Source organism: Zalophus californianus, chromosome 8 (genome assembly GCF_009762305.2).
Source record: "Zalophus californianus isolate mZalCal1 chromosome 8, mZalCal1.pri.v2, whole genome shotgun sequence".
Classification (NCBI taxonomy): Eukaryota; Metazoa; Chordata; class Mammalia; order Carnivora; family Otariidae; genus Zalophus; species Zalophus californianus.
The window spans coordinates 23,720,453-23,863,178 of record NC_045602.1 but is presented as its reverse complement, the minus strand read 5'-3'; the positions used below and the strand labels follow the sequence as shown (position 1 = coordinate 23,863,178).

Below are 142,726 nucleotides of genomic sequence, written 5' to 3'. Positions count from 1 at the left end.
GGGCAAGGATGCCGTTGGCAATGAACCCCTGGCTTTGCTGCAGGGGCCTGTGAGCCCAATTCTGGTTCAGCTCTCCAGCTGTTTCTAGACGCAGAGGGGCAGGGAGTGTGAGCACCCAGGCCTTGGCACTAGGCAGAGCTGGCTTTGAATACTGATCCAGCTTCTTCCTGCTGTGACCTCTGGCCAGTCCTTAACCTTTCCCGGCTTCTGTTTCGTCATCTATAAAATAGGGATAACAACACTGACTTGATAGGGTAGCTGTAAGGATTACATAGGGCAGGTAACGAGCTTGTGATAACATCAGCCTGTCATTAGGCCCCGCATCTCTGGTAGCGCCCATCCCCAGCAGAAACACACGCATAGCGAGAAGCCTGGGGCCTCCTCACCAGCCCGATTTCACTATCCCAGCTTTTGGAAAATGTGAACACTAATAGCCCATATGTGCTTCCTCGCCGAGCCCAGGCCCTTGGCAGAAACACCAGGCTGACATTGTGATAATTGCTCCCAATCCTCACGCCACCTCCTTCTAACCCTCGCCGTCCAAGGGGCACAGGGTGGGGGCAGTGGGAGCCAGGGGTCTTGCTGATTTTACACAGCCTTGCAAAGAGCCACTCACCCAAAGACACTACGAAGTTTTCTAGGCAGATGCCCCAAGCTGGTTACAGGGGAACAGGCAGGCATGCATAATACAGAGCAGGGAAAGCCGGTGGGAGGCTGGCCACACATCCAGGAGACCTGGCCGGCTGAATCACACGTGCCCAGGGCTTACTGACTGAACCCTCTCCAGGCCTTTCTAGCACCTTCCTGGGTTCTCTCCTCTTCTCTGAGACACCACTGAGAGCAGGCCCGTGGAGCCTCTCCTGTGGAAGAAGCAGCAACCACGTTCCACGAGGGGACCAGGAGGGCCAGCCCATAAGCACTGAGAAGATCCCCCCAGTGGCAGGCACCAGCCCCGGGGCCAGAACCCCACAGGCCCACTGGGCTCCACAGGAAGGCTGCCGCCCTCCATCGCTCCTCAGGGCGCAAGCCGGCAAGGGGAACTGAGCTCCTGAGCTCCCTCTACCAGAGGCTCCAGGAAGGAGGCCCTTCCTCCAAACCAGGACCAGTGGCAGCTAGGAGCAGGAAGAGGCTTCCATGTGTTTTGCCCTGGCCTCCCCCTGCGAGGTCGGCGCAAAAAAACCTGAGGTTACAAATGGGGAAACTGAGGCCCAGCAAGGTGAGCCCTTGCCCAAGTCTCATAGCTCATCAGTGAGAGTGAATCATCAGTGGCAACGCCAGACAGCGCGGGCACAGGATGAGGCCAGCCTTCATGTCCCTGAGCTCTGTTGGGAGAGGGCATGTATGCACCGCCCACCGACCCCGTCCTTACATCACAGCCCGAGTCAGAGCTTCGAAAACACAGATCCGATGATCACTCCCCAGCCAGACACCCCTCGTGGCTCCCAGTGTCCTCTGGTAAAGGCCACACTTGGCACCACATCTGACAAGTCCCTCCAGCCCGGCCCCCCGCCTGTCCTCCGTCAGCCCCGTCTCTCCCTGTGCCTCCCTGCTCACGCCCTGACCCTGCGGGACAGTGGAGCATAATGCATCTCCCGAGGACCTCCTGCGCCACAGTCTCTGCCAGATGCTGGAAACACAGGAAAGATGACAGTTTGCCCTTAGGAGCCGAGTAATGGAGAGAGACACCCCCCCACCCCCCCACCCCCCCACCCCCCGCCAAACTCCCTGTGCATTCCTGCATTACCTACAATAAGGCCGGGACATTTCGTGCAGCCCTTGAGAGGCAGGGCTCTGGGGGCAGACTAGACCTGATTCCAGACACTGCACGACCTCAGGCAAGACACAAGCTATTGGAGGCCTGTTTCCCCCAAGTGCCAAGCGGGGAGGGGCTTGGCTCTCCCACCTTCACGGGTGTTTGACCCTCGGAAGCACTCGGATCTCTGCTGGGCAGGGTAGAGCAGGCACTCGGTGAGTCACATGCTCCCCGCTCCGGGACCACATGACCAGAGTGAGCCTGGGGCCATGAGGTGTGGTATCAGCCTGAAGCCTGAAGGCTAAGGAGCTGGCCAGGTGCCAGCAGGGGCGGAACTCCAGCCGGGAGAGTTGCCCGGATAGGAGAGTGGGGAGCCTAGGGGCAGGCTGCCATCTGGAAGCTTTCTGGTCACTCATTTGAAGAGATCGCAGAAGGAAGGGGCTTGAATCTCCTGCCTCACCAATTTGTTGTGATTTCTTTTGTCATCCTAAATATTTTCGGATCAAATTTTGTCTTCTTTCTTAAAGAAGCCCCCACGTTGTTTAAGCCTGGATCAGCCCCTGACAGAAGGGTGCCGGGGGCACAGGCAGAGGAATTCCTGGGTGTGGGGAGCCTGCGGGGCACAGGCAAAGGCAGTGAGGGAGAAGAGACCAGATTCAATGTCATCCAAGCCACCTGAAAGACCCCAAACATGTGGCTCTCAGGCCCCTGGGTGTCTGCCTAATAGCTCCCCCTGCATAGCACCACACACATGCATGAGCCCACATGCCCACACATGCATGCACCCCCACACATACACACTTGCATATACACACATGCACTCATACACATGTGCATATACACATGCATGGACCCACACATGTGTACACACGTGCATATACCCATGTGCACGCACACGCCCCCCCACACGTACATGTACACACACGTGCATATACACACTCATACACACGTACACATGCACATATACACACGTGCACATGCACACACGCACACACATTCACACACCCATGCTTGTGTGCCTGGTGAATCCCTACACATCTTTCAAGACAGTTTGTTAGGGGATGAATTGTGTTTCCTAAAAATTCATATATTGACATTTCAGGTCCTGACAACCCAGAATGGGACCTTATCTGGAAATAAGGTCTTCCAGATGTAACTGGTTCCGTTAAGAGGAGGTGCTGCTGGAGTTGGGTGGGCCCCTAATCCAATATGACTGGTGCCCTTATCAAAAGGGGAAATTTTTTTTATTTAAATTCAATTAATTAACATAAAGTGTATTATTAGTTTCAGAGGTAGGCTTCAGTGATTCATCAGTCTTATATAATACCCAGTGCTCATTACGTCACATACCCTCCTCAATGCCCAACATCCAGTTACCCCATCCCCCCACCCCTCTCCCCTCCAGCAACCCTTAGTTTGTTTCCTATGATTAAGAGTCTCTTATGGTTTGTCTCCCTCTCTGGTTTCATCTAAAAAGGGAAAATTTGAACACGTGAGCGCGCACACACACACACGGAGAATGCTGTGGAAAGATTGGAGTTAGGCTGCCACAGTCAAGCTACCAAAGCTGGGAGCAAGGCCTGGATCATCCTTCCTAACACCTTCAGAGGGAGGGTGGTCCTGCCAACAGGGTTGACTTTGGACTTGTGGGCTTCAGCACTATAAGCCAATAAATTTCTGTGGTCCTAAGCCACCCAGTGTGTGGTACATTTTACAGCAGGCCCAGGAAACTGATACAGAACTCAAGCATCCTCTCCTGGAGAAGCTCCCTGCCCCTTCCGGTAAGAGTCTGAGTGCAGGCTATTTTCCACTCCCCCCACAACCCAGCCTCTTTCCCTCCCCTTCACTCTTCTCTGTGCCCACCTCTCCGGCTACATTAAGGCAGTGGCCACTGCCTTCTGGCTCCCTTGGGTTTGGCCAGTGGAAGACAGAGGAGAGAGGCCAGGATTCTATTCCCCTGTTCAGTCCTGCAGGGCTGGCTGCACCCCTCACCTGAAGGTCACAGCTTGTCACACAAAGGTCAAGGTCATGGCTCCTGACAGGCAGCCCTCTGTGTTTCTGAGGTCCTATAACTACTCCCCTTCAAGCCTAGGAGGGATGGTGGGGGTGCCCAGCATGACCAGCCGGCCTCAGCGCTTCCCCCATGATTTCTCCACATCCTGCCCACACCTGGATAAACCCCTCCCATGAAACTTGCCTCCAATCACCCAATTTGAGTATGAGGCTATCTCCGCCAGTCCCTAAGTTACCTGTCATCTCACTAATTCTCAGGTGAGCTTGATGACTCCGTGTCTGTGTCCCCCACCATTCTGTGAACTCCCTGAACACAAGGACCATGAGTGATTTCTATACACCTGACACAGGGCACGAGGCTCAGCCTGCCCCAGAAGGCACTGAGTAAATACTTGAAATGATGAATTAAATGGACTGACTGTGCAGAATCACAAGCTGGGAGAGAAGGACTCTTGTACACACCAGGTAAGTAGTCCCTATCACATCCACAGAGGACAGCCCTTGAGCATGCAGCTCAAGATCTCAAAAACTGATATCCTGAAACTTGAAACACATGATTCAGTGAATGGATGATGATTACATTTTGACCCTATTCCCTCAATGAAAATGTCCCTGAGGGTCCTCTTGGCCCTTACTGATTTGTAAAATGAATTAAACTGCTCTATTTCTAGCAATGGAAAAGACTGGATATCCTGAACACACTTCCCATTGCAAAATATCCAGATGTCTAGTTGAAATATGCAAATAAACCTCTAAATACATAACTAGAAAAAGCCTTTCTCGAACCTCTTCCTCCCCCTATACATATACATATTGCCCCTGGCCAAGTCCCGCTCTCCTCTGGGGAGTCCTCCTTGACTCCACAGGATCTCCTCTGCTTCCCTAGCCTCACATGTCCCCGTCATAACTCCATTCAGCACACTGAGCTGTGATGGCCCACCTGGCCCACCCCTGCCCCAACCAGCTGCATACACACACTAGGCCATGAGCTCCCTAGATCCTAGCACCAGCCAGAGTGCACAGTAGACACTCAGTTCATGTGATGGGAGTACCACAAACCCTGATGACATAGAGGCCAGGGGACTGTTAGTGGTGAAGAGCTCCCTTTCCCTGCAACATTCACTGCTTTTCCCAGGAGCAGACATTGGAAATGTTATCTCCAGGCCACAGACCAGAGTCTGAGCACCACACATTGTATGGAAGATGGGAAGGGGGTCTGGGGTGACCTCTTGGCCGGCATTGCCCCATTAAAAACCAGCACTGTCGGGGCGCCTGGGTGGCTCAGTCGTTAAGCATCTGCCTTCAGCTCAGGTCATGATCCCAGGGTCCTGGGATTGAGCCCCGCATCGGGCTCCCTGCTTGGCAGGAAGCCTGCTTCTCCCTCTCCCACTCCCCCTGCTTATGTTCCCTCCCTTGCTGTCTCTCTGTCAAATAAATAAATAAAATCTTTAAAAAAAATAAAAAATAAAAATAAATAAATAAAAATAAAAACCAGCACTGTCTTAGCCACAAAGAGAGGTTAGCTCACATGTAGCAGGTGTGGCAAGGCCCTCCTGGGGGAGACCCCAGGGAGGTGAATGCCCAGGCTGGGCCTTGGGTTCCCCCCTCTCAGGATAAAGCAAGTCCAGTCTATTGATGATTAGCATATGACCAGACCAAGGGTTTAAGACAAGGAGATGGGGGGGGGGGAGGGTTGGTCCCAGACCTGACCCTGTCATCAACTTTACTGTGTGGCTTCTGGCAAGTCCCCATCCTCCCTGGGCTTCCAAACTGTCATTTGTGAAACAAGGGGATCAGGCACTGGATGACCTCCAGGTCCCTTTACACTGGATTCCGTGTATCCTGGGTCCTCCCCCAGGTGGAGGAGAAGAGTTGGAAGTCTCCCCACCTTGCACACGACACACACACCCACACAAGGAAGTAGAAAAATGGAGGCAAGCTGGTACTTTCTAGACTGACACTTGGACTGACTCATCCTCCCAAAATATCACTTATGTTCCTTCTTACCCCAGCCCACCCCTCAGAGCCCAGATCGTGAGAGCCTGGGAGAGGCTGACTGCAGTGCAGGCTGGGCGCAGGTGCTCAGACACTGCCAAGGGCACAGAATGGGCCCCACTCAATCCGTATCTCCCTGTGGGCTGGCTCATCCCCTGGGAAGTTCCAGGGAAACTCCAAAATCATATAGGCAACCTGAGTCACAGGGTCAAAGAGTGGACCAAGCCAAACCCTTCATATTACAGATGAGGGAAACTGAGGCCCAGAGGGTCTCAAAGGAAATCAGTGGTAGTGACAGGGCATGGACTGAAGCTTTCTGATTATGCTGCTTCTGGCCCAGCTGCCCTGAGGGGACTTCTCCAAGAAAAGCCAGTCCCTTACCCCACATGGGGTGTGCCTCTCCTTCCTTACCCCCACAGAAGAGTGTTAGAGTAGAGAAGTTCGCTGCCCCACAGCCATGGAAGGAACATGAAGGAGGATACATGTTCCTTCAATAATGGATGAATGGATGGGTGGATGGATGGATGGATGGATGGGAAGGAGGAGGGAAGGGAGGGAGAAAAACTAGTATGTGAATAAATAAACGAAATGACAGAATGAATTAAAGAAAGAGAGATGAGGGGTAGAAGGAAAGAAGGAATCAGTAAGTGAATGAATAATTCTGGAGCTAATAGAGAAAATGATTTGATACATTTTTATAAGAACATACAAAAAAATCAGAAAAATTTTTAAATGCCCCCATGTTTCCAGTTTGTGAAAATTCATCACATGATATGTGTACATTTCTGTATGTTTGTCTTTCTTTTTAAGGCTCCACCCAGCAGGGTCCAGTGGGGGATGGAACTTCTATACCCACCCCCCGCCCATTGCCAATGAGGCAAGGCATGGCAGTATGAGGCAGGGCCCTGCTTTTCCTAGGATGGTGCCAGTGGGGCTCAGTGGGAAAAATTCATCCCTACCTAGATCAGTGCGCTACACGTAGACAGCCAAAAAGGAGACTAAGTAGGATCTAGAGTCTCACCACCTAACACCCAAATGTCCAAGATACAACTGAAAATTACTCATCATACCAAGAACAAGGAAAATATCAACTTAAATGAGAAAAGCCAATCAGGGATGCAACACCAAAATGATACAGATGTTAGGATTATCTAACAAGGATTTGAGAGCAGCCATCATAAAATGCTTTGATGAACATGCTTGAAACACATAAAAAAGTAGAAGGTCTCAGCAAGGAAATAGAAGATATAAAGAAGAACCAACTGGAAATTTTAGAACTGAAAAATACAACTGAAATAAACAACTCAATGTGAATATGACTATGACAGAGGACAGAATCAGTAAACTTGAAGAGAGAACAATAGAAACTACCCAATACATATAGCAGAGAGAAAACAGACTGAAAAGAAAGGAACAGGGACTTCAGGGACTTGTGGGAGAGGAGAAAGAGTGTGGGGCTAAAAAAGTATTCAAAGAAATAATGCCTGAAAGCTTTCCAAATATAGTGAAAGACTTTAATCTACAGATTCAAGAATTGAGCCAATTCCAAATGGAATAAACCTAAAGAAATCCACTCCGGGACATATCACTATCAGAGTTCAAAAAACTAAAGACAAAGAAAAAAAAAAATCTTGAAAGAAAAAAGCTGTCAGCCCAAAATTCTATACCCAGCAAACGTATCCTTCAGGAATGACACTGAAATCAAGACATCCTCAGACAAAAGAAACTAAGAGAATTTGTCACCATCAAGCCTACCCTAAAAGAATGGCTAAGGGAAGTTCTTCAAAAAGAATGGAAATAACAAAAGAAGGAAACTGGAGACCTCAGGAATTAGGAAAGAACAAGGAAAAATATGGGTAAATGGCTATTCTCCCTGGGGCAGGGCAAACATGTAGGGTTCAACAGAGTGTCCCAAAGCCTTGAAAATCCTCACACACAGCTCACACAATTGGACGCCATCAAGGGACAAAGTGAAAGGGTATGTTTGAGGCACCTGAAGCCACTGGTTCAAGCAAACCACAAGCCTTACTACCAAATGCCAACTAATGTGTGTGTAAAGTTCTTTCGTTAAGACATTTTGGGGAGGGTTTTCTATTACTTGAAGCTGACAGATTCCTAAATAACAAGGCAACTTGCTTGCTGAGAGTTTATATCCAAAGACTCTTGTGCTGAGAACAGAATGACTAAAATGGAAAGTCTTGACAAATCCTCCTCACCTAGGGGTGACACCTAATTCAACCCATGTGAATACAAATCACATCTCTGGTGTGGACCTGTGTGGCATGGACAGTCTAATCAAAGAACCTACACCTAAAAGTTGCTGCCCTAGGAGAAAGGCAAGCAGGTGAGAGCTTGACCCCTTCTAGGGGCAGGCACTGCTTCAGACTCTGAAGGGAAATGTTCAGTCTGCTTTTAGATCTGCTTCTCCTTACACACTGTGGGAAGGATATCAGCAAAACACACTCCATCCGCAGGAACGAGAACATGACAGTGAGTCCATGACATCATATAAGGAACTATGAAGACATAGAAAAAATGAACTCAGAGAGGAATGTGAGGACTCCATTGAGCCACTGAGGGAATAACAAGCCACAATAAACTGGGCTTGGCTGCACAGCTCCAGAGGTCAGGGTGCTACTTACCGGATGTGCAGGAGGTTGCTCTTCCTGATACTCTAACAAATTGCTTCCCAGGAAGCAATTAACTCTCTATCCTTAGGTATGTGTGAGAAGTGAGACAGCATCCTTCTAGGATGCTTGATAGGGATCCAGCTTCCCCCTATCCGGCCTCCCATTCCCCAACCCCACTAAGAACATTTATAGCTCCGTGACTCTGGAATGCAGGGGAAATGGGAGATGCAGCCCCCTGGATCTTGGATGAATTCTGTGTTTCATTCCAGCTACATTCTGGAATGTAGAATGAATCTGAAATATATATGGAATTCCAGCCCAGCCATCCCCCAGTTGTGTTTTGTGGAACAAAGGTGAATACAAAAAAAAAGAAGAAAAAATTCCAGTAAAGGAAGTTTGGGAAACACGAACTCAAATAATGTTGAACTAGTTTCTTAACTAGACCATGTCTCAGGACCTTTCATGTGTTCTATGTATTATAATGCTCCAATAAGGGTTAGAGTATGAAGTGATTTCCAAATATATATGACCATAGACCCGTATGAAGCAATTTCTATATCTATGTGAACTTATACCTATTTGTTCATGAAATATTTCTTAGGACCAGAGTTTTGAAGAACACATGTCACAAAACAATGTTCTGATCTGTCTCAAAGTTTCCAGGGCAACTAGCCCAGAACTTGAGCCCAGCTGAATAACAAATTTATAATTCAATACAAATCATATTTTACCTCTTGGGACCATCAAGACAAGTAAGAGCTCAAGAAAGTTGTTCACATCAGTCAAGGTGTGTATCTCCCTTGCCAGCTGGTACCAGAACACCAGTACCTGTCTCCAGAAAACTCATCAGAAGCAGAAGAGGAGGAAAAACCCTTCGGAGAAAAAAATACCTCAGAGCAGATATAAAAGAGAGACAGGACGTGTCTTCCTACCATCATAAAGTCGATCGAGGACCTCCCCCACAAACATCACCACCAATCTTCTCCCTAAAAACTCTAAACTACCACAAATTCAAGCTTTTTTGAGTAATCTGGGCCCCCTCCAGACCACGAATGACAAACACTTCCCCAAGCCTCCCACCCATTACCTGAGGTGCCAGGCTTCGGGGGCGTTTTCAAAGGCAAGAAGTCCCAGGCCCCGTTCTGTAGTGTCCAGGCCTGCTGGTCGCCGGTAGCCTTGAGCAGTCAGCCAGGGTGCCCTGGGAGGGACAGAGGAGGAGGAGATACCCACATCCTCTCCGAAGAGACCCGCTCAGCGCCGGCCGGAGGGAGAGCCAGGCCTGCTGGTCTCTGGGCACCAGCTCTGTTTGATGAGGATGGAGAGAAAAGACTCTTGTTTCTCACTGTTCCCCTGGGTGACAGTTACCATGGATATGAATCAAGTTAGGGTGCCCGTCAGTTGCCAGTTGAATATAAAGAGCAAGCTCGCCCTGAAACACAGTCACACAGGGACATATCCGGTGGACAGCCTGACGCAAGCTCAGGTCCGCTGATGGAGTGGACGTCAGCGGGCAACTGCTCGGGGACAGCACCCCAGGTCCTGACACGGCACCCACACGTGCACACGGGCCCTCGCGGAGAAGCCCTATGACACAGATGGGTACTGACTCCTTTTACCCCTCCTTAATAGGCAGGACACCCAGAATTCTAAAGGACACCCTCCCAGAATGCCGAAAGAAAATATCTAAAAACAAGCCCCTGGGAGTAGGCCCTATAATGAGGCATTTAATAATCAGAGCCACCCTTTAGTTGCCAGTCCAAGCACTTTATAGACACTAGCTCATTTATCCCCACAATAATCCTTGGGGGTAAATACTCTAACCACCTCCACTTTACAGACAAGGAAACTGAGGCACAGAGGCATCACCCAGTGAGCAGCAGCAGGGCCAGGATCAAAAACCAGCTTACCCAGTTCCCTCCCAGTTCTCCTGTACTGTCCAGCACTTCAGGGACCCAGACCCAGCTTGTCCCTGTGGCCTCGTGCAGATCAGTACATCAGTCTCTGTATCCCATTCTCTAATCTGTAAAATGGGAATAAAGATGTTTTCCCTTCTTATGTCAAAGCAAATCCAAATTTAGGGAAGAGAAAAAGAAGGAAATTAGCATTCTCTAATCACCTACTATGTGTCAGAGCAGTTACATTGGTTCTCACGTAATGGCTTCTCTCTAACTCTGCAAGAAAGATAAGGAACCTAAGCAGAAAGCCATGTGTCAAAGACCTGGTTGCGAGGAAGCCCAAGAGTCTGGATTCAAAAGAGATCTATCTGGTTCCAAAACTTTTGGTTTTTATGTTTTCTGTTCATTTGTTTTTGTATACCAAAATGTTATGGGTACAGAAAGAACCCACTAGCATTAATAATCCAAGTCCCCTTGGGACTCTAGTCTTCTAGAATCCTCATCTGCCCCACCAGTGTGGGTATGTGCTGCCTCACTGGCCACAGAAAGGCTGCAGCTTCTAAATTCTGCAGTTGGGAAAGCTGCCCACACTTGCCCAAGACCCTCCGCCTCTGAGTCATCTGTAGCACCCACTGCTCTGTCCCACATCCTGCCAGGCAATCAGACTCAATCTACTCACCTTTCAATGGGGCTAAGACCAGAATTGAAGGGTGCATGGCAAATCTCAACCCCCGGAGGCAGCATGCCGTGCATTGCAAACCTTGCAAACCTCCTCCAGCCTGGCTAGAATCCTCCTGAGGCCTCTCTGCGCACAGAGTATCCCGATGTTTCATAAAACCCAGATGGACACTTGTCATTCTTGCTGCATACAGAAATGGCACATTCCTCTGCTGAGATCAAAGAGCAAGGAGCCTGCGTTTCTCATGCTGGTCTTCTCGGAGCTCACACGACCACCAGGAGTTGGCCCCATCCACCCCAGAGGCAGGGTGAACCTCTGAAACGCTGCCTATGACCACTGCTGAAGCAATAACTCTCCAAGGACCCTGCGTGTCACAGAGCTGGGGGGGTTTCCCGGAAATACATCCAGCGTGCACGCTTTCCTTGGGATGTGTGCCGGTTAGAGAGGGGGCAAAGGTATAAAGGACAAAAGTGGCCTTGTCTTCACCAAATAGACACACTGAGAAAAAGGGAAGACGCCCAGAGGGTGGGAGTGGGGGACACAGAGCCAGAGAGTGACGGAGAGAGCCAGAGAGAACGTCTATGGCAGCACAGTGCACCTCGGAGTTTAGATGCCAAGGTGACCGCATAGAGCATTTGCAGTGTTATGGGCAACAATAACAATCGAACTATTTAAAAAGAGAGGCCCTAACTGGAAAATAGATGAAGGTGGGGGAACGAATGTAGTCTGGGTCGGAAGAAGGAATTTGGTATTTGACGCTCTGCCAGCTCTACGGTCTGAAGCTGGTTTTTTCAGCTCTCTGAGGGTTTTTACTGAACACATGGCCACGGGACACATTAGAAACTTTATTTTACTGCATCTTCACTGCCACCTTCAGAGCTACACTCACCTTCCCTTTGTGGATGAGGACACATACTCGGGGAAGGTAAGGGTTTGCCAGAGGCCTGGGTCCTCCACACTACTCCAAAGCTTTTGCCGTACTCGATTTCTTTATAGGAAAAGGCACGTCAGGCCAGCCAATGGCCACCTCGGAGAGGGCCAACGTTGGCCGTGTCACGAGAAGAGCTGCAGAGGTTTAATGCATACAGTTCTTAAGCAGCGTGGCCTTTTTGCTTTTTTCTTTTTAACTTTAAAAGATCCACATTGAGAAAGGAGTGGAGATGCCCCTCAACTGGCGAATGGATAAAGAAGATGTGGTCCATATATACAGTGGAACATTAGCCATCAGAAAGGATGAATATCCACCATTTGCATCGACATGGATGGAACTGGAGGGGATTATGCTAAGTGAAATAAGTCAAGCAGAGGAAGACAATTATCATATGGTTTCACTCACATGTGAAACATAAGGAATAGCGTGGAGGCCCACAGGGGAAGGGAGGGAAAACCAAATGGGAAGAAATCAGAGAGGGAGACAAACCATGAGAGACTCTAGACTCTGGGAAACAAACTGAGGGTTACAGAAGGGAGGGGCGTGGGGGGATGGGGTAACCGGGTGATGGGTATTAAGAAGGGCACGTGTGGTAATGAGCACACTGTGGGTATTATACACAACTAATGAATCGTTGAACACTACATCAAAAACTAATGATGTAGTATAATAAATAAATAAATAAAATAATAGATCCACATTGATAAACAGTCCAGACTTGGACAAATTTCTTGAAATCTGACAATCCCTAAAAAAAGTTCTCTGTCTCTGCCCACTCAAATAATACATTTGAGGACAAGCCCCTTGGGGGCCTAACAATGTAACATCAAACCTGCTGCTTCTCTCCCCCCACCCATTAAATAAAATCTTCCTCTTGTAAAATTTTACATTTGCAAACTTGCAGACTTTAAAAAACAAAAAACAAAGATGATTTTCTTTTACACATGAAATTTCTCAAGTCCAGAGTCTTGCAAATGCCTCTGAAATGCATTAGGGCTCTCCTGTGAAACTCATGAGCTGACATAACATGGATGAAAAATGGATGCCATTTCTCCCACATTCTTGGGGAGTAGGCAGCTGTTATAAACCATCATTGTGGTGGGAATAGTATGGTCTTATTTTTATATTTATAAATACATGTGCACATAGAAAAGTCTGGAAGGATATATGCTAAAACCTAATTTCTGCTTACTCCATGATGGAGGGGATTATGGATGATTTTTACTTCAATTGGTATTTCAAGGTTTTCTACTATGAACATAGATTATTTATATGCATTTTTAAATTACTATAATAAAGACTATGTAGCCACATAAAAAAGATCAATAATCAAAAGTTAAATGAGACTTCTCCTTCTCGCATGAATAACATAGACCAGATTTACCCTTCCACAATAAACAATTAGAAAAACAGACAAGCATATGAAACAATTATTTTCAGACACTGGACAACAGGCAGCACTGTGATTCCTTAGGGAAAGGAAACGGAAGTAGTGAGGTCTGAAGGAATCCTAGCTTTCTGCTTAGAGGCGCCTTCCAGACCACAGAGCAGGAAGGGGAACCCCAATCCGGCTATGTCGCAGTTATGGAGATGGGGGTTCAGAGAAGCTGAGGCAGCTGGAAGTTGCAAGACAGAGTTCTGGTGGAGAGAGACGTAGGTAGAAAAGCAGCTCCAAAACTCTGTGCCCAGGCATGCCCTTGAATCTTCCCTGAATGCCAAGAGGCTCATGTGTAGAGTGCAATCCCAGGAGGTCAGACAAAGAGCTACCAACAAACAGTGAGCAGAGCTGGTCCCAGAAGTTACACAGCATTTAAGCTCCACCTCGCCAGAAAGGAGAGTCCTTGCTGATAACTCGGGGCATTTACTTATAAGGTCATGTATATTGTGATGCATAAGGAAACCTAGAGCCATCAGTAAAGAAAACAAAGAAGTAGAGCAGAGAAAGTGGAATTTTTAAAACTATTCAACCAAAAGTCACAAGAAGGGGGGGGAAAGAGGGAACAAAGAGCAAAGGAAACAAACAGAAAACTAATAGCAAAATGGTACACTTAATCCCAGTCATACTGATTACTATAGTAAATGGGCATAGTCTAAACTATTCAAATCAAAAGGAAGAGAGAGACTGGGCAAAAACAAGACCCAACCACATGCTACTTACAAGACGTACACTTTCAAATTTAAAACACAGAGAGGTGTGGGGCACCTGGGTGACTCAGTCAGTTAAGTGGCTAGCTCTCGGTTTCAGCTCAGGTCATGATCTCAGGGTCCTGAGATGGAGCACCGCTCTGGGCTCCGCACTCAGCAGGGAGTCTGCTTCAGGTGTCTCTCCCTCTCCCTTTGCCTCTCCCCCTCCTTGCTCTGTCTAAAATAAATAAATAAATCTTTTAGAAAAATACTTTAAAACACAGATAGGTGAAAAGTAAAAGGATGAAAATAGGTTTATATCATGCAAATAATAAGCATAAGGAAACTAGAGTGGCTATGTTAATATCAGACAAAGTAGACATTAGGACAAGAAATGTCACCAGGTGTAAAGAGAGACATGTCACAATGACAAAGTGGCCCATTCATCCAGAAGATACAGCAATCTTAAATGTGTATGTACCCAATAACAAAGCTTAATATACATGAAGCAAAAACTGGGAGAACAAACTCACATTTATAGTTAAATACTTAGTTGAATAGACTTCTTTCAATAATTGATAGGATAAGTAGACGCAAAAAGTAGAAAACCTGAATACCATCAAACAACTTGACCTAATTGATATATTTTTTAAAGATTTATTTATTTATTTGAGAGAGAGAGAGCACAAGTGGGAGGGGCAGAGGGAGAGGGAGAGAGAGAATCTCAAGCAGACTCTGTGCTGACTGGGGAGCTTGATGCAGGGTTCAGTCTCACGACCTTGACATCATGACCTTGAGATCACAACCTGAGCTGAAACCAAGAGTGGGGCGCTTAACCAACTGCACCACCGAGGTGACCCAGCCTAATTGATAGTTATAGAACACTCTACCCAACAACAGCAAACACCCATTCTTTTCGAATGCGTAAGAAACATTCACTGAGATAGATAGATTATGTACTGGGCCATAAAACAAGCCTTAATAAGTGTTCTCTTACCACAACAAGTTAGAAAGTAAGAGTAGAAAGATCCTCAGGAAATCCCCATATGTATGGAAATTAAAAATCACACTTCTAAATAATTCATGAGTCAAAGGAGAACTTACAAGAGAAAAGAAAAATTAGAGAATGTTTTGTGCTGAATAAAAATGAAAACACAGCCTGTCAAAATTTGTGGGTTTCAGCAAAGGGAAAGTTTGGCTTTTAATGCTAAACTGGAAACAACGCAAATCTCTATTAACAGAAGGGATAAACAAATTATGGCATATCCATGCAATGGAACACCACTCAGCAATAAAGGAAACAAACTATAGATTCATGCAACATCAATGAATCTCAAAAACACTATGTTGAGTATCCTTCATTGGAATCTCAGAACCAAAAGAGTACATTTATATGATTTTATTTACATGAAGCTCTTGGAAAGGTATCTATTCCATAGTGACAGAGAGCCTATCAGTGGTGGCCTCAGACTTATGGGGAGGGAGACATTTGGGATTAACTAGGAAGATGCACCAGGGAAACTTTTGGGTTGATGGAAATTTCCTGTATCTGGATCATGCCACGGTACACAGTTGTAAACATTTGTTGAAACCCATTGACCTACACACTTAAAATGTATGCTTTAACTGATTGTAAATTATACCTCAAAAAAGTTTGGCTTTTCTTTTTTTTAGCTAGCATAACTACTAGTGAGACAATGTGTCATTCATTCTCTCACCTCTTGATGTGTTATATACAGTGTCATCTTTGATGTCTTATCAAAACTATTAATCCCAAATCTGATTAAGTCTTAAAATCTGTGCTATTCCGTACCATAGCCACTAGCCACATGTGGCTATTTTAATGTAAATTAATGAATGAAAATCAAATAAAATTTAAAATTCAGTTACTTCAGCCATGCTGGCTACATTCTAAGTGTTTGATGACCACATCTGCCTAGTGACTACCATACTGGACATCGCAGAGAACATTTCCATCATCACAGAAAATTCTATTGGATAGTACTGAGATGTAACGTCCAGATTATAGAAAACACCGGGGTTAGAAGAATGAGTTATACCCACAACAGAGAAACAATCAAATCCAGCATGTGGCTCATTCTACAAGACAACTGGCCTGGTCTCTCCAATGTGTTGACGTCATAGAAAAAACTAAATAGGGAAAGGGGAAGAGACTGAGCAAGAGTAACCAAAGAAGACTTAACCAGATCCAATGAGCTAAACTTGACTAGATCCTGGCTTGAGAAAAGACAGCTATAAAAAAAAAAAAGAAGAAGAAGAAGAAAAATAAATAAATAAAGGACACTGGTGGGAGAGCTGGAAGAAACTAAGATGAACCAGATATCAGACAACATTAGGGAATTACTGTTTGATTTTTGGGGTGTAATATTGGTATTGTGATTATGTTTGAGGTCACAATTTTTAGGAACTTCACAATGAAGTATTTAGAAGTGTCGTGACATCTCCAATTTACTTTCTAAAAGATCAGCAAAAATAACATGCCCACAAATATAGATGATGCAAAATATAATAAAATATTAACAATGGTTTAACATAACCAGTATGCATATAGATAATTACACTATCCTTTTAGCTTTTCTGTATATTTGAAATTTTTATAAGTTGGGAGAAGAAGTGGAAAAAAATTCTACCCCCCTCCCATTACTGCCACAGTGTAAAATCATGGCTTCCTTGGACAAGGTTCTACAGGGGAGACTAATACAGTTGGTGTGCGGTATGTGTGATTTTTCTGATTGTGGCTTTATCATTATTACTTCACTTTTGAGGGAAATGCAGAAAGGGAAACATCCGTTCAAACTTCCTATGCTGAGCAACTCCTACAGACTGCTCCTTCTCCTGTCAGCTGGGCATTTTGTCAGGCAGGTGCTTGTGGTCCAGTGGGGGACCGGGGCAGGGGGTGGGGCCAGGCAGGTCTGAGAAGAGTGGACAGACCAGCAGACCAGCTGCCTACTCCATGGCCACTGTCCGAAGGGACCAACCACCTGGAGACTCAACCTCCTCTAAATAGGGGTTCACTTCTGGGTCCCTCTCGCAATGCGTGTTGCTGGGCTTGAGACACCTAGGCTCTGTTTCAGGACATGGACCCCAGAAAAGAGAGTTGGGAAATTTGCACAAAGCAAGGATGGCACCTAGTGGTTGTTTTTATATTGATGTTGTCCTTCTAAGCTGAGAAAGTAACCAGGGCAACCGGACTAGGCCTGGTGAGAAAACGCAATGCCCTGGTTCCAAGACGCACCCACTAGATTCAGCAAACTCGAGCAAGGGCAATAAACAACACACATGTGCACTCTAAACTGGACCCTGAATGTTGGATGAGGGAGAAAGGACCATGTGGGACTACCTGAGAAAATTTTGCCATAGGCTCTCTGTTCATCAAAACTCATTTTGGTTTCTTAAAAGTAGACAGTCTACCACACTTCACTGATTAAGAATCTCAGTTCTAAGGTGTTCATGTTGGAAGTTTCTAGAATGCACCTATTAAGCATCTATTTGCTGCTCACTTTCGTTGTTGTTGCTTCCTAAAAGATGCTCCCTCAGGCTTGGGTCAGTGTAGTAAAGTCATTCTGATCCCTGGTTGGGAGAGGTTTGTCTCCCCTTTCTCATGACTTCCATGGTACCTCTCTTGTAAAAGTAAATGACATTTACTTCATTCCACTTGTTTTCTAATTAGTTGTTCCACTGTATCTCCCCACTCATCCCCACCCCGAAATTATAAGTGCGGGAAGTAGCAATCCCAGGGGCCTTCAATGCTGCGTGTCAAATGTAATTAACTGTGTGCGAAGCACTAAGCACCCAGCTGTGGAAGAAGAAAGGCAAAAAAAAAAAAAAAAGAACCCTTCCTGTTGAAGATTCTCACCCATGCAGAACCCTAGTCCTCCCCTAGCCTACTGGAGTCCTAAACAAACACACAAAGTCATTCAATCCTGAGGGAACGGCCTGGTAAATATTTTGTGCAAGAATCTTACTGACTTTGCCCAAATTGGGATGTCCAGCCACACATACTCCTTAAGGAGCAATTAGATCATTTCTTCCAATGCAATGACCCCAGCCTGAGGACGGAGAAACAAGAGTGACCACTTCCCAATTTTTAAAAAATAGCAATCATCATATGATATTCCTATCAAATGGGAAAAAGAAATGTTGTTAGAATATTTTATGATGAAATCAATTCTCTTAACCTATTGGTCCATCCCAAGCCCCACCAGCTGGTCCTGAGGCAGTTTGAAGGAATGAGGTAGTCCTGTCTTACTAACTTGGGAAGTCCTCCAAGATACGCTGGGTAATAAAAGTGACTTCAAGTTGCAGAATACAGTATGATACCATTTATGTGAGAAAAGAAGAAACTACTTATTTTCTAAGAGCACATCTGTATGTACCCAAACGCATAGGAAAAGACTTGCCGGGGGGAGGGGGGGGCACCTGGGTGGCTCACTGGGTGAAACGACGGACTCTTGGTTTCGGCTTAGGTCATGATCACAGGGTCATGTGATCAAACCCCGTGTGGGGCTCTGTGCTCATTGGGGAGCCTGTTTGAGATTCTCTCCCTCTGCCCCTCTCCCCGCTTGTGTGCCCCTCCCCGCACTTGTGTGAACTCAGGCTCTCTCTCACTCTCTCACTCTAAAATTAATTGTTAAAAAGAAAAAAAAGACTTGGAGGAACCCAGACTCTAAAATAACCATACTCACCTCTGCATGTAACCATTGCAAGTGGCAAGAAGGGGGATTCAAGGAGGTGGGCAAATTTAGTTTAGGCTTAAACATAATGTTTTCATCCTTTCTTACAAGAATGTATTTGTGTTACTTGTCTAATTAAGATTTCTTTTTTAATGAGGTACCTAGAGTAATCAAATTCAAAGGCAGAAGGGAGAACAGTGGTTGTCAGGGGCTATGGGGAAGGGGAGATGAGGAGTTCGTGTTTAATGAGTAAAGAGTGTCAATCCGAGAAGATGAAAAAGTTCTGGAGGCGGATGGTGGTGATGGTTGCACAGTGTGAATGTACTTAATGCCACTGTACTGTGTACTTAAATGGTTAAAGGGGTAAATTTTATACTATGTATATTTTACCACAACTTTTTAAAAACTTGTTAAATGTATTTTTTAAGTGTTTAAACTCTCATGAGCTAGCCAACAGTTCAGTTCACAATGAACCTGGCTTTGGGCAGAAGACTGCCCCCTTGACCAAGGTGGGCTCCTGGGAGTCACCACTGCGGTGCTGGGTGGTTGGACGTGGTGGACACCTGAACAAAACGAAGCCAGTCTCTCCCAGGAACTGGCAGTCTGGACTGGCTCAGGCGCCCAGCGGAAAACAGGGGACACACTCTGAGGGTGTCAGACGAGTTTCATCAAGGGGCTACTTACAAAGGTGTGGCCCGAGTTAGGGGAAACTGGCCGTGGAGGGTGAGGCATTCTAAGACAAAGGCCAAGAAGGCAAAGCCAACACTGCAGCCACCGGTGAAGCAAAGAGAGGACTGTCACCAGCTCCAGCTAGAGCTAAGCCCCTGCCTCCGCAGCCCCAGGCGAATCATCACCACACACCCCCACCTCCCAGCCTCCAGGCCCCGCCAGGGCTGCCCACTGGCTGATTCCAGCCAGCGGCCAGCCCAGGAGCCGGGCTGAGGCAGTAACAGAAAACTCAGCCTCCTAGCACACAGAGCAGATGCAGAAAGCCCGGAGAGTGGATGTGGGGAGGCAGAGAACATCCAGCTCTCCCGAGAGGCAGCACTGGCTGGATTATAACCTCATAAACGTGGGCACTGCGGGGCAGCCAAGTGAAGGGGAGACTTTGAGGCAGCAGAGAGCAGCAGATAAGGGACCTCTTCCTCCTGCCGCCTGCAATCCCTTCCCGAGGCCCAGCTGGCCTGTGTGCGGAGATGCTTGGGAATTAAAATACGTCTGTTTTGCTTAAGCTGCCTCCGGTTAAGTTTTTGTTTCTTACAACCAAAGAATCTTTCCTTAATAATATGGAAGAATGAAAAGGCAAACAGAGATTTAGGAAACTATAGGTATAAAGATACCAAGAAATAAAATGCAATTAATTACAAAGCTACAACAGTTCAAACTAATGTAGTACAGGCCCAAGAGAGAGGAGTGGGACAGAATGGACCACACTGAGACAGACGGACCATGGGAGCACGGGTCTACAGGAGAGAGAGAGTGTTAGTGCGTTCGGGCTGCTGCAGCAAACTACCAGACAAACAGTACTCACAGTTGTTGTTTTTTTTTGGGTTTTTTTGCCCTCTTTAATACCCATCACCAGGCTAACCCATCCCCCCACCCCCCTCCCCTCTAGAAACCTCAGTTTGTTTCTCAGAGTCCATCGTCTCTCATGGTTCGTCTCCCCCTCCGATTTCCCCCCCTTCATTCTTCCCCTCCTGCTATCTTCTTTTTTTTTTCTTAACATATATTGCATTATTTGTTTCAGAAGTACCGATCTATGATTCAACAGTCTTGCACAATTCACAGCGCTCACCATAGCACATACCCTCCCCAATGTCTATCCCCCAGCCACCCCGTCCCTCCCACCCCCCACCACTCCAGCAACCCTCAGTTTGTTTCCTGAGATTAAGAATTCCTCATATCAGTGAGTACTCACAGCTCTGAAGGCTGAGAAGTCCATGATGAAGGTGCTGGCAGATCTGGTGCCTGCCAAGGACCTGGTTCCTGGCCTGCAGATGGCCGTCCTCAGTGTACCCTCATATGGCAAGAGCAGAGAAAGGAAGCAAGCTCTCTTGGGTCTTCTCTATAAAGGCACTAATCCCACCATGAAGGCTCCACTCTCCTGACTTGATTACCTCCCAAAAGCCCCATCTCCAAATACCATCACATCGGGATTAGGGTTTCGACATAGGAATTTCAGGAGGACACAAATTTGGTCCATAGGCGACAGTATTCAACAGTGTAGAGAAAACTGATGTGTTTAGGGGGAAAACTAAGAGTCTCATCTCACAGATACCCAGCAAAGAACTCCAAATGGATTACCCACAGAAACACATTTTACATTGCAACCTAACATATATATGTCCCTCAACAATTACTCTCAACTACATGCAACATACTGATAGGTTTTACAGTAATTATTTTTTCTACTTTGAAAAATGATGGTTGCAACCAACTTTATTTCCACATGCACTGATAAATCACAACCAGTGACTAGAGAGGTAAATGTAAAAAAAAAAGATAAAGATATAAAAGGACGAAAATAAGATACAAGGAATATCTTCCTAGGGGAAAGGTTTTTTTAAACTTAAAAATAAGAAAACTATAAAGGAAAATTGTATTGCACAAAAAACGAAAAAGCAATCTAGGGAAAATATTTGTGGCATATGTTTGGCAAGGGTTGAGTATCTTTAATATATAAAAAGGCATTACGGCTAAATAAGACAAATCTTTTGAGGCAAAGACAAGGACCTGAACTCACAATACTCTATGGAAATACAAGCAGCAATGAACAAAGCAAGTGAACGTAGGTTCATAATGAAACAAAAACATGAGCATTGCGTGTGGGGCTAAAAAAAAAAATCAATACAACCTTTCTGGAAAATGATTTAGCAAATTTCTTAAGTCTGAAGAGAATATTCATGTAGTAACACTGCTCCTAAGAATCTCATAAGGATATGTTTAAAAAGAAATATAAAATGTGAATAAAAATGTTCACTATAGCATTACTTATAACAGATTTAGTTCAAGTATAACAGTGGAATATGAAGAACCATAGACAGCATTATTTCAAAGGGTAAGTAATGCTATTATGTAACAAAGGGTAAAATGAACAGATATTAGGATTCCAATTTCATAAGAAAACTGTGTGTGCACTCAGGCAAAGAGAAAAAGATTAAAAGGACATAACCAAAACAGTATAAAATGGTTATCTGTTAATATAACTTTATTTTCCTTCTTCATGCTTTTTGGTATTTTCCAAATCTTACTGAATGGATGTCATTAGTTTTAAAATAATAGATTTTAAAAATATATTAAAGAAAAGGGAAACGATTTGACTCATTTCACTTTTCACCTGTGGAAGTGGGGGAGGAGTGTCTGTGCTTACTGGTAAGGCTGTGTGGATTTCTTAAAAATGCCAGAGACGAAAAGGAGTTTGCCTGATAACTTGCACCCCATCCTCCCTTCTCATGTTGGAAAAATGTCTGACAATTGTTCTGAAAACAAGCTCCTCACCAAGTACTGTGCCTTGGTGTTTGGTGTTCAGTGTCCCAGACACTGTTCCATTTGGTTCTCACGGCATTCTTGTAACAGCACTGCTGTTACTCTCCTGCACAGACCAAAAAAAGAAGAAATTAAGTAGATTTATCATTGCCATGCTGCAGCATGGGCCCAGAACTGAAGCTTCTGGCCCTAAATTGGGTCCCTCCACAGCACACCGACTGTATTCGTGTTTGCCCTCTTTCATTTCCTAGACCTGATCCTATGATGAATTTCACCAATGGACTTTGCCAGTTGCACAACAATGTAAATGTAATGAATGCCACAGAACCATACGCTTAAAACTCGGTTAAAATGGTGCATTTTAGGTATATTTTACCACAATCAAAGAAAAGGGGAGAAGCCAGATTTTGCTAGCTTAACTATAATAAACAAGGTCAAAGTTGGGCTGAAAATAGCAAGTTTATTTTTTAGGTGTAACCATATGGTGACAGTATCCGTGGTCAGGAGAAAGCTGTCCCCTCAAATGATTAGAATACCCTAACCAGCTGCCCTAAGTGGGTGTCTGAGGAGACCCCAAACACCAGCATTCCAACCACAGCGACTGTCCTGTTAAAAGGAGAAGGATCAGTCTGAAGCGAGAGGACCCAGAGCAACATACAGGGAAGCCAAGATCCCAACCCCTTCGATACAGACTCTTCACGGCCCGTAACACCAGCTAATAAGACCATCCAATTCATCTCTCTTATTCCAATTCCACACTCTGGTTCAAAGACAGTCTTCCAGCTATAAAGCCAGTTTACTCTGTGGCTTCCCTGTGCAGAAAGAAGACATGTCACCACCCAACATCAACACTCTGCTCCACTTGAGAAGTAGACTTCCTCACTGTAAATACCACCCAAATACCAATTTTTCTTAGAAGCCTGGTTAATGATTTCACTCTGTGAAAATGCAGCGACTCTAAGGACAAAGATAGAACTAGGTTTCTGAACCTGCGAAGCTTTGGCCCAGTTTCAGAGCATCGTGACCACACCAAGCCAGCTAGGGTAGTAGCCAAATGGCCTCAGACTTCAGGGATTGCACTGCCAGGCCATCATGCCCCTTCCCCTCTTTCTAACTAGAAAACACACTGTGGTGGGGCTGAGAGTAGAACCGAAAGCTTTCATACCTACTTACTTCTTCAGGAAATCCTTTATTTAACTTCAGCAGCCAGTAAGTAGAGTTCTTTCCTCCCCCTTTGAGCCATTATTACCTGCAAACAATATGCCAGGCAATTTTTAAAGTGGTGATTTTCAACTTTTGGGTTTCTTTTGTTTTTTTAAGATTTTGTGAGACAATATCCAAACTGTGGAAAGAGCCAAGATGTCCATCGACAGATGAACGGATAAAGATGTGGTATATATACACAATGGAGTATTATGCAGCCATCAAAGGGAATGAGATCTTGCCATTTGCAATGACGTGGATGGAACTGGAGGGTGTTATGCTGAGTGAAATAAGTCAGTCAGGAAAGACATGTATCATATGACCTCACTGATATGAGGAATTCTTAATCTCAGGAAACAAACTGAGGGTTGCTGGAGTGGTGGGGGGTGGGAGGGATGGGGTGGCTGGGTGATAGACATTGGGGAGGGTATGTGCTATGGCGAGCGCTGTGAATTGTGCAAGACTGTTGAATCACAGATCTGTACTTCTGAAACAAATAATGCAATATATATTAAGGAAAAAAAAGAAGAAGATAGCAGGAGGGGAAGAATGAAGGGGGGGAAATCGGAGGGGGAGACGAACCATGAGAGACGATGGACTCTGAAAAACAAACTGAGGGTTCTAGAGGGGAGGGGGTGGGAGGATGGGTTAGCCTGGTGATGGGTATTAAAGGGGGTACGTTCTGCGTGGAGCACTGGGTGTTATGCACAACGAATCATGGAACACTATATCCAAAATTAATGATGTAATGTATGGTGATTAACATAATAAAAAATTTTTAAAAAAAGATTTTGTGAGAGAGAGAGCACAAGCAGGGAGAGGTGCGGGCAGAGGGAGGGGCAGGCTCCCCACTGAGCAAGGAACCCGATGTAGGACTCCATCCCAGGACCCTGGGATCATGACCTGAGCCAAAGGCAGACGCTTAACCGACTGAGCCACCCAGGTACCTCAACTTTTGGGTTTTTCATTTGACGTTCCTCACCTCCTCAAGTGCATTTATAATTGCTCTGTTCCTCTCAGAACAACCTTCCTTTTAAAAATCATCCACATATTTATGACAATCCATCAGGGTACTGCCAAGTACAACCCATTTGCTTTTCTCACGGCAAGTCAGCCAGCACTGTGCAGAAGAGTGAACCCTACCTATCCGGTGCCTCTGCCAGACTGTGTTTCCTGTCTGAATGATGCTTGCTCACCTGTCCACACTCCTGTGACCTCTCGTTCTGCACCTTCCGATCCAGTATACAATTTGGACACATAATGGGTCAGCACAAGGGACAGTGCTAAGCGGCCATAAAGGTGAAGACAACATTGGGTTAAAGAAACAAATTGTATGCCTGAGTTGCCTTCAAAGAAGGGATCAACAAACGGTCATACAAAGGGCAGACATCATAACCTCACTGCGGCCTGGGAGGACTCACCAGGAACATCACTTAAGAGTTGAAAGAAATCAGGGCTAAAAGTTGTCATGAATTCAGATTTGAAGACAATGAAGAGTTACACATTAATCCTTCCTACGTTACGGACACTCTCTTGGATGGGTCCCTTGGGGTTTCTCTTCTCTTACTCCGATGCTGGAGCACCAGGCCTGGGTGCTCTTCCTATGTGCATTCACTCCATGGGAAGCTCATCCAGTCTTGTGGCTTTACTGTCACATACATGTCAATACCAAATCTCTGCCTCCCTTTCGACCTTTCCCCAAGTCAGCTGGGTATGTATTCACATTCCTAATTAGGTATCTGTAATTCAACATGTCTGAAACCCAATTCCTGATCTACTTTTCTAAAACCTGCTCCACCCACAGCATCATCCAGGTGCTCTAGGGAAAAAACACCTGGGAGTCTTCCCTGACTTCTCTGTCTCCCTCATAAGAAATCCATTAGCTCTAACTTTAAAACAACCCAGAAACCAACCAAACTCCATGACGACCACCCTGGCCTAAATCACCGTCATCTCTCATTTGGATTACTGCAAAAGCATCCTACTGGCTTCTGCCTGTTAGGATGCAGTCCTTCAATTTCTCAACATAGCACCAGGGTGATACAAAATTCTCAACACAGAAGTCAAGAGCACAGAGCACACCTCTGCTCAAACACTGCAACAGTGTTTCACTGAGAGCATGACCAGTCTCTACAGTGGCCTGAAAGGCCTTATGCAACCTGACTGTTCATTATCTCTCCGCTAACCTCTTGATGCACTCTCCCTTTCTCCCTCCTTTCCAGTCTCACTGACATCTCTCTATAACACAATCACAGGCATGTGCTAACCACAGGGCCTTTGCTCAGTTTCCTCGCTCAGAACACTTTTCCCCAGATACCCACTTGCTAACTCCCCCACCCCTCCTAGTTTATGGTAAGTCTCGCCTTCTCAATAAACCCTAACCTGATCGTGTATTTAATTCTGCAACCTACACCCCCCCACCCAGACTCCCCATTTCCTTACACCACTTTTTCTCCCCAGAAGTTACCACCCTCTAACATACTACATAGAATTTACTTACTCTTGATACAGTGTTTTTTGCCTAGATCGCTCTGGTAGAACGTCAGCTCCTCAGGACAGAATTCAGTGATGTATACCAACCACCCACACAATCCCTGGCACAGAGTTGGCAATCAATAAATATTTGTTAGATGAACGTACGTACAATGCTGAGTTAACTTCCACAGGAAAGAGCCTTATATAGCATCGATATACCCAGTGTTCTCACTACCAAGATCCTGTTTCTGACCCTCAAACACCCCTCTGTACTAAAACTTCAAAAGTCCCAAACCTAAAAGCTGGACATCTACTTATGTCAAAACATACTTATACTCTACATTCATCTATACCCAAAGAACTACTTTTACAAATTAATCTCAAATATCAGTACCTATTTAGTATTCTTGCCAAAAAACATTTAAGCCAGAATCTAACCATAAGGAAACAGACAAATCCAGATTATAAAACATTCTCTAACACAGCTTATGTGGAATCATTCAAACATCAAAATCATGAAACACACACACACAAGGGAGAATTCTGGATTAATAGAGCAATCATACACACACACACAAATATAGAGCAACAACAACCACATAGAATGTGTAATCCTTGATGATGATGGAAGGTTAACTTTCCAAAATCAAAGGTTGGGAAGAAAATTATCTCAGAAAAGATGACCTTACCCACAGAAAATGTTGTTGCCTGGATTAGGAACGGAACAACATAGTGAAAAATACCCTGAAACCAGAAATGTCTTTGGGACAAGCCTAATTAAGCCCTGGATTTGTCTAACCCCCAAAATAATGAGTAAGCAATCGCTACACACCATAGGCCTCGACTCCTTCAGGGAGAGTCACGTGCAGGGAAAGAAGACTCAAAGACCACAAAGCAGGACCCAGTGGATGAGCACCTCCATCCTGGCGATGCTGCTGCAGCCTCCGGCTGTGGAAGCATCACCCAGCCAAGCGGGGCTGCATCTAAATTCAAAGTTCGTGGTTCTTTCACTTCATTACAAATTCTAGGTTTTCCAACGAACCCAGAGAGCGTGCTTACCTTTTAATGCTAGTGGAGTTAAGATCACTTTCTTGAAACGTGCACACAAGCCCAAACGTGGCTGTGTTCCTCTACATATACCACAAGACAAGCACCGGGTAAAGATGAATATTTATTCACTTTACAAAGAGAATGGTATTAAATTGCCATAAACAGTTCCATTTATAGACAAATATAACTGTACATTACACCAGTAGCGGCTCAAACTTGTTTTCCCAAGATGCTTGTGTGGCTCCAGCTCTATGAGTTGAGCACAGAAATCTGTTCTGCCATTAAAGTTAAAAAGTCCCTCAGAGATAATGGTTTTGTGTTTTACATATTCACAGGTGGTAAAAATAAACCCATCTCCCCAGCCCTCCCTTAGAGTTGAGCTTCCATCTGCATTGTTCCCTAGAGAGCACTACACAAATACTGGCTCATTCTTTTAATTTAAAAAAAAAAAAAAAATTACTGATAATTTGAAAAGGCTTTTGTAGCACACCAAAATACTTATTTATACATACATAAAAAATCTTGAGTCAGATTTATTATTTTAAAGGTAAACAGATACCCTAACACTGCCAAGAGTGGGTAATGAAAAGGAAGGAAAACATTAAATTACTGAATTATAAAAATATTTTCTTTGGAAAAAAATTCCAACAAGGTTATCATTAATATCTAAAACCAAAGAGAAAAAATAAACAGTTGTTCTTTGATCCATTAGTAATTTAAATAAAAATGAAAACCTCTTCAAAAGCAGCTATAACTGAATTTTTTAAAAAGTTGCAGATAATGAGTACTTCTAAATCTATACACTGATGATTCTTTACAGGCAACTTGCAGTCGAGAAAAATCCTATTTAATATGGCTAATTCTTTAGTTTTTTTAATTACCATAATTTTTTGTTTTAAAAAAATATTCCACATGACAGCTTAAAAAATAAGTGGCTGTTTGGGGGAAGCACTCCAAATACTCAACCTGACTCAAATCAGACCACCACCATTAATAGACAAGCTAGGGATACTGATACTTAAAAGTTTTTAAATCCCAACTGTTTTCACTCCGAATCTTTAGTTATCCCTTCATATTTTATGAAAATGTACCAAATTAAAAATTGTTTTCACTAGTGCCGCTTTGTATCTGGATCTGATGAAAGATACCAACCTGAGATAAGAGCTGACTCCTTCACAAAAGTCCAGTTTTTGAAACCCTACATGGGAAATGTCTGTGTCCTCACTTATGTCAATTCTTGCTATAACCAACCATACTGGGATATTATATTATAAAAATATACCATATATTGGACACTCATGTCAGTACATTGCAGAAAAGGTGTCTATTTGCTGTGTAAAGTTTATTAACATTTGAAGGAAACACTCTTATATACACAGTGAAGTCTGGGGTGCTCAGGACAGCGAGACGGCATGGGAACCACCACGAGGAATCTGGAAATGTGCAACGGTCCTTGGCGCCTGTCCCAGAGACAACCCTTCCCAGGAGAACTCGGCAGCACTGGGGAAGGCGCACCGGAGGTGACAGCTCCATCAGTTTGTTCTCCGTCCTCATTCTTCTTCACTTTCATTTTCGGGATCTAAGTCGGAATCTCCATTTAATTCTTTCTCACTGGCGACATCCCTGTCCTCCTCCCCATTCTCTTCATCCTTTTCTTCAGCATCTTCCTCCTCCTCTTCGTTCTCTTCATCAACATCCTCGTCTTTTTCACTTTCTTTCTCTTCCTCATCTTCATCCCAGTTATCCTGGTGGAAAGAGATGCAGCACAGAAAGCCTTCATGAAGGCCTTGTTCACACAGAGCGCAAGGGTGTAAAGGCAGATTTAGGCACCAGGAAACAAGGTACTCACATCAGAGTCCTTCTCTGCAATTTCGTCATCTGACTCCTCTTCAGAAGATTCTACGAGGGGAAAAACGCAGGCCTTAAGTTGGTGATCAACAAGCAGAGGGTAGAGCCCTAACAAGAGTCAGATTCCTGAATTTACTTTTAGAAATACTGCATTCAGCTACCATCCATCTAAGCAGTAACATTAATCTTCCTATCTGCATAAAAGTCCATCTATCAAGATCTCACTGAGTAGGACAAAGTACCAAAACCCTAACACAATCCATCTTAAAAAACTAAGCCATGGATGCGGAGAAAAGGAAACCCTCATGGTACTGTTGGTAGAAACGTAAATTGGTGCAGTCATTATCGAAAACAGTATGGAGGCTCCCTAAGAAATTAAAAACTAAAAATAAAGCTACCAGATGATCCACCAATTCCACTGCTGGGTATATGTCAAAGGAAACGAAATCAGGATCTAAGAGATTCCTGCACCCCCATGTTCACTGCAGCATTATTTACAACAACCAAGATATGGGAACGACCTAAGAGTCCATCGATGGCCTGGATGGATGGTTAAAGAAAATGTGATATACATTCAGCCACTGAATTCCATTTAGCTATTAAAAAAAAGGAAACCCTCCCATTTGTGACAACATGGATGGGCCAGGAGGGCACTGTACCAGGTGCAGTAAGTCTGACAGAGAACGGTAAATACTGTATGATCTTACTTAGATGTGCAATCTAAAACACCAAACCAATAGACACAGAGAAAGACTGGTGGTTGCCAGAGGTGTGGAGGGTGGGGGAAATGAGTGAAAATCAAAAGGTACAAACTTCCAATTATAAGAGAAGTCAGTCCTGGGAATATAACGTACAGCATGGTGTCCACACTTAACAATATCGTACTGTATATCTGAAAGCTGTTAGGAGAGTAAAAAGTTCTCAGCATAAGAAAATAACTGCAACTATGTGTGGTGATAGATGTTAATTAAACATATAATGGTGATCATTTCACAACATATACATAGATCATCAGATCATTATGTTGTACACCTAAAAAAAATATGTTATATGTAATTATATCTCAGTAAAACTGGAAAAGAATAAAGTCTAAGTAATTAATTCAGGTATGCTTTTATGTCCTTCAGCTATGTTTTATTATTTTCTCTATAAAGGTTTTATTTCATTTTTTAGATACATATCTAGGTACTTCCTAATTTTGACTGCTGCGGTGAATGAAATCTTTTTTCCTAATACATTTTCTGACTGGGAAATACATTAGTAGACATACAATACATTGCTGAGACAACCATGCAATTGATTCCTTTCTGCTCATCTGGGTAAACTTGCTTACCTCCCTATCTCATTAATGATGGTATAAACTGTAGATTCTGCTGCATTTTCTAAGTTGAGAAGGGTAACAACTGCCAGCCAAGTCCAATGTTCTAGAATTCACTTCTTTCATACAATACTAGGCAAGATATCCAGAAGCAATAAAAGGTACATTATTGTCTAGTTCCTGACTTTATGGGAATGCTTCTCAACTTTGTCTGATAGAGATTAGGGAAATTCCTTTAAATTCGTAGGTTGCTCAGATTATCAATAATGAGATGGAAGACTGAATTTTACTCAATTCTTTTTCTCCATCTATTAATATATATTGTTCCCTATTAATCTGTTAATGTAACTATATTAAATAGATTTCTTGATGCTAAATCGCCTTACAATCTTTAAATAAATTCTACTTGGTAATGACATATTATCTTAAGTACTTCTGTAATCAATTTGCTACTCAAGATATTTAAAGACATTCTAAAATGTTTTAACTCTCCTTACCTGGTTTTGACTCACAAAATGCCTGAATTGTTATATATGACAAAAATGACTTGTTCCTTGAAAGACTGATAAAATTCACCTATAAAAACAATGTGCCTGGCATCCTTGAGCAAAGGTTTTGATTAAATCAATTCAAGGCCACTGGCTTAGTCAAGGTTTCTATTTCTATTTCTAAGTCACTTTTGTCATTCATGTTTCCTAGGAAATCACCTCTTCTCATCTAGGGTTTTAATGGCCAGCATGGAAGCTTGTTCACGTGCTCTCCTACACCTAACTTTATCTTCCATGCCTAGTGCCCTCTCTCGTTTTACCATACAGTATTTGCACCTTTTCTTTTCTATCGGATGTTTTTGCCACAGGCTTGCCCATTTTATTAGAAAATATGGTGTGCCATAGTATGACCTTACTCACAGTCATGTTCTACAAAATAAGGTGACAGAACTCAATGTTAAAAAATGAATGTTCCAATTCTAGATGTACAGGACCCTCAAGCCTTACCTTCCTCATACACCAATTTTGCCTTTTGTGCAGGACAAGTCATTGCCTTTGTTTTTTCTGACGCTGTAACCTGAAAGATAATCAAGTATTATTCTGAAGTAGAGTAAAGGTTATCTCAAGTACAGCAGCCACCACCACACTCCACCTTCCCCAACGGTAAACTTGCCCTCAACCAGTATGATGGATGACCTCAATACAATGCAGATCAATACAGGGCAAAAAACAAACTTGTTAAATACAAGAATAAAGAATTACTCTGTAAAAGTTGAAAACCTTTTTAGGTGATCAGAACTTGCTTCTGTGCCAAAACTGTAACTGTATAAATACCCTGTAACTTGCTGTTCCTAGTAGCACAACCATCCTAACTATATTAACAACTGACATAGGACAGTGAGAACCTTTGAGGAAAAGCAGAATCCGGCACAAGTAAGTTTACCTACTGTCAAATACATAACATTTCCAAAGTTAAAGACTGGATCCTGATTTATCAATTTCTTGCTGAAACATGGGGCTTTCAATGTTCAGGTAAATGATCCTTTTCCTCTCTACTCCTATCACATCTAAAGTTTAGCACAAAACAATCTGATTTACTCACTTGAGTGATTAGAAGAATAAGCTTTCCATGAAGGTGGGACAGTTTCTGAAAAGTTTTTACTCTGCTTTCCATTAACTGGTATAGTGTTCCCAGCTGGGGTACCAGATCAGGCAACTAGGGGGGAAAAAAGATTATCGTATTCATACTGTCATGACAAAGTATAGATAACAAACAGACAAATCACGCTCAGAAACACCCAAGTTTCTGCACCATAAGCATCTGCTTACACCTCCCGTGGCGGTGGCTGCTTGGGACATAGCCTAGCAACATCGCAAATTTTCACAGGCTGGCCTTTCATGTCCTAATGGCAAAAAATAGCGCGTTTTTTAAAATAATGATACAGGGGGATGCCTGGGTGGCTCAGTCGGTTAAGTGTCTGACTCTTGATCTCAGGTCAGGTCTTTGATCTCGGGTGGTAAGTTCAAGCCCCGAGATGGGCTCCACGCTGAGTGTGGAGCCTACTAAAAAAAATAAATTAAAAAATAATTTAAAAATAAAAATATTGAGAGGTCAATATAACTGAAACATTAAATAAAAAATACCCCCACCACGTATCTCCAGGCTAAAGAGGGCTTTCCTCTGAAACTTACTCTTTGATGATACCACATTATCTATACCATAAGCAAGCTAAAGGAAGCTTTTCATAGCTTCCAGAGACAACACAACAGAGCGATAGAGTACAAAGCTGACCTTACGGTATTTCAAACATACTCCCCGTTAAAGAATCCTCTGAACCGTGCTTAAGGAATTAAAGCATGAAATTTGTCCCTCCAGGGGAACAAAAAAAAAGAACCCCACTCTTTGCCCTTTAATTAGCCTTTACTTGCCCTCCTCTCACTGACAATTTAGCCTAAGAGTTTCATTCAAATGTTAAACTTTAAACAGCAGACACAAAAATGAGTAAAACAAAGTTGAACATGATCACATTCCAGTGGCCACGATCTCTTTTTTCATCTGTCCCTATTCCCACAATAAGCTCCAGAACAGGGAGATCAGGGTATCTTGTCCATTCCTTAAGCCTCATGCCTAGCACAGTCCCTCAGCTCAGAGAAGGTAAGGACACCTGATGAGGAGGAGGAAGCAAAGGAACGGTGGAAGGAAAAGCACTGTTTTGTGAGGACAGAATTCCCGTAGGCAGGGGAGCCCTCACCACACCGTGCTTCTCTGGTCTGTTTTGCCATGACTGTGACCGTCACACAACTACTACTCCAGCAGCTCACCCTTGGCTCCAGAAGGGATTTCTCTACAAGGCCTCCTAGGGCTCTTTTCACTTCTAAGCAAATGAACGAGGTTCTCAAATAAGTGCTGTCCTGTTCACCCCAAGTCCAGATGCTCGTGGGACTCTTCCCGTGCCCACCACCCACCACTCCACCGCTCCACTCACCACTGCCTCAACTGATTCCAAGATTCCGCAAGCGGGGAAACCCCACAGCCATTCTTACTGTTTCTTAACCTCCCCCCATTCTAACATCCTGGCAGAATTCTCCCCAGACACATAAAGAACAAACTCCTGGCTTCAAAGCAAGTTATCCACTTGTTTTCCCTATTTCAAACTACTGAGAGCAAAAGGAGCCTGAGACAGAACAAGGGACAGTGACCAGGCGGAGTTGGGTGAAACTGTGTTAAGAAAGAAGAGCAATTAAGAACTTTCTTCAACTATCCACTATAACCTATTAAGAAAATCTATTATAAGGTGCTAGGTATTAAAATTAAAGAAAAAGAAAAAAGTGAATTGTATAATTTTATTTCCAGAAACTTAAAATATAACTGATTTGGGGCGCCTAGATGGCTCAGTCGGTTAAGCAGCTGCCTTCAGCTCAGGCCATGATCCCAGGGTCCTGGGATCTAGCCCCACGTCGGGCTCCCTCCTCAGCGGAGAGCCTGCTTCTCCCTCTCCCTCTGCCTGCCACTCTGCCTACTTGCGCTAGCGATCTGTCAAATAAATAAATAAAATCTTGAAAAATATATATACACACACATACATATAACTGACTTAATAAGCAAAGAACCCAATTCATATTATGAAATGTATATAAATATGTGTATTATAAAACTGTGTTTTCTGGTAATGATTAAAACTTGTTGTTTCCTCCCTTCCATTTGTAACAGATAACCAAGACCTGACAGCAGTCCCACAAAATGACAGCTATTAAATATTTAACTTCATTTTTACCACAAACTATCTTCTATTGTCCTGGGACAAGGTAGAACAATGGAGAGATACATACATTGTAAAAATAATTTTGCTAAACAGGTTATATATATACAAAAAAAAAATCTAAAGGCTAATTTATCAGTATGTTACTTTTCTCCTTTCTGTATTTCTCAAAGTTCTCTATAGAACATATATTACTTTTAAAAATCCAGGGCAAAGAAAAGGCCAATTTACAAAAGGCAACAACGATGACATTATTACAATGCACCTGGGGTAAAATAAAATCTTTAAAAGCAGGTTGAAGGGCAGGTGGAGGGATGACGGTTTCATTAACGTATCAGTTTATAATCCTCATCAAAGCCAAACTATTCAGCAACTACAATAGCTGAAGACTTACTGTGGATAGGTAGGATGCATGGACCGTTAACACACATTTTAGCCACTGAACCATTAAAACAGCACTGAAAAAAAGAAAAATCCAAGTAAACGAATATTCACGAATTCAAAATTAAATACAATGGAGTTATAAAAAACTCAGGCCAAGTAAAGATCTATAAATTGTGCCCTGTGAAAAACAACACTACTAAATAAACCACTGACTTTGATGATCTTCTCATCCCTTCATGAGTCTGAGATCTGTGAAACAGACTTATCTCTTGGGAAGGAGAGGAGAATAACATGGACTGAACAGGACAAAACTCTCTTCCTCTAAAACAATTCAAGAATAAAACCCATGCTTTACTTCGTAATTAACTGATACCAAGGCAGTAAACTGGGCTTAACTGACTTCGCATTTTTACGCCCACCATCTACTCACCATCAGGTACAAACAGCGTAAGATTTCTATGCCACATTAAAAGGCAAATATAGACCAAAAATGTGTAAAAGCTGGGCCTAATCAATGAATTCTTTGACCTTTCTTTGTGAGCTCCAAACACAAATGAAGTCTATCAGGGGAAAAAACTTAAAAAGAAAAGGGGTGCCTGGGTGGCTCACAGTTGGTTAAGCGGCTGCCTTTGGCTCAGGTCATGATCTCAGGGTCCTGGGTTCAAGTCCCACATCGGGCTCCTTGATCAACAGGGAACCTGCTTCTCCCTCTTCCCCTCCCTGCCACTCGTGCTCTCTCTCTCAAATGCATAAATAAAATCTTTTATTTTTATTTATTTTTTTCTTTAAGAAAAGACAAATTACAGGGGCACCTGGGTGGCTCAGTTGGTTAAGCATCTGCCTTTGGCTCAGGTCATAATCCCAGGGTCCTGGGATCGCCCCCACACTGGGCTCCCTGCCCAGCAGGGGGTCTGCTTCTCCCTCTCCCTGACACCACCCTGCCCTGCTCATGCTCTCTCGCTATCCTCTCAAATAATTAACATCTTAAAAAAGAAAAAAACTATATACTGTAGCACTGATAATATTAAACTGTCAGCTTAGGATCTTCGAGATACCAACTCCCTATTTGAATACTTAATCATCAAATTATTAACAAAAAAGACCCACAAAATTCAGTCCTATAAAATACTTCCTTACAGTGTCTTAGCAACCAGAGGTTGGGGCAGTTCTACAAAAGGCAATTTTACATCTGATTAGAGGACGAAAATGTTACTAAGACTAATTCATTACATGACCTGATAATGAGGCTGGAAAAACTACACAGGAGTTTCCTAAAAGAAAGGAAAAAAACTGTACTAAAATCTTAGGAATAAGAGTCACTCAACTTACAGTAAGTGGGAAGAGCAGTATCTGACCCTTACAGACACAGTCTTACCACTTAAAGAGTGTGGAGCTGCTGACTATGTAATTTCATGCTGTCAGAAACTGCTGTTTTTAAGAATCACTTCTAAAATATTGATAAAATCAAAGCAATTTAAGTTGCCTAAATATCTTACCTATTAGGATGTCCCTGCAATCTCTTTGTAAGCTGAGGGAGAGAAAGAGTATTAGCAACCGCTCTTCAGAGGCAGCTCATGTGCACCAATTCCCACGATATAAAGAAAATACAGAAAAGACTATTAAGGGGGCACCTGGGGGGCTCAGTTGCTTAAGCACCCGATTCTTGATTTCAGCATAGGTCATTATCTCAGGGTCCTCAGGGTCATCAAATCAAGCCCCAAATTGGGGCTCTGCGCTGGGTGGGGAACCCCGCTTAAGATTCTCTCTCTCCCTCTCCCTCTGCCCCTCCCACCAAAAAAGACTTAGGAAATCACTACTCCTAAAGGATTCCTAAATTTCCTAATTCCTAAATGTTCAACCAGTATGACATAATCTAGGAACACATTCCCACAGTAAAAGTAATTACCTGACAAAAATCTGGCCACAATTTATATGAATGAAAATTCAGAAGAGACAAACCCAGGGACAGAAAATAATCTGTGGTTGCCAGAAACTGGGGGTAAGGGAGAATGGGGAATGGCTAACTGGTATATGATTTTTTTTTTTTTTTGGCATGACAACTGCACAACCTGTGAATATACAAAAAAATACTGAATTATACGTACTAAATAAGAATGTATTTTATGGTACGTGAATTATATCTCAATAAAAAAATACATTAAAAAATGTGGACTAGGTAAATTTTGTTTGAGTAGATCTATTATCTACTCTAAATACCCTGCTTGCTTACATACTGTAGTTCCATTTCTCTAAACACTAGATTTTCTCTTTAACTCATAGTGTTAGGACCTTAAAACGAAAAAAGTACTCAGTTACCTCTTGTAACAATGGAATAACAGCATGCAGGGGCATCCTTAATACAGTCCTCTTAATTAGGTTTAAATTCCTAGTTTGAAGTACTTTCTGTGAGAAAATAAAAGAAACATGAAGATAAGCATATGCAGAAGCTAAGGACACTACAGGAAAAACAGTAAAAATGATTTTTAAATTTAAAATCAATTTAGTCAACATGAAACTGTATTAGTTTCAGGGGGAGAATTCAGCGATTCAGCAGTTGCATATAACACCCGGTGCTCATTCCATCAAGTGCCCTCCTTAATGCCCATCACCCAATTACCTCATCCCCCTTCCGACCTCCCCTCCAGAAACCCCAATTTGTTTCCCATAGTTAAGCGTCTCTTATGGTTTGCCTCCCTGTTTTTATCTTATTTTATTATCCTTCCCTCCCCCTTAAGTTTTGTTTCTTAAATTCCATATAGGAGTGAAATCATACGGTATTTGTCTTTCTCTGATCTATTTCACTTAGCATAATACCCTCTAGCTCCATCCACATCACTGCAAATGGCAAGATTTCATTCTTTTTAACAGTTGAGTAATATTACCACATGTGTGTGTGCACGTGTGTGCGTGTGCATCTCACAACTTTATCCATTCAATCAATGGACATTTGGACTCTTATATTTTGGCTATTGTGGATATTCCTGCTAAAAACATTGGGGTGCCCCTTCAAATCACTATGTTTGTATACTCTGGACAAATACCTAGTAGTGCAATTGCTGGGTCATAGGATGGTTCTATTTTTAACTGAGGAACCTCCATACTGTTCTCCAGAGTGGCTGTACCAGCTTGCATTCCCACCAACAGTGCAAGAGGGTTCCCCTTTCTCCGCATCCTCACCAACATCTGTTGTCTCCTGACTTAATTTTAGCCATTCTGACAGGTGTGAGATGGTATCTCATTGTGGTTTTGATTTGTATTTCCCTGATGCTGAGTGATGGTGAGCATTTTTTCAAGTGTCTGTTTTAAAAACAAAACAATAAACTACCAACAATTTTAGTGAATGAAGGTTGGAGGAACTGACTGGAGAATGTTAATGTCTTTGGCTATCAGGGAAGTATAATCTTCAGGAATCAGGACATTTACTTTGATAAATGGGTTTCTTACCTACAGATTCTAAAATTTATGAACAAATTTTTATATAAAGCAGAACACCTCTACTCACTTAAATAGACATATGCCACTTTAGAGAAGCTGTCAAACCATCATTTTATGAAATCAGAGATATATCCACATAAGGAGCAATACAAACTAAAACCACACTAAGCAACAAACCTTTTAAAACTGTCAACTTTTTGGGGTGCCTGGGTGGCTCAGTTGGTTAAGCGACTGCCTTCACCTCAGGTCATGATCCCAGGGTCCTGGGATCGAGCCCGGCATCGGGCTCCCTGCTCGGCAGGGAGTCTGCTTCTCCCTCTGACCCTCACCCTGCTTGTGTTCCCTCTCTCGCTGTCTCTTTCTCTATCAATTAAATAAATAAATAAAATCTTTAAAAAAAATAAAAAAATAAAATTGTCAACTTTTTGATAAAATTTTAAACCAATCAAAAGATCATATCTAATGAGTGCCTGAGTCAAAATCCTGGGAGGGTCCATCAACTGGAGAAACCCAGTCTCCACAGCAGGGTACAGAAAAGGAGAGAGCGATTAGTCCTCATCCTGGCAGGCCTTTCAATGTCTCCAAATCTCAGAGGCTTCTTCCATAGGAAAGGATGGGAACTACAAGGCTTTTCAGGTCTCAAAATCTTGATTCCCCCTTTCCTCTTGAATACTTCTATGTATTTATTCTTTCCAAAGGGCTTAACTCCCAGAGGAACTTCCCTGATGATGGGTGCATGCTGTTTTGGTGGTGGTTGGTACTATAAAGATATAAAGAGCAGAAGTACCAAAGGGGAAAATATAAAAAATCGGTTTACAGTTTATTTTAACAGTATCCTTTCAGAATGCCCTATGAATTTTATTTGCTTATAAAAGTATCTTTACACCAAGCCCTTCTAAAAAAAATCCATCAAGAACTATATAAAAACTACCACAGGCATAATGGCATAGTTTCTCATGCAAAAGAAAACTCTTTATACACAATCACTGAAGAAGTGAGGGGTGGACTGTCCTTATTCAATAGTCCAAATTAACCTAAATTTATATTTTCAAATACAAGATTCAAAGCAAAACATGTTGATTAGAACTTCCACAATAATTCAGAAGGTGTGTGATGATACTAAACATTCCTCAAATCACATTTATTATAACTATCAGTTACCCCAAAGTTCCAACAATGCACAGGTTAGAGGAAATAATCTGTCTGAACTAGTCTACAAATTACTGTTTGAGAGAAGACATGCTCTTGTTGAGGTCCTCCATTTTCACAGCATGTCCACCAAACCGTCAGGTTTCACTGTCCTAACTGGCCAAGTACGGTAGTAGCCCTTCAGGTCAAGGAATACTAACTTGAACCTGCTGTTGCACATTATTTATACAAAGCTTAGTTAAAAAAACAATGTAGGAATGAGGGTTTGAAATTCCCCGGTGCTCTAAATGTAAAGTGATCATATAACTTGTCTAAACTGGGACACTTGTAACAACGAAAGAAGTCACTTAATTATTATACGGAGGTAAGAGGTATAAACCAGAACTGTCAAAGGCAAACAAGAGTATCTGCGGCCTAGGGCACTTGAGTGGAGTTGGTTAAGGGTCCAACTCTGGATTTTGGCTCAGGTCATGGTCTCACAGGGTTGTGAGATCGAGCCCCGCGAGCATTGGCTCTGCACTGGATGGGAAGCCTCCTTAAGATTCTCTCTCCCTTCCCTCTGCCCCTCCCCATCTTCCCTCCCTCTCTCTTAAAAAAAAAAAAAAAAAAAAAAGAGAGAGACAGAGAGAACCTATGGCCTAGCTATTTAGAAGTTAAATCAAACTGTAGGGCAGAAGAGTTTTTTAACAAGCTCTCAAGTAATTCTTATGCCAACTAACAACAGGCTCTATGGTAATTTTCAAATTTAAAATAAGCAAGTAAAAGTTAAGTTATCCCAAAACAAAGTGAAGTGTTAAATGGATACAGAAGTTAGCATTAACTTCCACTGAAAATATATTTAAAGAAACAACCCTATAAACCACAGTTGTAATTAGCAAGAAGATATTGAAGGTTTTTCTTTTGCAAGTCTACTACACTATAAATGAAGAATTAACAGTGCACACTTAATACACTATTTAATCAGGTTGACATAAACATTTACCCATGAAACAAACACTGTGATAAACACTCCATCACCCTCAAGTCTCCCTGGGTCCCTTAACTCTATCCCTCCACCCCCATTCTCAGACAACCATTGAACTCTATTATTGGTCTGCATTTCCTAGAATGTTTATGCAAACAGAATCATACAGAGCATGTACTCTTTCTGGCTTCTTTCTCACAGCGTAAGTTTTAGATTCATCCATGTTGTTGATGTATCAATAATACATTCCTTCCACTGCTAGATAAAGAATTTGTTTATCCATTCATATGATGAGGGACATATTGGTTCTCTCCAGGGTCCGGCTATTAAAAAAATAAAGTTGCTATGACCATTCATGTACCAGTCTTTTTATGAACATGTTTTTGACTCTCCAGGTAAATACCTAGCAGTAGAATGGCTGGGTCTTCAAGTAGATGAACCCTTAACTTTTAAGAAATTGCCAAGTTGTTTTCCGTTGTACCATTTTATATTCCCACCAGCAAGATATGAGATTCCAACTGCACCACATTCTCACCAACAGATGGAACTGTCTTTTAAATTTTAATCAATCCATAATGGGTATGTAGTGTTAGCTCATTGCCATTTTAATTTGCATTTGTGATGATCAATGATGTATAATACCCTTACATGCACTTATTGGCCGTTTGAATTCTTTTGGAAGTATCTATTCCCACCTTTACCAATTGCTTTTTGAATTTCATTCTTAAGAGTTTTTTCTATTTTCTGGACACGAATCCTTTGTCTGATGTAGGAATTGCCAATATTCTCCCCCCTGCAGCTTGCCTTTCCACTCTCTTAACAGTATCATTTCTTTTTCTTTTTTTTTAAGTAATAAGAATGTATTGAGAATTCCTGGGATGGTGCTTATCACCTCCCAACCTGGAAGGAGGAACCAACACTGTAATAATCACTTAGAAGTCACAAACCCTGCCATTTCAGAAAGAACAAAAGATTTCAACTTTCATTAAGTCCAAATGACCACTTTTTTCCTGTGGTGTGTAATGCTTTTTGTGATGCCAAGATTTCATCCGCTAACGTTTGCATAGACTTTATCCTGTTTTCTTCTAGAAGTCTGTAGGTTTGGGTTTTACATATCTATTTTGGGTCAACTTTTGTGAAGTAAGAGCTGAGATGCATTTTTTTCCATATGGATATGTCATTGGTTCACGACCAACTGCTGGAAAGATTTTACTGTCTCCATTAACTCAACTAAGTACCTTTACTAAAAAACAACTGTGTGTGATCTATTACTGGACTATTTTGATTCCTTAATCTATATTTATTTTTCACTAATATCAAACTACTTTGATTACTGTAACTTTACCTTGAAATTGAGTACGCTAAGTCCTCCAATTTTACCTGGAGATGCTACTGAAATTTAATTGGGAATGCGCTGAATACACAGATAAATAAGGGGGGAATTCCTCATTTTAGCAGTATTGAATCTTTCAACCCATAAAGGTCGTTTACATCACTTTATACTCAGATCTTGGTTAATTTCTCTCGATTTTTGTGATTTTTGATATAGAGGGAGAGGCATCTTTTATAAATTTATCCTAACTTTTAGGTACTACTGTAAATGGCACATACAAAAATTATTTAAATAAATTTTTAAAAATCTTAAAAATATCCGTCTTCTGTGGGTGCCATGAATTACATAAATGACTAGGCTTCTCTTCTCTTCTCTCGTAAGCTGTTTTCTCTAGAGTCAAATCTCCACCTTCCTAAAGCCACAAATTTAATGTTAAGTTTTCTATGGTAGGGATTCTTATCCTCACTTCTAGTTGTATGATGTATCTCTGCCAATGCTTGCTTACTTCTTTCTTTCTTACTGTCCTCCTACTATATTTCATGTATCCTCATAAGGTAATTTTTGGGAATGGGGAAGACTATTTTTAGGAGAAAAAAAATTTTTTTTTTTACTTGTCTCTTTTTTTTTTGTAAGAGAGTACAGAATGTGAGTGCATCATCTCCCAGGTAATATACTATGGGGAAACCTCCATACTTTTTTTCTTTTTTAGGTTATTTTAAGCCCTTCACTATAACTTTTACAGGTCTTTTCCAGCACACAATTTTCCAGGATTCTAGTTTCCAATTACTTCTAGTGAAATACAATGTATCACCTAAAGAGCCGTAATAACAAAAAAGTCTTATGTGTACAATCCTTTACAATTTAAGAAGTGCTTCCATAAAGATCATTTCATTTGTTCTTCCAACAACTCTGTGACACCTGATAAAAGGACACACTGTCACCTTTGAAGTGCCATAAGATTTTAACCTGAATCTCTACAAGCTTCTAGATCCAACTACCAGTGTACAGGATATATGCTAAAGGAACATGTTAAATGATACCATTTTTAGATTAAATGACCCAACAAAATGGGAGTTTTGCGGGAGGCAAAATCCAGAATGTGAGAATCTCTATAGGGCAAATAACTTAGCTTCTCCAAAACATTAACTGCAAGAGACAGAAGACAGATCTCTCCCCAGTACTATGTGGACTTTATGAGGATTCTGTTTTAAAGAAAGCAAACATAAAAAAACTTAAGTTTATGAAACAATCAGGGAAATGTAAACATGCTAGCAGGTATTTGACGATATTGAGGAATTAGTTTACTTTTTTAGGTGTGATAATGGATTGTGGTTGTTTTCAAAAAGGAGTTGTTATTGTCAGGGTTGAAGAGGGATGTATTTATGAATAAAATGATGTCTCTATGCTTCACTATAACCTGGGGAGGCATGTGGGCAGACAGATGACACAAGCACAGATAGATCTGGCTAGTGTAGGTAATTTCTGAAACTGAGTGATGAGTTCATGGGGGGCCACTGTAATAATTTTAAATGTTCTGAAATGTTTCTTAAAAAAAAATGGTAGCTGATTTAGTTGTACTGAGAAAGGTTAAAAGGGACAGCTAAGGAGCTAATAATGGCAGATTAAGTTATATTACATTTTAAAAACACTGTCCATTGTTTTCTACAGCTTATTTTTCACCTAGGTTTCTATGCCATGTTAACTAAAAACCACCTCCCAAATTACATACATTCACAAACTATTTTACAACTAATGTTAAAAGTAATTTTAGGATGTGCTGGTTTCTCCTCTCATTTTGCAAAATCACCTTAAGACAAAAATGATATCTCCATTTAGATCAAAATATAAATCAGAAAGACACTATTCATAGGTTACCCGAATAAAGTTAACGTATGAATAAAGTCAAATCAATACTAAGTGGCACCATAACATCATTGAATCACTAAGAATAAAGGCACTTAAGAAAATGTAAACTGCTTTAATCTAATCAGACAGTACTTAAATCCAATTTTTACACTTAAGTTTTTTCTACAGACCAATATTAAATTCTGAAATCTAAGAAGACCTAATTAAGTAACTTCATACAAGCAGTCACCAACTTACAAACACAGAAATAATAAATGCCTCCCTTATACAAATTTCTAGTATTTTTACCTCTAAATACTTCACAACATAACCCCCAACCCTCCTGAATTTTTCCCCCAAACCTCCTACCCATTGCCAAGGTTCCACCTCACCGCCCCCTCTCACGGCCAGGGGGACATAAGTTTCTGGAATCCAGAGTAAAAACTCAGGAACGCATTTTCCTACAGAAAAAAATATAAATTGTGATCTAGAATGCTGAGTATTATAGTTCAGCTACACTATGTTTATAAAGGCTTTTGTGAACTAAAGCCTAAGACCTAATAACAATTCAAAACAATATTTCTATGAGAAAATGCATTCCAGGTTCAAAATAATTTAATACAATGCCTTTGTAGGTTGGTGACTGTCTGTATAGTGCCACCAAGTGATAAATGTTTTGACTGGACTCACAAAATATTAAATTCAAAACAGCTACATCATATGACTATCACGGAATGTGCTAGGTCAATCACTTTCTAAGAAAAATTAACTGTGTTAATTCATTTTAAAAACTGCCAGAATACTTACATTTAGCATTTCAAAATCATTACTTTCTAAACCCTGTGTGAGAAGAACTGGAAAGCTATTTGTCTGTGGAAGGTCATCCTTTTCTTTCTTTGTATCTATATCCAGTGCTCCCAGGCGCTCTTCAATGCTAATCTGCAGGACAGAAATGATCTTAATGTTAAACCAGACAAGGCTTAAAGTAGTTCGGTCAAGGGATGACCGGGTGGCTCCCAGATTGATGATTCCCAATCCAAGTTACCAGATCCCAGTGAAAAAAAAACAACTGCCTAACAAATCATGATTTAAAAATGTAATTCATAAACACATCTATGTAAGATTCAAAAAAAGGCCAAGCACCTGGCATCTTTTACTAAAACAGAAGAAAAGACCTATTATGGAAAAAGCTTTGTCATCAGCCTCAGATCTCAAAAAGGAAACAAGTATTATCAAAAGAAAATTAAAAATAAAGACAGCTAGGGGCGCCTGGGTGGCTCAGTCGTTGAGCGTCTGCCTTCGGCTCGGGTCATGGTCCCGGGGTTCTGGGATCAAGCCTCGCATCAGGCTCCCTGCTCGGCGGGGAGCCTGCTTCTCCCTCTCCCATTCCCCCTGCTTGTGTTCCCTCTCTTGCTGTGTCTCTCTGTCAAATAAATAAATAAAATCTTAAAAAATAAATAAATAAATATAAATAAATATATTTTTATATATAATAATTATATTATAAATATATTTATATTTTATATTTTATACATTATATAATAAATATATATAATAAATATATATTATATATATAATAAATATAAATATAAAATATTATTTTATTTTTTATTTATTTTAATTATAAAATAAATATAAATATAAAATAAATAAAGACAGTTATTTTGTCAAAACAATTTATAAAATGCCTTCCTATTTTTGTCTTTATTAGTCAGTTCCAAATGGTGATTTATTTTCTAGAAGATGCTCTACTACAACTAAGTTTCCTTCACAAAGACCTAAAATTTAAGTGTAAATAAACATGATTCAATTTACTACACAAAAACTCAATTCTAGGGGCGCCAGGGTGGTGCAGTCCATTAAGCATCTGATGTTTGGTTTCAGCTCAGGTTGTGATCTCAGGGTCAGGAGACTGAGCCCAGCATCAGACTCTGCACTCAGCACAGTCTGCTTAAGACTCTCCCTCTCTCTCTGCACCGCCCCCTCCCGCCTCCCCATGCGCTCGTGCAAGGGCGCACTCTCTAATAAATATTAAAAAAAAAACAAAATCTCAATTGTAGAAAACTGATCTCTTATTAAAACAAGACAACCATGTTCTGCCAGCCTCTTAGTAACTAAATCAAAATACAAATGTTCTACAACTACCAAAGCAGATAGGCTTTGGCAAAGCCTCCTATTTGGGTTATCTTATTAAAAACAAAAAAGGCAGGAGGAAATTAAAGAAGTAGATCTAGGCCAAGATAAAGAAAGTTGGCACATTATTTTTAAATACAGATACCATGTTATTGAGAAATAATTTTTATGAAGAGCTTTTTAGCCCCAACCCCCCCACCCAATAAAGACATTTAAAATCAGATAAAGAAACATGACATCTTTTCTCTAAAAATAAAAGTTAAAGCTCTAGATCATTTAGGGTGACACACATGAAGAAGGGCTGCAGAGACTAGTACAGTAACCACAGGAAGGAAGTCTACGGAGTTGAGAAAAAAAATCAAATTTCTAAGTACTTTAAGACGTTATAATGACCACTTCTAAAAACCAACTATCACTAAACTAGCCAGGATTGCTCAGACAGCCAAGAGAAGAGGCATCACTGATAGTCAGCAACAAGCGAAACCCAATGGAAATCATCACAGCAAGTCCTGGCTTAATGTATTCAATTACGTGATCCAGTTGACCGCTAACAATGGCCAAAACAGCACCCTCTATGGTTAGTGCAAGTCTGTCTTCTCCATTAACAGTGGCCAAGTAAATGTCTCACAGACTACAGTCTGGAATTTCGGATCCTATGCTGCTGGGGATTAGGGAGAGGGTAACAGCAGCAATCTCAGTAAGTTCCTGAAGTTCCAAGTTTGGCTCTATCCCAATTTATTTGTTAAAAGAGTCTCACAAGTAATCTTAAATTTCAAACTCAAAAATTGTCAGAGTGAGTGTACTACCTCATTTTCCCCCAATCTCCTCTTGCTCTCTACTTCCTCAGTTTGTGGAGGAGCAGGCTTGATAGCTGCATGATGACCAGGTAGCCCTGGCACCAGAACTTTTGCTTCAGAATTCATCACCGGTGTTCTCACCTGTTGAACAGGAACAGCGGGAACGTGACAAAGGAAATGATGCCTTAGTCCTGGCAAAACTGAGCCCCAGTGAGAAAACTAACAGCATCTAAAAGCTTTTTCTACTAGAAAATCTAATATAACTAACTTAATATGACATGAATTAAAGATAAATTTTAAGTGAATGTTGGCAAGCAATTTTTAAATTATAATCTGAAAGTTCATCGTTTTAAAGCTTTCAATACCACATTAAGAGTAAAAACCAGGAACATTTACAGATTATCGATTACTTAGAAATGTTAGAGTGAAGTTGTAGGCTTTATGAGCACCTCCAGGAATCCAGCTTTGCCAGAAACGCTCAGACAGCCAAGAGAAAGGTGTCATCTCTGGAACTCAGCCAGAAGCGAAACCATATATGGATGTCATCATAGCATGTCTTGGCTTTCCTTTACTCATTAAACTGCCAAACATATGATATCTACATGTAGATGCCATGTTATATTCAAAATAAAGCATCAAGATGATCATCTTATACAATGTTCAATTCCAGACCCATAATTTTAAGCTTTATTCCACCCTTAAATATAGGATTCCTCAAAGTTACGCTTTTAAATACTGACATCAGTAAAATAATTTATTGATAAATGTGATATTTAATGATCATACATGGGGGGAGGGGCTAACTCCCAAGTCTTCAACTTGTAGTTGTCTATTCACTCATGCATTCAACAAATGAAGAGCACAGAAACAAAGTGGTTTTATAATCTCGTTACCTGAAACCTAATCCCACAAATTTGTTAGACAAGATCATAAAGAGGATATTAAAGAGTCTAAACATAATAATATATTACAATTAGATTTACGCAAATCTCTTTTTTCTCAACTTCTAATATGAAATGCACTCACCTTTGTTATAGCCGTTTCTACTTTGGGGGCCCAGCAGTTTGAAATATCTCTTACTAAACACACATGAGGTTCTTTGGAATTTAAAGCCTGGGAATACAATTTTAAAGGGGAGGGAGTATGACGGGGGGGGGGGGGGGGAAAGAGTGTCAAACAAAGCATTTGGGAATAATATGAAAAGCAAATTCCTACTTGTGCATTTTTATAAAAATACAAAAAAGTACAGAAAGTTTCCCCACAAAACTGAACCACTCAGACTGATCACCATTCAGACCAATGGCAGCAGAGAAAAGTGGGTCAACTCTGAAGATATTAAGCATAATGTGTACTTTCTTCAGTTATGAAAAATTCTTCAAATTTTTCACACGTATAGCTTTAAGAGATCAACAGGCTTTTTAAATGTAACACATTTTAAAGAAAACATTCCAGTTTGTCACCCTTGTAAACAGAATAGTCTAGGCTAAAAAAGAATGGTCCTACGCTAAAACTTTCTACTGCTCTACTTTCCACAAGCAAGTCAAAGACAGCACTGCTGATGAATAATGCTCTTGGGTGGACCTCTACACCGTGATGTGGTACTAAATAGGGAGGACAACCAAATGCAGCAAAGTACATGTTACCCATACCCATAAGGCTTTAAGGTTATATGTAATTCTCTATAACCATATAATAATGAATCAGTATCCGGAAGGACATAAAACAAGCAGGAAACAATGGCTTTATGGGCAGAGGAGGGTTTAGGGGGGGGCCACATATGGCAAGAAGACTTAGGTTTACAGCTTAACGTCTTTCTCCTTTTTTTATTAAACCATATCCATGTGTTAAATTTTTAAAAAGCAAAGAGTTTAAAAAAAAAAAGCGAAGAGTTTAATAAACTCAACAAGAGCTTAAACTTAAGTTTTAATTAAATGTGAGTTTAAATTAAAATAAACTCAACAGGAGCTTGCTTGGGCATGTAATATTCCATTCATCATCTCCCAGAGGGCCTTACTGAATAAAAGCAGTATAAATGCAAGCTGAAGAAATCACCTACTAGACATGCTTATAACTCTCCAAAAGTCTCCAAAGAAACTTTGGCCATCAAAAAAGTTAAGTGACTGAACCACCCATTACATTTCCACTGAGAAAATTCAATGGGTAATGTTACTAAGGGCTCTTTTATTAAGATTTAGCTTTTGAGTAAGTGGGTAAAATTCACTCATACATTTGCTGACCAGAACATTAGCCACTAGGGATGTGGGGCTACTGAGCACTTGAAATGTGGCTACTCCAAACTGAGATGTGCTTGTAAGTGAAAATATAATCAAACATCAAAGACATAATACCAAATAAAGGAGGGGAATAAAATATCTCAAATAATTTTTCACAGTAAGGATTAAAGTATTTTGGATATGCTGGGTTAAGTAATATTAAATACATAGCTCTCACAAACTAAAATAAACCACTGAGTGAAAGGTCCTTCAGTTAAGGGAAAATACATGACTTCTTTTTAAGTATTCCAATAAGCAGACCAATGAGTCATTTCAAAATCATTTTTTTCCATGGCCTTGCTGATGCTGTATTGTTCTACTCCAGAGTAGCATCTACGTACCACTCGCTCAATGATGGGCTGAAACCAATTGCCATATACAAGCAACAATGACATTTTGTCTGAGCAAAAACCAGCTGCTAGAATAGGGATGGGTTTTGGTGTTGATTTCTTGCCTTTCCCAGGTGTCGCTATCTGAATTGTGCAGTTTGAAGTCAAAGGCTTTTTGCAGTATCTAGAAGTGAAAAAAAATTAATTAGAAAATTCGAAGTAACATCTCATAGGAATGCTTGAAAGTTGGCATCGAGTCAGGAAATATAACCCTCCTATGGCCTCCACACTACGACCACAGTGCCCAGGGTCCCCACAGCACCAGTGCTGCTGTTAAGACCTCATCTAGCAAGACCTCACCATCAAAATCTGCCTGGAGACCATGTGCCCTTCTATCCCACTGTCAAGCCCCACAAGGTGCCCAAGCTCCAAGTGCTCTCTTGCTGCCTTGAGCTTCAACCCCACATGACTCTCTACATCTGTTCCAATCAGCGCTATCCCCAATTGTTTCCAACCCCCAAAAGCCTCACTATGATCTCTGCAACACAGTTCCAGGAGCAAAATTATCAGCAAAATGTAATCAACAGAATCCCATCTTCAATTTCTCCTCTAAGGGTTTTCTTCACCTTCTTGCTCTACGCTGGCTCATGAGGGCAGATCTCCCAAGTTGTAGCTGTTTTCTCTCCATACTCTGTGACAGAAGCCTTGGACATCATTTAAGTGTGCTCTTTGTTCTTCACGAACATCTCAAGACAAGTGTCTCTCCCTCTGTCATCTCTGTAACCTTGGGAAATGTTGTCACCCAATACCAGCTACCTCCCTCTCCTGCTGCCAACCAATGATTTCTGGGTCATTCCCCCTTACTTCTTCAAGATTCTAGTGGCTCCACTGTCATTCTGGCCAACACTGTCTCAAGTGGTCTCCATATCCACCACACAGGCTGATGATCTTTCTGACACACTGTCCTTCCAGGTCTGAACCCTTCCCACCTCCAACAATCCCGGCCTTTACCGTGTCTCAGCCACTCACACCAGACATCTTATCACCAAAAAGTGCACCCCACTATCCCTATCTTTCCAACTTACTTCCCTTAGTTATATGGACTCCACAACCATCTCTATCCAGGACTTCTGGCCTCTGCTTTAGCCTCTGACCCCTCTGTAATCTATTGTCAACACATCAGACAGAACGACTTAAAGCTTAATGCCTTAACACTTAGGTCAAACCTCATCAGTCTTCTGCATAAAAGCAAGGCTTACTATTGACCAAGGAGAGGGGACCAAGTCCTCACTCCAGCCCACTACTTCTGGGCCCTCAAGTTATATATTCCATGTACACATATGACTATGTAAATAAAAGCCTCAAGTGTTACACACAAAATGTTAACAGTACCCTCTAGGGAGTAGAACTCAATGGAGGGAGAATTAGGCTTTATAATCAACTGTCTATGCATCCTAAATGTTTTAAAATAATATTTTATGCTTTCATAACTATTTATATTTAAATTAAGTTGCTACCCTACGATTGTAAAAGGAAGGATACCAACTGACAAAAAGTTGAAACCATTTTAAAGTTTACATGACTGAGTCTTAGACCATGTTTATAGAATATGGCAGAGATCGGCAAACTTTCTATAAAGAGCAGACAGTATTTTAGTTTTGGGGGGCCACATATTGATTTGACCCACAGATCATAATTTACTGACCCCTGGTCTAGGACTACTACACAACAGCAATACTCCCCTCTATTCACCAAAACACTAGCATTGCCATGCTGCACTGATCCACATATGTATTATCAAAGTCAGAAATTAAGGTTTTACCGAGCTCACAAGCAGTTTTCCAACTGAACCACTTTCTTTTAAAATGTGTTATTAGAACTGCCAACATTTACTAAGCATATATTGTAAAACTACTTTACTAACCACAAATATGAAAAAATGGTCCATGACTCCAAAACTTGAGTTCTTACTGGGAATGTATGTAGTCATGTGGATAAATAATCTAACTGAAAAGGAATATAAGGCAAAGAATATTGAGGTGGGAATAAAAAATAAGAAATCAGGGAAAGAAAATAAACGAGAAATTTCTTACCCATTTAATATGTGTTCAAAAAGATGAACTTGACCATCTCTGCAAACAACAGCTAACTTGACAGGCTAAGAGAAAAATTTAACTGATTACTCTAATGAGTTAATACACTTCAGTCTACTCTAATGGATAACTGCTTTAATACACTTACCAAACCAACTATTCTCCCCCCTCCCGCCCTTGAAATAATCAGAGAAAAAGTTAGAACACCAAGGTTGCAAAACTCCTGCATTTAAAAATCCTTACAGTCATCAAAATGACAACCAGAGTGGTTGTTGTAAAGCTTAGAAATGAAAGTGTAGGGGAAGAGAACAGTAAGGAAAATGCAGCCTGCAAGTTAGAGGAGCAAAGTCACTACTACCAACTGCAGAGACTGACAAAGGGACCTGGCAGGCCCCGCACAGCAGAGCAGTTGGCTGGGATCGCTGCAAATGCCTCTGCATGCTGACCCCTCCCCTTGAAAGCGCATCACAGTGACTGAACGCTCATCCCGGAGAGCCTAAGATTTTTGTTATATTTTGTTCTCCCTCCCTCATGTCCCCTTCTTTCCCAAATCATAAAATCATCAAAACACTAATTTTAAAAATACAATTTGTGAAATCCAAAAACAAATTCTCAAAAATCAAGCCATTTACCTCTTCCTTATTTTCTGACAAAGTCAAATCAATATAGACAGGTTCATCTGTGACTGTAAAAGACATCACTGCATTCTTTTCTTTGTTTTCTGACCGGACCTGCCTAGATAACAAAACCAATGATTAGATAAAAAGAAATTAAAAAAAAAAAAGATGAGCACCTATGGGGAATCACAGCATTAGATTCCCCATAGCTCTTGCATCCTGAAAGCTAAATAAGGGGACTACAGATCAATTTCAGTATTTGTGGAACTTCCATGGTCTTTAACAGCTATGCTCAGAGCAGTGAAATATAAGAGTTGCCAACAATGTTAAACAAGGCTATATGCTATGACTTATTTCAGCTCTCATACTATATTCTAATAAGTATTATTAGTATTATTTAGAATACTAAAAAGATTCTTTCTAAAGTGCCACTTTTTTTGCTTTTATGCTTTTTGTTGATTTCACTGTTTAAAATGTCCCCTAAGTACAGTGCTGAAGTGCTGTCTAGTGTACCTAAGAGGAAAGAACTGATATTCCTTATGGAAAATATTTGTGCTAAGCAAACTCTGTTCTGACATGAATTAATCAACTATACATATAGTTGATTAATTCATGTCAGTATGTGTATATAGTTACACACAGCTAGTTATATATACGTGTGTATATGTGTGTGTGTGCATACATATAGATAAGCATTTTTAAACAGAAACACGAAACAAGGCTATGTATTGCTTAGATGACAAAGATGTAACCAACGAGGCTTACAGAAACCTAACCCTGTATTTCCCAGAGGAATAATAGTTCAGCATCACCAACTCAGTGCTCATGAGGACTTGTACAACTATACAACTGCAAATAACGAGAACTGACTGTGTGTGTATACCCATGTATATATGCAAACCCAGTTCAATGGAAGTCCTTTCAACAAATGGTACTGGGACCAATGGATATTCCCAATACCAAAACATACATGTCCATCCATTCTTTGGGAATGCAAACTTTTGTGCAGCCATCCTGGAAAAAGGCATGCAAGTTCCTCAAAAAGTGATCCAGCAATCGCACTACTAGGTATTTACCCGAAGAATACAAAAATACTAATTCAAAGGGATACATGCACCCTGATGTTTCTACAATATCTCCAGCAGCCAAATTACAAAAACAGCCCAAGTGTCCACCGATTGATGAATGGATAAAAATGTGACACACACACACACACACACACACACACACACACACACACAATGGAGGATTACTCAGCCATAAAAAAGAATGAAATCTTGCCACTTGCAATGACATGGGTGGAGCCTGCTTAAGATTCTCTCTCTGCCCCGTGCCCCCCCGCCCTCCCACACCCTGCTCTCTCTCAGAAAAAAAAAAAAAAAAGAGTATGCTTGTGATGAGTACCAGGTGCTATATGGAAGTGTTGAGTCAGTATATTGTACACCAGAAACTACTATTATACTTTATGTTAACTAACTGGAATTTAAATAAAAACTTAAAAAAAAAAGCCATGCATCCTTGCACCATATACAGAAATTAACTCACAACAGACCACAGAATCAAATGCAAGACTTAAAACTAAAACTTTCAGGAGAAAACCTTTGTGACCTTGGATTAAGCAAAGATCTCTAAACATGATCTGGACTTCATCAAAATTAAAAACATCTCTTCAAAAAGACAAGCCACATACTAGGAGAAAATATTTGCAAAGCATATACCTGATTAATGGGTTTATATTCAGAATATACACAGAATTCTCAAAACTCAGTAAGAAAACAAACCCAATAAAAAATAGGCCAAAAGAGTTGAATAGACACTCATCAAGAAACATATCCAGATAGCACACAGGCACATAAAAGATTCTCAACATCAGTGGCGATTAGGGAAATGCAAATTAAAACCACAGTGGGGTACCACTACATACCTATTAAAATGGCTAAAATTAAATATCAAGCATTGGTGAAAATATGAATTCACACTCTTTATACACAGCTAGTTAGAATATAAAATGGTACAACCACTTTGAAAAAACTTGACAATTTCTTTTTTTCTCTTTTTTTATAGGCTCTATGCCCAAAGTGGGACTTGAAGTCACAACCCTGAAATCAAGAGTCACATGTTCTGACTGAGCCAGGCAGGTGCCCAAATTTGGCAATTTCTTAAAAAGTTAAATATACACCTATCATTATGATCCCCCCACTGCACTCCTAGGTATTTATTTACCCAAGAGAAATGAATCATATGTCTGTAGAAAGATTTATACCCAAATGTCCGTAATAACTTTATTTGTAATGTCCCAAACATGTCAACAAGCCTGGTGACTGGAATGGGGATGAGGATTATAAAGGGATATGAAGAAACTCTTAGGAGCAATGCACATGGTCACTGTCAATTGTGGTAACTGATTTCATGGATGTATACATATGTTAAAACTTTATCAAATTGTATACTTTGAATATGTGCAATTCATTCATAATACATAGAAACAGGAGAATGGTGGTCCCCAGGTCCTGGAGAGCAGGAGAAATGGAGAGAGGTTGTTGGTGGAACGGTACAAACTTTCAACTATAAGATGAATAAGGTCTGGAGATCTAATGTACAACATGGTGGTTATAGTAAACAATATTGTATTCTATACTTCAAAGTTACTAAGAAAATAGATCTTAAAACATTCTTGCCACAAAAAAGAAATGGTAATTAGTGAGGTGATGGAGATAGTAACTAACCCTGGTAATCACCTTGCAATATACATGTGTATCAAATCATCACACTGTACACCTAAAACTTACACAATGTTATATGTTAATTATATCTCAATAAAGCTGGAAAAAAATTAGAATACTTTTAAAAAAGAGAAAGAAAACATGCAGTTAATTATACATCAATTATACCTCAATAAAGGCATTTTAAAAATTTAAGGCACAAATAATAATTAAAAAATGACTGAGTAGCAGTAACAAAACTGATTTGCAAACCCAATTCAAAATCAGTTTATCAACTAGTGAGACTTTATGCATTCACCAGTAAACAATCTTTCAATATTTTTGTCTAGAAGAAAATTAAGAGTTTATCTGATCAATTCTAAATATTTCCATTTATAAATTCTTCATAAAACACTAATTCTAACTCGAAGCCATTTATACTATACATGTTCAAAATCACTGCCAACAGACTACTTAATACAGAAGAAACTGTTATCTTAGTTCCTCAGTAGGAGATAGTACTGTCCTTACAGTAATATCAACGTCTTTTTTTGTTGAATTTTTCATTCAGCAGCAAGAAACCTTTAAATGTTATTTCCTAAAAGAAATATGTCTTTCAAAGGTAATTATCAGGCAACCTTAGGCTTGTTCTACCTACCAAAACACAAAGTTTTCCATAAATGGCCCTCTGGGGCAGCCTTTTAATATGGTTTTGTAATTTTTCAAGTTTACTTCTCTGTAACTAGGAAGCCCTCAGGCATACACGTATTATTTGAGGGATGTTAAGACAACAGAAATCAACTTTTCTTTTATAGAAAAAATTTTGTAGTTGGAGACCCCTAGGTCTAGGGAGCCAAAGAGGTGAAGCATTTTTAAGACGGAAACACCGCCTGAGTGGCTCAGTCAGTTAGTGTCTGCCTTTGGCTCAGGTCATGATCTCAAGGTCCAGGGATTGAGCCCCATCATGCTGCTCACTGGGGAGTTTGCTTCTCCCTCTCCCTGTGCACCCCGCACCCCCTCCACTTGTGCACATGCACACGTGCACTCTAATAAATGAAGAATAAAATTTAAAAGAAAAACAAAAAAGACTGAAACATGTGAGTAATATCAGGAGGCTTTGGTGGTATATTTTAACTTTCTAGGTTTACTAATACATAGAACTAAAAGGAATTATCCCAATAGGCACACCTCAAAAACCAAACACAGGACAGAAAACCAACACAATGTGATTAGCAGAGGCATAATTAGGAACTATGGCTCAGCTGATAGTTTGAAGGTGAACAGAGGTCCACATTAGGCCTCATGAACCTGTCCCCTCCCAACTATGTCAAGATTACATATTTGATGAAGCCTACTTCTATATGAGTATTATTTGGTGTAAATTCATAGTAACTTTATATGGTCAAGAACAAGCTCAACTAATTGATTACTAGGATGAGAAACTACTTGTTTTTTAAATCTCCATTTATTCTGTCCATGAATAGCAGGTTTAAAAAAAAAGCTTCACCATCAGATCTCATAAAATCTAAGAAAACTCTTGTTTTCTAAAAATTAAAAACTTTCCAACGGCCATTTAATACCAAATTAATTTTTACTTTTAAAAGTAGTGCCAGGGGGCGCCTGGGTGGCTCAGTCGTTAAGCATCTGCTTTCGGCTCAGGTCGTGATCCCAGGGTCCTGGGATAGAGCCCCGTGTCTCGGGGCTCCCTGCTCCAAGGGGAGCCTGCTTCTCCCTCTCCCACTCCCCCTGCTTGTGTTCCCTGTCTCTTTATCAAATAAATAAAATCTTTAAAAATAATAAATGTAGTGCCAGGTTTCACTCATATGTGGAATATAAGGAATAGTGCAGAGGACATAGGGGAAGGGAGGGAAAACTGAATGGGAAGAAATCAGAGAGGGAGACAAACCATAAGAGACTCTTGACTCCGGGAAACAAACGTTGTGAAAGGGGGGGAAGGGAGCAACTGGGTGATGGGATTAAGGAGGGCACGTGATGTGATGAGCACTGGATGTTACTATACAACTACTGAATCGCTGAACATTGTATCAAAATAAAGAAAGCAAGCTAGCAAGCCAGGGTCAACAGAGCACGGGACTCTTGATTTTGAGGTTGTTAAGTTCAAGCCCCACACTGGTTGTCAACTACTTAAAATCTTGGCGGGGGGGGGGGGGGGGGGGGGGGGGGGGGGGGGGGGGGGGGGGGGGGGGGGGGGGGGGGGGGGGGGGGGGAGGGAGTTCCAAGGAAAATTAGTAACAACAACTACTGCAAAAAGCAGAAGAAAAAAAAACAAAACAAAAAAATGGGGGGGCGGTGCCTAATTGGGAAATTTCATACAAAGCCAAGGAATTAAATGTCTTCAGTAAAAGATCAGTAAATAGACATTACTGCACTAACCCAGAAGTCCTATTTCAACAAAATCAGAGATTATCCCAATTTTTTTAAGGTTATTTATAATTTTCCCAGTCACAAAAATATTCAGACTGCTCTACCTCTAAACAAGCAAAAAGGAGGTTCTATTATATAATGCTCTTAAATTTTTCTCATAAAGATCTGTTTTTTAGGCAGGCTCAATTCTTTATTACAAGTCAAGGTAAATCTAATACTAAATACAATAGTTAAGTCTCAAATTCATCATTTATATTAACCATACAAGTTGTGACACATTCTTTCAAGGCAATGCTACCTCCCAGATCCAAAAGACTACATACCAGACATTGAGTAACCGGTCATGTACTGCTCCAGACAAGAAATAAAGACCAGTGATTCCATCAAAGGGTTGGCTCTCATTAGGAGGTCTGATAGTAGTGAAGATGAGTGACGAAACTGGCGTTGCATGGCCTGTGAAGTGCTAGAGAAAGTTAAATCTCAATTAGGAGAGGGAACAGAGCAGTAACAAAAATTAAAGAGTCCATCTGGACCATAAGCAATACATATGAGCCACATCTGAAATCAGAACTCCAGACTAAAGGTAACAGCTAAATTTAATTCTAAGCAACTGAGGCTATTTGTGCTATATTCCTCTCACTTTTAAAAACTCCCATCTGAAAATACTGAAAAATCAGGACATCCTTCTAACTCCCAGGGTCCTACCCACAATCTTTCTTTCTTCCATTTTTGCATTAAAGATCCACTTAATTCTATCCGTGTTTAAAGGGGTGCCTGGGTGCTCAGACACAGCCAAGGAATTGTAGGTCCTCATTTTACTCTCAGTGAGTCGAAACCACAATTTTAGGGCATCATCACAGCACCAAAAGTACACCCCTGGGCACACTCAAAACGTAACACTATGTCTCCATAGTCAAATACTGTGAATGTACTAAATGCTGGATGTAAGCTAGAAATCAAAACTACTATATTCCACAGCAGAATAAAAGATTTTTAATTCAAATTCTACTTATTTGTTCTATTCGTTTTTCAAATGCATGTGAAATGAACACATCTAACATATTTAATACCAACAAACCAGGTGTGGAGGCTAACTTTTGTCTACTGATTCCACTATTTGATATGCCTGAAAATAACAAATCTGTATTCTTAAAACAATATGCTACGGCTCAGACTTTCTGCCCTTCTCCATACTTACTCTAGATGACTGTTAGGCTTACAACTAATTTGATTCACTCACTCTGTAGATTTCTTTGGTCTCCAAAACCCACAGTTTGATTGTTCGACCAGCTGAAAGCAACATCTTTCCATCTGGGCTGATACACAGGGAGCTGACACTGCTATTGTCGCCTTTCCATTTGCTGTATTGTGAAGAGAAACAAAAACGCCTCAATGAATAGAGAGAAAACTTTACTCAGAGCAAAAAGATAGCAAAAAGCAAATCAAGCATTAAAAATATCACTTAAGGTTCTATGCCACATTACACTCCTTAAAAGCCTGTGTCAGGTGACTAACCTTGGACACTAAGGTAAAGCCTGCCTGCCCAATAAAACACATTCTCAAGAGGTTCCAGAAAATGGAAGAGTAAGAGTTTTAAGAATGTAAAATGGGTAGTTGTGTATCCTGTGATCTATGAAGTAGATTTTGGTAATGCCCAGGAAACTATCAGACTGGATACCAGGACCACCACAAGTCCATTCTATCCCTTTGGAAAGGCCTTCCAAAGCAGTTACAAACCAGAAATCATAACAGCAAAAATAACCTGATTTAAATAAATAGAACTTCTGTACCACAAAATAAGTCACAAACTTAAAAGCAAAAGCCTAAGGGCACCTGGGTGGCTCAGTCAGTTAAGCATCTGCCTTCGGTTCAGGTCACGATCTCAGGGTCCTAGGATCGAGCCCCGCATCCGGTTCCCCGTGCAGCGGGGAATATGCTTCTCTCTCTCCCTCTCCCCCTCCTCCTCCACCCCTTTGAACTCTCTATCTCAAATAAATAAATAAAATCCTTAAAAATAAATAAATAAAAACAAAATAAATGCAAAAGGCTAGAAAATACCAAATATATAAGAAAAGGATTAATATTCAGAATACATAAACACTCTATATTCAAGAAATAGCTCAAGTTCAAAAAAAATGAACTCAAAATAAAAATACACAAAAGATATGAACAGGCAATTCATACAAGAAATTCAAATTGTCAATAAACATGAAAACGATTACTTGATTCAAGTAATCAAGGAGATGTAGCAATAATGTAGGAGACCTTTTCCTTTACCCTTTTCAGCTCCTAATGCTTTTGACAGTTTTTCAAATTGTCCCAGAGCTTCAACATTTTATATTCCTTATTCCACACCTATTCACTTGACATACATAAAAAAGACAGGATCACCACCTGACAAGCTTCCCTGAGTCCATCTCGCCACTCGGCACTAACACGCCAGCAGAGAACTAACACCACTGCCACAGCTCCCTCCCAACCCCCAGTAAGAGCTGTGCAACTCACACTGTAACCTCCTACACGGGCATCACCTGGAGACTGATTAGACTTGATTCCCAAACCCCACCTGGACCTATTAAAACAGCTCTGTCTGCACAAGTAATTCACATGCACATCAGAGCTTGAAAAGCACTAGATTAAAAGATTCCTCTGTAGGAAATGTGACTGGTACCCAAAGTAATAACCCACACATACTGACATGTGAAGGCTTCCCCATCACTCTACAAATGAAGCCCAGCAATTGAGCCACCCACCCACACAGGCCTTCCAATCAGCTTTTTAATGTTTCATTTTCAAATAGTGACAGGCAGCCAAGGATCCACAGTCATTCGAAGAATGCCTTTAACATAAAAGAGGCTAAAATCAAACAAAAATCAAAACACATCCTCAAGAGGGAGATGATGTAAGGAATAAAAGAAAAATACTTTAAATCCTTTAATTATCTTCAGAGAGTTAGAAAATATTATATCCAGGAAAGAAACATGGTGCAACAAAAAGAAAATTAGGAGAACAAAAACAAAGCTCCCAGAAGTTAAAAAAAAATGGTTAGAGAAATTTAAAAATTCACTAGATGTGGAAGATGAAACTGAGGCAATCTCCCCAGTAACAAAAGGACAAAAGGGAAAATAAGAGAGAATAAATTTAAGGGATCAGTCCACTGATCTAAGTAATAATAGGTTGTTCTTAGAGAAAGGTCAAAGACAACAGAGGGATGAAATTGTCAAATACACACTAAAAGAAAACGAAGAACACAGAACTCCCGGGCTAAATGGTCCCCTGTGCGCCAATGTAATTCACGGACTAAAAATGCACTGGATATTTTAGAACATAAGGTTAATTAGTACTGAGAGCTAAGAATCAATTAAGCAAAAACAAATAAATAAATAAACCAATAAACCAATGCTTCAAAATCCTGAGGGAGAATTATTTCCAACCTAAAATTATCTTCAAACTATAAATCAACTGTGAGGATACAATAAAGGTGCTAGTAGACAAGCAAAATCTCACTAAATTTACCATCCTCATACTTTTCTTAGGAAGCTACCGATTGGTGTGTTTCACAAAAAAGAAGAGAGTAACCCAACAAAGAGAAAAATGGGATCCAAGACATAGAGGCTCCATCTGACAAGAGAATTTTCAAAATGATAATGAAAGAAAATCCCAGGATCATTGCTGTTCAGCAGATCCTGGAAGAAAGCTGAGAAGTCCTCCAAGAAATAGATGAAACTGGAGGGAAGCCTTCAAGAAATAAATACAACTGATTAACTGATATGCCCCAAAATAACATGCTACCGTGAGGGTGAAAATGAGCTAATGATAGGTATATACAAAACTAAGCAAATGAACAAAAAGGCAATTACACACCCCAAGAAAATCAGTTTTATGCCAGGAAATAACAAAAACCTGGTAGAGTACAAGGCTCATCTGTAATAATATTTAATGCAAACTATGAATAGTCCTTCATCAAAAACTGTGATGTACCAATACTGGGAGAATGGAGAGGGGAGAGGCTAGAGACCGAGAGCTAAATCCTCATCTTCCATGGGAGGAAGTCAACACATAGTACCTAAAATGGAGAGGAATGTAGATACTAGACTTTTCAAGGAATTTTTAATCAAATCAGGCATGCAAGATTTTAATACATAAACGTTAAATAATGATGCAAGAGTAAAATAATTGCACAAGATACCGTAAGATAGCATGCAATTACTGGTCAAATGAGTTGGATGGTGTTGGCAAGGCCTGGTGGAAGAGAAGAGATTTCAGTTGGGCCTTCTAGGAGGGGTTAGATTTGGATAGAAGAGGGTGGGGGAAGGGAGGTGGGCAGATGGCAAGACCAAAGGCTAGGAGAAAGGGCAGTGAAAGATTTAGAGGATTTACATACTAGGGAATAAATGGCTGATAGAGGACATGGGCCAAAGTATCTTAACAGCAGCATAAGGATGCCAGGAACGAAGTTGGGAACAATATCCTATGGGACTATGGTGTGGATGAGCTCAGGCTTGGATCCAACCTATTTCTCAACTGTAGAGCCTACTTCACAGCGTTAAAAAAAAAAAAAAAAAAAATCCAACACTGTGTACAATGTGAACAGAGCCTTGAACATTAGTAGCCCCTACGTGAAGTACTTGACATTAGGAACTCTCATCCAGACAGCATTTTAAAAATAGACTGGCATGGTCCCATCCCAGACCTAGGGGGTGAGAATCTCCACAGGTGTTTCTGACAGTCATAAGTGGAGAAAACTACTGCCACATGTAAATGAAGACACCTACCGAACCTCTAGGCAGATGACCTATTCATCTATACTGACTGCCCCAAACCCTCCTTCAAATTCTAAGCCTCCATCACCACCTCATCTGCTGAGTCTTGCCTTTCATGTATTATTTCAACTTCAACTTGTCTGAAAACGCAAAACCATTTCCCTCTTCTGGCCATAATTCCTACAAACTGTACCTCTACTCACCTAGTAAAGTCACAAAGCTGAAAACTGAAGAGTTACATTTACCTTATTGCTGTTACTTAATACCCCCTTCCATGCTACCCAAATGTTCTTAGGTGGTATCTTTTCCATTCTCATTTCCCACTCTTACATCCCACACTTGATCTACTACAACCACCGGCAATCTAGCTTCTCTGCCTTGTTCTGTTTTGTTTTTTAATGGCTTCTCTGCCTTTGAACCAGCTCCTTTCCATTTACTCTACACAATGCTGGCAGATGACCTTTTCCTAAAGCATTATCTTGGTGACTTTATTCCCAAGACATTACCTTTAGTGGCGCTCTCCTGTTTACGACAGAGAATCTAAAACTCCAAGAAAATAGTTTTAATACAGTAGAAAAACACTGTACCAGAGGGTGCCTGGATGGCTCATTTGGTTAAGTGACTGCCTTCGGCTCAGGTCATGATCCTGGAGTCCCAGGATCGAGTCCCACATCGGGCTCCCTGTTCAGCAGGGAGTCTACTTCTCCCTCTGACCCTCCTCCCTCTCATGTGCTCTCTCTCTCTCTCAAATACATAAATAAATCTTAAAAAAAAAAAGAACACTGTACCAGAATTCAAGACAGTATAAGAACTTCTCTGCCACTTACTAGCTGTAAGACCAGGAGCATCATTATCCTTCCTAGGGTCCTTATCTGCCTAAGTTGAATCAATTCAACATTTACTGAACATCTACTACAAAGCTTATGATAGGATTAGGTGCTTGAACTAGAAGAGTTACCTGAGATTTTTATCTACTGACAGTTAAGGCCAGACTCTTAAGATACTTTGGCCCATGTCCTCTATCAGCCATTATTCCCTAGTATGTAAATCCTCTAAATCTTTCACTGCCCTTTCTCCTAGCCTTTGGTCTTGCCATCTGCCCACCTCCCTTCCCCCACCCTCTTCTATCCAAATCTAACCTCTCCTAGAAGGCCCAACTGAAATCTCTTCTCTTCCACCAGGCCTTGCCAACACCATCCAACTCATTTGACCAGTAATTGCATGCTATCTTACGGTATCTCTTGTGCAATTATTTTACTCTTGCATCATTATTTAACGTTTATGTATTAAAATCTTGCATGCCTGATTTGATTAAAAATTCCTTGAAAAGTCTAGTTTAGTATCTACATTCCTCTCTGTGTCCAGTATCAAACTTGACCTACAGCCAAGAACACAGTCTTGATTTGTCCAACTCTAATGCAACAATAACAAGTTACCCCTCCAGTACTATGGAACCATCAACATTACTCACCACTTTACTTTGCATGTCTGTGTATTCCATTCCACAATATGTTTATCATCTGAACAACTATACAAACAGCCATTGTCTTGATGCCACTGTATGCAATTAACCTTGTTGTCATGTCCACCACTCTACAGATTAAAAAAAAAAAAACAGATTAAAAGAAAAAAACCCACACCTGATATAACATAATTACACATCCTAGAATCATTACTAAGTTAACAAAAAAGACAGGCTTTAACCTAACTAAAAACACCCTGACCTATAGCTATCTACTTCCAACATCAAAAATGAGATAAATCATCTATAAATTCATCAAATTAACTTTTTCCCTAAAGGGAAATTAACTTTCCCTTCTCTGTTGAAAAAATATACTTCCACATAGTTACATTTAACTTATTGATGACATAAGTCAAAGGATACGAGTTCTAAATGCCACTTGCTTTTGACAGGAATGCCAGCACTGGGGTGCCTGGGTGGCTCAGTCATTAAGCGTCTGCCTTCGGCTCAGGTCATGATCCCGGGGTCCTGGGATCGAGCCCCACATCGGGCTCCCTGCTCCGTGGGAAGCCTGCTTCTCCCTCTCCCACTCCCCCTGCTTGTGTTCCCTCTCTCGCTATGTCTCTCTCCGTCAAATAACTAACTAACTAACTAACTAAATAAATAAGGAATGCCGGCACTAAGACAAGACAGAATACTTCATGTACAGTGGCAAAAGCTTATGACACTTGAGTGAACTAATAAAGTCAAATCTTGGAGTTTAAAGTATTATGATAAAAATCATGTCTAGTCAAAACTATCTTTGAAAATCACAGTCACTTTTTAAAAAAACTACCAAAACTGGGGCACCTGGGTGGCTCAGTCGGTTAAGCATCTGCCTTCAGCTCAGGCCATGAAATCAGGGTCCTGGGCTGGAGCCCTGAATCAGGCTCCCTGCTCAGCAGGGAGTCTGCTTCGCCTTCTGCCTCTGTCCCTCCCCCCGTGCATACTCTCTCAAATAAATAAAACCTTTAAAAAACAAACTACCAAAACTATCTCTCAATAAAGAAACCACTGTTCCAGGGTGCCTGGGTGGCTCAGTCGGTTAAGCGTCTGCCTTTGGCTCAGGTCATGATCCCAGGGTCCTGGGATCGAGCCCCGCATCGGGCTCCCTGCTCAGCAGAGAGCCTGCTTCTCCCTCTCCCTCTGCCTGCTGCTTTGCCTGCTTGTGCTCTCTGTCAAATAAATAAATAAAATCTTAAAAAGAAAAAAAAAACCACTATTTCTTCAGGTAAACACTAAATATTTCCTTGTGTTATGGAAGATACCATATGAACAAAACTTTAAACATATTCAACATAGCAAGATGCTCGCTCACTCAGCAGCAAACAGGAATGGAGACATCAACTGGGGAAAGGCAAGTTCAACTCTCCCACCCACTACACACACATTCCGGGACAAACTCATTCAGGAGAATAAGCTCCTAAAATAATTTACACTGTGAGCAACTGTGATTTTCACTCTTTCTACTTGAATTCACATTACAATTAAATGAATATATGAATCACCATCATGTATATATGTAAACTAAGGATAAAACTCAAAATCACTATTTCTATTAGATTGCTCCCTTCTTTTTTTAAAGATTTGTCAGAGAGAGAGCCCACAAGCAGGGGGAGTGGCAGGCAAAGGGAGAAGCAGGCTCCCCAATGAGCAAGGAGCCCAATGCAAGACTCGATCCCAGGACATTGGGATCATGACCTGAGCTGAAGGAAGACACTTAACCAACTGAGCCCTCGAGGCATCCCAAGAAAAATACTTCTAAATATTAAGTTCAGCTATTTCCTTTCACTAGTATGAGCTATCCACTCAAAGAATTAAGTCCTATATCACTGACACATACACAAGAACTGAATAAAGGATATAACATAAATTCCATAGAAAAATTTCAGTAAGAAAATAAAATTTTCAAAGTTAGTAATCCAAGAGATTAAAGCAAAACAAAGTACATTTTCAGTCTGTCCATCTAGCATTTTGCTTATTAGCATTATAATACCCACACTGGTAAGGTTACAGAAAAAAATGGCACTATCATACATTGCCAGGAGCTAGTGCACCCATTTGAAAAACAATCTACCAACTGTCCATTCATTCATTCACTTACTCAACAAACATTTGCACAATACCAATTACATGTCAGGCACTGCACTAGACACTTGTAATAAATATACTATTACATCTAAATCCAAAAAAGCATGCAAGGTAGGTTACAGAATACCCATTTAAGAAATGAGAAGTTCAATTACTTACCCATGACCACATAACTAAAAGGACTCAAACTCAGGACAGAATAGTTCCAAAGCCTGATCCCTTTCTACTTCACCAATCATCCCAACACTCCTTACTCTGACCTTCTTATTTTTTTAATACATTCATTCCCTGTTAAAGATTAATGTATAATCCCATGAAGTGCCAAAATTATCTAAAAAGGAGTTCTAGGTTTCATTAGCATTATGTCCACTGCCACAGTAGCTGAATAAAGCAGCTATCACACTGCATGGATAGTAGGTACTTGCTCACCACAAAAGACTGATCAAATCAAAGGATGGGCTCCCAACTACAGCAGGGTAAAAGCCTACATGAGGACAGTACTCGACTTGGAGAGGAGGGAGGAAGTAAGAGAAATTCCCTTCTTACTATCTATACATCTAAATGCTTTAATTTGTTTTACAGTTGTATTTTTATACTCTTTAACATAAAAATAAGTAACATACTTTGAAATGCAAATTTAAAATCAGAATTTTTCATCTATCAAATCAGCTGAGCTTTTGTTAATGTTTTTGCTGTTTTAATGGGCATATCCAATGGTGGAAATAATGCTTTGGAATACAGGTACTCTTTCCATTGCTGATACAGAAAATCAGGAAAACTCTTCCAGAAACTATCTGTATACTATGCATAAAAAGCCTTAATATTAAAACCCTTTCACTCATTAATTACAGGTCAGTAATTTTGGGAATCCATGTAAACAGCAAACAAAATGTGTAACAACAAAAAATTAGAAAGCACCTTAAGGGTCGGTAATAGTTAAATCACCAAGGGACTATCCAATTTAGTGGGATTTTAGGGAGTCATTGCAAATGTCTTAACTAGTTCTTGACAAACATGAAAATTGCTCATGTTGTAATGTAATGGAAAATATCAGGTTACAAAATAGATGGACAGAACTCAACTGTATTTCTTAAACATATTCTTAAACATTAAAAAAAAAATTTTTTTTAAGATTTTATTTATTTATTTGACAGAGAGAGACACAGCGAGAAAGGGAACACAAGCAGAGGGAGTGGGAGAGGGAGAAGGAGGCTTCCCGCAGAGCAGGGAGCCCGATGTGGGGCTCGATCCCAGGACCCTGGGATCATGACCTGAACCGAAGGCAGACGCCTAACAACTGAGCCACCCAGGCGCCCCAAGAAATACAATCTTATTAAACATCTCTCGGTGATAGATATAAGAACAATTATTTCCCTTTTCAACATTATGTAGTTCCGAATTATCTATGGAGAATGTTACTTAAAACAGAAAACACTGTTTAAGGAGCGCCTGGGTGGCTCAGTTGTTGAGCGTCTGCCTTCGGCTCAGGTCATGATCCCAGGGTACTGGGATCTGGGATCGAGCCCCGCATCGGGCTCCCTGCTTGGCAGGAAGCCTGCTTCTCCCTCTCCCGCTACCCCTGCTTGTGTTCCCTCTCTCAGTGTCTCTCTGTCAAATAAATAAATAAAATCTTTAAAAAAAAAAAACACTGTTTGATTCATATATACAGAAAGCATTCCTATACAAAGACAGACATTCAGTGAACACCAAACACATAATGTAACAGACAGTGTCCAAAACAAATTATGCTAAGTTAAGTCACTGCCCTGTAGTGCCAAACTCTCACTTTGCTCTGTGATGCCGGGGCTGGGACTCCACAGACCACATCCCTGCTTTGCCAGCCAGATGGCCAGTAGGCTCCACCAATAAGGGCTGCTAGAGAGAGACAAGGCTGGAAGAGGAACTTGTTCTAGCCTGGCTCCTACTGTGCTCCTTTTGGTAGCAGCTGAACCCAATATGCAATTGTTCCAACACCTGAGGAACTATGCTCCTCCCCTCCCTTCAAGGACACCAGCAGTCAGTTACAAGCTCTGTCCTCAGAGGTCTGGACCGCAAGCATGGGGCCACTCTTCCACCAGAGACAGCAGCAAAGAGAACAACACCAGCTCCTCAAAGGTTTGAGTTTCAGCAGTTATCCCAACTGCCTCCTTTGTTCCCTAGCCCTAGAGGTGGTGAGCTCTTTCCTACAGTCACAATTTGAGGTACCTAGAACTCTTTCTACCCTTTATCTTAAATCTAGTCAACAGTTCTTCATATTCTAACCTACAACAAAGATTATGTTACCTATTATAGCTATTAACAAATATTACTGTTCGCAATTTTAAATGTGGGGGCAGAAAAATGCCCCTATAATACAGATCCTATAGCATTATTCGGTTTTGTTTTTATAAATCTCTAATAATCAGTTTCCCATTTCTTTTATATACAATATACATCCATACACACACACATACACACACTTATCTGTACTTACTATCAATTTACTGTGTAATTCTCCTTTTACTGTACTGTATAATAAAATACTACCAACTGCTGTACCAAGAGCCAACAAGTCAATCTGGTTACTCGTTTCTATAGCTTCTGATTTCCTTTTTTTCCTCTGGGGACTTTCCTGGAGGGGAAAAAGAAAAGGTTCATTTTGTATTTCAAACACAAGACATCATTAATGCATAAATGCAAATGCCCACTAACCCACAAATGAAATGTGACCGCTACCAAAAGACACTTAAAGATTGGGGGGGTGGGGCAGATGACTCACTCTCTAATGCTATCTTTCTCACTATTTGGGAAAAAAAAATCACTCCAATGGAAAGAAGAGTTTATAATTCTCTGTCCCTGTCCCCTAACTCTCTGGAAGGAAGGCGACAAATAGGGCATGCTCCCAGTATTCTCTTAAAAGGTCCAAGCAGCCTCCCTGCTGCTTCCACTTCTCAGAAAGGAACCACTCGTGACAGGTCCAAGTGAAGCCCCCACTCCCAAGCAGAGACTACAGATCCACAGCCAAGCAACCAACACTTCCCCTTTTTCCGTCTTCATCTTTCCTTGTGCTGTAGCTTCATTCTCAGGAAAGGGGACTCAAATGTTTTTATAAACAAACATTTATTTCAGTCTCAGTCAAAACACAGTTGTAACTAGTAGAGCATACTAGAAGTTGCTCTAGTGTGAGAATTAAGGGTTATTCTGAAAGTTCCATGCAGTCTTGGTGATCCTCATGACAAGAGGCACAAGTTCCAACCTAGTGTCAAATGCCACAAGACTGCTTTGATTTACTTCAAAAACAGAACAGCTGTTAGTCCAAACACAATCAATGATGACGACTTCAGGGTATTACCTCAAAGTTTACAATGCTAAAAATATGTAATTTCAGAACTTCTCTTCCATATGATGTTTGTTTGTTTGTTTTTTTAATTAAAGCGTGCCAGCCTGTGCTTTAGCAGAAAGCTGAGATACCCATTCTTTTAACATAAAACAGACCACTCACTACCACAGGAAAAAGAACAGCTTCCCAATAGCGCAAGACCTTTGCTCTACAGCACAAAGCAGCAGGCCAGGATACATAAAAATTTGCCCAACCCGAAAACCACCAATGAAAACTATGATGTTACAAGTGTATAAAGAATATCAAGGGGCGCCTGGGTGGCTCAGATGGTTAAGCATCTGCCTTCGGCTCAGGTCATGATCCCGGGGCCCTGGGATCGAGTCCCGTGTCAGGCTCCCTGCTCCTTGGGAGCCTGCTTCTCTCTCTCTCTCTCTCTCATGAATAAATAAATAAAATCTTAAAAAATAAAAATAAAAAAAAAAAGAATATCAAGGAGTAGGGGCGCCTGGGTGGCTCAGTCGGTTAAGCGTTTGCCTTCGGCTCCCTTCGTGATCCCAGGGTCCTGGGATCGAGTCCTGCATCAGGCTCCCTGCTCAGTGGGGAGCCTGCTTCTCCCTCCACCAGCCGCTCCCCCTGCTTGTACTCTCTTTCTTTCTTTCTCTGACAAATAAATAAAATCTTTAAAAAAAAAATAAAACCTATTAAAAAAAGTATCAAGGAGTAGATTTATAAAGCATTTTCCATTTTGTTTTTGTTTAGTTAATCTTATGGAGATGTTACATTTGAAGAATTTTATTCACTTGACACACTTAGGTCAACAAAAAGTAAAAAGATTTAACAAAAAATAGTAACTTTTTATATAGAGAAAAAAATACACATTTTGTAAGTCCTAAGAAATATATCTACATTAATAAACCCCAAAGAGAAGTTACAATTAAAAGCCAAAGTATAAAAACATATGATGGTCTTATCAGTAACATTTAATTTGCTTGAAACATTAAACCTTAGCACAAGCAATGTCCTAGGTCCCACCTTCAGTTCAGTGAATATCTAAAGCCACCTCTAAATGATCCCACAAGGCAGATGTGGTTTCAGCACAAGGTTATGAACACAAACACCTATTTCAGGCAAGAGCAGTTGGGGTTAAGTATATCAACGTCCTACTACACCTCATCAGAAAACTCTTCTCTCAAAGAGCCTAGAAATTATTTCTCCAACTCTTGGTTTTCCCAAATCAAGTTAAAATCATCTCACACTGAGGTTTCTAATGTGTGAAACATAGGCTGGTCCCAATATGTGTATGTTTTTCTGCAGATATGAATTTGCATTAAAAAGCACAAAAAGGGGTGCTTGGCTGGCTCAGTCAGGAAAGCATGCAACTCCTGATCTTGGGTTATGAGTCCAAGCCCCACACTGGGTGTAGAAATTTCTTAACAAAATTTAAAAAAAATAAAAAATAAAAAGCACCAAGAAATTTTAGATATTAATCCTTAACATATGCAAACCCTAATTTCCCTATCAACAAAATCTGTGTATTTCGGGAGAAGCAAGCAGAGGCAAGTGGAGGAGCATCCACAGAACTTATGCCCAATTTTGAGGATCAGTGGTCTAAGCCTAAATAATAACACAATTAATGCATCTCAAAGAACTACTGACTCATGCATATTTTCTCAGAGCCGGACGACCTTTTTTAAAAATCACTTCCCAGTTAGCAGGATGAACATGTCTGAACAGGTCAACGATCTAAGTTTATATAAGCAATGTGCATTTTAGTAAAATCTATTTTAAATATTACCTCATCACCAAATATTTCTGAAACCAGGAATTTAGTGCTGATGATTATAGATTTTGACAGACCTTTGTCAGCATTTTCTTTCTGAACCTGTTGCTGCTGTGATCAAAAACGTCAATGACTCCCCAGAGAAGACGAAATCAATACAAGCAACTCTCTGGCATTCAAAAGCATCTGCAATTTGCCTCCAAACCACCCTTTTCCAACCTTATTTCCAATTCCATCTTTATATTATACTCCCTAATCCCTAACACTTTCCCATTTTGCTTCTGCTTTTCCCTCAACTTGGAGGGGTCTTTTCCTGCTCACTTCAATTTTCTTTTGGTTAAAAATCTATCCATGCTTCAAGGTCCACCCCAACTCTCATCTCCCCATAAAAACCTCTTTTCTTTTTATTTAAAGACTTTATTTATTTATTTGAGAGAGCGCATGGGGGGGGGGGGTGTTGGCAGAGCGAGCAGACCCCCACTTAGCAGGGAGTCCAATGCAGGGCTCTATCCCAGGACCCTGGGATCATGACCTGAGCTGAAGGCAGACGCTTAACCGACTGAGCCACCCAGGCACCCCCTCTTCTTCTCTTAAGGCACACATCATACTGCACTCTGCATTACAGACACAGTATATCTGAATTGTCCACTTCTTCATTGATGTGTCTCAATCATACTCAGTTTTACTTCCTCTGAATTACCTAGCACAAGGTCATGTGCATACTCACTATACATGTTAAGTACATAAAGTAATGAAAAGGGTAGGCTAAAACTTGAGTTCATATCTGTGACTGAAAAATTGGGAGTTCCTAGAGGTACCAGGAGCGAAGACGCAAAAAATGTGATTTCTTAAAGAGTCTTTTTTTTTTTTTTTTAAAGATTTTATTTATTTATTTGAGAGAGAATGAGAGAGAGCACGAGAGGGAAGAGGGTCAGAGGGAGAAGCAGGCTCCCTGCCGAGCAGGGAGCCCGATGCGGGACTCGATCCCAGGACTCCAGGATCATGACCTGAGCCGGAGGCAGTCGCTTAACCAACTGAGCCACCCAGGCGCCCAAAGAGTCTTTTTCAGTGTGAAAGTCTGACAAGGCTAAGCAATAAAGAGTAGCACCAGTCTGAAAAAGTTTATCAGCATTTGATCCAGAAGGCAATCAGAAGGCTGAGTGAGAGTCTCAAGGGGCAAGTGCATGATTTACAAAAGCAAGACATAGGGCAGATGTGGTGAAGACAGAAAACAAAGGGCATCCAAGTGATGAGAAGTCTGAATTTGATCAATTAAGCAATGACTTTTTAAGACTGAGATCCCAGAGTAAGGAAAGTTTACATGGAGAGCTAGTATACACACTCATAAAAACATATGTATATATAACTGAAACAAGCTCCACAAAAAAACTTATCCTTTCCCATGCAAAATACACTCATTTTTTTAACTCTATCACAACCCACTAAAGCTGTTTCATAATCCACTAATGAATCAAAACCTACTTTTGAAAAATCCTGACCTCTAGACACTGAAAATTATGCCAGTTTCAAGTTTCATTCTGCAATTAGTCTCATACGCCTTTTCTTAGCCTACCTACTGTCACCTCTCTGGCAAATGTTTAAGTTTCATGGATAACAATGAAAAAATGTGTGCATTTTACATGTCATTACATATTTATATCAAAAACAATCAAATTCTAATAATCAGGAATTTCTATTCCTGCCAACAGGATCTAATCTGCAAACTTTTCCTCGTTTTGAAGTTTAAATACTGGAGAGACCCTAAGATACAGCATCATACATTCAGGAACACAACCAGACTGTACCACATCTCCAAGAAATGGGAATGGGGAACTCAACTCAGATTCTTCCTAGAAACGTTCTTTTTTTTTTTTTTTTTTTTGAGTAAAGTGATAGCAGTTTATTAAGTGAAGATACAGAAAAAGCTCTCAAGAATGAGAGGGGTCCCGACAGGGTCGCCCCTTCCTAGAAACATTCTTAATGCTACTGTGCTTGCCCTGTCTCATAGCTGAAGCACCATGTGCTTCGTTTAACAAGAACTAAGCTGTGTGAGGTCAGTTTAACTGCAGTAACAGCAAAGCAGCATAAATACATGAACTGTGGTAGCTGATGGTAGACAAGGTCTGTTTCTTCAGGGCTGTACACCAGCTAGGGAAGGAAAAGTAGAAAAGTTGGAGAGATTTTAGGGGGCAATGAAATAGCAGGGTCAGTTACAAGATGGGGCTCAGGCACTTTGTGGCTTTGGCATATCATTTAACAGCTCAGCCTCAGTTTACATGCACAAACCTGACGAGCTTTAAAAACAGCATCCATCTATAGTCCATCAATGTGTCTCCCTGCACTTTTCTTATCATTACAGGTCCTCTTGCCCCAGGTTCCATTAACCAAATGAAATGCTCAGCTACATAATATGTACAAAAACCTTCCAAAAACTACTGGCATAAATGTGAGGTATTATAATCATTCTTGACCAAGAACAACAAACAGAAGATGATTTTTCTAAACATTTAGGAACTACTATTTTAACGCTTATTACCCAAGTAACCCAGCACCAACTCATTTTTCTCCACTCACAGGAGTAATGTTACCAAACTTTGTCCTTGGGTGGCAAATTGCCAATTACTGAACCAGATACAGGATACTCTTACAAAATGATTTATACTGAGGGCGCCTGGGTGGCTCGGTTGGTTGGGTGACGGCCTTCGGCTCAGGTCATGATCCTGGAGTCCCGGGATCGAGTCCCGCTTCAGACTCCCTGCTCGGTGGGGAGTCCTGCTTCTCCCTCTGACCTTCCCCCCTCTCATGTACTCTCTCTCTCTCATTCTCTCTCTCAAATAAACAAAATCTTTAAAAAAAATGATTTATACTGAGGAATGTGGCAGTAAATGGTAAAATGAGCCCATAGAGAATGCTCACTGAATCACTCAATAATAACAACTAACATTCACTGAGCACTTACTACACCAGTCATATACACTGCCTCATTTAATTCTGAGGACCCTGAAAGATGGGTAACATAAGCTCTACTTCATGTTTGAGTAACAAAAATCTTAAGGTGTTGGGAACACAGGCTTCAGAATAACATCCTTTCTAAGACTCATACTCTAATCCTCAAAGATGTAAAATAAAAAGGTTTAATAAAATCAGAGCATCTTAAAACTTCAGTGGCAAGGATCCTAACCCAGGGACCTGGGAGCAGAGACTCAAGCAGCTACTACACATCACTCTTCATTTTCTAGCTTTAAAAAAATAACGTGACTTTATAATTTTATCCCGTAATATATGTGCACATTTAAGAGAACCACTTCTCCCTCTAATCTTCAAGTAAAATTGATGCTCAAGGTGGACACATCGCCAACATGAGGACCGAATGTTCTCCTTACATTCCTCCCAGCTCTCAATTCTGTGACTCAAGATCTAGGGTTACAGTGTAAGAACAGCAGACCAGAGTCAGAGGACCTCGTTCTAATGGTCACAGTCTCTTTATTGGTTACTAAAGCTTTGGTGAAGTCACTTGGAACTTCCTTAGTTCTGATTCTCAGTTTTTAAAAATTTTATTTCAGGACACTTCATAGAGCTGTGTGGCTAAAATGAAAACATACAGATATAAAAGGATACTGAAACCTATACAAACTTTTTTTAAGAAGCCAAACTCATTTTTCAATGAGGCCCTCCAAATGAGTGACTCGCTCAATGTGACAAAAAGCAATTTAAGTCCTGGATATGAAACCAAATCTAGATATTTTTCTACTATTTCAGAGTGGTATACATAATCCAAAACTATGATTTTCAACAGGAAATTTAAGATTAGGCCAAAGTTTTATTCTTGAGGCATATAATGTGACTTAAGTCAACAGAAAAGCAAAGGGGGGGGCAACAAATTTTTGCTAGCCTATTATTAATTATTTGTTGTAAATAATGGACAACAAAGCTCTAAATACCTGAGTTCTAGTCCTGGTTCTATTTTTGGTTTTTATGCAAGCTGCCTAATTTTCCAGAGTCTTAGTTTCTTTTTCACAAACAAGGCAAAAAGTTAGTCTTTATCTACCTTCCAGGACTAACCATACAAATCCGAGATATTAATAACAACGATACATGCAGCACTTACGTACACTAATCTAAATGTTTCTGTGTTACTAAACATGTTCACCTTCACAACCACTCTGAGGTGGGTACTATTACCCCTGTTTTACAAATGAGGAACTAAAGGCACAATCACCACTATGAAGCCAAACCTAGATGCAAATGTAAGCAGCAGAGCTTGGATTCATGCATCTAATCATCGCTCCACGTTTTCCCTCAGCATTGCTATTATCATCTCTTTACAGGACTGTTTTTTTTTTTTTAAGATTTTATTTATTTATTTGAGAGAGAGAGAATGAGAGCCAGAGAGCACGAGAGGGAAGAGGGTCAGAGGGAGAAGCAGACTCCCCGCCGAGCAGGGAGCCCGATGTGGGACTCGATCCCGGGACTCCAAGATCATGACCCGAGCCAAAGGCAGTTGCTTAACCAATTGAGCCACCCAGGCACCCTCTTTACAGGAATGTTAAAAAGAAACACAGAGAACAACTTTAAAAAAAGGGAAGATATGCAGACTGCTGTAACTTTAACGACAACTACGATTTTTTTTTTAAAGTCCAAGTTCGCCTTGCCTTAAGAGCCCGGATAAAGGTTTCTTTTATTTATCAACTAAAGTCACTTCATCTAGAAACTAAGAGACTCTATTTTAAGATCTGAAAAATACCTAAACATACTCGCCGAAAGCACAGTTAGATGTACCCCTACTTTCAACCTAAAAATTTAGCAGAAAGTCCCCCCATGGTAGTCATGATGGAGTTAAAAATCTGTCTTAAATACTAGCTTTTGAAGTTTTACACATAGTGTCATCTAAACATTCACGATACCCGATGCTTCCAAATCACATTAGACTGATTCGATTTGACTACCCTATACCTGCAGGACCCACGTGCACGTGAGTTGGGGCAGACGTAGTGGAAAGACTCAACAGTGAATGACATCTTACCTGAGATGAGGCCCTAAGAGAAAAGCCTTCCCTAACTCGGCAATGTCCCCTCTAAGAAAAACTTCACCTGGATTCACATTCATTACATTAATCCGGCTACTTCACTTTACCTCCACAACCTAAGGCAGACTTCAGAAAAGGGGGTGTATAAACGGGAACTAAGCAGATGTTTTAAAAAAAAAAAAAAGGCTTGAAGTTTCAAATGACTGAGAATGGAAACGAGCCTGGGAAAGTCAAAAGTTTGAAGAGTGAGAGTACCACACACTGGACGTGGAAGAGAACACGTGGTGAGCCTGCTGCACCCAAGGGTTCGGGAATGGAGGGGATTGTCCGGAAGCAAGGAAACAGATTTACTCATTCCAATCTCCTAAGGCAAAGCCGATGAGCTAGAGAAATCGGAAAAGAGTACTATAGCCCCAACGAAGGGCTCTGTCAAAATCCAGGACGTTGAGCACATGTTGCTGCGCGAGGCTTGGCAGAAGGAAGCCGCCCCGGCGAACTGGGGGCCTACGGGAACATGGCGGCCCCGGCGACAGCCGGGCGCGGGGCGCAGACCGCATGGAGCCAGTCGGTAGCGCTCCAGTCTACGGCCCGTCCAATCGGGCCGCGCCCTCTTTTCGCTACTCTGCGGGCAGGCCGCACGCGGGACTGGCGAAGTGGACCGAGTCCGCGCCGCCGCCGCACTCCGTGCCTCCTCACCCCGGGCCTCGGAGGGCCGCGCGAGATGCCCGGCCACGCGCCGTCGGACTGCGGGTGCGCTGAGACCAAGCCCGGGCGGACGCCCGCCCCCCGCCGTCCCGCCTGCTTTACCTTGGCCTGTAGCCGCGCTGGCGCCCAGGCCAGGCAGGTGCAGGTACCGCTGAGGTGCGCGGAAGGCACGTACTCTTGATGCAGCCTATTGTTGGCTGTCTCCCACACTCGCAACTGACCGTCGGCAGACGCCAAAGCGAAGTAGGCCTGGTTCAGCGGAGAGAAGGCGCAAGGAACCCCTGCCGGGGACAGGGGGTCCGCAACACCACCGCCACCCGCCGCCATTGCTGTCCTGGCTCCGCGGCAGCCACGTGTTCGCCTGTGCGCATGCGCACCGGCGTGGGGCGGGGCCTGGAGGGAGGAAGTGGGGCGGAGGGAGAGCACAGCGCCGAGGGAGTGGCTCGTCGCGTCTCTAGCAAGCGTTGGGCGGGCCCAGCCTGTGGACGGTGGCCCGGAGGGCCCAATGCTAATTTGTACTGGTTGGGGGAGGGGACGTGTGGAGGGATGTGACTGCCTACTGGAGAGGAGGCCCGTTCCTTTAAAAAAAAAAAAAGAAAGGAAGAAAAAGGTTTGGGTTTTTTTGTTTTGTTTTGTTTTGTTTAATAACATGATTGAACTGAATGTTTAAAAGACATAATCACTTATAACTCCATGATTGTGGTAACTGTTTTCATTTTTTCTTATCCACTTGCAGGCTATAATCACGTATACGCATAACAATTTACTCAGCCATAGTGTGAAAGTAACGGTAGGATCTGCTATCCGCTCCCTTATTTCGTCAGGATTAATCCCATGTTACTACATCAAATAGACAATTTGTAATGACGGCATAGTATTTCACCAAATCTTTGCATTGTGATTCAAGAAATGCCAGATTAATATTATTCAGCCCACAGTTTATTGCCCAGCAGTAAAGACAACACCACCCTCGGGGATATGGGGACACTGAAGCTTTTACAGCCAGGGGGTGCCACGGTAACATTTGCGTTTTAGATTATTTGTAATGACAACCATCTACATTTTTTAAAGGCCTCCTGGACTCCATGGAGATGATGGTAAAGGGGCAAGAAGAAAAACCCACACAATATAGGACAGTGCTGGGTCAGACTCGGATGAAAACAGTAAAGGTGGGGAGAAGTGCCCAGATTTCAGATAGAATCTGAAGTTAGAGTCAACAGGGTTTGCTAAATGATTGCAAAGGGTGAGAAAAAAACAAGTGAAGGACCTCCAGGGCCTGAGCAAACTAGTGAATGGTAATTCCATCAACTAGATTGGGTAAATGGGTATGGTTGGAGTGGAAATCAAGAATTCTGTTTTGGACAGTTAAGTATGATATGCCTACTGTACTTCCAAATAGAGTTGTTCACTGGGAGTTGGCTACAGGAGAGGATCACAGAGATATAAGTTTGGATGCACTAGCATACAGATGCTATTTGAAACTGTGGGACTAGTCAGATCATGTTGGGTGCAAGTATGGATAGAAAAGAAAACTTGGCCCCAAACTGTGCAATCTTTAGAGGTCAGGAGGAGGAGGAAGATCCAGCAAAGAAGATTAAGAATGGGTAGGATGAAAGCCCAGGAGACTGAGATGTCCTGGAAACCAAATCTTTATAAGGATTTAGGAAGCAAGACTTGATCAAAGCCATGTCAAATGCTGGAAGATGAAGACTGAGCATGAACCAGGATTTGGCAAGATCAAGGTCATAGGTGATTCTTGAAAAGCATTTCAGGGGCACCTGACTGGCTCAAAAGATAGAGCATGTAACACTTGATCCCAGGGTTATGAGTTCAAGTCCCTCGCTGGGTATGGAGATTATTTAAAAATAAAATCTTAAACACACACACACACACACACACACACACACACACACACACACACACACACACACACAAAGCAAAACAAAAGCATTTGGGGTGGGGACCTACTATAGAGAGTGAAAGAGAAAAAGGGATGTGAGAAGGTACAGAAGAGGGATTTTCAGAAAAGTTTTCAAGGATTTTTGTTAAAAAGGAGCATATATGAGTCTGAATGAAGAAAAGTCTGACCTAAAGTTATAAATTAGTCATAAATATACAAATAATACAAGCTTATTATGCACTCACTGTATGTCTGGTACTGTTCTCAGTGCTTTATGTTCATTAGTCCATTTAGTCCTGTGAAAAGTCACAGCTACCTATTATGACTCTTATCCACTTTAAATTCATGGTCGCAAACTTCACGTGGGAAGTCAATGCTGCCAAGTTATCAGTTGTTCCCTGGTCCATTCATACTTCCATTCTTCTCCTAGATACTGATTCATCTCTTTCTTCTCCTACCATTTCAAACCTATCCCTCCCTGCTCTGAGTGAATGACTTTGCTTCCTATTTCTTGAGAAAATAGAAGGAATCATAAGAGAACTTCCACAAGCTTCCGGTACCATGAACTCTAACCAACCTATGCTCCATCACTCCTGGCACTACGGATGGATTGCCCATGCTCCTAGAAAAGGCCACCCCTCCACATAAGTTCTAGATCCCATTATTCAAAAAAGTCTTTCCTCTCTCTACTAGCACCAATTTTACTTCTCAGGTTAATCCTTCTCATCAACATATAAACATACTGTTATTTCTTTCTTCCTAAAAAATAAAATTTCCCTTACCTTACTTCCCCCTACAGTCACTGGCCCAATCTTTTCTTTCCTTAAAAAAAAAAAAAGGTAGTCTAATTTTCTTAATCTCTCTCCTCTAATTTCTCTCCTCCAATGGGACTTTCATCCCAATCCACCACTACACCAAAATTCTCAGTAAGGCCAGCAGTAACCTCCATATTGCTAAATATGTGTCCATTCTAAGTCTGCATCTCATGTGACTTGTCACTAGCATGCTTGTCTTCCATGCCATCACACCCTCCTGGCTTCCCTCTTATTTCTTTGCCTTCTCTTCTCAGTCTCCTCTCTTGGATCTTATCTCCCACTCTCTAACATCAGGGAGCCTTAGGGCACTTCTTTACCTGGGCATGTGACTTTCCAGAATAAAGATTACATTTTCCAGCTTTCTTTGCAAACTGTGAGGCCAGATGACTACTAGCCAGTACAAAAATGTCCTTAAAGTGACAGGGTATGCTATTCGTCATTGCTTTTTTCTTCTTAATTCCTGGAACTCAAATGTGATGGCCAAAAGCTAGAGCATCCGTGACGGACTTTGAGGAGAAAACAACATGCTGAGAATAGCAGAGCAGCAAGATAGAAGGAACTAGAGACTCTGAAGCATCATATATGTCCTGGACCAATGCCTTGGACTTCTTTTACACGAGAGAAAATAAACTTCCGGGCACCTGGGTGGCTCAGTTGGTTAAGCGACTGCCTTCGGCTCAGGTCATGATCCTGGAGTCCCAGGATCGAGTCCCACATCGGGCTCCCTGCTCGGCAGGGAGTCTGCTTCTCCCTCTGACCCTATCCCCTCTGATGTGCTCTCTCTCTCTCATTCTCTCTCTCAAATAAATAAATAAAATCTTAAAAAAAAAAGAAAATAAAGAAAATAAACTTTCCTGTTTAAACTACAGTATTTTGGGTTATGTTACATGCAGCTAAACCAAACTGTGCTCATTTTTCTATATCCTTTGCCTCAGTTGGTGATACCACCAGCCATTCAGTTAGCCCCTGGAGAAAGCCAGAAATCAGGCCTGTTTATTAACCAATCCCACATCTCACTTCTGCCCAAACACATAGGCACACCTGATCAATCATCAGATTCTGTTTTATCTTTTAAATAATTCTCTATTCAATTTCCTCACCTCCATCCAATTCTACCACCTCTGTTCTTTTTGGGGGGGTTCCTTTTTTATTTAAATTCAATTAATTAACATATAGTGTATTATTAGTTTCAGAGGTAGAGTTCAGTGATTCATCAGTTGTATACAACACCCAGTGCTCATTCCATCACGTGTCCCCCTTCGTGCCCATCACCCAGTTATCCCAGCCCCCCCAACTCCCCTCCAGCAACCCTCAGTTTCTTTCCTATGCTTAAGAGTCTCTTATCGTTTTTCCCCCTCTCTGATTTCATCTTGTTTTATTCTTCCCAGGTTTGTTTTTTTTTTACTAACCAGAATCATGCTGTATGTATTGTTCTTTGATGTGCTTGTTGGAGATGTTCTCAGCCTAGCACACTCCTTTTATCCATTCTAAATTCCACAGAAATAGTGTCACTGTTTGTGTTGCTTCATTCTGCTGTTATAATTATGCCCACTTTTGTACACAAACTTGAGCACAGGGGCTGGAATTTGAGGGGAAGAGTGCCAGTTTGAGCCTTTGGCAATCTGAGGTGAAGGCGTGTTGACTTGGCATTGAGCAGGTGGCAGGCCATGCATGCTGACTCGGGCAGGAGGGTGGCTGGACTGTGAATTTGGGACCCACAGGCTGATGGCATTGTGTGTGATGGGGACGTGACTGGTTTTGCTTTTAAATTTTGTTTTTCTCGGAAACTCGATCTCTCCTATTCTAAATGAAAGCCTTGCTGGATATTCTTGGCTGTAGATTTTTTCCTTTTAGCAGTTGGAATTGATCATGCCAGGTCCTTCTGGCCTGCAGAGTTTCTACTGAAAAACCCACTGATAGCCATATGGGGTTTCCCTTGTATGTCACTGCTTTCCTTTCTCTTACTGCTTTTAAAAGTCTCTATCACTACTTTTGGCCATCTTATTTACTTTGTGTCTTGGTGCAGACTTCTTTGGGTTGGTTTTGTTGGGGGCTCTCTGTGCCTCCTGGATCTGGATTTCTCTTTCCTTCCCCAGATTCAGGAAGTTTTTAGCTATTATTTCTTCAGACAAATCTTCAGCCCTCTTTTCTCGCTCTTCTTCTGGGATCCCTGTCATGTGACTGTTATGCTTGACAGAGATGCTGAGTTCCCTGGGTCTATTCTCATTTTGTGTATTTTTTCCCCTTCTCATCTGCTCAGCTTGATTACTTTCCATGACTGTCCTCCAGGTGGCTGATCCATTCAACTTCCTCGTTTGCTATTTATTCCAGGTGGTCTATTTTTATTTCCATTTAGTGAGTCCAATAGCTCTAGTTGGTTCTTTTTTACGTCTCCTATCTCTTGGTAGAGGGTCTTATGGAGGGCCTGCACTCCTTTCTCAATTCTAGCGAGTCTCTTTATAAGTATTACTTTATTTTTTTTTAGAGATTTTATTTTTTTTAAGATTTTATTTATTTATTTGAGAGAGAGAATGAGATAGAGAGAGAGCATGAGGGGGGGAGGGTCCGAGGGAGAAGCCGACTCCCTCTGAGCAGGGAGTCTGATGCGGGACTCGATCACAGGACTCCAGGATCATGACCTGAGCCGAAGGCAGTCGCTTAGCCAACTGAGCCACTCAGGCGCCCTAGATTTTATTTATTTATTTGAGAGAGAGAGAATGAGAGATAGAGAGCACAAGAGGGAAGAGGGTCAGAGGGAGAAGCAGACTCCCTGCTGAGCAGGGAGCCCGATGTGGGACTCAATCCCGGGACTCCAGGATCATGACCTGAGCCGAAGGCAGTCGCCCAACCAACTGAGCCACCCAGGAGCCCTATGAGCATTACTTTAAATTCGCTATCAGACATATTACTTATCTCCATTTTGCTTAGGTCTCCTGGTCTGATTTTGTTCTTTCATTTGGGACATATTCCTCTGTCTCCTCATTCTGTCTACCACCTCTGTTCTTATCTGAGCCTTATCTCTCTCACTGGAACTGCCACCAATACTTGTATTGGACTCCCTTTCTCTATGCTGGTCTGGTGGTATGATCGTTGTAAATTATTAATCTGACCATGCCACTTCTCTACTTAAAATCCTTCACAGGGGCACTTGGGTGGCACAGTCAGTTAAGTGTATGACTCGGCTTTAGCTCAGGTCCTGATCTCAGGGTCCTGAGATCATGCCCTACATTGGACTCCACGCTCAGCGAGGAGTCTGCTTAAGACTCTCTCTCCCTCTGCCCCTCCCCACCATGCTCTCAGTCTCTCTCTAAAATAAATAAAGAAATCTTTAAAAAAAAAGACCACCTTCACAAGGCCTGCTAGCACCCATAGAAGAAATGCTATGCTGTTTAATATATTACAAAACAATCTGTAATCTGGTCCCTGTCAGCCTCCCCAGCAACATCACTCATTAGACCCTCATCTGCCTCTGGTTTCCTGCCCTTAGCATCCTTGTTATGGGTCCTGCTCTTTTGCTCTGCCTATAATTTAGGCTCATCCAGTCCTCTCTCTACCCCAATTCCAGCTCTTCATCAAACTTACCAACAATTCGGGGCACCTGGGTGGCTCAGTCGGTTAAGCGGCTGACTTAGGCTCAGGTCATGATCCCAGGGTCCGGGGATCAAGCTCTGCATTGGGCTCCCTGCTCAGCGGAGAGCTACTTCTCCCTCTCCCTTTGCCTGCCACTCTGCCTACTTGTGCTCTCTATCTCTCTGTCAAGTAAATAAATAAAATATTAAAAAAAAAACCTTACTAACAATTCAACTTTTAACTAATTCTTTTTATCCTAAAAAGTGATAGATCCTACAATCTCTAATCCTTAACAAAACATTTGCAAATCAAATCAGCAATATATAAAAAAGATTAAATACCAAGATCCAATGGGATTTACCCCAGGAATGCAAGTTTGGTTTAACATTCAAAATTCAAAAATTGTAACATACCATGTTAACGGAATAAAGGACTAAAAATGCATGATAATCTTGAAAGATAAAGATTTTAACAAAATCCAACACCCATTCATAATTAAAAACAAACAAACAAACAAACTTTTGGGGCACCTGGGTGGCTCAGATCATGATCTCAGGGTCCTGAGCTCAAGCCCCATGCCACGTTCCAGGCTCAGCACAGAGTATGCTTGAGATTCTTTCCCCCCACTCCTCCTCTCCTTCTGCTCCTCCCCCCACTCCCACTGTCTCTGTCTCTCTCAGATAAACAAACAAACAAACAAATAAACAAATTTTTAACAAAGTAGGGACAGAGGGAATATCCTCAACCTGATAAAGGGAATCTACAAAAACCCAGAGCTCACTTCATACTTCATAGTGAAAGATTGATGCTTTCCTCCTAAGATTGAAAATAAATTAATGCTGTCCACTCTCATCAATTCTATTCAATATTTTACTGAAGGTTCCAGCTAGTGCAATAAAGTAAATAATGATAATAATGATAATGATAATAATAACATCCAAATTGGAGGGAAAGGAATAAAAGTATTTTTATTCACAGATGACTTATAGAAAATTTCAAGAAATTCACAAAAAATTCTAAAACTAATAATGTACCAAGGTCTCAGGATACAAGATTAATATATAAAACCAATGGTATTTCTTCATTCTATTGGTGGACAATCAAAATTAAATTGAGAATGACTCCATTTACAACAGCACCAGAAAGAATAAAATACTTGAGAAAAAAATTAACAGAAGTTCAAGACTTGTATTCTAAAAAGTATAAAACATTGCTGAGAGAACTTAAAGGAGACCTAAATAAATGAAAAGACATTGCATGTTCATGAACTGATAAACTCAATATTGTCAAGACAGCAATTCTACTCAATTTGTTCTATAAATTCAATACAATCCCTATCAGAATCTTAGCAGGACTTTTTGTAGAAACTGGTAAATTAATCCTTATGTGAAGTGAAACAATCATCTAAAAGAAGAACAAAGTTGGTGTCATCATACTACCTGATTTCAAAACTAACAATAAAGCTACAGTATCAAGTCAGTGTAAGAACTTTTAAGATGCACCCTCCTAGCAACTTTGAAATATGCAACACAATATTAATAACTCTTGAGGTGCCTGGGTGGTTTAGTTGGTTAAGCATCTGCCTTCAGCTCAGGTCATGATCCCCGAGTCCTGGGAATGAGCCCCTTGTCAGGCTCCCTGCTCAGCAGGGAGTCTGCTTCTCCCTCTCCCTCTGCCCTCCCACCCCCCTCATTCTCTCTCTCTCTCTCTCTCAAATAAATAAATAAATAAATAAATAAATGTTTAAAAAATATTATTAACTAGGGGCGCCTGGGTGGCTCAGTCATTAAGTGTCTGCCTTCGGCTCAGGTCATGATCCCAGGGTCCTGGGATGGGGCCCCGCATCGGGCTCCCTGCTCAGCGGGAAGCCTGCTTCTCCCTCTCCACTCCCCCTGCTTGTGTTCCCTCTCTTGGTGTGTCTCTCTCTGTCAAATAAATAAATAAGTCTTTTAAAAAAATATTATTAACTAGTGTCACCAGAAATTTGTACTTTTTGACCTCCTTCAATAGACTCCTTCAATCTCTAATACATAACAGTAAATCCTGGAGGAATTCTACAGAATCCAGATTCAAGCTCAGCAGCAACTGGGGAAACAAATGACAAAGCAAGAGAAAAGCAATTACATTCTCAGATTTAAATACTTTTTCTTTCACTAAAAGTTTGAAAAAATTATGAACTTCAACAGTTCTATTAAAATCTAAATACATGGGGCACCTGGGTAGGTCAGTTGTTTAAGCATCTGCCTTTGGCTCAGGTCATGATCTCAGGGTCCTGGGATGGAGACCCACATCTCATTGGGCTCCCTGCTCCTCAGGGAGTCTGCTTCTTCCTCTTTCCTCTGCCCCTCCACCCTGCTTGTGTGTGCTCACTGTCTCTCTCTTTCAAATAAATAAAATCTGGGGCACCTGGGTGGCTCAGTTGGTTAAACCGCTGCCTTCAGCTCAGGCCATGATCCCAGGGTCCTGGGATCGAGCCCCACATCGGGCTCCCTGCTCATGCAGGAAGCCTGCTTCTCCCTCTGCCTGCCGCTCCCCCTGCTTGTGCTCTCCCTCTCTCTCTCTCGCTCTCTCTCTCTCTCGCTCTGTCTGTGTGTCAAATAAATAAATAAAATCTTTAAAAAAAATCAAATAAATAAAATCTTTTAAAAAATAAAATAAAGGGTGCTGGGTGGCTCAGTCATTAAGCGTCTGCCTTCAGCTCAGGTCATGGTCCGAGGGTTCTGGGATCGAGCCCTGCTTTGGGCTCCCTGCTGGGCGGGGAGCCTCTTCTTCCTCTCCCACTCCCCCTGTTTGTGTTCCCTCTCTCGCTGCCTCTCTCTCTCTGTCAAATAAATAAATAAAATCTTTAAAAAAGTAAAAAAATAAAATAAAATCTAGATACATGTAAAGATACACAATAAAATATACAAGTATTAAATATATTTGGACCATATTTACATGCTGAATTGTTTAGTAGTCACCTAGGTATCAGGACTACTGGTTTTCCCATTTCCTACTTTATTCAGTCGTTTATCAAGCAAATATTTATTGAGGGCACATTTTGTTCCAGGCACTATGACAGGCAATGGAATTATAATGATGAATTAGACACAGCCCTCTCTACACTCTTATCCTCCAAACTGGGAAATGGTAAATAAACAGTGATTTCATTTAATCTGACATGCACTGTGGAGGGTTGGTCTAAAGACAGGATATACAGGAACACAAAGGAGAGGCACTTCTCCCAGAATTTTGGACTTATTACAAGCCACCATTCTGGTGAGGCTGATACCTGAAGGATGAGGGAAAATTATACAAAACAGAGGAAAGAAGCACACACAAAGAGGTAGAGGAGAACATCTGTGGAATCAGAACTAGTGATCTAATTTGGAGATTTTATAATGTCAGCCATTAGCCATAGTACTTCTTGACAGCTATTTGGACTTTAAAGTAATTGCTTGACTAAATGCCACTAGAAGACAGTGTCTTTCTGACCTTACATTATAAACATGATGAGTTGATGATGCCTCATATTGTCAGATAATAGTTTCAGAGTGCAGGCTGACAGTTTCATAGGGAAGACAGAAGGAAAAGGGAAAAGTATAGCCAAAAATAGAAAATAGAAAAAAAATAGAAAGGCACACATAGTGACCTTTTTTTAGAGCTTAAATGCTCTGAAAGATCATGAATAAATAAGGAATAATTACATTTTTCAACATATGTTAATGTATTTCATTAGATGTGTATAGGATAAAATATAACATTATGTCTTATTCAAACAATAAAATGGGATGCCATTTACTGTTTATAGTTTATCTTAGAAATCAAAGAGATGTAAATTTATTTCCCATATTCCATCAATAGATCTTCTTCTTTCCAAGTCCTACTCCTTCTGAAATAACAGCCAAATATCATTTAATCATCTTTAAGAGATAATAAAGTAGGAATGATACATTTTAAAAACCATTAGTAAGGCTTAGGATTCAGAAAGTTCAACTGAGGCCCTTATTTGGCAGTAATAATAAAAAGATTGGTCATGGGTGCCTGGGTGGCTCAGTTGGTTAAGCGACTGCCTTCGGCTCAGTTCATGATCCTGGAGTCCCGGGATCGAGTCCCGCATCGGGCTCCCTGCTCAGCGGGGCAGTCTGCTTCTCCCTCTGACCCTCCCCCCATCTCATGTGCTCTCTCTCTCTCATTCTCTCTCTCTCAAATAAATAAATAAAAATCTTTAAAAAAAAAAGCTTTAAAAAAATAAAAAGATTGGTCATAAAAACTTTCTTAAAAAAAAAAAACAAATCAAGGGGCGCCTGGGTGGCTCAGTCTTTAAGCGTCTGCCTCCAGCTCAGGTCATGATCCCAGGGTCCTGGGATCCAGCCCTGTATCGGGCTCCCTGCTCAGCAGGAAGCCTGCTTCTCCCTCTCCCACTCCCCTGCTTGTGTTCCCTCTCTCGCTGTCTCTGTCAAATAAATAAATAAAAATCTTTAAAAAAACAAACAAACAAAAAACAAATCAAAACCATAAGTGAGACTTACAGTTGGGATGGAGGAAGAGCAGTTTCTTTATTCATTTTTAGGCCTGAAAGAGAGAAATCCTGATAATGGAGTTTGTGGTGGCTGACGTTTTAGAAAGCACAGTTTAGAAAGTACTAATTTATGTCTTCAAAAGTAGTAACAAGACTTATTTTATACAATTTAGACTGAATCCACAGCCCTTTGAGCATATTTTAAATTTAACTCTACATTCAATTGTACTGTTGACCGGCCTTTGAAAAAGGGTGTTACAGTACAAAGAGCAGGGACTGCTGAACCAGACTACCTAGATCAGAAACCCTGTCATGCCGTTTGTCAGCTATGGAATGTTGCCAAAATCATTTAATCTCCCTGGGTCAGTTTTCTTATGCATAAAGCAAGAATACTTATTTATAACACAGGGTTGTTGTAAACTTAAATTAAATAAATATCTCCCGTGCTTGGTATTGTCAAACCTTCAATAAACTTTTGCCAAGTGAATTAATATTAAACAGGTTAGTGATATTTAATGTCAAATTAGACTTTGGACTCCAAAGATAACCTTTTTCTGGTTTTGTTTTGTTTTAGGATTAAATAAATTTATTTTTAATTCTTTTGGGGTGTGGTTCCAAATCCTGGAAAAAATGATTTTTTAAAAAAAATATTGTATTTATTTATTTTATAAAGAGAGAGATAGCAGGGGGAGGAGCAGAGGGAGATTGACAAGGGCGTCAATCCCAAGACCCTGAGATCACAACCTAAGCCAAAGTCAAGAGTCAGATGCTTCACCTACTGAGACACCCACACACCCCTCGAATAAATGATTTTTAAAGAGATCCAATAAAAAAAAGAATCAGAAAATATAGATAATGCTTTTTTTTTTCTTTCTTACACAACAAATTTATTTTCTCACAGTTCTGGAGCATATAAGTCCAACATCAAGTTGTCCGCGGATTTGGTTTTTTCTGAGGCCTCTCTCCTTGGCTTTTGGATAAGACACCTGGTGCCTGTCTTTAGCCGGTCTTCCCTGTGTGCCTGTGTTCTATCTCCTTTTCTTATAAGGACACCACTCACAGTCAATTAGGTCCCACATTAATGACTTCATTTTAACTTAATTACCTCTTTAACCCTATTCTCCAAAACAGTCACATTCTGAGATACTGGGGTTTGGGACTCCAATGCATGAATTTTGACGGGATTAAATTCAGCCTGCAACACCCCTCTGCCCTACAACCCTGTTTTAGCAGTGGCCTTTCCCCCTTAAAGATGATTCTATTTAGTTTTAGGGGTAGTAAAATAATTGGCTGCTATATTTTAATTATTAGAAACAATTCTGCTAAATAAGAACACAGGCAGTCAGAGCCCAGTCGAAGGGACTTGATAGGGCTGGCGGGGGAAGAACTTCGCAGTCAGTTGGAAAGGAACGCGGGTCAGCGGGTGGCCCATACAAACGGCGCCAAACGCATCTCTGGGCTCTTTAACTCATACATATTGGGGGTGGCCACGTGACGTTCGTGTTCCTGATGACCATTGAGCTGACCCTGGTACGTGACTTCAGTTTACACAGCACTTTGACAGGCTTTGTCTCTCTTAAGCCTCCTGTCCCCGGGGGGTGAGGCTGGTGAAGATTTGTCAGCGGCCAATTGTTTACTCTGCCAACATTCCAAAGAGCAAAATGTGCCCCTGTCCGGGAGTGTGACGCGCTCCTGGGACAGTTACTCAGCGACACCCCGTAGCCCTTGCGCCCCTGATTCAGACTACTCCGCCCTCTGGACGCATGCGCAGTTGCGGAGCTCTTCCTGCGAAAGAACTGCAGATACCCTAGGCTGACTCTTCAGTGCGGCAGCGAGAGGGTCTCTCCCGGCTCTACGTCACTTGTGTGCGACGGCGCCTGCGCCGGACACCATGCTGTCAGCCCAGCGGCGAGGTCTGGTCCTCCTACGGCTGCGGCGCCTCAGGAGGTGGCTAGGGCTCGGAACTTCTTCGTTCCTGCGGGGCCTTGGGCGAGAGCCCTTGGAGACAGCCCGGTCACTGTGTTGCGAATCCTCGCCTGGAGACGCACGAGACGGAGAGGGACGGCGCGAAGCGTCACGGAGCAAAGCTCCCAGCACAGAGTCGCCTCCATCTCTCCCTCTGCGCGTCCGAGGCACTGGGATCGGATGTCTTTCGTCACTGGAAGTCCTCAGACTGCCGACGCCAGAAGAGGAGTCACCCTCTCGAGAGCGCGAGGACTCGAGCGGAGACCAGGGCCAGCCCGGTCCCGCCCACCAGGGATCCGGGGGTCCCTTGCCTCCCTCCTTGGCCCAGTCTGTGGCCGAGGTAGAAGAGCTTCCTGGCTCCTCTTCCTGGCCAGCTTCCAGGGAGGGGCCCTTTCGCGTTGGGGAGCTGATCTTAGCTGAGACTGGGAAGAGAGAAACACAATTTAAAAAATTATTTAGGTTGAGTAACGCCGGACACTTAAATAGTAGCTGGGGTACTGTCCCGTTCAGCGAGATCGTGGGAAAGTTTCCGGGCCAGATACTGAGGAGTTCTTCTGGTAAGCACCTCATGCTGAGGAGGCCGGCATTGGAAGACTATGTATTACTGATGAAAAGAGGGCCTGCCATAACGTATCCTAAGGTAATGCAGTGGGAGTTGGGTGCGTATTGGTTACAGAAGGAGCAGAACTACAGCCCTGATTCATGAACTTAAAGCACATCTCAGAACGTTTAAAGTTTTTATGTTCTCAGACTTAAAAAACAAAACAAAAAATAACGGATGTGACTTTAACATATTTTATGATTGCGAGTTTTAGGAAACAGCCACCTTTACATTTTAATTTGGGAGTGTTGATTCATCTGTAAAGTGAAAAGAATATTGACCTACTATATAGAGTTATGTGAACTAATCAGGCACATAATAAGTACTTATATTTGTTCCCCATAACCCTTAAGTTTGCAAGTTCAGGACTCGAGAATGTTCAACTCTTTTGGTACCATAATGGAGATATTTTAATCATCATTTAATTAAATAAAGCATGTTACTAGGGATATGTTTTTTTTTAAAAGATTTTATTTGTTTATTTAAGAGAGTGAGAATGAGAGAGAATGAGAGATAGAGAGCACGAGAGGGAGGAGGGTCAGAGGGAGAAGCAGACTCCCTGCCGAGCAGGGAGCCCGATGCGGGACTCGATGCGGGACTCGATGCGGGACTCGATGCGGGACTCGATGCGGGACTCGATGCGGGACTCGATCCTAGGACTCCAGGATCATGACCCGAGCCGAAGGCAGTCACTTAACCAACTGAGCTACCCAGGCGCCCCACTAGGGATATGTTTTATCAATGATATGTTACTCTGCTTTTCTCTTTAGGGAAAAAATAGTGTTTTGTATTAAAACAGCTAACACTAAGCATAGGAGAAATATTCTTTTTTTTCCCTAAAGATTTTTATTTGAGAGAGAATGAGAGAGAGAGAGAGAGAGAGAGAGGAGAGGGTCAGAGGGAGAAGCAGACTCCACACCAGGCAGGGAGCCCGATGTTGGACTTGATCCCAGGACTCCAGGATCATGACCTGAGCCGAAGGCAGTCGCTTAACCAACTGAGCCACCCAGGTGTCCCAGGAGAAATATTCTTTATAATAAATTAACTGCTTAGTTTCTTGTTACAACTTTATACTAATCATCCACTGCTAGTGGTTTATTTCAGTTCTTTTTTTTTTTAAGATTTTATTTATTTATTTGACAGAGAGAGACAGTGAGAGAGGGAACACAAGCAGGGGGAGTGGGAGAGGGAGAGGCAGGCTTCCTGCTGAGCAGGGAGCCCGATGCAGGGCTCGATCCCAGGACCCTGGGATCATGACCTGAGCCGAAGGCAGACACTTAAGGACTGAGCCACCCAGGCGCCCCTGTTTATTTCAGTTCTTAATCATAGTCACAGTCCTTGAGTAGAATGTTCCTTTGTAACAACTCCTCCTATCCCCAGATGAGGAGTCCTTCGTCATTTATTCAGCAAATAATTGCCTATCTTCTATATTCAGGGCACTATTATAGGCACTGTTATAGGTGGTGAGCCCCAGTTCTTGCTCTCAACCTAGACGTTACATCCTAGAGGAAGTGACAGAGAACACACAAGTAAATAAAAGGATAAGATAATTTCAGGCAGTGCTAAGTGCCACGAAGACAAATAGATTAACAATGACATGCTGGGGTGACCTGGGGGAGGAGAATACTTTATGTCAGATGGTTAAGGAAGGTCTCAAAAGAGGTACGTTTGATAAGAAACCTAGTATAAGGAAAAGCCAGCCATGCAGAGATCTAGGAGCCCAGTATTCTTGCAAAGGGAAGAGTAGTGCGGAGATGCTATTATGGCTTGAGTGAGTTAGGTAAGGGAGAAAGTGGTATGAGATGTGCTTATTCCATGTACATTGGTTACCATTGGAATGTTCTAAGTAGGAATCCAATTTATGTTTTAAAAGTCTACCAAGGGACAAAGAAAACCGTTTAGGAGGCTTTAGGCAAGTGGGGTATCATAAGCTCTTGACGGAAACTTTGTCTTTTTCTTACTCTGTCTTACCTCTTTTGACTGTTCCAATCTAGCTACCAAAAAAAGACTTTTGTAATTTCATCTTGCTTCCCCGCATCTTTTTTCCTCCCCATTAGACAAAACTGAGAGAATAGTTGTATTTTATACAGTTAGAAAGATTAATCTTTAGTGCACTTTCTGCCTTTCCAGTTGTAACAGATCAAAGTCACGGTGCTCCACCCTAAGGAGGTATTTACTTATTTATTTATTTAAAAGATTTTATTTATTTATATGAGAGAGCACAAGTGGGAAGGAGAGGGAGAAGCAGGGAGCCTGATGCGGGGCTTGACCTGAGCTGAAGGCAGATGCTTAACCGACAGCCACCCCAGGCGCCCCTCTATCCTAAGGAGGAATTTAAATACTGGATATGCTAGGTATTGACTTCTCTTTTTATTTCCCAAGTGGTGGCTGCAGGAAATTTGACTTCAACCTGTATAACTTTGAAATGCTTTTTAAGAAAGTACCTTAATTGTGTTGAAAGCTGGTCTCCGTGTTAGAATTACATAGTTTTGCCTTAATAGTAAAAGTAGGTCTGTGGGAGTAATTTCATTTTTTTTGTGGGAGTAATTTTAAATAAACTTCCTGAGAGAGACTTCTGAAATGTCAAAATTTCACATTGGTCAGTATTAAGCACTTTTAGGTTTGGAGTAGAAATATAAATGGAAACACTCCCCAAATTTTATTTTATTTTTTATATTTTAAAAGATGTTTATTTATTCTATTTGAGAGAGAGAGAGCGCGCGTGTGCATGTGGGGAAGGTGGAGGGAGAGGGAGAGAATCTCAAGCAGACTCTGTGCTGAGTGTGGAGCCTGACATGACCTTGATCTCATGAACCTGAGATCATGACCTGGGCCAAAAATCAAGAGTCAGACGCTTAACTGACAGAGCCACCCAGGCGCCCCCACTCTCCAAATTTTTTTTTTTTTAAGATTTTATTTATTTATTTGACAGAGAGAGAGACAGCGAGAGCAGGAACACAAGCAGGGGGAGCAGGAGAGGGAGAAGCAGGCTTCCCGCTGAGCAGGGAGCCCGATGTGGGACTCGATCCCAGGACTCCGGGATCATGACCTGAGCCGAAGGCAGACGCCTAACGACTGAGCCACCCAGGCACCCCCCACTCTCCAAATTTTTAAATTAAACTTTTCTGCTGACATGCATGATTGTAGCACTTACAGAAGAACAACTGGGGGAGTAGAAATTTTTGCAACTTAATGAACCCTAAAGTGCAACCTACTCATTAAAACTTTAGGCTGGGGTGCCTGGGTGGCTCAGTTGGTTAAGCGACTGCCTTCGGCTCAGGTCATGGTCCCAGGGTCCTGGGATCGAGCCCCACATCGGGCTCCCCACTCAGCGGGAAGCCTGCTTTTCCCTCTCCCACTCCCCCTGCTTGGGTTCCCTCTCTCGCTGTCTCTTTCTCTGTCAATAAATAAATAAATAAAATCTTTAAAAAAAATAAAACTTGAGGCTGAGGATTAGATTTGTATTACTGAATTAATCGGGAGATTGGAATTCATGTTGAGAAAAAAAATGGAAGTTTGAAAGGGTTGTTGTTACCTGAAGTTCTAAAATGTGCAGAAAACTCAATAGAAGAATGATAGTTTATAACTTTGAAGGACTCTCCCAATAGCTTTAAATCCCTTTTGGGAAGAGGCAGGGAAATGAATAAATGCAAATGTCCCACCCAAGTTTCGAACTGAAATTGCTGGGATGTATGTAGTGAAATCCAGTCTAGAAAACTCATCCCAGGATGCCTGGGTGGCTCAGATGCTTAAGCGTCTGCCTTCGGCTCAGGTCAGGATCCCAGGGTCCTGGGATCAAGTCCTGCATCAGGCTCCCTGCTCCTTGGGAGCCTGCTTCTCCCTCTGCCTCTCTCTCTCTGTCTCTCATGAATAAATAAATAAAATCTTAAAAAAAAAAAAAAAAGAAAACTCATCCCATTGATATCATGTAACCTGAATAGCAGGAAACAAAAGCTAAAGTGTGCTCAAGTTTTTTATTTCATAATAGTAGGGTTCTTTATCTTATATAAATGATCCAAGAAAAATAGAACTGCCTTCTGCAGGACATTCCATTGATATGACTACCTAAACTGCTCCCACTTTTGTGGGTGCCTGGCATGTGGGAGGAGATATGTATGTCTGAAAGACTCAGCATTTGTGAATGAAACTTTTGGACTAATACATCTTAAAAATTACGTGTCTGTATATCATTTGGTCCAAGTCTTAGCCCTGCATTTTAGAAAATACATTTTGGCTTTTAATTAGACAACTGTACCTGTTAAACATTTTCTTATGCAACCAAACATATATTTAATATACAATTTTTTTTTACTCAACAGGATCCTAGAAACCTCCTCTTTAAGAATTTTCACAGCAGCTTTTTCCACAGAAGGAAAAGCTAGTAAAAACTTACCAGATGTGCTGCTTATTTATTAGCAACTTTGAAGGTTCGGATGGGGGAGTGTTGAAATAAATGCTAATGTTTAAATTTTTCTATATAACATGTGGTATAGTGTAATGATCAACAGCGTGGTCTTTGTGAGTTCAACATCCATTCTGCTCCTGACTTGCCCACTTAATTCCTGGCTGTGTGACTTTGGGGAAATTACTTAATATCTTTGATACGTCTTTGTAATAGGGATGATGGTACTTTTCTCATATTATTATCCTGATTAATAAGATTATGAAAGCAATTTGCATGCTTAAAGAAGCCTGGCCCATGGTAAAGTTTAAATAAATAGCCCTTATTACTATCATCCATGATATTCCTGTTAACGATTCAATTATAGCATTTGTGAAATAGGTCCTATCTATTACTGGTGTCCTAATGCTAAATGAGAAGTTCATTTTGTTTCATGCAGAGATTATGTAATACTTCCTAACTGGTCTTACTGCTTCTAATTTTTCTCTAGTATATTCTGCATTTCCCTGTCAGATTAATCTTCATAAAATGCCATTTATATTACCTTGGGGACATGCCCCTGTTACTGACCAGGTCAAGTTCAAGTGCTTTAGCCTGGCATTTAGTTCTCTCCTTTTCTCTTCTTCTGAGATGAGCAAACTGTGTTTATTCTACCTCTCTTTTCTTTAATACTGTTTCTACTTTGTGATTGTTTCCTTAAACTCTCTGTGTCTTTAAGCTAGGGCCTTCTTCTGATATCTCTGTTCTCTGAACTCCTATTGCTTTTATTGTCTATAATTTTGGTATTATGTTGAAGTGTTGCTTTATTTGCTAGGTGATTCTTGACTCTCATTTCATCAAGTAAAATATCAACTCTTGGTAGGCCGGGCCAGATTTTAATACTCTCTTTTCACTCCTTTCTTTCCAAGTCCAACATAGTGTTTGATAAGAGTCTGTGCTTAGTACATATTTATTGGTCACTGAGTCACCCATACTATGTTTCAATCATAGGATATGAGTATGATACTGTTGATGATGGATATCCACCCAGGTGATACTGTTTTGGAAGCTGGCTCAGGCTCTGGTGGAATGAGCTTATTTTTATCCAAAGCAGGTAAGAGATTGGGAGAAATGAGCTGAATTTAGATGGGCAAAGAAAACATTCAATCTTTCATAATAACAGAAAGTTAAGTGGATAAAGATGTCTTAGAAAATATTCACAGGGCGCCTGGGTGGCTCAGTCTGTTAAGTGGCTGCCTTTGGCTCAGGTCATGATCCCAGGGTTCTGGGATCGAGTCCCGCATTGGGCTCCCTGCTCTGTGGGGAGCCTCTCTCTCTCTCTGTGTGTCTCATGAATAAATAAATAAAATCTTAAAAAAAAAAAAAAGAAATATTCACATAACTTTGTGATGAAATCAAATGCAAGCAACTATTTTTTTCCACCTTGTACATTTATTCTAGTCGTTCTCCCTCTAGCCCTCTCTCCATTTTCTGTGCTTTCTCTTGCACCCTCCATGTGTTTTAAGGCTTCTTCCTTTCTTTTAAACTAAACTTTTTATTGGAACATAACATAACTATAGTGCACAGATGATAAGTGTGTAGACCCTTAAAGAATTTTTATTTATTTATTTATTAAAGATTTTATTTATTTATTTGACAGAGAGGGACACAGCGAGAGAGGGAACACAAGCAAGGGGAGTGGGAGAGGGAGAAGCAGGCTTCCCACCGAGCTGGGAGCCTGATGCGGGGCTCGATCCCAGGACTCTGGGACCGTGACCTGAGCCGAAGGCAGACGCTTGACTGAGCCACCCAGGTGTCCCCCTCAAAGAATTTTTAATACAGTGACCATACTCAAGTAGTTATCACTCAGACCAAGACAGGGAATGTTGCTGCATCACAGAAACTTGCTCATGTTTCCTCTTAGTCATAATTGATTGTCCCTAAAGGTAACCACTATTCTGCCTTTTATCATCATTGATTAGTTTTGCCTGTTTTGAACCTTGTATAAAAGTAATCATACAGTATGTACTCTTGAATGTGGTTCCTTGCAACATTCTGTTTGTGAGAGTCAGCCATTGCATGTGGCAGTAGTTCTTTCATTTTAGTGGCTATATAATAACTCCATTTTATAAACAAATTACAGCTTATCCATTCTGTCACTGGGCATTTGAGTTGAATATTATGAATAGTGCTGCTCTGAACATTCTCGTATTTGTCTTTTGGTTCATATGTGTACATGTTTTTTGTTAATAACAATTCCAGATGAATATTCAGTATGAGAGAATATAGAATGTAGAGGGTGGTCAGCTGCAAAGTCTCTAAAAATTATCAGTTGGTAAAGTATTGCTTCAGGGTAGCACCTGATCAAAAATCAAGAGGTAGGGCGCCTGGGTGGCTCAGATGGTTAAGCCTCTGCCTTCGGCTCAGGTCATGATCCCAGGGTCCTGGGATCGAGTCCCGCATCAGGCTCCCTGCTCCTTGGGAGCGTGCTTCTCCCTCTGCTTCTCTCATGAATAAATAAATAAAATCTTTTTTAAAAAAAATCAAGAGGTATACAGTAAACGTAAATATCTGTTCATGTTCCCATCACTTGATTTCTGGTTACTGTTATTTTAATTGATTAGTGCTCCTGTTGACTGTTTAATTCCTCAGAGTGTCAGGGTTGCTTTGGCTGTTCTGGCTGCTTGTGCAGTTGTCCTTCCTCAGTTAATGATAGACTGCTGAACAGTAATTGCACTCTTTTCATGTTCTTTATTAGTGTTTTCTTTTTTCAATAATAAACTTTGTTAGAGCTGTCATAGGTGTATGTGGGTAGATTTTATAAAGAAACAGATAAAAATATACTGAATTAAACTTAAACCCTTTGTTCTTTCACCTAATGCCATCACATACAAACATAATCCAGTTTATGCCAGGTCAGGAAATTCATTCTGGCCTCCTCAAATCTTTTTTTGATTCTTTTCTGTACATAGTTAAAGGCAGTCATTTCTTCGCAGTTAGTAACTAAATCCTAAGTCCATTTGACAGAGTGAATTTATAAAAATTTGTGAGAGAGGAGTGCCCATAGTTCTAATATCTATAGTATCAGAGGCATGTCATGGCATGAATAATCCCAAACTATGCGTGATCAAGAAATTATTGCTATTTACGTTTGTGATGGATTTTTCCTCCGTAATTTTCCAATTGTTTAGCTTATGCTAATGTTAACATTAAATTCTGTCCCTTGAGAACATGATGAACTGCAGCTGGAGTTATATTTCAAAAGACATCCTAGAATTTAAACTTTTCATTAGTAAACTATAGACTTACTGATCTAGGACAACTCCCAAATGATACCAAATCACCTCAAACAGAGGTGGGTGGAAAATTAATTGCCTTTAATTAAAATGCAAATAGTCTTCTGCAGAAACTGCACTATTACTATGCTAAACAGTTTAAAAGTTCTTCAGACACACACAAAAATACAAATATCTTTTAAATATATGAAATGCCTAACTTCATCCATAACAAAAGAAATGTAAATTACAACTACAGTGATAAACTATATTCAGTTTTTATTTTTTTTAAAGATTTTATTTATTTATTTGAGAGAGAGAGAGCACAGAGGGAGAGAGAGAGGGAGAAGCAGTCTCCCTGCTGAGCAGGGAGCCCCATGTGGGACGCGATCTCAGGACCCCAGGATCATGACCCGAGCCAAAGGCAGACACTCAACCAACTGAGCCACCCAGGTGCCCCTGTATTCAGTTTTTAGATTGACACAGATAAAAATTTGAAAACTCTTTGTTGGAGAAAGCATGGAGAAATAGGCACTCTACTACATCGTGGGTAGAGTGTAAATTGGTATTATTTTTTGGAGGATAATTTGGTAATTTCAAAATAAAAAATTCATATACCTCTTGAGCTAGTAATTTCATTTTGAGGACTGTCTTTTCATGGATACAAAGGTTTAGGCAACAATTTTCATTGCAATATTGTTTGTTATAGCGTAAGACTAGAAAAAAGCTAAATGTTCATCAGTAGATGACGATTTAAATAAACTATGGCATAACCATACAATGGAACATAATAACTCTTAAAAGGGATATAGTAGATTATTAATCACTGAAATAACATTGGTAAGTAGAAGGAAAGTATAGAACAGCGTATATAATACCTGTACGTTTTAATGTGTGTTAAAAACAGGGAAAGACAGTTGGCACCAGCTATCTTGTGAAGGGTAAATAACTGGTAATATGGTTGCCTCTGGAGAGGAAAATTGATTAAGGATCTGGGATGGGATAGAGAGTTTTCTAACCCTGAACAATTTGAATTATTTTTTCACATCAATGTAATACCTTTGCAGAGTAATTCTTTATATTCTTTTATGAAATGATAGAATACAATGAAATATAAGTTCTTTTTTTTTTAATTAAGTTGGATCACAAGGACGAGTCATAAGTTTTGAAATACGAAAAGACCACCATGAATTGGCTAAGAAGAATTACAAAAAGTGGTGTGATTCATGGAAGATGAGTCATGTAGAAGAGTGGCCAGACAATGTGATTTTTATTCATAAGGATATTTTAGGAGCAACTGAAGACATAAAAACTTTAACATTTGATGCGGTAAGTTTTCTAAAGTAGGTCCTATGATTTTATCTAATACTGACTACATAGAAAACAAGGATCACACTTCTTTTGTATGGAAAAGGCTCTTCATTATTTGCCCCATTTCTGTTCGTAGGAGTAGGAGGAATATTTTCCTTTAATATCATGGTAGGATTTAGAGCAGAGAGACATACTGAATCAGGTGCCAAAGCTGTTAATAAATGTGGGGTAATGACCAGATTTTAAGAGGAGTAGTTGAGCATCGTGAACCTCAGCATTTCTAGGATAAAGGAATAATAATTGAGGAGCAGCTTTGGGAACATATTGATCCCAGTGCCTGACCTCACGTTGTGAGATTTGGGGGAATGGCCCCCATCTGTCGGGGAACAGGCAAGAGGCATCTTTAGACAGTTAACATGAGACAGTTAACATATCTTTAATGAGTGTTCATTAAAGATACTGAGTTTGGGGGCATTTATTATGAGCATACCTCCAGAAAGTGGAGTGGATGGATATGTGAGGAGGAGGAACAGTGAGAGGTTGAGTTAGGGAGAAGAAACAGTAGTATGAAGATAAAAGGATACATGATGAGAGGATATTTTAGGCTGTGACCAGTGATGGTAGAGATGTGGGACATGGAGGTATTAGTTGGCTTCAGAGTTTCAGAATTCTAGTGTAAGTTGCTTAATCCTTGATGATTCCATTATCATTTCATAGCTTGGCACTACAGACTGAGGTCTAGGTCATCTTTGCTTTTTTTAATTGGCTGTTGGAAAGTTGGATTATTTTATCATTTTCTGAGGAAAACTAGTTGAAAAATGAAGTTCAAAGAGATTTTTTATCAGGACTGGTTCCTATCTCTAATGTTAATAAAGTCTGTGGTTTTGGTGACTCAGATTCCTGGACACAAAGACCACAGTTCTTTTTCCTCATCCTTGTTTGGCTTGCATATTACAGCTCAGTAAGGGCCAGAAAAAAGGAGTTTCTCTACATAGGCCATCCATAAGAATGTTACAGATACCTAGAACGTTAATTGGTCATCAGAAGTTTGCTTGATGATCATGAAACAACAAAAGACTTTAATGATATCACTGAAGCTTTGTAGAAACCTGTTGAACCATCCCTGATCTAAAAGAAAGAATATTCCCTACTAGATTTATTCGATGGACTCTCTTGAGTAATAGTGTCAGATGATTGCCAGTATGAGAAAATATAGGAGGAGGAGCCATACTCCTGCCATCCAAAATGATGGTAAATTGAACAAATAAGGTGTTAAACTACAAAGACAGAGAACAAAAGGAGAAAAAAAATGTTTAATAAAAATTTTTTTTTAATTTTGTTACATAAATTAACCCATTTATTATAGGCTAGTAATGTTTCAAATGGTGAAGCTTCTACTGGTCTTTCAACTCCTTCAGTCTTCTGATAGCGGACTTTACTGTGACAGCAGAAGTGGTGTTGTAGGTCCAAGCGCCACCAGCGACGGTTTTCATGCAGGAGCCACAATGCCAGATCCCCACAGCTCGTCTTTTCATCTTTGTTTTGCCACAGAAGGAGCAAGTGTACTTGGCGTGCTGGCTTATCTCAATCTTCTTCACCATTTCCCTGAGGGAGGCACCATAACAGGTCCCGTATTTACCCACGATTCTGACCTTCTTGGTGCGTTTAGCCATGTCGCCGCAAACTAGGTCCGAGCCCAGAGAGCTAATAAAATATTTTTAACAAATTTTAAAAAGCCTAACCATCAGAAGATGAATGGATACAATGGACTACTAAAAATAGTATTATTTAACATAGTGAAATAAATGTACTATATGTACATCAGTAAATCTCAAAAGACGGTGCTTAGTGAAGAGAATCATTATAAAAGAATATGTATGGAATGGCCACACATAGGTAAACTTTAAAACTACATAAAACAGTACCATGTACTGTTTATAGCTATATACATATGTTGTAAAAGTATAAATTATTTGGGAACATTACCAACTTCAGGACACTGATTACCTGAGGAAAGAAAGTGAGAGGGGAAGAGGAAACTAAGTTTTGGCGTCCATTCAGCCTGGTTCACTCTTGGGCTCCCATAATAGCCAAGATGATCTTGGATAAGTTACTTAATCTTTCTGTGCCTCAGTTCTCTCACGTACTGAACAGGAGTGATAATAATAGTTCATATTTCATAGAGTTGTTGAGGATTAAATAAGATACTTCATATAAAGTGCATAGAACAGTACCTGGCGTATAGTAAGCATTAAAGAAATATTAGCTAAGACTTTCATCATTATTATTTCTTTCCTTTTCTCTACCTGTTTAAATTCTATTTTCCCCTCAAAGTTTAGCTCAAAGGTCACCTCTTTCATGGAATGTATCTTATTCATTAACTGGGGGATTATCATCATTTTCTGAATTATTGAACCACTGTTTCTTGATTCAACAAGCATTTATTAAAGACCTGCCATGTGCCATGTACTATGCTAAGACAAAAGTGAATTATACATTTAAAGGAGCTTTCAGTCTAGAAGATAGACAAATAAACAATTACTGGAAAGACTCAGAAGCATTGAACACCGTGGCTGTAGAATTGGGTATCATGAGATGAAGCTGCAAATGCAGTCTTAAGGGGCTAGATAATGAAGAACACTTGTATGTATATTAAGCTAGGGCATAGAGACATTTTCTTACAGATAATGGGAACTACTGCTGAGTTCCTAAGTGGGGAGGAGAATGTCCAGATTCCTATTTTAAAGTAATTCATTTTTTTTTTTTTAATTCCAGTATAGTTAACATACAGCGATTCATTTCAGGTGTACAATATAGTGATTCAGCAATTCCATATATTACTCAGTACTCATCAAGATAAGTATACTCTTCCATTTTAGAGTCATTCTGGTGGAAGAATAAGGCTGTGAGTCTATGTAGAGAGCTATTGTAATGTTACAGTGAGATACAATAAGGTCCTGATCTAAGGCATTAGCCGCAGGATGAATTTGAGAAATACTTAATAGGTTTGTGGGGCTGGATAATTTTAATCCAAACGGAAACAACTAAACCCCACAGATTCTCAAAAGAGAATTCAAGGTAAAGAAAATGATGACTCTCAGCAAGTTTCCAGTTTGAGTGACTGGATGAATGGAAATGTTAATTGAAAATAGAGTATTCAAGAGGATTGGCAAGTTTCTTGGTTATCTGATTTTTGGTCCCTGTCAATAACATTAGACAAACTACAGCCGAAGAAGCCCATTTATGTTTATCATGTTGACCCTTTGATTCAGTCATTGAGATCTTTCCTTGAAATCGAATAGGCATTTTAAACTCCTGTCCAAACCTGAATTCTTGATTATTTCTGCCAAGCCTGCCCTTCCCATAGTCTTCACCATTTTCCTTACTAGAAAATGACGTCTCTGTTCTTTCAGTGGCATAGGCTAAAAACACTGGATTCATCCTGACTCCTCTTACTCTCCTATCCTACAACCAATCCTAATTCTGACTCTATCTTTTCCAAAATAGATACCACTTGTTATCATATCTAGTGCTATTGACTATTGCAAGTCACCGTCATCCCTCCTTGCCTTCTCCCAGTCTTTTCTATGTGTAGATTGAATGAATAAGTCAGAATGTACTTGTGCCCCTGAATTGTACACTCACAGTTCGTCTCTTAGCGTTTTTCCCCTTTTGTCTCCACTGCAGCAACAGTGGCCTTCTCACACTCACCAAGTGTCCTACAGTCTCAGAGCATTTGTACTTGCTGTCTGTCCATCTGGAGCACACTTCCACCCTAAATTTCCACAGGGTAAGCTTAATCATTTTCTTCAGGTCTCTCCACTGACCAGCCTACGTATAAAATAGCCTTCCTTTCCATTACTCTCTGCCCCTTATATTCTGTTTTATAATTCTGAAGTTCATCATGTCACTTATCCTCCTCTGACTTACATATTTATTGGATTTTTGTTTAATGTCTGTCCCTTTATTAGAATATATGGTCCCTTGAAACAAAATAGAATATAAGCTCCTGTTATATATCCTTACTACTTAGCAAAATGCTTGGCGACATGGAAGGTGCTCAATAAATATTTGGTGAATGAATTAATGATGACCCATTAATACTATTTAAAAAAACACATAAATAATGGAATAATTTCTAATTTAGTAAACATGTTGATGTGCCAACTACTCTTAGCTTTCCAGAGTTCTTCATCAATAAAAGCCACTTTTTCTATTTTGACCGTATTTGTTTTTGTTGTAAATGAATTTGTTTTTTAAATTTCATTTACTCATTGTATTCATTTGACATCTTTTATGAGTACAGTCCTGTATTGTGCAAATGGATGAAGAATAAAGAACTAAGGGTCAGGATTCTTGCATTTTAGAATCTCTAAAATTAATACTCATAACTTTCCTTTTGAACATAGAAATACATACTTGAGATCATGTGAATTTGTTGCCAAAGCTGAACTAAAGTATTAAAACTTGTATAGATACGTATGCATTTGTATAGATATGTGTATATGAGATATAGCTGAAGAAAGATTCCTGTATTATTGATATTGCCAAGTGCAAGACATGCCATTATGAGTTTCACGTAGTCAAGTACTGTGACACACTGTATAATAATGCTTTTTTGAGAACAGCAAAATGACAGCTAATAGTATTAGAGTTTAAAAAAATGAAGACTTTAACTGGGTAATTGCTTTTCAAAAGTGTATCATTTTACCGCAGTAAGAAAGAACACCTGTGCTTTGTTTAAACAAAACTCAGTCTGATTTGCTTTCCCCCTGACAGGTAGCTTTGGACATGTTGAATCCTCAAGTTGCTTTGCCTGTTTTATATCCAAATCTTAAACAGGGTGGTGTGTGTGCTGTATATCTAGCGAAGTGAGTAATGTGGCTATTCTTTGTAATGTGATTTTAAACACACTTTTGTTTTGTCTCAAGTAGTTGACTACAATGTTCGTTTTTGTAACCGAATTAGGTATATATGTCATCTTGTAAAACTGTTACAAAATGACGTATGTCCCAATTAATTTATATTGCTGTTTAAATCACCCTTTACCTGAATGGTAAAATAAGATGCATACTTCTTACAGTTTAGAAGAAAAGTTTTAAAAGTGTAATGTGAACAATAATGTTAAATCATAGTCTCTGTATATATATATTTTTTTTACTTAGTAGTCTATGAAATTGCATGTTATGTGATCTAACTTGCATGTTTATATTTCCCCCTTGGTTTAACTATAGCATTTAAATTTGGGTTAAGAAGTATAGTGAACTTAAAATAAGTATCAAGTTATTATTGTAATAGAAATTTAAAGTACTTTTTTTCACTTTTCTAAAAGTATCACACAGGTTATTGAACTTTTGGATGGAATTCGCATCTGTGAACTTGCTCTCTCATGTGAAAAGATAAGTGAAGTCATTGTCAGAGATTGGTTGGTTTGCCTTGCAAAACAGAAAAATGGAACTTTAGCTCAAAAAATGGAACCTAAAATCAACACAGATTTACAATTACATTCTCAAAAGAAAATTAGAATTGAAGGTGAGATGTTTCAAGAGGATGACCATGGTGAGGTTCGATTTTATTTCATCATGTTTGTAATAATAAATGGAGGATAGGTTCCTGAGTGTACTGACCAATGATTATAAAACTACTTCTGAGGGATTTGTTCTTTTTCCCTAGAGAAATTGAAATGTGGTATTTATTCTGTTAAAATCTCTAAAGGACAGAAAAATGACTTTTCTTGCCTTTTACGTAAAACTCTGATACCTTTGAAGAATTGATATTTTTGTATCAAGGAGGTTGGCTTATGGAATACTTTAAATATATTAAAGGATGTTTTTAATTTAGGTCAGTGATTATTACTGAAGGGAAAGAATTCAATAGGACCTGATATGCAAATAGCTAATATTCCAAAAAGCAACTTCCAAGATGCTACTGGAATTCCTCAAAGAGCTAAATTTCGGTCCTTGCTGTATGACCATTATGGTCATTATTTAGGCCATGAACAAGTTTTCAAATATCCATTGATGGATGATATATAGGCTTATCCATTTGGTTATAAAACCATATAAAAGTTTATCATTTAATCCTTGACAAATTTTTTCTGTAAGATAACTAGCAGAGCAGCTCCAAAACAAATGCTGGAAAAAAAAAAAAAAGGTTTGAGAGAAAAAACTTAAAGGGGCAGTAATTTGTATTTTAACAGTTTTATGAACAAATTATAAAATATTTTATATAGCTTATAATACATATTTTGTTCTACAACAGAAGAGTCACATTCTGATTTTCCATATGGATCATTTCCCTATATTGCTAGACCTATACACTGGCAAACTGGTCATACAGGTGAGTGATGTTTTCAGGCCATATTAAATGTTGTTTTCTTCTAATTTTGTAATGACCTTACTTTTTTGTCTCCTTAAATTAGCTTTTCTCGTCAAGCTGAGGAAGTTTAAACCACCACATAACTGAGTACCTCAGATGACAGCAACTGATTTGAAGATGGAAAAGTATCAAAATAGAACTTTATATTGTGAATCACTACTTTCATAGGTTGGAATTGTTAGCTATTACTATGAATCGTATAACTTTTACATACAATTTTGAAAAATAACAAAAGCTAAAGGAAGATGTGTAACATTTCAGAACTGTTTAAATGTCCCATTTGACACTTGTCTTGTAGTTAGTTTGACATTTTGTAGTTAATGATTCCAGGTTGGTTTAGTTGAGCCATCTCATTCTTCACTTCCTGTAAACCACTCCATAGATTTGTCTTTCTTCATAAAATTAGTTTTCTTTTCTTTCTTTGATTGATGGTCATTGGCTACCAAAATAAAATATGCATTTTAAGATAAATTTTATGTATCTGTGTATTTTACGTACATATTTTAATGGCTTGTATCTATCTTAAAAAGTAAAGAAATCTGGGTTATAGTAAATAATAGGAAGAAAACTGATAACGATATAACCATCTTAAAAATTATAACAAAAGATGTAACAATTCTTAAGTCTCTTTTATCCTTCTCAGAATCATTTTAACTCATTTGAAAGAACATCAGAATTAGTTAGGGGTTTATTATTCATAGGCATCAGTTATTTAGCATTTACCAGGTGCCCTACATTGTTTTAAGAACTTTATAAAGTTTTTTCATTTATTATGTGTAGCTCATCTTTTAAGGTTATCCATATTTTACAGATAAACAAAGAGAGTGGTTAGGTTATTGTTTAAATGTAGATGTTTTATAGGTTTTAAAGGGTAGTGCCTGGGAAGATAAATGCTGCTATTCCTGGGTTTATCCCTTAGGCTAGAGCTATTTAAAAAAATACATATACTCTAAATAACATTTTACATATTTTTCATTATGTGAAAAATTTTAACATAAAATCTCTGCTTTTTTAGACTATAGTCTAAAAAAAGTCTAGATATTAAATAATCACACAAATATAAAATTAAAATTGTTATAAATGCTCCACAAAGAAGTACAGAATACTATAATAGGGATTTTGCTCTGGTTTAAGTAATTACCTGTGCAAGTGACAATTGAGCTGAGACCCGAATGGTAAGTACAAGTTAATTATAGCAGGGAAAATGAGAACAAAAAGGGCAGCGATGCTGGGGTTGAGTGAAAGAGACTGGAAAAATAGGTAGGGGTCAGGCCATGGCAGGATCTTGTATATCTCTTAAGGAGTTTGTCCATGCTAAGAAGAATAGGGTCTCACTGAAGGATTTAGTGAAGTGACGGGCAACATGTTCAGATCTGTGTTTTGAAAAAAAATCACTCTGGTTGCATTTTAGGAACTGATTGAATCATAAGCAGAGTAGTCTTCTGGTGTCATATTTCTAAATGGTAACTATCTGAACACTCATACAGTAATAATGGCTTTATAGTTTTCATAACATTACCAGATATCTAGAAGCTCTGAAGTACATTTTAAGTTCTGTCAAGAAATACTTCCTTTTGGGGCGCCTGCGTGGCTCAGTAAGTGAAGTGTCTGCCTTTGGCTCAGGTCGTGATCCCAGGGTCCTGGGATTGAGCCCCACATCGGGCTCCTTGCTCAGTGGGGAGTCTGCTTCTCCCTCTCATGCTTCCCCTGCTTGTGCTCTCTCTCTCTCTCTAATAAAAAAAAAAATACTTCCCTTTCTTCTGCCCTTCTATTTAACCAGTAATAAAATTCTGTCCTTCATGGATTGTTTTGAATGCAAGCTCTAATTGTACTACTTGGAGAAGGGGCTGGCTTAAGAGCAAAGAGAAGTTGTACCTTCTACTCCTATTTCTTTTTTTTTTTTTTCTTAAAGTAGGCTCCATGCTGGGCATGGAACCCAACGTGAAGCCTGAACTCATGACCATGAGATCAAGACCTGAGCTGAGATCAAGTCAGACACTTAACCTACTGAGCCACCCCCAGTTGCCCCATTCTACTATTTCATGTAGAATAATTAGTTTCTGTTCAGAAAGTACACTGTGCTCAATAGATGTTGAATTGAACAAGACTTCTTTAACAGTGTCCATTCTAATATTAAGCTAAATTGAAAACCAAACTACATAAGCAAATAAGCATTTATTTATATGGTTAAAGTTCAGCTTAAGCCCTTTCTCCATGTCTCCACTAGAACATTAAGCATGTTTACAGTCTTGCTTATGGGACACATGCAATCTTCTAAAATTAGCTTCCTAAATGCACATCTGGCTTTCATCTACCATACTGTAGACTCCTCCAGATTTGTGACTGACTCAACTGTCCTCCTAGTACCTTCTAGAGGTCCTACCTTTTCCACTCAGTAAATGGTCAGTAAAAGTGTGCTGATGGCTATAAGCCTATACTTGATCATGTTGTTTTATCTGTTGACTTGGTTCTAGGGAGAAAGTTAGGAATATAGCTTACGGACTGTGGGAGAATTGGAGTTTGAACTCCGTACTTCAGAGGCAGTGGGGACGCCTGAAGATTCTACAGTCATGTAAAAGGAGGTATTTTTTAAAAGTCTGTAAGCAGTGTCTATGAGTATTTAAAGGAAGGAAAAAACAAGTGAATTAGAAATTAGGACACATAGTATACCTTATGAGTTGATTGGTAGTAATCTACAACTATGAGGTGAGGAAAAGGGGCAGATGTAAAAAATATTGTGAAGGAATAACCAGATGATTCATTGGATATAGAGAGAATGAAGCTATGTATTTCCAAAGTTTTATGTTTACCAGTAGCCCTCTCCCTTCCTTTGCTAGGCAAAGCAGGACTTAGTCAATGCTCAGCTCATATATTACTTCCTCTAAAAAGTCTTCAACAGGTCTCTCGCCCTACAAAATTAATTCTGGGATCTTTGTGTTCCTAAATGTTGATCATATAATTAGCATTGCCCTATTACATCATTAATTTATAAGCCCTCATTATGCCTTAAGTATTAGGATTTTAAATCTGCATGACTAGAACAGTTGTAGTGACTGAAATAAGTTCAGAAAGGGATTTTTTTTTTTTTGAGGAAAAATTATTTGGTTTTAGATTATATAACAGTTGCAGTGTTCCATGCCTGCCTATGTGATCCAGGAATAAGCTTTGGTATATTGCTTTTTTCCTTTGGCTTCACTCTGAAATCTGAGGCGTCCTCTGCATATTCATGTTTCAGATTAATTTAGGTGTCATAAGGCTTAAAACAGCATAAGGTAAAGAGAAAGTGTCATTTAGTATAAAAATAGGCTATATATTCAGATAGAACTGGGTCCTATCTTGCTGTTTTTGTTGTTGCTGTTGTTTTACCTTGCAACTGTGACTTTTCTGAGTTTGTCACTAAAATGTACGTCATGATGCCACTTAAAGATTTCTTGAGGAGGGTGGTCAGTGTTAAATGAGACTATCTTTGTAATATGCCTGGTACAAGATTGGTGATTGTGAGGTACATAAGTTCGTAAAGAATGCCTTATTTAGGGGCGCCTGGGTGGCTTAGTCAGTTAAGCATATGCCTTTGGCTTGGGTCGTGATCCCAGGGTCTTGGGATCGAGCCCCGCATAGGGCTCCCTACTCAGCGGGAAGCCTGCTTCTCCCTTCTCTCTCTGCAGTTCCCCCTGCTTGTGCTCTCTCACTCTCTGTCAAATAAATAAATAAAATCTTTTTTAAAAAAAGGCCTCATTTATCTCCCAACCTTGTCAAAATAACAACTGTTTTGTTCCTAATGAATGTCATAAGCATGTTTATGTAAAACTTGTTTTCTGAACATGTTTTGAGAAGAAATTTTTAAAGGTAGAAAAACAGGTTTTTACCTGAAAAGCAAGGAGTTGCTTGTGTCTGAAGATAGAAGCATTGATAAGCATTTACTGCTTTATTTTAGCACAGAAGTCTGGAGTACAGTATCAGCTCTTTGTGTCTCTTGTAGAATGATGAATTGAGTTTTCTGCAACCATAAGCCATTAGGTGATTCCGACCACCTTATGTGGACTGAAGGAAGAAAATTTTGCTAGCAGAGGTCACTACTGGCAATCAGCAGCTGCTGAGGCAGTAAGAGACTGACCACTGCTCCTGATAATATTGTGTTACCCTTAAATGTCCCCACACCCCCAATAAGCTCACTTCCAATTAAGCCTACCGAAGGAAAATGAATGTATATGTTTACTGGTCAAGTGTATGTATGATCAGTTGTTTTTCTCTATTTTGTCTACCCTGTGTCATTCTGAAACAAAAGGTTTTACATTTAATACTCTGAATAAAAGAGGAATGAATAAATACTTGTTCCTTCCTGTACGGGATCTGTGTATATCCTAAACCAGGGATGGGATGAAAGCACAGTTCCATTTACAACTCCCGTAAGTCAAGTGCTCCACTTCTCATCCACAGTCCCTCAAAGTCATGCTCGTTTTTTCAAAGCAAACTGACTGGCAGAGCCCCTTCCTCCCTGGGTGCCCTGTGCTGTCCTGTTGAGATATCAAAGCCTAAAATACAGTGTTACTACTCTTGATATCTACAGGCTCCAGTCTGAGTAAACCATAACTACTTGTGTTCTGCTTTCTATAAATATCTGTTCAAATTGTGGCTAGAATTGTCTCCCAATTCACTCCATACAATCTTTCATCAGGAACTTGGTTCTTAATACTTTCACCACCTCCTCAGTCCTTAGTGGTCTACCAAAAGACTTCTGTGGCAGCTTATTTTCACCACCGAAGGTAGGGTTTCATCAAGGTGGGCAGTAGAGCGTAATAGTTAGGAATTCAGGCTGTAGTCTAGAGTCAGACAGACCTGGGTTCAAATGTTGCTCCGCCACTTTGGGCAAATGATTTAACCTCTCTAAGCCTCAGTCTCCTTATCTGCAAAGTAGAGATAATAGTATTTATCGTAGGGTTGGCTGTGAACAGTAAGTGAGATTATCAATGTAAAATGTTTAACATATTGCCTGGAACATTTTAAACATCTAGTAAATCTTACAAGAATCAAAGAGTGCAGGTAAAAATTGCTGGGATAGAGGGCAAGGATGCTAAAAGGCAATTTTTATTTTATAATTTAGCCTATGGTAGATCCTACTTACCTTCAGATAAAAGTGAACCAATAAAAATTATGCTTGGAGGTGTTGCAAGGGAAGAGACTAAACTGTCAGTCAAATTTGTTTAGTGATTACTAAGGCCAGGGAATGGAACAATGACTGAGATGTGGTTCCTACCCTAAAGAGTCTTAAGAGTTTAGTTTCTCTTTTAATAAAACTTCAGTAGCCACTGTTAATCTCATAAGGATACAGCAAAAATAAATATGTGATATTCTGAAATACAGGTCTCATTATAGAATTTAAGAAGAACCATAAGAAATCTGTCAGTCCTATATCTTACATGGGTGAAAATCTGGAAGAAGGGCTTTATAAGAAGTAAAAAGGATCACTGCTAGTAGAGTGATAACCTTTATAAATATAATTTGAATGAGAATTATGGTGTGATTGACTAAATATTTCAAGTTCATATGATTTTTTTTATTTTCTAATTAAGGTACCACTGTTCAAAGTCATTTAAATTCCAACAAAAATGAAATGTGCAAATAAATTAGGATACTCATACCATGTCATGATTAAAAATCAGGTTTCCTAAGACTAATGACATGGGGAAATGCTTTATGATAAAGTGAAAGAAAGCAGGCCTAGATATAGTATACTTCTAATTTTTTAAAAATAGAAGATAGAAAAGTATATAGTGTTACAGAACTATAATGATCAAAACAGGATGGTATTTGCATAAAACTGACCCATAGAGAAATGGAACAGTATAGAGAGCCCAGAAATAAACTCACACATATGGTTAATTAATGACAAAAGAACCAAGAAGTGGAAACAGATAGTCTCTTCAATAAATGGTATTGTAAAAACTGGACAGTCACATGCAAAAGAAATGAAGACCACTGTGTTATACTATGCACAAAAAGTCAACTCACGACAGATTAAAGACTTGAATGTAAGACCTGAAACCATAAAACTAGAACAAAATGGGAGGACATTCATCTTGCCAATGGTTTTTTGGATTTGACACCAAAAGCAAAGGTAACAAAGCAAAAATAAACAGTAGGATTACATCAAATTAAAAAGCTTCTGTACAGCAAAGAAAACCATCAGCAAAATGAAAAGGCAACCTATGGAATGGGAGAAAATATTTACAAATCATATATCTGATAAGGGGTTCATATCCAAAATATATAAGGAACTACAACTCGAGAAAAAAAATCCAATTAAAAAATGGGCAGAGGAAATGAATAGACATTTTTTTCAAAGAAGACATATAAATAGCCAACAGTTACACAAAAAGGTGTTCAACAGCACCAATTATCAGGGAAATGCAAATCAAAACCACAATGAGATATTTCATGCTTATCAGAATGGCTATTATCAAAAAGATAAGAAATAACAAGTGTTGGTGAGGATTTAGAGAAAAGGGAACCCATGTACATGTTGGTGGTAATGTAAATTGCTACAGCCAATACGGAAAAACAGTATAGAGGTTCCTCAAAAAAACCCACAGAACTATATGATCCAGCAATTCCATATCTGGGTATCTATCCTAAGGGAAAAATCAGTATCTCAAAAAGTTATCTGCACCCTCTTGTTCGTTGTAGCACTTAGCAATCGTCAAAACCTGGAACAACCTAAGTGTTCATCTGCTGATGAATGGATAAAGAAAATGTGGGGTGTGTGTGTGTAGACTAACATTCAGCCATATAATATCATTGGAATGGAGTATCATTCAGCTGTAAAAAATAAGGAAGTCCTGCCATCTGTGACAACATGGATGACCTTGAGGGCATTATGCTAAGTGAAATACTTCAGAAAAAGAAAAATACTGTGTGATCTCACTTATACGTGGAATCTAAAAACAAAACAAAAAAATGAACTCACAGATACAGAGAACAGATTGTTGTTTGCCAGAGGTGGGGATGCACATTGGGCAAAATGGGTGAAGGTGGTCAAAAGATACAAACTTCCAGTTACAAATCAATCTTGGATGCAAAGAGCAACATGGTGCCTATAGTTCACAATACTGTATTGCATATTTGAAGGTTACTAAGAGTATATCTTGTAACTTCCCATCACAAAAAAAAAATTAAATTATGTGGTGATGGACTTACTGTGGTAATCATTTCCTAATACATCAAATCATTATGTTGTACACCTAAAATTAATACAGTATTATATATCAATTATATCTCAATTTTAAAAAGTGTATAGAAGAAAACCAGTAGTTAATCACTGATAAAGATTACAAATATATTTTCTTTTTGAAACTTCTATTGAATGAAACATTTCAAAGAAAATGATTCAGGGTCTTCAAATACTTAATACTTTAAAAATACTTGAGACCCAGGGTGTATTAGGTTTTCAATTTAACATAAGTCACACTAAAAATCTTTTAGTTTAGATAAGCTACCCCAAAAACAGATACTGACACAAGACAAAAACTGAAAAGGAGAAAACTTTCAATACTAATTTAACTCATTGTTCTAGTATATAAAATTATTATGTACCCCTGCCTGTAAGCACTGACCACAGGTCAATAAATAATTTGGATTTGTTAATAACTTGCATAAATCTAATTCTGACATATTACTAAATCATACCTTGAGAATAGCTATAAGCTTGAGAAGGATCGACTACCATGTCCATTGAGAAGGAGTTGTGTGATTCCTGAGAATGTTTCTCCATCACCTCTACTGTATCACTGGATGAAGATGATGAAGACAATCCCAGTCTAACATATCTTCCTTTTTTACCACAGAGTGAACAATCTACTGGTGTGGCACTAGGTCCCCTGGGCAGTTGAACTTCATCTCTGTTGTAGTTTCTAACAGCTCCACTGTGATGCACAGAGCGTTCCCGTTGCCATATATAATGGGTTGGAGCAATAGCCATAACCTACAGTGGAAAGCTTTCTTTTAGAATTTTAATAAGATTTTAAAATTTGGTAAAATTAAGTACAAAAATATGACTCACACCTATCTCTAAAACTAGATCTAAAAACCTAAGTTACTGATGTTAAAAAAAAAAAGACCTCTCCAGATAAGACAGTATAGGGTGTGTGTGTGTATAAAGTGATTCACTGCTTGAATCCTTAAGACAATACAAAGTACTTAAGTTATTTCAAATATTTCAACCTTACAGGTTTTTCAGTTCTGAATATTGTAAGTTTGGGATAGATAATACAGTTAGTCCAAAACAACACATAATTCTTAACTTTGGAATATATTTGGTTGGAAATAACATTGTTAAGTTTTCTAACTATGTATGTTAGGCTAATCTTAACATGTTTGCACTTATGTCAAGGGAAAAGGTGAAGAACATGGGTAAGTTACTTAACCTCTCTGTTCCTCAGTTACCTTATCAGTAATATGGAGAAAATAATAGAGTCTCCTTTAGAGGGTTTTTGCAAGAATTAGATGAGGAATTAATTATAAAACACTTAAGATTCATTGCTACATGTTGGGCTAGATAAAATACCGCCTTTTGAGTCAGGATAGCCTTAGTTCCCTAACGTGGCTCTGCCACTTACTAAGCTGTAGGATAGTGGGCAAGTTACTTAGCTTTTCTGAGGCTCAATCTCTTCATATTTAAAATGGGGATACTATCTGCCTCATAGGAGGGTTAGAAATGTATAAAATCCTTATCACATAGTAAGCAGCTGGCAAATGACAGTCATTTAAGAAGTCAAAGTAGGGAAATACACCTACATATGTTGACCCCATGAGGTCTAAAATTTCTAAGCAGAGTGTTAGAATGTTATTCTAAGCAAAAATGTTTAGTTGCCGTTATCAATGATCAAAGTAAATGAGAATTGTAGCAATTTGTTAGTTAGGCAGTGCCTTATTAATGCCTAAACCAGTGATTTTCAACTTGTTTCAAGAGCTCTGAGTTTTCATAGACTATATCAGGGGTCCCAGGATGGACTATGGGAAGACCAATTTTTAGGGGATTGTGTATAAAATTTCGCTTGGAAAGAAGGCTTTTGTTATTAAAAATGAAAACCTTAAACCCCCAGATTGAGACCAGTCCACTTAGAAAACAGGGTACCCGTGGACTCCCCCCAAATAATGGCATAAAGAATGCTAGCTATGCTGATTTTTTAAAGTATATTTTAGGATTGAATTTATTTTATAATCCACTTCTTAAATCCTTCAAAAAATTTTTCAGCAAACATGTAATAAAGTAACAATTTTTTGAAAGTAGATGTAAAGATATTAATTCTAACAATAAATATTTCCATAACAATATAAAACTAGGTTCAGAGCTACCTGAAGTGAGAAAGTAGAGTATCAGAATTTCTTATTCCTTCCATATTTATCTATTTCTTCCTCAACACTTGTACATCTTTATTTCCCATTTCTGGAATGTCCTCTCCCTTTTGTCTTAGTATTGCTTTTCCTTCAATGCCAAGCATAAGTCCCACCTTTCTAAAAACTTCAGTTTTTAGATTGTACTGTTTTATTGTTAATGCTACATTAGGACTTTAGCATGTGTCTAGTACTCAGATACATCTTTTTATGAATGTGACCAATCTACTGAAAGTCCTCTGGGCAGGAATAGTCTTAAACACCTCTCTATCAAATGCCTTCCACACAATATTATGTAGTCATTGTATATTTCTTATTGATGATGAAAATAATTAAGAATTAGAGGCCACTGACATAAACTTCCAACATGATTTTTTTAAGAATCCTGTAGCAAAGTCTAGTGAGAAAAGCAGAGAAAAATAGGAAGCAAAGGGCACAAAATAGGTTTAGTAAGCCGTTCTTTGTATAACAAACTAGGTATGTCTCTCTAAATGCTAACCCAGCTAGAAAAATGCATGGACACATGCTTGTGTACTTTTAAATGTATGTTTGCATATATTTTATACATACAAATATTAGATTATTGTGATAACAGCAAATTGCAACGAAAACTGGAAGAGGGTCAAGAAAGTAGGATTTTGGTCTTAATTCTATTAGTTCTATGACCTTGGCAAATTACATAATCTTCTGGGCTATAGGTATCTTTCGTATAATGAGAAAACAGGTCACTTACAGTCCTCAAATTCTGTGATTTATGAAAGTAACTTGTTTTGTTTTTTAAAGATTTTATTTATTTATTTACTTGACAGAGAGAGAGACACTTCGAGAGAGGGAACAGAAGCAGGGGGAGTAGAGAGGGAGAAGCAGGCTTCCTACGGAGCAGGGAGCCTGATGTGGGGCTCAATCCCAGGACCCTGGGATCATGACCTGAGCCGAAGGCAGACGCTTTTTTTTTTTTTTTAAGATTTTATTTATTTATTTGAGAGAGAGAGAGAATGAGAGATAGCATGAGAGGCAAGAGGTTCAGAGGGAGAAGCAGACTCCCCGCTCAGCAGGGAGCCCGATGTGGGACTCGATCCCGGGACTCCAGGATCACGACCCGAGCCGAAGGCAGTCGATTAACCAACTGAGCCACCCAGGTACCCTGAAGGTAACTTCTTTGAAGCATTAATAGCACTTGATCTACTACAAATGTTATCCTAGTTTTTATCTTATTCTGTCATTTTTAGTGGTTTATTTTAGTGTCTTTGACGGATGTTCCAAAATTTAATACTTGGCCCTGTTTTTCTCTATATACTCTACTTCTCTTTGATCTCAAGAGATAGTATAGTGTAGGTGTTAAAAACACTGACTTTTCGGGCGCCTAAGTGGCTCAGTCGGTTGTGTCTGCCTTCAGCTCAGGTCATGATCCCAGGGTCCTGGGATCGGGTCCCACATCGGGCTCCCTGCTCAGTGGGGAGACTGCTTCTCCCTCTCCCTCTGCCTGCTGCTCTGTCAAATAAATAAATAAAATCTTAAAAAAAAAAAAAAACAACCACAAAACTGACTCTGGAATCAGACTGCCTAGGTTTGAATACTAGTGTGCTGCTTGACTAACTGTGTGACCTTAGAGAAGTCATTTAGCCTCTCTGTGCCTGTTTCCTCTTCTGGGATTATCTAGCTAGCTGTAAGAACTATTGTGAGTTAACACATATGCAGTACCTAGAACAGTACCTGACAAGTGCTCCCAAAGTATTAACATTATGTTCACCTTGATGTCTTATTACTCTACCAAGCTTCAAACATCACTTATATGTGATGACTCATACTTAACTCATACATGTTGACTATTCACTTATCCAAATATCACCTTAAATTCATATGTCTGATACCAAATTCCTTATTTTCCCAATAAACCAGTTTGTTTCTTTAGTGATTCCTATTTCCATTATGGAATCCATCACCCTTTCTGTTCTACAGATTTGAAGCTCTGAAAGCTCACTCTCCCATGGGCCCTATATCCAACTGGTCACCAAGTAATGACAAGTATAATTTCATAACATTGATTTTTCTTTGGCATCGCTATCTTCAGCACTAGGTTTACACCTTCCTTCCTGAACTATAGCAAGTTTAACAGTTTCCAGTACCTTCCCCATATTGGATATCTGCTGCATACGGTCATTGGATTATTTTGTTCAAAACTCTGTTTATATCACACCTCTGCTTTCTAAATTCTAACCTGGAATCAAATAGTAGCAAATCAAACAAATCAGCTCTGATGATACTGTGCCATCTAGGCCAGAGTACATAATAAGAACAGAGAAAACCTTCCTCTTGATAAAATTGCTACCCTCCATCAAGCATAAAGGGACTGGAAGTGGAGTCTCTTTCTCATCAGATTGGCATATTCCATAATCTGTGAACCAATCTAGAAATTAAGCTATCATCAATCTAAATATGTTCCACCTGAGAGGAGCTGATGTCCAAAAAGGTAAACTGATTGTAAGAAGATAATAAGATCAGAATAAATAGGGAAATTGTCTTTACTCTTTTCTGGAGAAGCCCTACATATATTTTTCAATATAATCATACCTCATCTCTTTCCAAAAAAGGATTTGAGGCAGCTGAAAAAAGTAAAAAAAAAAAAAAATTCATTAAGCTAGGACCCAAAAGGGAAACTTTGGTTAAAGGGAAAAAGCAGACATGCCGGTAGTAAAGGGTGATAGAATTAATGTAGTTAGGCATAAAACTTGGCTCTTAGCTTCTTTGCAGCAACCAACATTAAAAAACAGAGACAAATTAAAAAATTCATACTATCTGAAAGGAGAGAATAAGTTTTTTGAGAGTGGTATATAATGGAAAGATTGCCAACTTTAAGTACTACCTGGCCCTACTACTTATTAAATGAATGACCATGGAGAAGTTACAACCCTTCTAAGCCCCAGTTTATTCATCAGAAAAATGGAGAGAATACTTATGCTATTTAAGTCCTTTTTTTTAAAATGCTATTTAATTCCTGAGAGAAAATAACACAATAGACACAAATGTGTTTTCCAATTAACCAATATAAGCAGTGGGAAGCTAGCTGTCAGAGAAAACAGAACACTGGGAAGTCATTAAATGTGAAGTTCTGGGTTTACCACTTAGTTGATGTATGATCTTGAGTAAATCTCAACCTCCTCAGTCCTCAGTCTCATCAGATGTAAAATGAGAATGCTACAACCATCACAGGTATTTTTGTGAGGATAAGATAATTTACATGAAAATATTTATGAATTTGTAGAGCATAATGCAAATGTAAAGTATTATTATTGTAAACCAGTTTGTAAATACTATCATAACTTGGGCTTACTTTAGGATGAGACTAAAGAAATGGGTTGGCAGTATGTCAATACCTGGCTCTCAATAACAAACGCATAGAATACTTAACTAAATTTCTAACAATACGTCTTGCCACTTAAATGCATCAAACTTCAGTGCAAGGATGATATAATACTTCTTTATAACAACCCCCACAACACTGAACTTAAGTGTCTTACTCCTAAGTTAGCTGTTAAATGAATAGTTAAGAGAACAGGATAAAGTCTAGGTAATTTCCTTTCCTATATACCACCATGATTCAACCGTACCTGGTTGGAACAGCCATAAGAAAGCCTATCTACCTATGTGCCCCTGTTGTAAGAGGCAGTACTAACTCAGCCTAGTGAAGAAATTTTATAGTTTATTGTTTTACTACATGGATAAGAAGGTATGAAAAAGAATTGCAAGCTTTAAATTCCATTCACTCTGTCAGTCAGCAGTATTTACTGACTACCTACTATGTGTGTGGCATGTAGTTCTAGGGATTGGGGGTGTACAATAAGAAAATAAAGATCATGCCCTCTTGGAATTTATATTCTAGCAGGGGGAATAGACATTAGCAAGATAGGTGAAACAGAGTATATTATATGATGGTTAAGTGCTATGAAGAAAACTGGGAAAAGGAATACAGAGGAATAGTGGGAGGTACTACTTGTTATTTTAGCAGCTTTATTGAGCTATAACTCAAATACCATACAATTCACCCACTTAAAGAATACAATGGCTTTTAGTATATTCAGAGTTGTACAACCATTACCACAGCCAATTTTAGAATATTTTCATCACTCCATAAAAAAGGAAATCACACCCCATTCCTCCCTCCCCTCAGCCTCTGGCAACCTCTAATCTACTTTCTCTTTGGATTTGTCTATTTTAGACCATTCATTTAAATGGAATCATACAATATGTGGTCCTTTGTGAGTGGCTTCTTTCACTTAGCATAATGTTTTCAGGGTTCATCCATGTTGTAGCACGTAACAGTACTTCATTCCTTTTAACTGCCAAATAATATATCATTGTATAGCTATACAATATTGTTTATCCATTCATTTGTTGATGGACATTTGGGTTTTCACTTTCTATTACAAATAATGCTGCTATGAATATTCACGTACAAGTTTTTGTGTGGACATAGCTTTCTTTTCTTTTGTGTATATAACGAGGACTGGAAATGCTGGGTTGTATGATAACCCTTTGTTTAGCCTTTTGAGGAACTACCACAGTTTTCCAGAACAACCACACTATTTTAAATTCCCACCAGAAGTGTATCAGGGTTCCATTTTCTCCAATCCTTACCAACACTTGTTATATTTGTCTTTTTCATGATAGTCATCCTAGTGGTTGTGAAGTGATATCTCCTTGTGGTTTTGATTTTTCATTTCCCTGATGGTTAATGATGTTGAGCATCTTTCCATGTACTTTTTTGCCCATTTGTTTACCTTCTTTCAAAAAGCCTTTTCGGATCCTTGCCCTTTTAAAAGTTGAGTTGTCTTGTTATTGTTGAGTTGTAAGAGCTCTTTATATATTCTAGATATAAGTCCCTTATTGGACAGATAATTAGCAAAAATTTTCTCCCACTTTGTGGTTTGTCTCTTCACTTTCTTTACGGTGTCCTTTGACAGACAAGTTTTCAATTTTGATGATCTTTTTCTTTTGTTACTTGTGCTTTTGGTATCATCTCTAAGAAATGTAATTCAAGATAATGGAAGATTTATCCCCATGCTTTCTTTTAAAAGCTTTATAATTTTTAGCTCTTACATTTGGGTCTTTGATCCATTTTGAGTTAGCTTTTATATATGTTGTGAAATAGGGGTCCAACTGCATTCATTTTCATGTGGATATCCAGTTGTCAGAGCACCATTTGTTGAAAAGACTATTCTTTCCCCATTGAATTTTCTTGGTACCCTTGTCAAAATTCAATTGAACACAAAAATGAAGGTTTATTTCTGGACTCTTCGATTTTATTCAATTCTGGGAGATACTACTAGATACAGAGTGGTAAGGAAAGGTTTCTCTGAGTTGATATTTAAGTAGAGTCCTTAATGAAGGAGGAAGTGAAGCACACTGATACCTGGGGGAAAAGCATTCCAGGTAAAAAAAAAATCCTAAGGTGACAATGTCCTTGTTGTGTTTGAAGAATGGCGAGGAGGCCAGTGTAGTTGGAGGGAAGTGAGATGAAGTAAAAGAGATAAGAGTTGGTGGACCAGGTAGAACCATGATAAGGGTTTTGCCTTTTCCTCTATGTGAGATGGGAAGCCTCTGGAGGCTTGAGTAGAGGAGTCATGATTTGACTTATTCTAAAAGATTTAGTCTGGCTGGTGTGTGAAAATAGACTGCAGGAGAGAGATTATAAGAGCGACTACTTGGAAGGTTATGGCAATAATTGAGGCAAGAGGGGACAATCAAAGTAGGGCTTAATGGTAGAGGAGGTGAGAAATGGTAGGATGCTAGATATTTTCTTAAGGTATGGATGTGAGAAGTGAAGGGCAACAGTTTTTTTGGCCTGAACAACTAGAATGATCAAGTTATGATTTATGAACATGTAGAAGATTATAGGAGGAGTAAGTTTGGAGGTCTATGTGGGGGAATCAGAAACTGGATTTTCAGCATGTTAAGTCTGAGGTATCTACTAGATAATGAAATATGGATAGGAAATTTGATATGCACATCTAGATTTAGGGGAGAGATCTGTTGTCAGTGTTGAAGCCTTGAGAGACTAAACTTTTCTTTTGATCCCATTACACAACTGAGTTTACAGCTATCTGAAACTTTTTAGTCTTTTACACATACGCCATTAAGCCATACCATTCCCTGGCTGTTTAATAGTCTGATGCCAACACTGAAGTAATCCCAGCTCCAATCATGTAAATTAAGTTGCTGCGGTTATAATGCAAGTTGTTCTTAGGAGTGGGTGGGAAATCTGCCATGAGGTGAACATTACCTATCCCGGCCTCTTGCCTCTGGTACCCGCTCCATGCTTTTAGCTGAGTGTACCATGGGGCTTGAAGTGTTTACTTTGAAAAAATCAGAGTGTTCAAATAAGGCCTACTATCATGTCCAAGAATGGCACAGGTGCACAAATTATCCACTGGGGAGGTGGTGATAAAAAATAGCAATAAAGGACTCTTTCAATGCTCTATAATTGGAATGAGTTGTTTAAATCCTTTAATGAGGATCTGTTAATTTGGGGAATGTATACACACCCAATTTTTCATATTTTTCTATTGAATTCAATCCTGAAAAAACTTGGCCTGCTATTCAATCTTCTAAGTTATTTTTGAATCCTTTCATTTCCCCCAACATTCAACAATCCTCTTAATTCAATCCACAATTATGCATGCTTTCTAATATCTTCATCTCATTAATAAATATAATTAAGAAGGTTAATTCTGGGCAGAGTTCTATGACACACCTTCAAAGTATTCCCTGAAGTTTGACACTAATCCATTAATTGGCTCTTTTGGCCTATCATCATTTAACTGGATATGACTTCATTTAATTATAGCATTATCTAATTCACATTTACCAAACTTTACTGAACCAGTACTGGCTTACAATGATCACTGCTTTCCATTAATTTTCTACTCTAGAATAATATTTCTTTAGTTTGAAACATTAACTCTTTCTTTACTGAAAACCAGAACATTAGATAAAATAACCCATTTTGTTTTTTTATCTTTAAATTTTATTTAAATTCAATTAATTAACATATAGTGTATTATTAGTTTCAGAGGTAGAGTTCAGTGATTCATCAGTCATATATAACACCCAGGGCTCATTACATCATGTGCCCTCCTTAATGCCCATCCCCCAGTTACGCCTTCCCCCCCGCCCCCCTCCGACAACCCTGTTTGGTTCCTATAGTTAAGAGTCTCTTATGGTTTGTCTCCCTCTCTGGTTTCATCTTGTTTTATTTTTCCCTCCCTTCTCCTATGATCCTCTGTTTTGTTTCTTAAATTCCACATATGAGTGAAATCATGATTGTCTTTCTCTGATTGACCTATTTCGCTTAGCATAATACCCTCTAGTTCCATCCGTGTCGTTGTAAATGGTAAAATTTCATCTTTTTGATGGCTGAGTAATATTCCATTGTGTGTGTGTGTGTGTGTGTGTGTGTGTGTGTGTGTGTGTGTGTGTGTGTGTGTGTATACACACCACATCTTCTTTATCCATTCATCTATTGATGGCTATCTGGGCTCTTTCCATAGTTTGGCTATTGTGGACATTGCTGCTATAAACATTGGGGTGCAGGTATCCCCTCCGATCACTATGTTTGTATCTTTTGGGTAAATACCTAGTAGTGCAATTGCTGGATCATAGGGTAGCTCTATTTTTAACTTTTTGAGGACATTCTATACTGTTTGCCAGAGTGGCTGCACCAGCTTGTATTCAGCGCTGTTAAGAGGGTTCCCCTTTTCCTGCATCCTCACCAACATTTGTTGTTTCCTGACTTGTTAATTTTAGCCATTCTGACTGGTGTGAGGTGGTATCTCATTATAGTTTTGATTTGTATTTCCCTGATGCCGGGTGATGTTGAGAGCATCTTTTCATGTGTCTTTTGGCCATTTATATGTCTTCTTTGGAGAAATGTCTGTTCATGTCTTCTACCAATTTCTTGACTGGATTATTCTTTGGGTGTTGAGTTTGATAAGTTCTTTATAGATTTTGGATACTAGCCCTTTATCTGATAAGACATTTGCAAATTATCTTCTCCCATTCTGTAGGTTGTCTTTTGGTTTTGTTGACAATTTTCTTTGTTGTGCAAAAGCTTTTTATCTTGATGGAGTCCAAATAGTTCATTTTTGCTTTTGTTTCCCAAAATAACCCATCTTTTAATTTTTAGTGTCTTTCTGTTTTATCTTAATAGAAACTCTTTATGTATTATTCTATGTGAAAAAAGGTATGATTTTTAACATATTTAAATTTATTTAAATTTTAGACCATGCAGTTTGCATTTCAATCTTGGGAACTTGAAACTTCACAAACTTTATTTAATGGAAATTATTATTCAGCTCCAAATGTTATTAACATATTTTGGAATGTGCACACTGTTCTTTCCCAATATATTTGTGATCTTTTAGACTAGATAAACACAAACAAAAATACTTACTACAGAAGTAGGCTGCTCTGAAAAACAGAAATGACAATTTTTAATTATTGTGGTATAAAATTAAAACATCAGCATTGTAATATACAAGTTGTACTCATGGTAACTATTAGGGTTAACAGTCTACCCTTACATATACAAAAAATTAAATATTAGAAGCACATTAAAAAACAAGACAAGGGAAATTACATAAAGAGAAAACAGAGATTACGTATATAAAGTACTTAAAAAATCTTACCTCCTCACAGCATCGCCTGCTTACAATAGCCCTATAGTCAATTCTATCCCAGAGTTGGTCCCTTAACTTTAAGAAATTAGGGAACAATTTTCTCCAGTTTTTCCCTAAAGCCCATGGAAAAATTTCATATTTGGATTCTTCTTCATCTTCTTCAACTGTATTAGCCAGATACCTAACAAAAAAGACCAACAACTCAAAAAAGAAATGGGAAAAGGACAGGAACAGGCAGTTCACACACACACACACACACACACACACACACACACACACACACACAATCACTTATAAACATAAAAGACGTTCAACCTTACTCATAATTAAAGAAATGCAGGTTAAATATAAAAATACAATGAATTTTACCTTGTTGAGTTCTGGATAGTTTTGTATTCCTATAAATCTTGAGCTTTGTTTTGGGATGCAGTTAAGTTACTTGGAAACAGTCCAATCCTTTCAGGTCTTGCTTTAACGATTTGTTAGATGGATCTGGAGCAATGTTCAGACTGGGGCTAATTATTCCCCACTACTAAGGCAAGACATTCCTGAGTACTCAATATCCTGTGAATTATGAGTTTTTTCAGTCTGGCTGGTGGGAACAGGCACTATTTCCAGCCCTGGGTAAATGTAAGGCACTGTTCCCTCTAATCATTTCTTATGGTTTTTCCCTACACCCGGGTAGTTTCCTTATATACATATGGGAATCTGTATCCTCCTAAATACTTGAGGGGAATCAGGCATGCACAGAAGCAGGAAAACATGACCCATAATAAAAAGAATCATCAATCAAAACTGACCCATGTTAGAAATAACAGACATTAAAAGTTATATTAATTCCAGATATTCAAAAAGATAAGAAGACACATTCAAATTATATTTCTAGAGATGAAAATTACATGTACAATGAAAAATACATACAGTGGGATTAATAGACTAAATATTGCAGAAGAAGATTTGGGCACTGAAGACTGCAATATAAACTATCCAAAATGAAACACACACAGAAAAAGAAACAAAAATAATAGAGGTGAAACTGGAGTCCCTAACGGATGTTGGGTGGCCAAAAAAAAATATTTGAAGAAATAATGGCTGAAAAATTTTGAAATTTGATGAAAACTATAAAAATACTAATAAGCTCAATGAACCCCAAAGCACAAAATTCAAAGAAAATGACACCAATGCACATCCTAATCAAATTGTTCAGAACCAGTGATAAAGAGAAAATCTTAAAAGCAGTCAAACAAACAAACGAAAAAGACATGTTAGATAACACAGAAACAGAGATAAGGATAGAGATTTCCCAATGGAAATAATGAAAACCCCACAGATGACTTTCCAAGAAAAATAGGCAACTTACAATAAAAAAATTACAAAACACGTAAGAGAACAAGGCACCATAAACAGAAACCGATCCTGACGTGTGAAGATGCTGAAATAGACAAACACCAAAGGAAAAAAGGTCTCAAAAGCAGCAAGAAAGGAAGGCAAATGATCCCAAGTGGAAGGTTTGAGATGCAAGAAGGAATAGTAAGCAAAGATGTAAGCATGTGGGTTAATCTAAACAAATATTCAGTATATAAACAACAGTAATAATGTCTCTTAAGTTTCTGGAGGGCTTCATGTAGAACCACAGAATTGTAAGACAAGAGAATGTAAGTTGAGAAGGGGGTGACTGGAGTTAAAATGCTTAAGGTTCTTGATCAAAAATAACTGGGATAGAGCTTCCTGGTGGATGAACATGTGGAGATCAGATGTGCTGAAAGGGTATGGAAGCTCCATGCCCTTTTTCCATATCCTGCCCTATGCATCTCTTCCATCTGGCTTTTCCTGAGTTACATCCTTTTATTATAAACCGGTAACTTTGAAGTTAAAAAAAATAAGTGACTGGGATAACTGCTAAAAGAATAGATATAGACTGCATAATTTTCTAATAAGTAGAGGAAAAAAGTATCAAAAATAAAAATTTAAAAAATTTCAATCAGAAAGAAGATAAAAATGGAGTGGAAAGAAGAAACAGAAAAAGTGGGACATGAAGACAAGATAGTAAAAAAAAATCAAATATATAAGCAACAATAGAATATTATTCTGCAGCAAAAATGAACCAGAGATACTCATATCAATATTAATGGATCTTAAAATCATAAAGCAAAAGAAGGAAGTTACAGAAGAACAGAGAACATGACTATTTTACATATAGCTTAAAAACAGGAAAAACTAAACAATATATTATTTAGAGGTGTATACATAGAATAAAGAATATCAAGAAAATTACTACCTGTGGAAGGAAGGGGGCTCTATCTGGGAAATTGTGTACTGTGAGCTTCTAAGATTCTGGCAATGTTCTCTTCTTGAGTCATGGGTACATGAGTATTTGTTTCGCTTTTTCTTTAATGCACACACATATACACACTCCATACACTCCTTTTGTAGATGTTTCATATTAGAGATTTCAAAAGGCACAGAAGTATATAGTACACTTCTATTCAGGTGATATATACACTGGTTCATGTATAGAAAATTATTTCTAGACAGATATACATGAAATGTTGTCCTTGAGAAAGAATGCTAAGATCTTGGGATATGAGGAAGACTTACTTTTAATTGTATACCCTCTTATGTCCTTTAAAAAAAACTATATGCATATTCAATTTAGTTACATTAATATAGAATTAGCACCTAAATATTACTTTACCCTCCCTTAAAATAACTGTACATATTTTAATATTACCTTAACATAAAGCACCTCATGGTTAAACCCATTCAGTTATATGAGTCAAATCATGTCCTCTGTGAAATTACATAATTACATACTTTGGTATCCCTGATAGTTCTTAGTAAAAGGTAGATAGAAGCCAGAGGTTGGCCCCTTTCATGCTTGTTGACTAAAACAGAAAATCTATAATGTACTATGGTACTATGAAATCAGGACTACATTGTGATTCTATTCTAGATTAACAATTTTTCAGGCTCAATGTGATAAAATATCCATATTGTACACATGTAAGTTGTTTTCTCATTTGAAATATATTTTCTAATTTGAAATAGATTTTCTTGGAGCACAGTCCATTTTTTTGTATAACAGTTAATTATGTTTATCCAAATAAAGAATTAAGAACAACCATATGTTAAAGGATGCAAAATAAAAGTTAGATACACATTCCTTGCCTTTAAGAAGCCTATTGTCAAGTAGAAGAGGCAATTAAGTCTGAGACAAATAACTGTACAAGAGAATATGGAATCATGACAATATAAGTTCAGAGTGTTACAAGAATATATAGAAGGGAAAAGAACTTGAGTTAGAACTGCGGCTAACTGAGAAAATATTTACTGAGAACTATTGAGTCAGGCTAAATAAAAAGTACGATTAGATATAAAATGGAAATTATAATCCATGTTATTTTTAACATGGAACTTATTATACAACATACAACACAACTGCACACACTACTGCATATTGTCAACTGATATAGTGCTTTACTGGTAAGATTACTAAAACGTCAAACAAGTCCAATTTCAGGAATCTGGTAAGAATTAAAACTAAAGCTTCTTGGTTTGTTTTTAATTTTCAGGTGGGGAAAAACTACAAAATAGATATTGTATCAATATACAGATATAATATAATACTAAAGAGACATTTAAACAGTGGCTAATCACTGAATTTGGCCATTGGCAAGTCACATCTGAATTTGTACCCCAGCTCTGCCGCTACTAACTTTCGTGAGATTGGGAAGTACTTATCTTCCTAAGTCTCAATCTCCCCATCTGTAAAATGAAGATAATTAAATAATGTATTTCATAGAGAAGATTCAAGGAGCTTATAAAAAACATTTTTGTGGTATCTTGCATATAACATTCAGTATTAGCTAGTACTATTATAGTCCCACAATTTAGTAATCATCACAAATGTTATAGAGTTCATTTTTCCTCATGCACGGGGAAATATGTCTTCTGAACACAGGAAGAGATCAGTTTCTTCCAGTCCTATTCCTTGAATCACACTTTGAGTTTGAATTAAAGACTTTGAGTTAAAACTTACTCATCAGTGCTAACAGCTGTCCTATTCACCCTAAGTATTTTTATATGTAGTTCCCTAGTTAAGTCCTTAAAATTATATTCATACATTTCCAACTGCAATATTATATCTAGGTAGTGGGTAGAAAACGTTTTGAGATTGAGATAGATTTTCTTAAACTACATTGTTTCTAGTAGAATTCTGACTTATCCAGAAAGCCATGTTATTAAAACCATTTAATAGATCACAAGGCCAGTATGAACTGTCTAATACAAAGTCAATGGAAGAATTGGAAAACAAACTATATTCCTTGGTTAAAGCTCAGTGTGTTAAGTAAAACAGTTAAGTCATTACTAAAGGTATCAGATATGAATAACTTCTTTTTTTTAAAGATTTTTTATTTATTTATTTGAGAGAGAGAATGAGAGAGAGAGAGTACATGAGAGGGGGGAAGGTCAGAGGGAGAAGCCGACTCCCCGCTGAGCAGGGAGCCCGATGCAGGACTCGATCCTGGGACTCCAGGATCATGACCTGAGCTGAAGGCAGTCGCTTAACCAACTGAGCCACCCAGGCGCCCATGATATGAATAACTTCTATGTTATAGACATAAATCTACAATTAGTTTGTCCACAGCGTTTTCACAAGCTGTTTAATGTAAAAGGGCAATGATGATGATTTTAACTATAAATTTAGTAGAAATTTCAATGAGAATACTGAGAGTATTTTGGCTTTTAAAACATATCTAAGTCCAAAAGAGGCGAATTTGGGATAATTCATATGGAGCACTCTGAAAAATGTAAAATGCATAATACAAACTTAAGTGGGATACTTAACAAATCTTAGGCACACAGCAGGATAAGATCAGTGAAAACATAAAAATATCCTATTAAAGTAAAAAAGTATATCTTCTATCTATAAAGGCCTATTCAAAGATATATATTGGGTTTTAAAAAGGCTGTTTTATTTTTTATGAGTTACAATGTTAACTTTATTTACTTATTTCTTTAAGTAGGCTCTATGCCCAATGTGGTACCCAAACTCACAACCCAGAGATCAAGAGTCGCATGCTCTACCAACCAAGCCAGCCATGCGCCCTAAAACAGCCTGTTTTAAATAAGGTATCATGTATATTACAAATAAGAACCACAAAAATCACTTAGTAGAAAGCATACTTACAGAGCAATAAAGAAATTTATCCTGGTATGCTCATTTATAGTAAATTTAGCTCTCTTGAAATAAACAAAAGTCATAGCCAAAAGATACTATAGGGAAAAAAGTAAAAGTTAATATTAATGTTTTGCTTTCATAAGTAAAACAGCTTTAAAATAGTTATCTTTGAGATGAATAATAAGCTAAAAACAATAAAGCATTACTTATCTTTATTACAGAATTACCTATTTATTTGGGTCCTTACTTTTCGGCTTCCTGTAATCCACGTGAATGGTGAGAAATAGTTCTGAACCATTTATCATGATTAAGATAAATAATAAATTTTATTATTGACAATATATTTTGAACCAAAATCCAATTTTTTTCTACCTTAAATTTCAAATCCATAGAGAAGTTGAAATAATAATAAAACAAATAACATACATCCTTCGCATAGATTCACCAATTGTTAGTATGTTGCCACATTGGCTTGATGCATGTATCTATACAAAAACTTTTTCCTGACTCCTTAATTACAGACATCCATACTCACTTTTTATTTATTGACTGACTGACTGACTGATCAGTCAGGGTGGCATTATTGATCGAAGGGTGGCAATTTTTAAATTGAGGTATAACTGACAAAGTTGTATATATTTAAAGTTTACAATGTGATGATTTGATATACATTATGAAATGAATACCAAAATCAAGTTAATCAACACGTCCATCATCTCACATATTATCTTTTTTCCTTTTTGTTAAGAACACTTGGGATCTACTCGCTTAGCAATTTCATATACTCACTTTTTAAAATAACCTTTTAAAAATAACTTCTAACCAGAAATTAGACTACATGGCTCTATTTTCATTGGAAAACAGTGTTTTAAATGTGTTATTAGAAAGAAGTATCTAGACTGGTATTAGGACTCTATGCCAGGTCCTATCTGTCCAAATTAAAAACAACTTATAGTACTGATGTATTCGATTCCCTCTCATAAAATGCCTATTTATCCTATTCTTCATAGGATTGACTACAAAGGTGATTCCAAGTTTTCAAGGTAACTTTCAGTAGAGAACTCCTGAAATAGTGTTAAGAGATGGTATGCTGGTTAGTCACTTTAAAAACACTGCCCCCTGCTGTCCAGCAATTTTAATTACTGTAATGCACTTAAAGTTGAAAACTATTAACTCCACAGGCACATATCTACATAGATATTTTATATGAAGACATTACTGTTAATTTTTTAAAATATTAGTGACTTTGTGAATATGTTTAAAAAGATTTCATCTTTTAGAACTACATAATCTTGAAAAATTTATGGATAAAATATTAGGATGTCTGAGATTTGCTTCAAAATAATCTAGTTTTGGGAAGAAGGATTAGAAGAAACAAGCAGCCATGAGTTGATGATTATAGTAGCTACATGATAGGCAAATGGAGGGTCTCTGTTCTATTTTCTCTACCTCAAAAAAGAAATGGGAAAAGGACAGGAACAGGCAGGTATATATATATATATATATATACCTCAAGGTATATATATTTGAAATTTTCCAAAATTAAATTTCCAAAATTCGAAATTAAAAAAAACAAACTCAACTTTACCTTTGTTACCTTAAGCTTGAAATAAAAAAGTTCATATCAATATTAACTTAATAAGTATTTAATCATAAGCCAGTCTTCCATTCATCCCTTTCCCATTGGTTGGCACATTAAAATTAAGTGTGATGTGAAGTCAAGCTGAATTTTCTGATATGTCTACCTGGTCTAAGATGGCATTTACAAAGCTAAAATCATAACTGTTCAGCTAAATCTAAAGAGTATAGAAATATCATGGTCCCTAGTATGGAAGCACTATGATAATCTTTTATGAAACACTGATTCTTAAATAAAGAACATAATAAACTAATTTTACTCTACAAAATTATAGGGATTTGCTTATCTAAGTTACCTACAAAATATTAAAATGTATAATAGACTTCCTTAGTGGAATGAATGTCAGAATATTCAGAATATTCTTTCTCCACAGCCTGATAAGAGGTAATAATTCTGATCAAAACATATTAAGTCTATACTGATTCTTGCTTTCAACCAAACAAATATGGACTTAAGGCCATTTAAATCTAATCAGTAATATTCTACAATTCCTCAAGTATAAAGTGAATCTCTGACGTATGCTAATTTCAAAAATTAATGTGTAAGGATTTCACTTTGAAGAAGCAATGCAGGCTAGTTCTTTTCCTAACCTTAATTAATATGACTGAAAATTCTTATAAGGTTTTTTAAAGTTCTGATGGTCTAGTAACATAATAATGCAGTTACTGATTACACTGTTACCAAATTTACCTTGTCTGCAATTTTACAGCAGCAGTCCATCCACAAGAAATCTTGAATTAAATCGTCATCTACAACAAAAGATAGCTATGACTTGTCTTTTAAAAACAGAATGTTTCCTTTTGAAGAATTAACTTCTAGATAGAGGATTATAAATGATGCTTAGAAAGCAAACAAAAATGGCTGGACCAGTGTTGTCTAAAATGTAGTCTGCATTTCTTTGGTATATTTACCATTGTAAGCACTGTACAAAAAGCTACTGCTTTACTTTGGGTTTCCCATCTGATTTGCTCAGACTGGAGCGGAAGTGTTAGAAGTGTTTGGTTTCTTGACTATCCCAATAGCTCTTTGAGAAAGATGTCTTCGGCAACTCTAGAATAGCTCTTTATTACTTTCCAAAATCAATCTTTACTGGTGGAAATGGAATCTGATAAAAGATAACTCAGTCTTTAGTAAATAATGACTTAATGAATATTACTTGTTTTCTAAATATATTTTACTCTTTCTACTACTTTCTCCTGTTAGATCCCAGGGTATTTTTAGTTTTGAATTCTTCTTTCCATCTCCTATTTATCTCTGTCCAATTATCTATTGTCCAAATATCAATGAAAATGTCTAAATAAAGATTCATAATTAGCTATTTATAATTAACACTTAATTTTGGAAAAACAGTATTATGACAAAAGATCCACAAAAATACTTTTAAAAATATGCAAAAAGTAGGTCAAAAACACTTATTCAATTTTAAAAGGCTAAAATATATAATATTATAATATGAGTAGTTGTCAGAATATACTGAGAAAATCTGCTTTTTCCCATTCCCCCCTTCATTTTAAGTTAAATAACAAAACATAACTTCTTTATACTAATTTTTACGTCCTAGAAATATCAATATAATCAAATATACAGAAAGTTCCAAGAATAAGTACTCATTTTCTTAGACTAATTAATTTCTGCCTTAATTCCATTTTTTTTTAAAGTAAACTCTATGCCCAATATGGGGCTCTAACTCAAAACCCCAAGATCAAGAGTCAGTCGCATGCTCTACTGACTGAGCCAGCCAGGCACCCAACTATTTCTTAAATTACTTATGGTAGAGCCAGGTATTTTCTCTTACTTCTCATGATCAGTTACGAATAATAAAAACGTTTGTGGGTAATAGTTTTGCACTAGTCTTGAAGAGAAAGGGAAACTTAGATTAACAGCATTCTAGATCTTGACAGGGAACATCCTGGTAGTTCAACATTTTTCTACTTACACTACTTACATTTTTCCTTCTTTATCGCATCTTCTTTTTTGGTTTTCTATAAATCTTAACCAGCTTGCCCTCCTTTTTTCTCCCTCCCTCTCTTTCTTTCTTAAGATTTTTGTCTTTTGAGTAGGGCAAACACTCTTGTCCCCAACTCTCTTATACACTTCTGCCTGTCACCTGGATCTAACAGACTATGGTATCTACTTGACTTGATTCATTCCTACAGATATTTACCAGATTCATCTATCCTACTCTTTAATCTGTCTACCTTACTACCTTACCTTGAAAAAAATCTTCCCTTTCTTGGCTAATAGAATATAAAGAAGTTTCTTTTTTAAGAACTCTGTCAGCAAAGTAGCACTGTCTTGTGATCTGAATAAATTTAAACCCAATTTCATTATATGAGCATGATGATAAAGCATAATTTTTAACAATATTCCCCCTATGTGAAGTGCCTGGCTGGCTCAGTTGGAAGAGCATGCAACTCTTGATCTCAGGGTATGAGTTCGAGCCCCACGTTGGGTGAAGAAATTACTTAAATAAAAATAAAATATTAAAAAAATATATTCCCCATATGTAATACTGAAACTTATCGAGGTTGACCAATCTTCCCACTTTGCTCAGTTTTAGCACTGAAAATCTTGGGAAACACCTCAGGCCTAGTCAAACTGGGTCAATTGGCTCATTTGAGATTTTATGTAGTTATTTTACTTAGGTCACCCAAAACTCATGATATGAACTTGAATTGCCCAGAATTCACATTTGACACTTGGACTTAAGTAGTCAGAAGCTAGATGAGTCTGAACTTCTAAACCAAAAGCAATCCAAAATAAAAAACCTAACATTAAAACAAAAACAAATTTTCTGAGACAGAAAATCTGACATAGAAAATAACAACATCCTCTTTGATTATTATGAAAACAATAAAGTAGATCTTTAGATTCTCTCATTTTTAAGTATTTTACAATTATCGCTATTAAAATATTTTAAACCTACCAAATAATTTAAAGAAAGCAGTCATTTCCTGACGCTGTATAACTAGACAGGGTCCTTTGGGGCGTTTAGACTTGTTGCTATTATGTGCATTTTTTTCAGATGCTGGCCAATTATCTTTAAAAATAGGACGCTTCAGATTAATGGGTTTTTTAGGCTGATGTGATCTATTTGACCCTGATTTTACATGAACAGTGACAGTAGGTGGTGTCTCACAACACAGCTGATTATGTCTCATTTTGGTTTCCCAAGATTCCTGTAAAAATAAAACGTATAATTATTTACCACACTCGTGTTCATTTCTATATAAAAACAACTAATCAGATGACATTGCCAGATGCATTCACATAAAATGTTACTGAACTTGCTACTAAAATGTTATTTGTGATAGTGACCCACATAAGAAATTGCTTTTAGAATTCAGTGCTAGGAAATGTTATGCTTTCTTTGGGTAACTGATATACATTCTCTTCCCAATAATAAGATCCTGTATACCATTTTGCTTTGATGACTAGGGATCCCAAAACCAAATTTGAAAGTTAATTATAGGAACTATGCTGAGTCTATAATCTATTTGTGGTATTTTTTCCTAGTATTTTTAAATTCTGCTTCTATTGACATAATTTTGTCATATGGTTATTATATGCCACTTCAAATTTTTTATAGAACAAGGCAAACTATTTCCAGAACTAAATGATTATTATACCAAGTCTTATACTGAAAACAGTCCCCCCCACACACACAAAATATTTTCTTACTGGTTAATTCCTTGATATGTTACACAATTCACTTACTCAACAAGGATTTACTGAAAAGTTAAAAACATTTCTAGCAAAGAAATGTAGGGTATATAGGCTTGGAGGGAGTCTCATAAATTTTTCACTCTAATTTTTAATTATTTGAGTGACTGATTATAAGTGTACATGAATGTACAGTGTTATAATCCAATAAAATTAGAAACAAAGTTAATTCATCAATATTTAACAATATGCATAATCACTACCATGTTTGGTGGTAATCAGTTCACATAATTACTACAGTTAGTATTACTTTTGTGGTCAAAGTATTTATAGGATAGGAAATGGAGGTAAGCACAGGCAAAGCAGGAAACTACTCTAAGACCCTAATGAGAACCTCTAAATCCATGACTCACAGTGACCCAGGCGGCCATGCCTCCCTTGGTGTTCAAGGAGTTAGGTACAGATTCTCCTTCCTGACCCACAGAAACTTCCCTGCTGAAGGAAGGAATGGAAAGTAAGATTGGATATAGTAGGGCTAGATCAGCAATGTCCAATATAATGTGAGTCACATATGTAGTTTTATATTTTTAAAGCTGCATTACAGAAGTACAAATAAGAAAATGACCTGAATTTTAGTAATATATTTTATGTAATCTAGTATATCTACAATATCATTTTAACATGTAATCAATATAAAAATGAGATATTTTACATACTTTATTTTTCAAAGTAAGTCTTTGAAATCTGGTGTGTATTTACACTTATAGTATATCTCAATTCAGCTGCTAAATTTCCAACAGTTAGAGTGAAATGTAGTCCTACCAAGACAATAGTGTGTAAGTAAAAAATATTTTACATTCCTTCAGTACTTAAAGTAAATAAAAGTAAAAACTCTTCAGTTGCACCATCCACATTTTAACTGCTCAAGAGCCACATATAGCTAGTAGCTACATATTAGACAGCAGAGGGCTAGATAATGAAGAACTAGGCAGAGGAACTTATATTCAATTGATTCTATAATTGCTTCTTCTCCCTCTGTTTCACTTTCCTCCCCTCCCCTCATCTTTCTTCTTAGATCCTAAGGTCCAACCAAATTGAAAGCAATTACGGAGTTGGGGTTGGGGGTGCTACAAACTCCAAAGAAAAAGGAATGGGTGATAAATTGAACCTTGAGACTTGCATAAGAACTTTCTGCTCTTTCCTACCCACCTCATCTGGGAGACAGCTGGAGGTCTCATCAGCATCTTTTTTTAAGTAAGAGGAGCCTTACAACTAGATGGAAAAAATTAGGCTTTTCAAACTGGGGTGAAGGGGCTAGGCAGGCTTGGGGGTGGAATGTACCAGAATATAGAATAACTATGGCATATCTCCCAGGAGGTAAGTTTTACTCAGTGTTAAGTAAATAACTTAAAATAGTGTTGTTATATTAGGACAACCATGGATATATTGTGAAAGAGAATGCAAATACTGTCAACTGAATAAATATGTTCACAGTATAGCTTTACACTATTCCACTAAACCCTTATGTTTGTGTTGGGATACTTCAAATAAAATTTGAGGAAATAGAGAAAGAACTGTGTGAAATTCCCCAAATAGAGATTCACTGAAGTTAATCAGCAAATACTGGCAGGAAAGTTATGGAGGAGCCTAAGGAGAGAAGCTATCAATGGTACATTATTGGTCAAATTCCACCTTGAGATAGTTTTAAATTTTGCTCTTTATTTAGAAATACTGAGAGAATAGAGTTCTCATGGCAAGCAAGAGGAAAAGAATGCAAGGCAAATAAAAATATGAGCCATTTCGGGGGGCATCTGGGTGGCTGTCAGTTAAGTGTCTGCCTTTGACTCAGGTCATGATCCCAGGGTCCTGGGATCAGGCTGTGTCAGGCTCCTTGCTCAGCGGGGAGCCTGCTTCTCCCTCTCCCTCTGCAACGCCCCCCCCCAACTTGTGCTCTTTCTCATGTGCTCTCTCAAATAAATAAATAAAATCTTTTTTAAAAATATGAGCCATTTCAGAAAAAGGTAAGAGACAGGAAGAAGGGGGAGCTAGGAGAAACTATGCTCATATGGCAAAACCATTTAATGAGTTTTTACACAGACTCCACCAACATGAAAAAAAATCATACCAGAATTCACACTTGAATAGGATGTCTGGGATTTTTTTTTTTTAATAGACCACAGCTAATCTATAAGCAACTGAAATAATTTTTCTCTGGGGGTAATATAAAGAGTGTTAGGGGTGGTGGTTCACAGAATCATACAATAGAAGTAGGATTTGGGGGTAATATAAAGAGTGTTAGGGGTGGTGGTTCACAGAATCATACAATAGAAGTAGTATTTGGGGACTGGTGTGCCTATATGAAAAACCTAATAGCAATATCCAAAGGCAATTCAGGGCAGTCAGGGAAACCTTAACTTCTCTATAATTACAGTCTCACACTAAGCACTTAATATGTGCCAGACAATGTGCTAAAAGTTTTACATGCATTTTCTCACTTAATCCTCAGAACGTTTCTATAAAATGGGCATTATTTTATCCTTATTTTCTAGATGAGAAATTTGAGGCTTAGGGAAGAAGAAATTTGCCCACGGACACATAATTAGTGAGTGATAAAGCTAGGACTTTAATCTGGGACTGTTTGACACCAAAGTCCCATATACTTTAACCACTAAAACACTGTTATAAAAATTAAATGAAGTCATGTGTAAAACCCTTGACACATGGTAAGTAATATTTTACTCACTGTCATCTTTCTTTTTTAAGATTTTATTTATTTATTTGAGGGAGAGAATGAGAGAGAGAGAGAGCATGCACAAGAGGGGGGAGCAGGAGAGGTAGAAGCAGACTCCCCGCTGAGCAGGGAGCCCAATGTGGGACTCAATCCCAGGACTCGATCCCAGGACTCCAGGATCATGACCTGAGCCGAAGGCAGACACTTAACCAACTGAGCCACCCAGGCGCCCTTACTCACTGTCATCTTGCCAGGAAAACAAAGCCAGCTTATGAGCTTTCGCTTTATAAAAATTTAAGTCTACCATTTGCATTGTAAATGTGCACATTACACTGTGACTTAGTGGTTAAATAAGCCATTGCTTTAGGGAAGAAAGATGGGCTTATCACCTTTTTGCTAAAATAAAATAATTCTTAAAAATAATCCTTATTGAGGGGCGCCTGGGTGGCTCAGATGGTTAAGCATCTGCCTTCAGCTCAGGTCATGATCCCAGGGTCCTGGGATCGAGCCCCACATCGGGCTCCCTGCTCAGTGGGGAAGCCTGCTTCTCCCTCTGCTTCTCTCTCTCTCTCTGTCTCTCATGAATAAATGAATAAAATCTTTAAAAAAATAATAATCCTTATTGAAATGACTATAACATTTTTCTTTATCATAACCACAAAATTTAAATTGTTAAGAAACAATACAGCAAATTGAGGAAAAATATTCTGGCAAAATTGCTGGAAGCTTTGCTGGGGCTATTATCAAATCTCCATTATTTTGATGTTTTAAGTATTTTTTCTAATTTAATTTATCCTCTAATGGTTATAGAATACTTTTAGACTCAGCCGAGTGCTAGGTGCTACAGTACTAGTAAAATTACGCAGCATAGCTGTTTCAATAAGAATTTCATATCTGATAAGAAATCCAACCCATTAGTGAATAAACCAAGACCCTTCCATGAAGTGGTGGGAATAAATGGAAACTAGATTGAATAGAATTATAGGAGTGTTTACAAAAAGAGTGTTACAAAAGGAAGTACAGGAGGTGTGAACATACGCCCTGCCCTCCTTTTTCTAAATGTGGCAGTCATAAGAAGGAAGAAAATGAACAGCAGCTGGAAGGGACAATAGTCAAAGGAGAATTTGTTTTTCTTTTTAAAGACAGGATTCTTAAGTTTGCCTGAAGGCAGAAAGGAAGGAGGAGCCAGTTGAGAGTGTATGTTAAAATACGGGAGAACAGACCCTTATTAAGACCTGATTCTGTCTAGCTATGTTGACCTTAGGCTCTTCAACTCCTGGGAACACCCATTTCCTCACTTATGGTATTAAGATAATAGAAACACCGGTTTTCTTAGAACTTGGTACATATTAGTATCCAATAAAAATTATTAGATATTGTTAATACATATTTAGTAGGGTTAATGAGCAAAGGAACTGTACGCATAATGCCTAGCACAGTGCTGAATCCTTCACAAAAACTCGAAATACAGCAACACAATTACTTTATCTTTTTTACAGGTAAGGGTATCTTTCAAGGAAAGAAGAGTCAGAATATGACTGACAGCCACATTTCATCTCTACTAATAAATATAATTTAAATGTTAAACTTTTATTGGTAACAGAGATCATAGGTATTTTAAAATGCGCTTTTGCTAGAGAATAAAATTTGTTAACAGGCAGGATCTCAATTTTAACATAGCATGGGTTTTTCGGTCTTTAAGTGTTCAATTACTTCACAAGTTTCTTTTCTAAAAATTGAAGCTAGCTGGCCTGCAGCCGTGCGGGACATGTAAGGAAAGGGCACCGGGAAATTGTGGGAGAAGAGCTCAGGGCAGAGCACTGTGATGCAGCAGCTCAGATCCGCGACTCTGGTGCCGTCGCGCCTGGGGAAGACGACGTGATGAAGGGGACCCAAGGAGAAGGGGCGGACTCACTCAAAATACCACTGGCCCACCCGGAGGATAACGGCGGGCCGGGGCCGTCCCCTCCTCCTAACCCCCCCAACCGACCCCCTCCCCGGCCTCTCCGCCGGCCGGCGCGCGAGGGGAGCCCGCCAGCGACAAGCCGTCCAGGCCCGCGGCGGGAGGCCGCCGCCCGGCACGTGGCAGCGCGTCGTCCCTCCGTGGTCCCTGGTCCGCAGCCCGCCCCGCGGGCTAAGGCGCGAGGGCGCCGCGCCCACGAAGCCCCCACAGAACGACGGAGGGGGCTGCGCCGGCTCGCCAACACCACCGCGCTTCGCCGCTTCCCCCCGCCGCCCGACTCCGACTTCGACAACTCCCGCCCCTCTCCCGAGCTCCGGCCCCGGACGCTGGGAGGGCTTGCTCCCGTCGCGGCGAGGGAGCCACTCACGGGCGGAAGCGTGTAGGAAAGGGGCCGTGACGCCGCCCCATCCTCACACACGGTGGGCGGCGGGACCCGCTGCGAGAGGGACGGAAGGACCAGGCGCAGCTGCAACTGGAGGGTGGCCGGCGAGGCCCGAAGCCGGGGCGCGAACGGAAGATACCTGCGAAAACCTGGGTCTGGGGAGCCGCCCCCGGACGCTCCGAGGCCTCAGGCGGTTGCTCACCACTCCCTCCACAGCTGCACTACCCGCTCAAGAGACCTCCCGCCAACTGGGAGCGAGGCTCGCGCGGGCCAATCAGCGCACAGAACCGCCGCCGGGGGGCGGGGCCTGACCGAGGTTGCGCGCGCCGCGACCCCAGTTCCAGCTTGAGCGCTCCAACCCCCCCCGCCCCGCGCCCGCGGCGTGCGGGACTCCTGAACTTCAGTGGGCTTGCGGACCCTCCGGGCCGGGTCCTGGCAGAACGCCACCACCCTCCCAGATCTCTTCTGGCCTCCTAATTTAGCCCCTTCCCCGTGGACGCTTATCAAAGCCAGGCTTGTATTCGAGCCTTTACCTTCCCTCCGGTTAGATGGAGAGGCCCTGCGGGGCTGGAACTTCAGGTCTTCCCTAACTCACTTCTACTTCACAGCACCAAGCAGGACGCCTTGCACACACGCACTAGCAGATACTTGATAAAGACAGGCGTCAATAGTAGGAGGACAAAGAATCAGAAGTGAACTTTGCCGCAGCAATTGTAATGCCCACAGTTACTGCTATGTTAAATAACTAAACAGAGGAAGAGACCACTTAAACTAAAAAAGAAAGGTGTGACTACCGTGGCAGAGGTGATGTTACACTATTCCGTTAAATCTGTTCTAAGCTGTAAATTCTTCTACAGGAAACTTTTCATTTTGGTCTCATTGTAGCCCTTGGCCAGGTGCCTGGGATGTAATTGATGCTTAGTAAACGCTTGTTCTCATTCTACTTTCTAAATATATCTCCCCACTATTACCCATTGATTCTTTACTCCAGGCTTACATACTTTTCTCAGAGCAGGTCTTAAACTTTCTTCTTTGAGCTGGCATATAATGTGCTCTTTCTTTTTCACCTTCATTTAAATTTTCTATCTGATACCCATCCTTTAAGACCCAATTTAAGTCATCAGCCCATCATCTGAGTACTTAGTAAGTGCAAGACTGCCATTCTTGAATTCCTGCAGCACTTTCAGAAGTTGTGATTTTTGTAATCTTATTAATCAGCTTTTTGATAAAATTATTTTATTCTGTGTACGTATAGATACAATTTTACATAAATGGCATTGCATACTTACTTTAAAAAATGGAATGTTTGAGGGACGCCTGGGTGGCTCAGTCGGTTGAGCATCTGCCTTCGGCTCGGGTTATGATCCCGGGATCCTGGGATCGAGTCCAGTGTCAGGCTCCTTGCTCAGCAGGAAGCCTGCTTCTCCCTCTGCCTGCCACTCCCCCTACTTGTGCTTACTCTAGCTCTCTGACAAATAAATAAAAAAATAAAATCTTAAAAAAAATGGAATGTTTGATATGTACAAAAGAATACATATAGTAACATATATGCAGGCAGCAGAGCATAATAAAACAAAAACTCGAGAAGCCACTACCTACCAAAAAAGGATGAATCTAACACCCAAGAAATAGAACATAAACAATACTGATGAGATCCTGTATGTTTCTCCTCCTCCCCTTACTTTCCTTGAAGAGGTGACTTTGGTGTTTCCCATTCCCTTAAGATTTACTGTACCTTTAAACACAGATTTTGGGGCACCTGGGTGGCTCAGTCAAGTGTCTGCCTTCAGCTCAGGTCATGATCCCAGGGTCCTGAGATCGAGTCCCACATCAGGCTCCCTCCTTGAGGGGAAGCCTGCTTCTCCCTCTCCCACTCCTGCTGCTTGTATTCCTGCTCTTGCTCGCTCTCTGTCAAATAAAATCTTTAAAAATAAATATACAGATTTTGTTTGTAAATTTAATACTCTGTATTCTTCATAGTTTGAGATTTTAACATGCTGATGCAGAACATTGTAAATCATTTTTATTGTTGTATAGAATTCTATTCTATATATATACTGTAATTATCACCATGCTCCTGTTAATGGCCATTTGGGTCATTTTTTGCTACTCTGAAAGCTATGAGACTTCTTGTTACACAGACTTGGTTATCAGTGGCTGTGCTTCTCTAAGACTATATTGGTTAGTTATAGCTGGCACAGATTAGTTGCGTGGTCTGATCGGTTGGTGCCCATGTTTCAAATATTCAACTACTACTGCTTGTATATGCCCCATGGTGCACGCGTGTAGTTTTCCTATAAATGCTTTAAAGTGAAAATGATGGGTTTTAGGGTATGCAATTTACAAGATTACAAATGCTAATCTCATTTCCCAGGTAGCTGTACACATTTTATTATTTTATTTATAAGTAATCTATATGCCCAATGTAAGGCTCAAACTCCTGACCCTGAGATCAAGAGTCATACGCTCTACCAACTGACCCAGCAGGAGCCCCTCGTTGTACCAATTTTAAGAGCTCCCATTAGTCTACACTTTGCCAACTTTGTATTTTCAGCCTTTTTGTGACTAGATTATCTTTTATTAAAGTATGTCATAGAGAACACCTTTGGATTTTTTTTTCAGCACCCCTTTTTTTGGAAATATCCTACTCAACCTCCCAAACCACTTGGGTGCAAGGATAGCAGCTATATTCATACAATATAATTTCTCTTCACTTGTTGGGAGTCATAAAGGCCTTTCATCCAAGCTGGGCCAAATTCTCTTCCTGGAATTTTACACTAGGACCCAGAATTCAGTGTGGCTGTCTACTCTTTTATATTGGAAGCAACAAAAACTCCTGAGAAGTATCAGGATGGAACGATAATCAAACAAAAGCATTGCATTAAATTTCTCTCTAGAATGCTTTTCACTGTACCTCGTTTTTTTGTTCCTTACTGAAAATGTTTTCCCATACTTGCTTCTGCCTATGACCTAATCCTTATTTGTTAAATTGAGGCAACAGCTTCCCCACTTTCAAGTTTAGATTCCTAATTTTTTTAAGTGTTCATAAATACTAGGTGACTTTTGAAAGGCAAAATGTTACACTATACCACTTTTCTAAAAATGTTTGAAGTAGTTCACAACAAAGGTGACTTTAAGGTCAATTAAACAGAGAACCTAGACTACAGAAAGGGGGAGGGGCAAGAAAGGAACCATAAAGATCTTGGCAAGTTTGATTGTGAACAAGAAGTAATTTCCCCAATATGCCTGTCAGGTGCTAGCTGGGAAATGTTGCTTCAAGTAACTAGACACAACTCATATTTTTAAAATTATTATTATTTTTGAGAGAGAGAGCATGCGAGTTGTGAGGAGGGGAAGAAGGTGAGGGAGAGAGAATCTTAAGCAGGCTCCACGTTCAGTGCAGAGCCCACATGGGGCTCAATCTCACAATCTCATGATCACTCAGATCATGACCTGAGCTGAAATCAAATTGGACACCCAACCAACTGAACCACCCAGGCGCCCCACAACTTCTCATATTTACCAATATTTTACCAAATGAAGATTATAGTTTTGACAATACACTGAGGATAAATGAAAATTGGAACTGTATTTTTTTGGGCTATTTTCTCCAAAAGGTCGTGTCAAAATAGTAAGTTTTGAAACTCACTTGCATTCATTAAAAAAAAAACATCTGCATGCCTACTATATGCCAGGCAGCACTCTAGAAGCTAGAGATACACCAGTGGGGGGGCAAAAAAAAGACAAAAATCTTTGCCTATAGGAGCTTACATTCTAGTCACAAATAAACTGAGAAGCCCAAAGGCTTCTAAGGGCCAAATACAACAAAGTCTTGAAGGAATGCCCAACATACTAATCAATCTGTACAGTGAATAATTGATTTTCTTTAAAAAATGGAATAGGCCACAGTTTGTGTTAGTCTGTCAACGAGCACACCCAAAGAGGTTAGGGAGCTCAGCTGATGAAAGATTTAGGTACCTCATTCAAAACAGGTGTTACAGTACAGTAACACAAAGCTTTTTAACCTAGATCTGGGATATTATCAGATTAACCTCAATGGAGTTACCAGGCCCCAACCGGACATGGACTACAAAACCTGAGGCAATTATTCTGGGAGATAGGGACTTGGTTTTTTTTTTAAGATTTTATCTATTTGACAGAGAGATAGGAGAGCACAAGTAGGCAGAGTGGCAGGCGAGGGAGAGGGAGAAGCAGGCTCCCCGCTGAGCAGGAAGCCCGATGTGGGACTCGATCCCAGTACTCTGGGATCATGACCAGAGCCGAAGGCAGACACTTAACTAAGCCACCCAGGTATGCTGGGACTTGTTTTTAAAATTCCTTTCTTTAGTTAGATACAACAGTTACATGTTGAAAGTTGGGTACAGGGCTTCACACATTTCTGAGGTTAATAAAGTAGGTTATTAATTTTAATTTGGTAAATTGAGTAGTTTCATGAGTTCTACCAAAAAATGATTTCTCAAGTGACTCCACCCCTCACACCTGAGAGCTAGAGACCTGAATGAGAAAGTAAATTATAGTGACAAAGTTTATAAGTCAAACAATGTAGGAGGTGGTGGCTGATGAAGTAAGTTTTAACTTTTATAATTTTCTAATTATGGAATTGTTTAGAAATTCTGGAATTCAAATGTACAGGTAAAATCCAATTTTAACAGATCAAAATTATTACACTAAATCTAAATTTCACTTTTGTTGAACAAAGTTTAAAGAGAATAAAGATAATAAAGCTCTATGTGTGTACTTACATGGAATCAGTTTATGCCTTATGTAACTCCTGTTCATTTCACAAGGTATGCTGTCACTTTAAAATCCCTTTAACCACTTCTTAGCTGTTTAAGGAAATTATAGAACACTGAAAACTATTAGCAAAAAAGGACATAGTATTTCTAACTGGATGCCACTGGTATAGTCAGGCTATTT

At 39.6% G+C, this 142,726-nt stretch overlaps 4 protein-coding genes and 3 non-coding genes across 16 annotated transcripts; 1 reads left to right on the top strand and 6 right to left on the bottom strand.

Annotated features, from left to right (window-relative positions):
* Positions 1-28,249: 28,249 nt before the first annotated feature.
* On the bottom strand, positions 28,250-75,839 carry WDR43 (WD repeat domain 43). Its single transcript, XM_035728883.1, has 18 exons — positions 75,569-75,839; positions 67,110-67,247; positions 62,516-62,637; positions 57,522-57,642; positions 56,605-56,744; positions 51,210-51,312; positions 50,578-50,642; positions 48,497-48,668; positions 46,909-46,995; positions 45,892-46,023; positions 43,760-43,891; positions 36,543-36,629; positions 35,723-35,754; positions 34,237-34,300; positions 31,685-31,798; positions 31,090-31,159; positions 28,778-28,827; positions 28,250-28,673 (listed from the first exon to the last, which is right to left on the bottom strand). Exons 1-18 carry the CDS (start codon positions 75,791-75,793, stop codon positions 28,479-28,481), a joined length of 2,049 nt encoding a protein of 682 aa, XP_035584776.1. The 5' UTR covers positions 75,794-75,839; the 3' UTR covers positions 28,250-28,478.
* LOC113938819 lies at positions 45,516-45,591 on the bottom strand. The gene has a single exon (XR_003525018.1). It is a non-coding gene; the product is annotated as a small nucleolar RNA SNORD53/SNORD92 (small nucleolar RNA).
* LOC113938818 lies at positions 46,357-46,436 on the bottom strand. Its single transcript, XR_003525017.1, has one exon. It is a non-coding gene; the product is annotated as a small nucleolar RNA SNORD53/SNORD92 (small nucleolar RNA).
* Positions 57,060-57,144, bottom strand: LOC113938820. Its single transcript, XR_003525019.1, has one exon. It is a non-coding gene; the product is annotated as a small nucleolar RNA SNORD53/SNORD92 (small nucleolar RNA).
* Positions 75,840-88,127: 12,288 nt separating the features above from the next.
* Positions 88,128-104,634, top strand: TRMT61B (tRNA methyltransferase 61B). 4 transcript variants are annotated; one of them, XR_003524755.2, is made up of 8 exons: positions 88,128-88,857; positions 94,211-94,313; positions 97,613-97,803; positions 101,473-101,575; positions 102,565-102,656; positions 103,118-103,344; positions 104,047-104,124; positions 104,207-104,634. XR_003524755.2 is itself a non-coding variant. In XM_027622869.2 (7 exons), the coding sequence occupies exons 1-7, from the start codon at positions 88,144-88,146 to the stop codon at positions 104,248-104,250; spliced, it is 1,422 nt and encodes a 473-aa protein (XP_027478670.1). In that variant the 5' UTR covers positions 88,128-88,143; the 3' UTR covers positions 104,251-104,634. The 4 variants fall into 4 exon arrangements, 3 of the variants coding, with proteins under 3 accessions (XP_027478670.1, XP_027478669.1, XP_027478671.1); XM_027622869.2 differs by lacking the exon at positions 101,473-101,575 and having other exon boundaries at positions 103,118-103,317; XM_027622868.2 differs by lacking the exon at positions 101,473-101,575.
* LOC113937917 (60S ribosomal protein L37a-like) lies at positions 99,109-99,471 on the bottom strand. The gene has a single exon (XM_027622879.1). It carries the CDS (start codon positions 99,456-99,458, stop codon positions 99,180-99,182), a length of 279 nt encoding a protein of 92 aa, XP_027478680.1. The 5' UTR covers positions 99,459-99,471; the 3' UTR covers positions 99,109-99,179.
* SPDYA (speedy/RINGO cell cycle regulator family member A) lies at positions 104,467-138,028 on the bottom strand. 7 transcript variants are annotated; one of them, XM_027622878.2, is made up of 9 exons: positions 137,928-137,996; positions 133,126-133,207; positions 131,976-132,228; positions 129,740-129,798; positions 127,420-127,505; positions 122,003-122,019; positions 116,125-116,156; positions 111,847-112,141; positions 104,467-104,602 (listed from the first exon to the last, which is right to left on the bottom strand). In XM_027622878.2, exons 2-9 carry the CDS (start codon positions 133,141-133,143, stop codon positions 104,514-104,516), a joined length of 849 nt encoding a protein of 282 aa, XP_027478679.1. In that variant the 5' UTR covers positions 133,144-133,207; positions 137,928-137,996; the 3' UTR covers positions 104,467-104,513. The 7 variants fall into 7 exon arrangements, with proteins under 7 accessions (XP_027478679.1, XP_027478673.1, XP_027478674.1 ...); XM_027622872.2 differs by lacking the exons at positions 116,125-116,156; positions 122,003-122,019 and adding an exon at positions 122,238-122,409; XM_027622873.2 differs by lacking the exons at positions 116,125-116,156; positions 122,003-122,019; positions 137,928-137,996 and adding exons at positions 122,238-122,409; positions 137,359-137,429.
* Between the last annotated feature and the right edge of the window lie 4,698 nt (positions 138,029-142,726).

Excerpts from the sequence above, each read along its gene's own strand:
- LOC113937917 (XM_027622879.1), bottom strand. The coding sequence starts at position 99,458 with ATGGCTAAACGCACCAAGAAGGTCAGAATCGTGGGTAAATACGGGACC.
- TRMT61B (XM_027622868.2), top strand. The coding sequence starts at position 88,144 with ATGCTGTCAGCCCAGCGGCGAGGTCTGGTCCTCCTACGGCTGCGGCGC. Across the intron at positions 103,345-104,046 it reads GTTTCAAGAGGATGACCATG|AAGAGTCACATTCTGATTTT; the intron begins GTGAGGTTCGAT and ends GTTCTACAACAG. Across the intron at positions 104,125-104,206 it reads CTGGCAAACTGGTCATACAG|CTTTTCTCGTCAAGCTGAGG; the intron begins GTGAGTGATGTT and ends TCCTTAAATTAG.
- WDR43 (XM_035728883.1), bottom strand. The coding sequence starts at position 75,793 with ATGGCGGCGGGTGGCGGTGGTGTTGCGGACCCCCTGTCCCCGGCAGGG. Across the intron at positions 62,638-67,109 it reads AATTACACAGTAAATTGATA|AGTGGTGGACATGACAACAA; the intron begins GTAAGTACAGAT and ends TTTAATCTGTAG. Across the intron at positions 51,313-56,604 it reads GACCGGTTACTCAATGTCTG|GCAGGTCCGGTCAGAAAACA; the intron begins GTATGTAGTCTT and ends TTTGTTATCTAG.
- SPDYA (XM_027622872.2), bottom strand. Across the intron at positions 127,506-129,739 it reads GCTGTAAAATTGCAGACAAG|TATCTTTTGGCTATGACTTT; the intron begins GTAAATTTGGTA and ends TTTTCCCTATAG. Across the intron at positions 112,142-122,237 it reads GCAGGCGATGCTGTGAGGAG|GTTATGGCTATTGCTCCAAC; the intron begins GTAAGATTTTTT and ends TTTCCACTGTAG.